This window comes from Camelus ferus, chromosome 9 (assembly GCF_009834535.1).
Source record: "Camelus ferus isolate YT-003-E chromosome 9, BCGSAC_Cfer_1.0, whole genome shotgun sequence".
NCBI classification, from domain to species: domain Eukaryota; kingdom Metazoa; phylum Chordata; class Mammalia; order Artiodactyla; family Camelidae; genus Camelus; species Camelus ferus.
Window position 1 is genome coordinate 68,694,857 of NC_045704.1, and position 144,179 is coordinate 68,839,035.

The 144,179-nt window shown below is 38.2% G+C and overlaps 1 protein-coding gene and 1 non-coding gene across 8 annotated transcripts; one reads left to right on the forward strand and one right to left on the reverse strand.

The window, feature by feature from the left end:
- Positions 1–7,977: 7,977 nt before the first annotated feature.
- Positions 7,978–78,553, forward strand: PTBP2 (polypyrimidine tract binding protein 2). 7 transcript variants are annotated; one of them, XM_032487156.1, is made up of 15 exons: positions 7,978–8,235; positions 9,886–9,916; positions 31,910–31,985; positions 39,840–40,012; positions 41,002–41,145; positions 46,177–46,341; positions 46,433–46,543; positions 54,649–54,844; positions 55,450–55,494; positions 68,695–68,849; positions 70,315–70,348; positions 70,766–70,858; positions 76,247–76,463; positions 76,565–76,642; positions 76,812–78,553. In XM_032487156.1, the coding sequence occupies exons 1-15, from the start codon at positions 8,228–8,230 to the stop codon at positions 76,942–76,944; spliced, it is 1,659 nt and encodes a 552-aa protein (XP_032343047.1). In that variant the 5' UTR covers positions 7,978–8,227; the 3' UTR covers positions 76,945–78,553. The 7 variants fall into 7 exon arrangements, with proteins under 7 accessions (XP_032343047.1, XP_032343040.1, XP_032343041.1 ...); XM_032487149.1 differs by having other exon boundaries at positions 8,103–8,235; positions 76,815–78,553; XM_032487150.1 differs by having other exon boundaries at positions 8,103–8,235; positions 68,710–68,849.
- Positions 45,007–45,113, reverse strand: LOC116666173. The gene has a single exon (XR_004323017.1). It is a non-coding gene; the product is annotated as a U6 spliceosomal RNA (small nuclear RNA).
- Positions 78,554–144,179: the final 65,626 nt, after the last annotated feature.

A 144,179-nucleotide genomic window follows, 5' to 3' on the forward strand; every position in this document is an offset into this window, starting at 1 on the left:
CTGATACCCAGGCAGAATAGACTCTCATTTAGTTTCGCCCTCTCTCTTTGCATCAGCTTCATTCTTTTATTCCATCTACAGACCAGTTATCACTACTCATTAGCACATATGGTAGAACGTGGCCTTTGTCCATTACTTCTGGGTTTTCTAATCACATATGAAGACCGGCTGAGGATCTTTTCTCCTATCTCTAAATTTCTAGGTGGGAGAATCCGATGCAGTTTGCTAAGCTGCACATTCCTGGTCTAATCAGCTGTGGCCAAAGGGCCTGGACTCTCACAGTACAAATATGGCTGCTGAAAACCCATCCATGTGAAGAGTCCAGGAATGAGGAAAGAGATAGATGTTTTTATAGGTTAAGCAAATAGCCTATAAGGGCCCACATCCAAATACTTCAGACCCAATTCTAGAGTAGAAAAGGACTCCAAAAAATCATTGAGTTCAATCCACTGCCTAATGCACTGCTCTCTTCTGTCCTCTCTCAGACCGATGTAGTCAACCTCTGCTTAAACCCTCGTAATAACAGAGAGCTGACCAAAGCATGTGGCAGCTCATTCCAGGGTGAGGCAGTTTCATTGTTAGAAGTTCCATTCTTGCACTGAGCTGAAATCTGCCTCTCTATGACTTTAATCCATACTACTTTGTGGAGTAATAAATTAGATGCCTAATTCCTTTTTTTATTTATTTGAAGATGATTAACATGCTCTTCACTGGTTTTCCCCAGGGTAAACATCTCCAACTCCTTCAAACATTCTTCCTTTGGTATGAATCCCTCGTCCTTTGCAATTTTCATAACTGGTTCACTTTCAGTTGTCTACAAAAGACAGTTTTATTCCAAATGTACAAAGCAGTGAAGGGATCAGCTTGGCTCGCATCACTGGCAAATCTAGTCAGTCTTCAGAGAGTGGGTGAGCCAACGGCTCAGTTACTCATTTATCTTTCAGTGAATGCTTGGTAGGCATTTGTACCAGGCATTCAAGATATGTCAGGACCCAAGCAAACTGCCATTCTAGAGCTTATATTCCAGTGGAAAGAGGCAGATGATAAACAATAAATGCAAACAAACTCTCCCCCCCCTGCCCCAATTATACATATGTTAGAATATGGTAAGTGCTTTTAATAAAAAGAGTGGACAAGGAAAGGGGGCTGAGACTGTAAGGGTGGCAGGTGGCAGGTCAGAGTACGTTTCATTGAAATGTGAATAAAGACTTAAAGGTGAGGAAGTTAAGGTGGTGGGGGGTATAGGAGGTGGGCAGGGGATATTTGAAAGAAAAGCAGAGAAACAACTTCAAAGAAGACCCTAAGGTGAGACAGTGCCTGGCATATTCTAGGGACAGGAAAGAGCCGGGACACTGGCAAGAAATGAGTAAACAAGAGGAGCGTCATCAAAGATGAGGAGAGGGAGAGGACCGGGGACTAGGTCAGGTCATGGAGGATTCATACGCTTCTGTAGGGACCTTGGCTTTTACTCAGAATGAACTCAGGCTCCATTTCAGGCTTCTGAGCAGAGAAGTGACATAATTTTACTTGCACTTGACAAGAATCTCCCTGGCTCCTACTGAAGATAGATTGCTGGGAGGCAAGAGTTTCTTCCTGTCTCTCTGCAGGCTGTATGTTTAGGTAGGCTCCTGTGGTGACTTGAGCGTGGCTGCCAGTCCATCAGGAGAGAGATGCTGATTGCTACCATCGTCAAACGATGGTAAATTTCATGCTGACTGGCCCACCTCTGAACCAACCCTTGGGTTTAAGGGAATGCGATGCTCTGATTGGCCTTAGATCTGAACTTAACACTGTGAAACGATCTCTATGGAAGGGGGGATGGTTACTTTGATGGGTTTAGCCCTGAAGCTGGGAATGAAGGTTAAACTCACCCAAATTGCATGGCTACTCCACAAGAGGAGAACAGCATGAACGTTGAGCTGCCAATAATATTGTTCTCCACAATTATCTTGGGATAAATATTATTGTTTTTTCTTAACACTTATTCTAACTAAACATAATCTGTGGGCAAAATATGAGTAGAACACAATGGGACTATTACATCCTAAATTGAATACTTTTATCCCATTAACAAATGCTAATGTTGTAATTGGTCTAGGTCAATGTTTCATGATTTCTTTTATAGGGTCTATCACCAAACCATGTATCCCTTAACATGCAGAGCATTTTGCAGCTGATTTTTAACACCCAAATTTGAGACTCTACATTTATGTTCCTGTTGTACTCCTTTCAATATCATTTTGAATGCTGATTCTGTCTTCCTAATATAAGTTATCTGTCATTTGCAAATTTGGTAAATGTATTTCATTGTAAATACTAAATAAGGACAAAATCACATTCATTTCCCCTTTCTTAAAAAGACACTTGGAGGGGAGGGTATAGCTCACTGGTAGAGTGCCTGCTTAGCATGCATGAATTCCTGGGTTTGATCCCCGGTACCTCGGTTAAATAAAGACAGATAAACCTAATTGCCTCCCTTCCCCCCCAAAATTTAAAAAATTAAAAAAATTAAAAGGTACTTTATTTCTATATTAGAAAATGGGGGTGAAGGAATCATAGACTGAAGTGACAATGCTCCAATAGAAACATCTATTGCAAGAGAATTAAGAGATTTAACTAAATCTGAACGATTTTCAGCTCTCATTTCTCAGGTTTTCATTGTCAGTTTTAAGGAAATGTATTCAAACTACTTTGAACCCTTTAGAAATATTAAAATAAATTTTGAAAAGGCTGATGTTTTCCATTTATTATTTGGTTCCTTTCTTTGTGAAGTTACCAAAGAAGAATTTAGTTTGGAAGAGTTACTCATTCTGGGAATGAGCTTAAAAGCTGTATTTTTATTTGCATGCCATTTGTCAGTTATCATTCAGGTGGTTATTTGCATAAAGCTACACAAATTATAATGTGGCTCTTGTAATATATTTACAATATTTCATGGTTTATAATATGATAAAGCAAAATGTTGTTTCCTTTGTATTTAGCATTTTAAAAATCTTTTACTTTTCTGTGTATTTTTCTTCACTTTTCTCATTCTCTCCTCCAGTTTAGTTCTTTACGCATGATCATTCTAAAAACTGCTGATCCACTCAAAGTATTGTGTTCTCTTCCAAGAATAATCTTTATTATATGCACAGTATAGGAAGGCCAGCCAACTATGCTGAGCTTTTTTCAGTGAACATGTAGATAAGCAGTCACTTTTGCAGAATACAAAAGAGGCAGTGTTTGTGCTAAGGCAGTCTTTTTGCTCGCTGCCATCTAATCCTTTCTTTTTCTAATGTAAAATTTATTTTTACCAAAGTAACACATGCACAAAGCTTAAAAAGTAAATAGCTCTGGAAGATTTATCATGAAATAAACAAAACCCATACTGTACTCTTCTGTCTCACCCTTTTCTTATCCTCAACTATTATGTCTGAGAAACAACCAGTTTCAACTCTTCGCGCCGACTTTCCCGATACTTACCTCCGTGCTTCTAAATAATATGTTCATCCGCTATTTTCTCACCTATCAATTCTAGACCTTATGTACTGGCTTCCTGCTGTGGAATATGAGAATTTATATTCCCATCACACACACATACGTACACAGCCTCGCTTCTCTTCTGTCCTCCCATGAAATTGTTTTGCACTCTTAATTTTATTAATATTCAGTGTTTACCTTTTTATGAAGATGTAACTGTTTTTACAACTGATCCTCAAAGTGTACACGATTACATCTCCTTACAATTTTTTATTTATCTTGAAGTTAATTTTTGAAAAATTTCCATGTATCTTTTATTAATTTTTCCCCCAAGCTTGCCAACAGTACTATAAACCCTGCTCAATATAGTCAGACATTTTGGTCTACCAGTTCCATGTTTCCTCTTGGACTAATCTTTCCTGGGGCCCTTGCATCTCATATTGTATTGGAACCCAAGGACAGCGGTGGAGCTGTACAGCTGTTGGCCTAGGCTTCTTTCATTGATACCTAATTTACTTCTTTTATATGTTGGATCTCTGGTTTCTGGGTACCAGATATTCTTTACTGATATAGTCCTTTGTTGAGGCATACACCTTCCAGAAGATTTCAAAGGAAAAATATGTAGGAAACAAACTTTTTTGACATTTAGTGTATCTAGAAGTATCTTTATTCTACTTTCACACACTGATAATTTGGAGAGGAACCTTTTTTCTCAGTACTCGGGAAGCACTGTGTGACGTTTGTCTGAGGTGGAGGGGGCAGGTGGGCATTGACATGTGAAAAAGAGAATCTTAGTACAGTTTTTCTTTGAATTTCTTTTAGTATAAGTGAGGCTGAATATTTTTATTTTTACTTTTCATAATGTTTGTTCATATTCTATTCATATGCTTTGCCCACTTTTTTCATTTAGTTGTTGGTCTTTGACTTTTTTACTTTTAGGAACTCCTTATATATTAAAGAAATCTGCCCTTTTCTATGATAAGAATTGGTAATATTTTCCTGCAAAGACTCAAGGACCTGGAAGGAAACTGACAGCATCTTTTAAAATTAAAAATGCATTCTACCCAGAAATTTAATTTATAGTAAAGTATCTATCCATATATTCACACATGTGAAAAATGACTTATAAACTGAAATATTCATTGCAGAATTGTTTGTAAACAGCAAGACTGGAGACAACCTCAATGTCCATCAATGAGATCTAGTTAAGTAAATCATGACTTTTATTTGGTGGAATATTATGCAGCCATATATAAAGAATGAGGTAGTTCTAAACATACTGAATGAGAAGGACAGAGCTCTAAGATATATTTTAAGCTAAAAAATAAGTTGCAGATCAATGTGTACTGTGGTTACCACTTTGGCATAAAAAGAAAAACTATGTGTGTACCTAATTAATCTATACATTAGCACGTCTGTGGAAGAATATGCAGTAAACTGGCAGGATGGGTTGCCTCTGGAACATGGGACACAGCAGGTAGGGAGCAGGAGTTAAAGATACGTGCTTTTTCTTTTTGTAAAAGCTTTACTGATACATAATTTACATATGATGAAATTCACCAGTATTAAGTGTATAATTTTAGTATATGTAGTAGATTGTACAGCTGTCACCGCAGTTAGTTTTAGAACATTTCCATTAGCCTAGAAAGAAAACTTGTATATTTTTAGTTTTTCCTCATTCCTTTTCCTAGCACTAGGCAACCACTTATCTACTTTTTGTCCTTATATTAATTTGCCCTTTCCAGGCACATTGTATATGCTTTTATCCTTTTGAATTTATACCATTTTGAATTTATATCCCCTATTCAAAAATATATACCCCTAGAATTATCTAATTGATCCTATTATTTTGCCTCTTCTCAAAGGAAAAAAACGCAGCATAAAAAAGCTAAAGGAAGTCTTTAGTACATAAGCAGATGAGAAGTGAGGCTAGGAATAAAATCAGAACATTATGAACAAGATCCTGTCTCCTATTTTTATTGCATCAATATTAGACCTCATTTTGGCTTCGCATACACTGAAATTTAGATTTAATTATTGTTCACATAAGTGTAAATCTCTGTAAAAGGTCAAAACATTTACCACTCAGAAAGGAAAGAACAAATCATACTGAAAAAAGATATGAGTATGAAAATAATACTGTACAAGCACTTCACTTTTTATTGCCTTATTTTGTTAGGAAGCCATAAACACTAATATGATCGTGTCGTATATTACAAAGGTTGACCATCTGCTAGTGTTGAGATTAATAATCTACTCCATGGTTAACTCATAAAATCATACAAATTTAGATCTGGATGAGGTTTTAGAAATTTATCTATGACATTTTCCCAGATTTATTCCTCTAGATACCAGCCAATCTAATTATGTTAGTGACATGTTTAACCTTTGTGAAAGTCTCTATATAGATTTATTTGTATGAATATTGTTGCTGTTAAAAATCCAAGAGTCAAATTTGTGACCTGTTGCTTCTCAAGTGAATAATAATACTTAATAACAAAAATAATAAGGATGATGATAGCATCCTTTATTGAGTATTTACCGGAGCCCTCCGCTGAGCTAGAGAGGTGCTTTACATACGTGAATGCTTTTAGATCTCACAGCCATCTAGGATGAAGGTCCTGTTTTTCATCCCATTTTCATTTTCAGTAAAGGAAATTCCCATTATTTTCAGTAAATGAAACTTTTTCCTGAAGAGGCTAATGAACATGCATAGTGTCACACAGCTATGAAATGAAAAGTGCTCAAATCTGAATCCGGTCTTTAATCACCACGTTTTTGTGATATAGAGTTTTCATTAGCCTCATTACTGACTCCGTGTTGTATTTTGTCTTTTTATTTCTTATCTCACTTAATTTATTTCATCTAGTGTTTTATGTGTCTTGACTTGTAAAGAACCTTAAATCTTTTCTAGAAAGTGATGGGGCTTAAATAAGCAAGCATATTGACTATTGTTTGTTTGTAGTCTCATACCTTATTAGGAGAAAAAAAAGAATAATGTGTTTTTGTGAATACTATACTTTCTTTTGCCACCTAAGGACAGGCTTCCCCTCATGGAACAGTTTGTCTTTGCCATGATAAACCAAGAGCTAATCAATCAATGTTGGTTGTATCAATGTGGGGAATACAGAGAGTTATGCTAGAGTCCCTGCCCTTTGGGAGCTTACATATTTAATTGTTGAGTGAAAGTGCATGTTCAAAACCTCAGATAAGTGAAAAGTGATTATTAATGGCATGATAATGGGTCCTTTATGTATCATAAGTCAATGGTTAAGGCAAATGGAAGGCACTGTAGGAAACGGACTTTTTTTTTAAGGAATGCCAATCTCTGAAGCAAATCAAGAACTTCTGAGTGCTTTGAAGAGTTCTATTTGGACAAGATGCGCTATAAGGTCTGCCCAACTTGAAAAAATATAATTTTATAAACCATACAGTAAGTACCATTTAGTACTGTGAAATTCCAATAAAAGGATGAGAGGTTTGCATGAAGGAGACACAGGGAAACCCAGACTGGGCATTGAGAGTAAACTGAAAGACAAAGGGGCTATTTTTCATTTCCCAGGATTAAGTGTGTGTGTGTGTGTGTGTGTGTGTGTGTGTGTGTGTGTGTGTGTGTTTGTGTGTGTGTTGTGCTTGGGGGTGAGGGTGGAGGACAGGGAACATTGCTGGCAAAGCAGTCACCCACTGAGCAATTTTTCAAAAACAAATGCCTTTTCAAATTTTGTTGAATCTCTGATAAAAAAACACGTTGAAGGAAATGTCCAATATGGAAGTAAAATTAAAATGGAGACCATAAGAGAAAGTCAATTTGAGCAGGGTATTTTCATGTTTCTTCCATCTCTAACCAGTGGTGAAGACGGCGCCACCACTCCCACCCCCACTTGCTCATTCAAGCCACCAAATAGGTAGAGCCTGACTTTTGGTGGCAGTTTTTGTACCAGCCCTTTCACACCTCGCTCAGCCTGTGCTCTCTCCCAGCCAGGGTGTTGTGACTATTCCCCACAGGTGCCCACTAACCATCAACTGAGTGAGGTGAGAATCACATCTTCCTTCGCGTGGAACGTGAAGTGCCTGGAAGCAGAAGCCTGTGTTTCAACCTGATGATGTGTACTTGGTTGGGAAATACTGTTTTTACTAAGCAGTGGTCTTGATTAATAAAGTTTTTTGTTTGTTTGTTTTTCGAGGATGCCGAGGTCTGTCAATAAAAAGATGGCATAGGAAAAAAGCTATAAATTAGTTCTTTGGCCCCTGGATCGAGGATAGCCAAGCCGGGACCTGGTTTGGAGGGAAAAGCGGCGGCTGTCTGGGGGGCGCCCAGCGGGCCAGGGCCCACCCTCCTGAGGTCCAGGGCGGAGGGTGCGGAGCGCAGGGAGGTGTCCCACCCACACAGCCCGATGAGGGCAAACGGGGTTTCTCGGGGGAACGTACAGGAGCAGCCCAGCACGCGCTGCCCCGCGGCAGCAGGCCGGGGCCGGCGCGCGGAGGGCGGAGGGCGGAGGCCCCGGGTGCGCGTCGGCGCGTAGGAGGCGGCGGCGGCGGCGGCGGCGGCGCCCACTCCCCCTCGTCCCCGCGCCCCGCCGCTCGCCGCCCGCAGCCGGGCGCCGGCGCGCTCGGCTCTTTCCGCCGCCGCCGCGGCCGCGCGCTGCCCCGTGCGCTCCGGCACCTTCGGCAATTTCCGTCGGGCCCTGGCCGCCATTTTCTCTCCGCTTGTGTGTCTCGCTGGCTGCGTGGCTCGGTTCTTGTGAGCGAAGCTTTGTCCGGTTCGGCAATGGACGGGTAGGTAGCGGGACCGGCGAGGCGGCATGTGAGAGGGGAGCGGGGCCCGCCCTGGGCCCGGGCCGGGGTCGGGCCGAAAGCCGCCGGCGGCCCCTCCCAGGGCCGGGCTGCCGTTACCCCACCCCCGCCCCATCGCACACACCCCTCCCCGGGCGTCCCCCCGGCGGGTTCCGCTCGCGAAAACGGGCGGAAAGCGGGCTCGTGGGCGCGGCAGGCGTGGGGGCGGCGGCGGGGGCGACGAGCGCCGAGACGGAGCGGGCCCCGGCGGGGCGGCGGGGGTGGGGCGGGGGCCCCGGAACGGCGGGCCCGGCCCTGCCCCCTCTAGGAGCCATTTCGATCCGTAACGTGGGACCCGAACCCGGGCGAGCGGCGCCTGTGGGAGCCCATGTAGCGGCCGGAGAGCAGGCGGCGGTGTGGGGGTCCCCGGGGGAGAGGAGAGAGGCGCCCCCGGCCCGCCCCGGAGATGCCGGTGGCGGGAGCTCCCGGGAAAGCTGAGCGGGAGCCGCCGGGGAAGGGGGGGCGGGGAGGCGTGCGGCGGCGGGAGGAGGGGAGGGCAGATGTCACCCTCCTTTGTTTTCACTGGAGTCCGCCGGTGGGGGCGGGAGGCTGGAAAAAATGCCTTTTTGTGGGGCCTAAGAACGTTCAAGACTTGGCAGAAGGGCCCAGAAATTAAATCATCCAAAAAACGGAGTGTTTGTGGTCGACATCAATCACATGGGCAAAGGCCACCAGCCATGGCAGGAACCAGAGCGGCTAGTCAACACAGGGCCGTCTTTTCAGCCACTTTGACCAGTTTCTGGCAAAACAAAAACAACTTCCAAAAGCCAGAACCTTGCTGCATCTTTGGGAGTGGAGATAGAATGCTGAGTTAGGTGAGGCAAGGGCTTTGGGGAGTGATACGGACCAGGGTCTCCCTGGTACTTAATTCTCCACATCTGAAAACACTCTGAATAATTTAACTCAGTGTTTGAAAGGAGGCACCCTTTAGGACGAACGTGCAGCTGTATTCAGCTCGTTTGTGGAGACATGGAAACAGTATCCTCTGAAAAGTACATTTGTTATAATCAGAGACAGTATTTGAAGGGTCAGAAGTAAAATACGAGTTTATTTTAAGCGTCTGGAGTTCGGTGTTTTTTTTTTAAGATGCTAAATGAAAATCATATAAAAGTTTACAGGGTAATAGAATTTAAAACATCCTAGAGGTTCTCTAGAGATTATTTGCTAAATGAAACATAAATCCAGAGAAGTTCCTTACTCCCCCAGATCAGTGGGGAAAGATGGCAAAACTTGCGCTGGAATTCATGTTTCCTGATTCTGTTCAGGTTACTAAAGAGTTGAACTAAGTTTTAAACTATTAATCTAAGTGTACCATCTCTATAGAAAGGCCATTATAGGCTTTGGGGTTTTGTTCTTTTTGCTGTTTGAAGTGTTAACAAAATACAAAAGTGTGAATTTCGTCTCACGTGTGAAAGTCATTTCTAGAAAGCCAAGTTGATAATGTGTCACTGACCATCACTGTATTGTTTTCCACCTGCATTGTGAGTGGAAGATTTATGAATGATGAATTACCCTAAAAAGTTTCAAACAGTGACCGTTTGAAGAAGCACCAAAAGGTTGAAACTTGTTTTTTTGTTTTTTTTTTTATTACAGAATTGTCACTGAGGTTGCAGTTGGCGTAAAGGTAGGAAAAAATTGAAACTAATGAAAATTGGTTGTATTGTCATTAATGGAAGCTTTCTGTTGACGTTTGAAAACTAACACAGCTGACAAAACTCAGAACTCAAGGGTAAAGTGGTTTGTTCAGGTTTTAAAGGTAGACTGTGTAAATTGTTTATAACTTAAATAGACAACCATAAATTTTTCTAGAAAGGTAGTCTGAGAATATCATTTTAAAGTAGGTATGAATGGTGTTCAAAGAATTAAAGGTGCTTTGAGACATGGCTTCTTGTGAATAAAAAATGATAACCTAATTTTCTGAGGGGAAATTACAGTTTTAAAAGGACAGATAAGTGATTTGACCTAAATCATAGAATTTTATTAATCTGAGATGTTTTCACTCGTCTTTTGTCTTACGGAGACTGAAATATATTTTGCCATTAATAAGCCTCATTAGAAATCAGTTACCTTGATCTTTAAAAAGAAAAGAAACTCGATTAGGCAATGAGCTTCAGATTTGAGTCAGAAGTTAAGAGCTGGTTTGTGGGTGTGTTAAAGGAAGATAGGCCTCATGGAGAGATCTTTTGGAACCTTTCCTCACTCACTCTGGCCGGGAAAACTGCTCATCCTTTAAACCTTAGTTCTAATGCTTAGGCCTTTTTCCCTTGGATCCTTGCATATTTTAGCGTCGTGATGTATTGTAAGCCTTTCTGCCCTGTTGGGGCCCGGTCTTGTAGTAACTTTTTAAAAACTTCCCGAGCGTGTCACGTCCGGTACTCAGGTAGTTGTTGGAGGCGTTGACATTTCCCCCTTCACGTTCAGCGATGCTGACTGTCCCGGACAACTTCACCCAGGACAGTGTGATACTCTTTAGAATACTTTTGGAGATATTTTATGTTTTCTTGGTTATTTTCTGCCCTCTGTATCTAGTATAGACACTTGTCCTTGCTTTAATATTTAGGCTTTTGTCAAGTTCATATGATGTAGATTGGGGGAGAAATAATGAGTTTTTGTGGGAAGGTGTATTTATTCTTATTAGGCAATGATACTTTCTAAGGAGAGTGCAAGATGTAGCTACTGTAGTTACAATCCAAACAGGTGTACTCTGGAAGTGCATTTTATAAAAGAATAAGTCATGCAAGTCTGAGTTGTCAGCTGTCAGTGTGTGAGGAAAGAAAGAACCCACAAGACTCAGAATGAGCAGAGAGAAATGAGGGGGCTTAGAGGATGCCCAGATTTGGTGTATTGGCTGCATCAGTTTTCTGTGTTAGTAGTTTGAAGAGAAAACATAAGATAGAAAATGATACAAAAGTCATTTCTAACCTCTTTTGTTCTGTTGTTTAATATAAAAGTTTTGATAACTAAAAGTTATGTTTTATATAATTTTCTAGGATAATAAGTAAGAATTTTTGCTTTGGCATCAGACCTATGAATGAGTAATTAAGCTTTCATGAAATTTTTTTAAAAAATGCAAGTAACACATCTGCATGGTTAAAAAAAAAATTGAAAATGGGAAGTATTTCTCCTTGATTTCCAGTCATGTTTCTTAGGTGTAGGTAATTTATCTTAAATTTTTTCTGGTGCGTTCTTCCTGAAATTACTAGTTTATATATTACCACACATATAAACATGCTTGTTTATTTACACAGATGGATTCATGCCATGTGTACTGGCCCATATGGTGCCTTTAAAAAAAAAAGTTTTGAGGTATGATTTGACCCAAACTGCATATATTTAAAATATACAGTGTTTTAACATGCATACACCTGTGAAACCATCAGCACAATCAAGATAAGGAACATCCATTACCCCAAAGGTATCATTTTGCCTTTTTGTAATCCCTCCCATCTACCTTTCTTTCCCCAAGCAACCACTGATCCGCTTTCTGTCACTATACATTAGTTTTAAACAAAGAGAGTTATACAATATGTACCCTGGACTGTTCCACTCAGCATAATTATTTTGAGGTTTTACTCATGTTGTGTATCATTAGTTCATTCCTCTTTATTGCTTGTAATACTGCATTGGGTAGGTGTTCAGCAGTTTGTTTAGCCACTGAACTCTTGGTGGACATTTGGGTTGTTTCTAATTTGGGGCCATTATAGATAAAGCTGCTGTGAATATTCCTGTGCAAGTCGTTTTGTGGGCATAAGCTTTCATTTCCCTCTGGGAAATACCTATGATTGGAATGGCTGGGTCATCTGGTAGACATATGTTTAACTTTTTAAGAAACTGCAAACTATTTTCCAAAGTGGTTACACTATTGTACGTGGCCACCAGCGGAGTATAAGATTTCCAGTCTATCTCCATCCTCTTCAATGTCTGTTATCTGTTTTCCTTGATTATGGACAGTCTAATGGGTATGGAGTGGAACTCTCTTGTCGTTTTATTTGCATTTCTCTAGTATCTGTGGTGTTGAACATCTTTTTGTGGGCTTTTTGCAAGCTGTACATCGTCTGTGGTGAAGTGTCTGTTTACATCTCGTGCCCACTTTTTAAATTGGCCTATTTCTTTGAGTTTTTAGAAGTCTTCATTCTAGTTACCAGTCAAGTCTTTGGTTTAAAATATTTTCTGCCACTTGTGTTTTCGTTCTCTCTTGAAGAGAGCAGTTTTTAATTCTGATGAACTTCTGTTTACCAGGCTTTTTTTTTTTTGGTATGGATCACACACACTTTCGGTGTCATATCTAAGCCATCTCATGTAACCTAAGGTCACAAAGATTTTCTGCTTTGTTTTCTAATAGAAGTTTTTAGTTTTGCATTTAAGTCTTTTTGAGTTAATATTTTGATTATGGTACAGTGTATTAGTCCATGTTTTTTGGATTTGGATAGGGACCTCCACTTTTTCTAGCACCATTTGTTGAAAAGACTACTTTCCCCATTGAATTGGCTTTGCACCTTTTTCCAAAATTAGTTGTGTATGGATGTATGATTCTGTTTCTGTACTGCATTCTTTCCCATTGACCCATTTTTGTCTGTCTAGTAGCCAAAATACTGTCTTAATTACTGTAGTTTTATATTAAGTCTTGAGATCTAGTAGAACTTTGTTCTTTTTCAAAATTGTTTTGGCTCTTCTGGGTCTTTTACAGTTTTGTATGAGTCAGTTTACAAAAAGACCTGATGGGGTTTTATTGGAATTAACTTGAATTTGTAGAGCAATTTGGGGAAAATTGACATCTTAGCATTGTTGAATTTTCTCACCCATGAACACAATTTCTCTCTCCATTTACTTGTATCTTTCAGTTCTTTCAGCATTGTTTTTAATTTTCACTGTACAGAATTTGTGTTTTTTGGGGGTCAGATTTATCCTTTTTTTGTATTTTCTGGTAAGATTTTAAAAAAAATTTTGTTATGAATGTATAGAAATACAGATTATTCTTGCTGATTGCTCTTGTATTAAGCACCTTTGCCAAACTCACTTACTAGATCTAACATTTTTTTTGTAGATGCCATAGATTTTCTACATTGACTGCTCATGTTTTCTACCTGGATGCTTTTTTTCTTTGTCTTGTCTATGGCATCTAGTACAATGTTTGAATAAATGAGAGCAGGCATTCTTTGTCTTGACATCAGGGTGAATACCTTAAATGCTGTTGTTTTTCCTTAAATGTTTGGTACAATTCACCCATGAACATGTGTGAGCCTTGTGTTTGTTTTCTTTGTGGAAATGTTTTCAAACCACACATTCACCTTACTGAATAGATACAGGACTATCCACGTTATCTGTTTCTTCTAGAGTGAGCTTTGGTAATCTTGTCTTCTGTAGGATTAGTCCCTTTCACCCAGGTTGTTGAGCTTATTTCACATGGGCTTGTTCGTGATACTGCCTTCTTACATTTTTTTACATCTGTTGAATCTGTAGCGATGTTGCCTCTCATTCATTATAAATAATACAAAAATCAGCTTCCTTGAGTTTTTCTCTGTTATTTTCTGTTTACCATTTTATTGATCTCTACAGTTTTAATGTTCCCTTTGGTTCTAGTTTGCTCCTTTTCTGCTTAGTTAACGTTGAAATTGATGTCATTGACATGATCCTTTTCTAATACAAAGGTTTAATGCTGTGTTTTCCACATAATTATTGTTTTCATGGCATCTCTCAGAATTTGAAATAACATAGCATTATTTCTATATAAATATTCTTTTCATTCAGTTTAAAATACATTTTAATACATATTTTTTATTTCTTTGACCTATGGGTTATTGAGACGTGTTAGTTAACTTCCACATATTTGGAATTTTTAAAATATATTTTTCTGTTATTTCTTATTTAATTTCATTGTGTCTAGAGAACATATTTTAGAAGACTTTAATCTTTGTAATTTTGTTTTATTATTTTATGGTTCAAATATCATATATCCTGTTAGTTTTATGTGTACTTGGTAGAGATGTGCATACTGCAGTTGGGTGATGTGTTCTATAAATGTCAGTTAGGTCATGTTTATTGATAGAGTTGTTCAAGTGATCTGCTTTCCTGATTTTCTGCCTGTTGTTCTGTCACTTGTTGAGAAGACGATATTGTGATCTATATTGTGCATTTGTCTGTTTTTCTTTACAGTCTTGCCAGTTTTTGCTTTATGTTTTTTGAATTTATGATTAGTACATAAATGTTTAGGATTACCATGTCCTCTTGATTCACTGACTTGTTTATTATTATACAGTGACCATTTTTATTCCTGGTTATCTTTGTTTTAAAATAAATTTCTTCTGGTATTAATATAGCCATCTTGTCTTTTGAGTAGAGTTCACATGGTGTATCTTTTTCCATTCTTTTACTTTCAGCCTGTTTGCATCCTTAAAGTGTGTTTCTTGTAGCATAAAGTTGAAACCTGATTGTTAAATCCCATCTTACACCCTCTTCTTTTGGTTAAGACCCTGCACATTCGATGTTACATTGTTAGTTTTTAAAGTACTTTTTGCTGTTTTCTGTTTTTTTCTTGGGTTATTTATTCCCTTTTTTCTTTTTTTCTGCTTGCTTTTGGATTGAGTATATTTTTAAAATTGCATTTTATCTTATTAGCTGAAAACGAGATAGCTTGTAACTGTTTTGTTGGTAGCTGTTTTAGGATTTATAGCATACATCTCTAACTTACCATTGTCTTCTCTGAAGGGATATTTATGCCACTTCACATACACTATGTGGATAAGAAAAACGTCCCCCCTCTTGGCCTGTGTACTATTGTTACCGTAACATTTTACTTTTAATGTTATAAATTCTACACTGCATCTTGTGTTTGTTTAAACAACCAATTATCTTTTTAAGACTTAAACAGCAAGAAAAATGGCTTCTACATTACTTACAGTTATGCACATATATTGAATACTCAGGGAGGATTCTCTGCAGGTTTCCAGAGTTGTCTCTCTCTGCAGCTCTCTTTGGTACTTTGCAATACAAACTCTAGTTGCTTGGTCTTGGATTCTTGGCTCTTAGGGAATTTTTGAAGCACAGCCTCATGGCCTGGTTTCTCTATGTGAGCTATGCTGTGACCTGGACTTTTTCTCAAGGGAGTAAGCTGGAATAGTCATGGGCTCACTTCATTTCTTTTCTGACTCTTAGGGGTCACTGTCCATCATTGTCTGATGTCCAGTGGTCTTGAAAATCATTGTTCTATGTATTTTGTGTGATTTTTTTTTTAAGTTGTTTTAATAGGGTAAACGGGTTCATGTTATACATTCTTGGCTGGTTTGTGAAAACCACAATGCCAAAATTACTAATTTGTTTTCTACAATGGTTTGTGAGAGTGCCTGTTTATCCACATCCTTACCGATTCTGGGTTTTATAAATAGTTAGAATATTAGCTAATTTTAGGGTAAAAGAAATTTTGTAATTTATGTTTTGCAACATGTGAGGCTTTTAAAATTTGACTTTGTGTTTCTATTTCTGTGAACTGCCTCTTTGTATATGTGATCTATTTTAATGGTTGTCTTTATTTTGTTTGTTACAACGCTATATAAAAAGAAAATTGATTCATATGCATCATAAATACTTCTTTTTTTCTTTTTTTAATTGAAAGATTCTTTAAATTCTATAGTGCTTTATAATTTTGAAGTTTCTCACACATGATTGCATATAATCCCATATTGACCCTTTTTCCCCCTTATCCTGATCACTTTCCTCTCCCCACTGGTAACCACTAGTTTGTTCTCTGTATCTGTGAGTGTGCTCTTTTGTTTTATTCACTAGTTTTATTTTTTAGATTCTACATACAAGAGATACGATACAGTATTTGTCTTTCTCTCTCTGACTTATTTTATTTAGCATAATACCCTCCAAGTCCATACCTGTTGCTGCAAATGGCAAAATTTCATTCTTTTTTATGGCTGAGTAGTACAGAGATACTTTTCCTTACAGTTTATTACTTTTTTGCTTTCTTCATAGTTTTGGACACATAGATAAATTTGAATTATTAAGTAGTATAATCTCATTTTTTGTCTATTAGATATTTAAATTTTTTGCCTCAGTTTTTAAAAATTGAGACTGTAATAGTTTTGAAGATTAAATGTGATTATAAATAAAAAGCATTTTCCATGAGCTCAACCCTCTGTTAATCTTAACTGATTTATATTACATATAGAATATCCAATTTTTTGTAGCTCTAGGGTATGTTGAAATCTCATTTATTTCCCTTAAAAATGTGCTGTAGTTACTCAGTCCTCATTGATTTTAGACTCCTTTCTATTTGGTTAGGTCAGTGAGACTATAAAACAGTGAATTTTTAATATGAAGTGTTACGTTTCTTCAAGTTTTTTTTTTACATTCTTTGATATTTTTATTAATTTCAGGGTTTCCTTTCTGTACTCTTAGTCATTTTACCACTGTGAAATCCTTGGAAAATAATGGGTATATAACTCGGGAAGATAGAAATGCATGAAATGATTGCAGAATAATACCAGGTGATACTTAATATCATAAAATGTTAACTTCTTGGTTGCAGGTTTTAAGTATAATGAAATTTGTGGCAGTTCTGTTTTTAGTAAGTTAACTAAATGCAACCTTTATAACTGGACCATAGTGAAGGACCTGTTTGTTAAAGTAAGTTGTTGGCTTTTTTCAAGTTAAATTTCACTAGTGTTTTGAAAGCGCTGGTTGTAAATTGCTGAGTGCACAGACAGTTTAGAGATGTCACTTGGCTGCTTTATTCACCATCATTGGCTTCCTTAGATAAATGCAGTGAAATAATGCTAAAAATAACCTTTTTTTTGGTAGTAGTTGAGCATAATTGACTTATAACAGGTATGTTACCAAAAACTGTGTTTTTTGGGTTTTTAGATTTTGAGTTTTCTTAAAATGTTACATAGTTCTTGCTGGGGTATTTATATTAGAATTTCACTTAAAGACAGTGTTTACTAAATGACAGCACTGAGTTAAAGACTGGTGATCCAGAGACGCCAAGAACAGCGTGTGCTCCTTGAAGGCAGAGACCTCATTTGCTGTTCCTCCATCAGTAGTGCATGCTAAGTGGTGCAGACTCAGAAGATATTCAGCGACTCTTGAGGGGTCTCTCGCTTCAATTATGTGCATAATCTCATGAGCCACTTATCAATAAAAAGATAAATACCAATTTTATTGCACAACATTCTTTTTGCTGGAGATCCAAAAGAGCTATATCTTATAGGACATCATCTAGTTGAAGAATTAAGTATACAAGATTTCAGCAAATGCCATATGGCTATAGTAGGGGAGATTAGTTTTGGTAGATACAGTTGAAGTAGATTTTTGTGGAAGTGGATTGTGACCTGTGCATTGTAAGTGAGCAGTGTATGTTGAAGGAATGACATGGCCAGAGGTGGTCAATAGGCTGGCACAAATTCACAGCCATTGAACAATTAGTTGAATGTTTTGCATTTTATAGCAAACTGTTTGTACATGAGAGTGAGAGGAAGGGTAGAAGGGCAGATAGGTTGGAAAAGCCTCAAGTGCAGGTTATGAATCTTGAACTTCATGTGGTAGGCTCTAGTCTGTACACCTGTAAGCGTCCATACAGGAAAGTAGCTCGTTATTCTGCTGTCTTTAGAATGTGGAGACTGAGCTCCAGAACAGTGGGCTTTGGTTATTATATGGAGCACTGTGAATTACAATCATGAGTCTCTATATAGTCATTAACTGTTCTGATCTCTTACTTGGTCCATTTGCGATGCTAAACTGTTACAGCTTTATTAATTTAGTTTTAGACATACTTCATTAGGGGATGAGATGTTTAGGTAGTGTTTTTACTTTAAAAGTAATGAATGACAAAAATTATGAAAAGTTATGTTTTTGAGCAGTGATTCTTTTTATAACTATTGTGAATTTTGAACACAGAAAAAACACGCAATAGTACTCATGAACCATGACAGTTACCTGTTACTCAGTCCCAGCAATCGTCAACAAACAACTCATTGCTAAATCTTAGGATGTTCACATTCTCCTTTTCTCTTTCTGTATTATTTTGAGAAATTATTTCATTCATAGATGTTTTGGTGTGTCCCTTTAAAAGATAAAGTCAGTCCCCTCTCCCCTTTAAGGAAATACAGTCACAATACTGTTAGGACATCCCTCCCCCCAAGAAAAATTAGAAACAATTACTTATTGTTCTCAAGTGCCATGTTTGTGTGAAGATTTCTATTTGTCTCATGAAAATCATAGTATTTTTGCAGGGATTATATTTAGTGGGGGGTGAGGGATCAGGATCAAGTAAGAGCAACACTCAGTAGATTGATAAGCCTTATAAATTTCTTTTGACCTACAGATTCTCCTTTTATTCCTGTGGGTTTTTTTAAATTACATTTTATTTTTGAAGAAAACTGGTTGTTGGTCTTCACAGAGTTACCCAGAGTCGGCGTCTACTGATCATATAACTTAACATGTTCTCCATGTCCGTCAGTTGGCAGTTGGATCTAGAGACTATCAGATTATCTTTGTTTTAGTAATATTTTAAAAGTGATGGTATATTTGTCCATTAGAAGACAGACGGTATCTAATTTTGTTTGCATATGTCTGTGTGTGATATTTTTCCCGAGAACATTCTTTGTAACTTTTTCTTCACCTTGTGCTCAGCATAGTTTGTGCTGAGTAAACCTCTGTTCATCAGCATTCTTAAAGGCTGCGTACAAAGGCGCGTGTCTTAAAAGTCCAATTAAAATTCATATAATAGAAATACAGTATTAAAATTGAACATCAGTTGGGACTGTTGATGGTGGATAAGAACATTTTTTCAGTGGAGGTCTTGTCAAATTAAAAAGCACATGATTTAGAATGAACAGATTTGGGTTGGCCTCTAACACTGAACAAAGTAACCTAAGTTTTAGTCTTACAGATTTTTAATGGGTTTAATAGTACCTATCTCAAAAGTTATTTTGAGGATTAGGTAATAGGTAAAAGACTTAGCACAGAATGGTACATAAGTTTTCAGATGATGATGGTGCTTATTTTTGTAGTTCTTTCATCTGTAAATCTGATTTGGAAGGAGCACTTTACTAGAAGTCAGCTTTAAAGTTATTTTTTTCTTACTGATTCCTAGGAGTTTTTATGTATGGTGGATAATAAAGCATTCTTAGTTATACATGTTATGGATAACTCCTTACTGTCACTTGCTTTTTATATTGAAGAACAGAATTTGGAAATTTTAGCATCGCATTTATGTTTTAGTTTTAAGAAATCTTTCTTTAACTCAAGGTCTTATGTATAGTCTTCTGGATTTTATTTTGAACATGTTTAAATTTTGATTTTCACATTTAGGGCCTCAGTCTACCTGGAATTTAGTTTTTGTATAGTGTACTGTAAAGGCTTAGTGATTTTTGGTTTCTCTTCTGGATAGCAGATACAGCACCAGTTCCATTGACTAGTTCATGTCTTTTCCACGGATCTGCAGTGTCAGCTGTCAGCTTTTCATACATGTATGCAACTTTCCCTGGGCTGTCTGTTCTGCTTCATTGTCTGTTCCTGTCCCACTCACAATGTCTTAATTTAATATAGTAAGTCTTAGATTCTTGCAGAGTGAGTTTTAGAACTTTTTTTCAAAATTGTCTTGGCATTTTCTTTACTAAAATATATATATTTAAGATCATTTGGCTAAGTTGCATGAAGACTTCTCAGGTTTTGATTATAATTGTACTAAATTTATAAGTCAGTTGAGGAGCACTGTATTTGCATTATCAAAAAATAAGATGGCAGTGCTTGAGAGAATGGTAATATTTCTTTGAAGAATTTTTTCCATTACCTCCTCGTATTTTCTTTATTTGTGAAAGACATGCTTAATTCAGAGAACTTAATGCTTTAGGCAAAAAGGAAAATAAATCACGGCAAATTTTACCAAAGCTAATCAGCATTGTATGTACTTCTAATCATTTACCCTGTGTATTACAGGGATTTTAAACAGCTTATGTATAAGGCATGAGGAAAGAGCGATGCTTTTTTTGGTAGATAGTTTGATTTCTTTCAAAGTTACTGATTTATTCAGTTATTTAGTACTTTCCTAGGTGATTATCTGTTTTACTGAGTTTCAGATTTCTCAGAATATTTTGGCATTTTTGAATTCTCCCCGTTTTTATTTTTGTTAATATTCCTTTTTAAGTTTATCGTTTTTCTTTGTGTTTCTTGTCAGAGACTTTATTTTACTGGTTTTTTCAAACTACCAGCTTTTGTAATTTTTGTTTGTTTGTTTCATAATATACTGATTTCTGTTTTTATCTTTCTTATTCTGCCCACAGATGTATTTTATTCTTTTGGTCCACTTTAAATTACATCCTGAACATGTTTATTTTCTTGTTTAAAAATGCATTCAAGATTGAGAAAAATCTATTGATACATTTGGGAGTAAGCTTTTGACTTTCAGAGTATACTTTTTCCTTTGTTTTTAAAAACTGAGATATAGTTGACATAAAACATTAATTGCTTTCAGGTGTACAGCATTATGATTTAGTGTTTGTATATATTGTGAAACAATTACCAGAATAAGTTTAGTTAACATCACAACACATAGTTAAATTTTTTTTTCCCTTGTGATGAGAACTTTTAAGGTTTACTCTTGACAACTTCCAGACATACAATATTTTAACTATACCATCATGCTATACATTACCCCCTAAGGTCTCATTTATGTTATAACAAGTTTGTACCTTTTGACAAGTTGCCTTCCCATGCTCTGCCCTCCACCCCGCCCTTCCCTTACTCCCCACTTAACGCTCCTGGAAACCACTTAGTTCTGCTTTCCTGCGAGTTCAGTGGGTTTTGCTTGTTTGTTTGTTTTTAAGATTCTGCATATAAATGGGATCATACAGTGTTTTCTTTCTCTGTCAGACTTACTTCAATTAGCCTAGTCCCCTCAAGGCCCATCCATCTTGTCTTTTTATGGCTGAATAATATTTCATTGTATAGATTAACCACATTTTCTTTATCTGCTGATGGATACCTAGGTTGTTTCCTTATGACTATTGTAAATAATGCTACAGTGAACATACGGCTGCAGATACCTTTACAGATACTGATTTTATTTCCTTGACATAACTACCCAGAAATGGTATTGCTGGATCGTATAATTACACCGTGTAAAATTTTTTGAGGAACCTCCATATTGTTTTTGTTAGTGGCTATACCGAAATTTACATTCCCAGCATCAGTGCACGAGTCTTCCCTTTTCTATACATCCTTGCCAAAACTTGTTATTTCTCATCTTTTTGATAACAACCTTTTTAACAGATGTGAGGTGATACCTATTTGGGTCTTCTGCTCATTTTTTAATCAGACTGTTCATTTTTTTAGTTGTATGAGTTCTTTCTATATTTTTTGATATTAACCTTTTGTATATGACTTGCAATATTTTTTCCCAATTGGTAGGTTGCCTTTTTATCCTGCTGATGGTTTCCTTTGCTCTACAGAAGCTAAAAGTTTGATACAGCTCCACTTGTTTACTTTTGCTTTTGTTGCCTTTGCTTTTGAAGCTTACGACCTGTTTTCTCCTAGGAGTTTTATGATTCCAGAACTTGTGTTCAAGTCCTTAATCCATTTTGAGTTAATTGTTGTGTAGGGTGCAAGATGGTGGTCCAGTTTCATTCCTCTGCATCTAGCTCTTCAGTTTCCAACATTTATTGAAGAGGCTATCTTTCCCCATTCTGTATTCTTGGCTCCTTTGTTGTAAATTAATTGGACATACATGTATGGGGTTATTTCTGAACTCTGATCTGTTCCATTGATCTGTGTCTCTGCTTTTATGCCTAAACTGTACTCTTTTGATTTATTCATAGCTTTATAATATAGTTTGAAACCAAGAAGTGTCCTCCTCTACTTTCATTGTTCTTCCTCAAGATTGCTTTGACTCTTCAGGGTCCTTGGTTGTTCCATAGAAGTTTTAGGATTGTTTTTTCTACTTTGTGGAAAATGCTGTTGGAATTTTGATAAAGACTGCATTGAATCTATAGATTGCTGTGGGTAGTATGGACATTTTAACAATATTTTTTCCAGTCCATGAGCATGGAATATCTTTCCATTTATTTGTGTCTTCAGTTTCTTTCATCAGTGTCTCATGTCTCAGTGCTTCATTTTTTTAAGCTTTATTTATAAAGCGTCACGATATACAAAAGTAGAGTGATGGGTATAATAATACACTTCTTTTGCCTTCCTGTTGTAGAATGTTAAAACAAATCATAGAGACCATTTTTTACGTCATTCTTATCTTCTTCACTTTGTATCTAACAGATATAATCTTTAAAGATGACATTTATGTCATTACACCTAATACAATTTAAAATAAAAACATTTTCAAGTATAGTTGACATACAATATTATATTAGCTTGAAGTGTACATGATTTGACGTTTATGTACATTACAAATTGATCATAAGTCTAGTAGCCACGTCACTATGCAAAACCATTGTAATATTGACTACATTCCCAGTGCTATACATTACATCCCTGTAACTTACTTATTTTATAACTGAAAGTTTGTATCATTTATACCCCTTCACTTATTTCGCCCAATTCCACCCCCACCCCATTACTAACATAATTTCTTAATCATTTAATCTTCAACAGTAGTCAGAATTTCTCAGTTGCCTCAAAAAAGCCCTTTGTATTTTCCTTTTGAATTACGAACCAAGAAAGTCAACATCTTGATTTGGTTAATGTCTTTTAAGTCTATTTATAAGTCAGTTCTCCTTCCCACTCCCCTTTTCTTGATTTTCTTTGTTAGAGAAACTGGGTCATCTGTTCTGTACAATTTTCAGAAAATTGTACTTTTAGTGATTATGCCTCCCTGTTGTCACTTTATGTGTTCTTCATATCCTGTATTTACTGGGTGCTTGTAGTTAGATGAGGCTTGATCAGATTGAGGTTTAATTTTTAGCAAGAATATTTTGTAAATGTGCTCTGTGTAATTTCTGATGTAACACATGGGGAGGGAAATGTCTAGTTACCTCTTGTGATGTTGACATTTATCCATGGATTCAGGTGTTGTCAGCTTGATACATCCAATGTAGAGTGCTCCATCATCCTTTCGCCTAGTGGGTTTTAGTAACTAATAATTGCAGAATCTCATTGGGTATTGCAAAAACGCTGATACTCTTTTTTTTTTTTTCTCCTGTATGTATTAGTATTCTATTCAGGAAAACTTCTTTCATCAAATATTTGGTCATTCTGAAACACCCTTATTACAAGAAAAGCAAGATAGATGATCACTTAAAAAAATTCCTGATGAGTTAGTACTCTAGCATTTCCAGTGTAACTAATGTGAGTGCTTTGTTGCTGATGTTAGTGTCATTGTGAAGGCAAGGATTTTCACATTTATTTTCCAATCTTATTGTAATGATCATTTATTTAAAAATGTTTAAATTTTCTCACCTTGTGCCAGCAGCACCTCATAATACCAGTAGTTTTGATACTTGCTTTAAGTATCATTTCTTGCTCCCAAACTTTAGTTAGCCATTTCTTTAAAAAGTCTTGTGTCCGTTGGTGGGATCTGTTCATTAAGCACAATAATGTACGTGCAAAGGTGCGGATTGCTTGTAGGTTGTTACTGTTTCAAGGCCTTATCAATGGACAAAGCTAACAAAGTTTTTTTTAAGGCAAATATATTATTGTTTGTATCTCTTATACATTGAACACTAGCTTGCTAATGTTAACATCATTGCAAATATACTAGTTTTTTTTTAAATCAGTATTATATTAATATTGTAATATAGTTTTGCAATTTGTTTGCAGTTATTTTTGTCCTCAAAATGTGTTCTGCAAAGAGTATATAGTATAATTACAGAATTTTAAAGTTTATTGAGAGAATTCTGTGTGGTTCTACCAGCAAGCTGATAGGTTTGTTACATTTTATTTTGATTTTTAGGAAATTATTTTTTTCAGTTTGATTACATTTTCCAAAAGTCAAAACTGTAAAACAAGCTACATTCGTAGTAGTCTTTCACTCCTTTCTACTCTGCTTTTTCTGTCTCGTAAGTATCTATTTGCATTAATTCTTGGTTTATCTTTTATTTTAAGCAAAAGTTAATTTCTACATCCTTCCTCCCACCACCTTAGAGAAAAGGTAGCACAGTATACACAGGATTTTTATGTCTTGCCTTTTTTACTTTATGATAAATACACCTTGGAAATCACTTCATGGCTACATATGGGAAATCTTTACTTTGGACCGCTGTGTAGAAAGTGGGAGTGCCTCGATTCCTCATAGCCGGTGAGGTTTATTGTCAAGTAGTTGAGATTTTGCCAGTCTGATAGGTGAGCTGGCATCTAAACGTGGTGTTAATTTGAGTTTGTTTTTAATGTGAGCAAGATATTAAACAATTTTACAGTTTAAAGATAATTCCCATTTCATGTACTAAGAACTAATTTTATGTCCTGCCTGTTTTTTTTTATGAGTAACTGGTCTTTCTAAATTTTTATAATAATCTGTATTTGAAGTTTAGGTTCTCTTTCTGACCCAAGTTTTTAGGAACTACTTCAAAATTTTATCTGAATAAACTACAGCAATTGAGTTATTCTATTTTGTTTTCCTCTTCAGATATCCTTTTGTGTTTGCTCAGATAATATGACCTGTATAATTTCTTCTTTATGGAACTTACTGAGGTATTCATTACATAGTATGTGATCTTTTGTGACTTTCGTGGACATTTAAATACAGTGTAAATTGCACATAACTGACATATACATCAAGTGGAGAATTAAAAAAACTGCGGGACACTAATATACTGGAAAGCTCTGAAGCTGTTGATAAAATAAAATCCATTAATATGTGCTGATTTTTTAAAAATCAGTAAGCTATTTTATCAAATAAAAAGGATAATAGTAAGCAACACGTGGTGTGATCCTGTTTTGTATGAATATTAAAAACTTGTACATATATGTAAATTTAGGGAGAAGAATAATAAATTTTGGACTGAGAAGAACTTTAATCTTTTTGGATTTGAATTTTCTGAATTAATATTTGGAAATAATAATCAGTAGTGAATGTTACCAGTACCGTTGCATATACCTTTATGCTCCTTTTTAGCCCTCTTATTGCCCTGCCATGGATAGTGACTGCCATAAATTTTATGTCTTACTTTTTCATATATGATTTTGTCACATGTTACAACAAAAATATATTGGTTTTTTTAAACATTTTTTATTGATTTATAATCATTTTACTAAAATATTTTTTTTGAGTTTTTAAAAATAGTAGGTCTCACATTTCTGTGACTTATGGGGGTTATTTTGGTATACATGTATTTTTATTGAAGTATAGTCAGTTTACAATGTTGTGTCCATTTCTGGTGTATAGCACAATGCTTCAGTCATACATGAACATATGTAGATTCGTTTTCATATTTTTCACCATAAGTTACTACAAGATATTGAATATAGTTCTTTGTGCTGTACAGCGTGAACTTGTTTATCTTATGACTTGTGTTTTAAATTCAATGCTGTTTAAATAGCCCTATTTTTGTATGTAGTTGTATAATACTAATTGCTGTAATCTTTTAAGTAACCCAGTTTGTTACTTTCATGTGGATGGATGTCTGTCATTTAAAGTTTTTGATTTTAAGAACAATTTTTATACTTACTGGCACTTGCAAGAGTTTTTGAGAGTATATATAAAAGGATATTTGTTACTGGAATGTGGAGTATGTTAAGCTTTACGAAGTAGTACTAGGTTATTTTCCAACGTATGGTTCCATTTCGTGTTCTTACCAAGTGCGCAAGAGTTCTTGCTGTTTCAGATCCTCATCAGCATTTGGTTAAGAATTAAATTTCTTAATTTTTGCCCTTCTGGTGTATAATATCTGCTTTAGTTTTTCCTTGTATTTCCTTAATGATTCATGAGGTGTTAATCTTTTTTTCCCTCCTAACATATTTATGGTCATTAGTGTTTCTTTTTTTTGTGAAATTCTTTCAAATACCTACTTGTGTCTGTGCCTAACAAAAATTTGAATTTAACTAATTTTGTAGTTTTTTATGCATTGTGGGTATTGATTGTTTGCTGGTTATTTGTGTTACTAACATCCTCTTTTAGTTTGTAGGTTGCTTTGTCACCACTTTTGATGAATAAGAGTTATTAATTTTAATTTATAGCGTTTTAATAGGGCCACGAGTTCCTTTGCTATCCTAGTTGACATTATCAGTGTGTTCCCATTCTTTATCCACCCATTTTAACTTTTTTCTTGTTCTTCTGGATGTCTTTCATGTTGATTGTTGGAAAATCTTGAAAATAATCCCTTTTAAGTTTTTATCTGTTGTTGGGATACAATCTTTATCTGTTAAGTTTTTTTCATAGAGATTTTGTGGCCACTTTGTGGTAAAACTTAGTAGTATTTTCTGTTATGGTTAGTTGTCTTGTATTTTTTTTTTTAAGAAGTCATTACATACTCATAAATAGGAAGATACTTCTGAAAAATTTTAGTCTATTATGTTTGACTCTAATTCATCAGAAATCTTTTGAATTCGTTTATTATATTAAGTAGGGATCCAGTTTCTTTAGTCATTAAATTAAAATATGCAGTGTGTTTTTTCACACTACAGAGGTATCTATCTTAGGGTAAAGGCTAAGCTACTGTAACAAAATGCAGAACATAGTGCCATAAATAGCCTAGGAGTTTATATTTTGTAAGCAAAAGTCCTGCAGATGTGAGAAAATGGTATCAGTCTGCTGCTCTGTAAAGTTATTCATTGGCTTATCTTTTTCATCTGGTTTGCTTTGTGACTCCCTGAGCTTTTCTTGTCTGCATGGTCTGATGATGTATAATTGTTGCAGTCTTTTTTTTTTTCCCCTGTTGATAATTCTCACCCAGAGTTTGCTTGTTTTGTTGCCTTTGTTTTCAAAAGATCAGGTTTTGGTTTTATTGATCCCTATTCAGTGTGTCATTGTTATATGTATTTCATAGGTAGGGATCACTCATGCACTTCCTTGGCAACACCTTTGTTTTCAAGAAAGCCAGGAATACTCACATGAGTGAGAATCTTCCTTTCTCTTTGAAAATCTAGTTTTCCTGAGAAAGTTGATAATTCATATCCTTGTCCCATGTCTTTCTGTCATGGTTCCCTCTTCTCTAGAGGAGAAACTAGTTTCATTGCTTTCAGTCCTAAAGACTGTCGGTGCCCAGGGACTGTTAGCCTCCCGTCTTGCTTGCTTTCCTGATAGTTCCAGCAACTCTTCCATCTGGGAGAGATAGATGGTAGTTGAACCATCATGATGAACAGAATATCCAGTAAGCAAGGAAAGAGAAAAGGAAGCAATTTCTGTTACTGGAATGAATGCCAAATGTTTAAACTACTTTTTTTTCTCACTTATTTCTTTCTCTTGTTGATACATGGATTATATTTTCCTAAGTGTCTTTTTGCAATGCTAGTTTTAGTGAAATCGTCATTGTTAGTACCCAGAAGGAAAAGTTTCTGTGGTCAGATTTAGATAGACAGTGCCCATCTATCTTAAAACTAAATCTTTTTAACTGAATCTCAGATCAGTTGCTTAGATGAATTCAGTTTTTTTAAAAAATACATAAACGTGTATTTGGGAATAGTACGGTGAACACCACTGTGAGCCAGGCACTTTGCCTGAGTAATATAATATCTCATCTCAAGGATTATGATACAGACGTTATTTCTTATTTTATAAATGAGGAAGTTAAGGCTTAGAGTAGTTAAGCAATTTGCCAGTTACATGGTTAGTAGGTGGAAGTGTAACTACAGAACCTTTTTTTTTCAATGCCATATTGCATACTTGTCACAAAAACAAAGAAAACTAGGTTAATCCATCACATCAGTTGATTGACTAAAATAGAACTACATGATCATATTACTAGACTGATAAAAAGCTTTTGACAGAATTCAGCACCCATTCATGATAAAAATTCTCAGTAAAGTAGGAATATAGGGGGACTCACTCAACTTGACAAAGAACATCTACCATAAAAAGTACAATTCACATCATGTTAATGGTGAGAAATTCAGTGCTTTCTCACTAAGATCAAGTACAAGGCACCATGTCCCCTCTCATCACTTCCATTTAACATCTTCCTAGAAGTCCTTGCTGATGCAATAAGGCAGGAAAAGGAAAAGGTATACAGATTGAGAAGGAAAGGTATGTATCTGTTGTTTGTAGATGACATGATAGTCTATAGAAAATCCAAAACAATGGATGAAAAAAGCTCATGGAACTAATAAGCAAGTTTTGCAAGATTATAGGATACAAGGTTAATAAACAAAAGTCAACTGCTTTCCTGCAGTGATGTTGAACAAGTGCAATTTGAAGTTAAAAGCAAAATACTGCTTACATTAGCACCCCCAAAACTGAAATACTTAGGTATAAATCTAACAAAATATAGAAGATCTACATGAGGAAAACTACAAAACTCTCATAAACGAATTTGAAGAACCAAATAAATGTGGATAGATACTCCATTTTTATGCATAGGAAGACTTAATGTTGTCAAGAATTCAGTTTTTCTCAAATTGATCTGTAGATTAAGTGCAATCCAAGTCAAAATTCCAGCACGTTATTTTATGGTTATCAACAGACTGAATCTAAAATTTATATGGAGAAGCAAAAGACCCAGAATAGCCAATATGCTATTGAAGGAGAAGAACAGAGTTGGAGGACTGATGGTACTCAACTTCAAGACGTACTATGAAGCTGCAGTAATCAAGACGGTCTGGTTTCGATGGAAGTATAGACAGGTTAATTAGTGGAACAGAATAGAGAGCCCAGAATAGAGCCTCCCATAAATCCAGTCAGTTTGTCTTCCGTAAAGGACCAAAGGCAATACAGTGGAGCAAAGGTAGTCTCTCTGACAAGTGCTGCTGGAACAACTGGACATCGTCATGCAAAGAAGTGAATTGAGGCACAGACATTACATCCTTCACAAAATTATTTCAAGATGGATCATAGACCTAAATATAAAACACAAAACTATAAAACTCTTAGAAAATAACAAGAGAAAATCTGGATGACTTAGGTATAAGGATGCCTTTTTAGATGTAACACCAAAGACATAATCCATGAAAGGAATAATGTGATAAGCTGAACGTCATTAAAATCAGTAACTTTTGCTCTGTGAAAGGCAGTATCAAGAGAATTAGAAGACAAGCTCCAGATTGGGAGCAAATATTTACAAAAGATTCATGTGATAAAGGACTGCCACCTAGAATATACAAAGAACTCTTAAAACTTAGCAATAAGAAAACAACCTGATTAGAAAATGGGCCAAAGACCTTAACAGACACCTCACCACAGAAAATATACAGATGGCAGATAAGCATATGAAAAAATGATCCACGTCATATGTTGTGAAGGAAGTGCAAACTAAAACGAGAGACAGCTTATTAGAATATCCAAAATCTGGAACACTGGCAACGATCAAAGCCCATGAGGATGTGGAGCACCAGGAACTGTAGTACATTTTGGTGGGAATGCAAGATTGCATAGTCACTTTGGAAAACAGTTTGGTTGTTCTTACAAAACTAAACATCCTTTTACAATACGATCCAGCAACTCCTTGGTATTTATCCAAAGGAGTTGAAAACTTATGTATACACAGAAACCTGCACATGGATCTTAATAGCAGCTTTATTCATAATGGTCCAAACATGGAAGCAACCGAGGTGCGCTTCAGTAGGTGAATGGATTAATAAGCTGTGGTGCATCCAGACAGTGGGGTGTTTATCAGCAGTAAAGCAAAATGAGTTTTCAAGCCATGAAAAGACATGGGAGTACCTTAAATGCACGTTACTAAATGAAAGAACCCAGTCTGAGAATGTTACAGGCTGTGTGATTCCAGCTATTTTCTGGAAAAGGCAAAACTGTGGAGACAACAGAAAGATCAGGGGCTTGGGGGTGGGGTGTGAATGTGGATGAATAGGCAGAGCATAGAGAATTTTTAGAGTAGTGAAAATACTCTGTATTATATTATAATGATGGCTATATGTGTCATTACATATTTGTCCAAACTTACTGAATGTACAAAATCATGAGTGAACCCTTAGGTAAACTGGACTTTGGGTGATTGTGCTGCGTCAGTATAGGTTCATCCTTGGTAATGAAGGTACCAAACCGGTGGGGGATGTTGATAATGAGGAAGGCTGTGCATGTGTAGGGTCAGGCAGTATATGGGATATCTTTCCCTTCTCAATTTTATTATAAATCTAGAAGTGTCCTAAATTTTTTTTTAAACTAGGAAATATTTTTCTTGTTGATAGTGAACCAGTGATGCTTATCAGCCGTTCTTAAACTTGAGCATGCGTCAGAAGCAACTCAGGATTGCTGGGCCTGCCCCCAGCGTTTTATTCAGTAGGTCTGGGATGGATCTGAGGACAGAGATTGCTAACAAGTTTCCAGGTCTAATGCTGGCCTAGGGACCACACTTTGAGAATTTCTAAAGTATTTAATTCTGTATATCATGTCCTTATAAAACAGGGCCAGCTGAATCTTCCATACTTTGATAAAAAATTAAACTTGATACAAATATGATACCAACATGACTTGATAGTATGTTTTAATTTTTCTCATGCATGTATTTCTCTGAGCATGATGCTAAGGGATAGAAAGCTTTGAAAACAGCTAGGGAGATGATGTGTGAATGTTTGTTTACCATTTTGAAGTTATAATACAACTTATTAAATGTGAGTTTAAACACAAATTAGCATAAAGTTTATGGTTAATTTGGATTTTTTTGGACTTTATGAAATGCTTTGGTAAATTGTCTCCTTTATACATTTTTTCCATTTTGGTGGTTGCATTCAACTTTGTACTGATTGATTGTTTAAATCAGCTAGTCTTGATTTAGTTATTTTAAATATTAATACCCATGTATGTAAATATACACATACTTAAAATAGGCAAAACAAATGATTTAGCTGTTTTAAATATTAGTCTGTTCACACATACTTTTGTAAATACACAGATTTTTTTAAATTGCTGAAGCAACATTGGCTGGTTTGAACAGCTGTGCGGTTCTGCGACCATGTGACTTACAGCCTTTTCTCTAAAAGAATTAAAGACATGATTCAATCTCTTTTTATATTGGCAGAAAGAAATTTCTCATTCCATCGATTTTGCCTTTGCTTATAGTGTTCTAGATAGTGAAGTATATACCTAATTGTTTAATTTGAATGATGGTGCTAACAGTGAGTTGTCCAACTCACCAGTGTAAAGTTCTCGTTTTCTAAATACCTGAGTTACCTGGATGAATAAAGGGCTCTGAGGTTGGAGGATTCACAGAATGTCTGTGAGAAAGTCTGGCTGCTGTGACATTAGTTTGTTTATTTAAAAAAAAAATGATGTAATTCTCCAAAGCTTTGATTATGGAACCTAGTCATTTTTCCTATCGTCGTTTGGATTTGGGTGAAAGAAAGGAAGGAAACACTGTCGATTTTGTGGAAAAGGAAGAGAGATGAATAGGAAAGTGGAGTTGACTTTTTATTTTAGGGATTAAAATTTTTATTCTTAATTGTGTAACACCTGACATTGGTTTTTCAGTAACTATTTGAAAAGTTACAGGTAAGTGACAGACTTCCAGATTAGTATTTTTGAATTTAAAAGGAGTCTTACGCTATTTGTTTTTGTTTTTTATAGAGAGGATCTGACGAACTACTCTCAGGCAGTGTTCTCAGTAGTCCAAACTCTAACATGAGCAGCATGGTAGTTACAGGTAAGTGTTCCTCTCTTGTAATGAATGTTTGGGTGTCTGTTTGCCATTTTACAGGGCAGAACGTTAAAACTAAAATTGAGTGTGTTTTACCAGAACAGCCTTTAGTTTTAAATGTTTTATGGAAAGACATTTTAGATGAAATTTTACTAGAGTGTATATCTGTCAAGTGAAAAAGCCTGAAGGTTACTTTTGTGGGTAAGTAAATCTGATTGCTTTTTTTGAAAAATCACAGAAATAAAATTTTTTTCTTTCATGTTACCAGTTCCCTCACTCTCACCCTTTTTGTACTTTGTGTTTAGCTTTTATATTTGTGTATTATAGAATATTTTTAAGTATTTCTTTTCTGTCCTACAAATCCTAAAGTCTGAACTGTAAATATGTACCAAAAGATTCAATTACATAGTTGTCTTTTTGTGCAGTCTTTTTTCTTTGCTGTAACAATATTTTAATTCTTTGAATTGATTTCCTTTATGTTATTTTCTTGGAAATGTAAGATGATTTATTTAATCTTCATAATTAGAATTTTTTTCCTTTAATTTTATGTCTGAAACAATGTTTATTGTTCGTAGTATCTGTTGGTTGTTTGTAGTGTCTGTCTATAAATATAGACTAATTTTTAGACTTTAGTTTTATGATAGATGGACTAAATTTGAATCTGTTGATGACTGAATTAGTTTGCCTTATAATCTGATATTTTACATTATTTACCTAAAACCAAAGTTTCATTTTTCTAAACCCCTTCCTGAATTACTTGTTTGAGGAATTAATTATATTGGGCAATACAGAGACTGTAAAAGACTTGGAAGCAGTTAAATTTTTTTTAGGTAGCCATTGCTTATGTAAATGTACACACATACACGTCCCTGACAGTTAAATAAAACATATAATGAAGTACTTACCAAATATAGTTATAATGATGTTAAGATGAATTGGTCCACATATCATTATTACTGAATTTTCTGTGTCATGATTATAAAGGAAAATCACTAGGCCATGATTTTGATAGTCAGGGTACTATGTACAAATAATTGGGCAAATAGGATCGAATATCTATCTCTGCTTTACTGGTTTCATTTTTTTTGAAATAGTACATATAATGATTGATAATGGAAATGTTTTTAAAATTAGTGTGTAGGGCTATGACAGAGTACTGGTAGCAGCCTTTCCTTCTCTCCATCTTCCCCCAAAATCAGAAACTATAAAACTGAATAAAATACGTGGGACAGCTGTTGTTTGGAATTGATGAGTAAACAGTACAAGATCATCCTTGAGATACAGGGAGCATATGAGGTGAGAGTCGCATGAATACTTTGGCTTTTCTGCCTTGGGTACCCTGCTGTTGTAGCACAGGGGGGTGGAGCCCCAGCAGAGCAAGGAGGCCTCATTGTGATGAAGAGACTGAGATTGGAATTCAAAGCTGCTGAGACATGTGGGATTTGTGGAGAAAGACCCTGATAAAGGAAGTTGTGCAGGGGTTTGGGCATAGGTCAGAGGGAAGAATTCAGTGTGGGGATTCTCACTTCATTCAGAATTTTGAGTAATGGCAGGGCTGCGTATGTGCAGGCTAGATTCTGATGGTCTATCAGAAATGACCTGCTCTGGGGCTAAGAGCCAGAATGGCATTTCCATAGGTTGTGTGATGTGAAAAGTCAGAATGCGGACGTCTTGCAAGGTAGTGTCTCAGACGTTCAGTTGAGACTACAGAAAGCTCAGGGCTTAGGAGAAAGAATTGTACACTATAGTAGTGACAGCGTAAGTTAAGAAACTATGATAGTGTAGCCTGACAAGACATAAAGGTTTCACCGATAATTTAATTGCCTGCCTAAATAAAACAGCACCCCTTAAGGAAGACAGCATGATTCAGTCTTCCCACAGCTGTCATCCATGATATCTTGGATACCATCAAAAATAACAAATCACATGAAGAAGCATCAGTAGGAATAGACCTCAGTATGATACAGATTTTGGAATTCGCAGGTAAGTGCTGTAAATATTTTTAAAGCTATAAAAGAAAATATTGAAATAATGAGTGAACACATGGAAGAATGTGTTAAGAGAAAAGAACTATAAAGAAAGCGTAAAGAAATACTAACTGAAAAATACAGTGTTTGAAATGAAAAATTTACTGGTTGAGACTAACAGCAGATTGAAGTCAACTGAAGAAAGGTTAGTGAACTTGAATACAGTTTGATAGAAATTATTCTGTTTTCAAGAAAGAAAAAATGCATCTTTAGGACAATTAGGCAGGCTCACATATGTGTAACTGGAGTTTCAGAGAGGGGGTAAAAGAATGGGCTAAATATACATGTAATTGAAGCTGTAATAACTGAAAACTTATAAAATTTGAAGAAAAATACCAAGTTAGATTAAAAAAAACATGCTAAGGCATGTAACATTCAAATTATTGAAAACTAATAATAAAGAGCAAATCTTATAAACAGACAGGAGAAAAGATACCTCACAGGAGGCTAACACCTTGCATTGAAATGAAAGAAGAGTGCTTTAGACTGAATGGAATGACACTAGACAAAAACTTGACTCTGCAGGAAATAACAAGGAGTACCAGTAATGGAAATACATAAGCACAAATTAAAAAGGCTGTGTCTTAATTTTTTACATTTCTTTGAAAGATTGTTTATCAAAGAAGCCTTTGGAATATGTGATTCATTCTGTACATAGATGTTTATATGACAAGAGCACAAAGTGAAGATAAATGAAATTTTACAGTTTAAGTTTCCTGTATTTTACATGAAATGATAAGAGTGTTAACTCTTAACATAAGAAAATTCTGGTAAACTGAGGTTGAATATTGAAACAGTGTCTTTGAAAAGACACAAAGAGGTATAATTAAAAACTAATAGAAAGTTGGAGGGCTGGTTCAGTGTTATCAAAAGTTACTATAAAGCTTACAGCGATCAAAATTGCGTATTAGTGTAAAGAAAGATAAACAGATCAGTGGGACAGAATGGAGAGTCCATAAATAAAGCCACACAGCTATAGACAACTGGTTTTTGATAAAAGTACAAAGGCAATTCAGTGAAGGAAAAAAAATACGATTTTTTAGCATATCCATATGCCACCAACAACAGCAACAAACAACTTAGATCTATACTTCATACAAAACTCAGCTCCAAATGGTCTGTGATATAAATGTAGAACCTAAAAATTATAAAACTTCTTGGCAACCTAGATCAGATTCAGTGCAATTCCTATCAAATTACCAATGGCTTTTTTCACAGAACTGGAACAAAAAATTTCAAAATTTGTACAGAAACACAAAAGGTCCCAAATAGCCAAAACAATCTTAAGAAGAACAGAGTTGGAGGAATCATACTCCCAGACTTCTGACTATACCACACAGCTACAGTAATTGAAACAGTATGGTACTCGCACAAAGACAGACACACAGATCAGTAGAACAGGACAGAAAGCCTGGAAATAAATCCACACACTTAAGGTCAATTAATCTGTGACAAAGAAGGTAAGAATATACAATGGAGAAAGTATAGTCTCCTCAATAAGTGGTTCTGGGAAAACTGGACAGCCTGCACGTAAAAGAACAAAATGAAAACATCCTCTAACACCATCTACAAAAATAAACTTGAAAAGTATAAAACTACTAGAGGAAAACATGGGCAGAGTACTCTTTGACATAAATCATAGCAGATTCTTTCGGATCCACCCCCTTAGAGTAATGAAAATAAAAACAAAAATAAACAGATGGGACCTAATTAAACTTAAAAGCTTTTGCACAGCAAAGGAAACCCTCAACAAAATGAAAAGACAACTTATAAAATGGGAGAGAATATTAGCATATGATGCAACTGACGATGGACTAATTTCCAAAATATACAGACAGCTCATACAGCTTAATATCAAAAAAAACAAGTAACTCAATCAAAAAATGGGCAGAAGATCTAAACACATCTCTCCAAAGAAGACATACAGATGGCCAACAGGTGCATGAAAAGCTGCTCAACATTACTAATTGTTAGAGAAATGCAAACCAAAACTACAATGAGATAGCACCTCACACCAGTCACAATGGCCATCTTCAAAAAGTCTACAAATAATAAATGCTGTAGAGGATGTGGAGAAAAAGGAACCCTTCTACACTGTTGATGAGAATGTAAATTGGTACAGCCACTATGGAAGATAGTATGGAGATTCCTTAAAAAACTAAAAGTAAGACTTACCGTATGATCCAGCAATCCCACTCCTGGGCACATATCTGGAGAAACCTCAAATTTGAAAAGATACATGCACCCCACTGTTATTTTGCAGCCCTATTTGCAATAATCAAGACATGGAAATAACCTAAATGTCCATTGACAGATGACTGGATAAAGAAGATGTGTGTGTGTGTGGGGGGGTGTATGTGTGCACACACACACACTGGAATATTATTCAGCCATAAAAAAGAATGAAATAATGCCATTTGCAGCAACATGGATGGACCTAGAGATTATCATATGAAGTGAACTAAGTCAAAGACAAATATATACCACTTACATGTGGAATCTTAAAAAAATGATACAAATGAACTTCTTTATAAAATAAATAGTATTCACGAACACAGAAAACAAACTTAATCCAAAGGCGGGAGGGATGGATAAAGTAGGAGTTCGGGTTAATGTATAAAATAGATAACCAACAAGGGCCTACTATATAACCGAGGGAACTGGATAGTCAGTACCTTGTAGTGTCCTATAGTGAAAAAGAAGATAAAAAGGAATGTATATATGTATATATATGTAGAACTGAATCACTATGCTGTACACTTGAAACGTAAATCAACTGTACATCAATTAAAAAAATATAAGTTTTTGTTGGTTTGAATTTGTGAGTGGAACAGCATCCTCCATAAGCAAAAGGTTTTTAAGAAGACTGAAAAGTATATGAAAAATGATGTAATTGAACATTTCTACAATTTATATGCAACTAGTAAAAGCATTGCAACATCCATTATTGCATAAATTCTTAAAATTTATTTTAACTGTTCCTTGTTTTACATACCCAAACCAAAAGTTTCTGAATTTACCTGGGAAATGAATGGAAAGGATCATGGAATGAAGTCCGAATTATTGTACTTGGCCTTCTAAAGGATCATAGGTTTATAACCCAGAAAGACCTCGTCTTGCATACCTCTCTGACAGAGTAATAAATGGCATACATGTTTCGTAAGCTGAGGGACACACGTTTTGTGCCCTTTTTCTTTCCCAGGGTTGGGGTATTTTTATTTATGAAAGTAGGCTTAATTATATAATTAAAGAAGTCATTTCCGAATTTTATATTCTCATAGTACTATTATTTAAGATTAAGACTGTCGTAATACATAGCACTAAAATATAAGTATGTAGTAGCCGCCCTCTCTGAAGCTGTCAATAACTGAGAGGAGTATCGGATAGTATAAAGAGCGAGAATGTAAATGTTGACAATGGAGTTGGAAGAAAGGAACAGGTTCTCCTTAGGCCATTATATATTATGTGAAGCTTTTCTTTGGGGTCCTCCTGTAGTGTAGTGTGTTGAGAGCACAGGCTGTGGAGTCATACTCCCTGAGTTTTAATCCTTTTTTTTTTTGCCACTTCCTGTCTTTACCACTTGGTAGCTCTCTGGCCTTGGCTAACTTGCATAGCTGTGGGCTGTAAGTGGGGTTGATGGTTCACAATAACAACCTTAGAGTTGTGAAGTACCTGGCATGTAGGCTACCCTCAGTGTATGTTAAGTATTAGCACAAAAAAAAGTAGAATCTTATCTATCTCAAAAAAAAAAAAAGTTATCTTCTCTGTTAAAACTGTCTCCCCTACCTCTGTTTCTTTATTTTCAGCTCTCTTATTCAGCATTCACTGTCTAGAAATAACCTAACATAAATTCAAAACAAATAACCCTTGTATATCTTAATAGGCTTGGGCAGGCTTTTGTCTTTGGGGGTTCATATTCTGAGAATCCTTTGAAAAGGGAAGCCTTTTTTCTCCCTGTATGTGTTGTGATAGGTAGTGTCTATTGTGTTTTTTCTTGCCTTTTACCCAGAAGGAAAATGACTAAATTAGGAAAAACTGAAATTTGCTGTTTTGAGTTTCCTGATACCATAAGCTGTAACTCATAGGAGGACTAGGTTGAATTATGAAATGCTTGTTCTTGTTGCTCAAACAGATGAAAGAACAGGAGCACAAGCTATCAGGAATCTGTACTCAGATTGCTTTTCTAAGAAAAGGCTTTTAAAAGAATGTGCGTCTGTGTGCCAGTTATGTGTGTTAAGGTACATGTGTATTTCTGATTACCTGCTCTGATTTACATTATCATTTAGCTGACCCAGTGAAGATTTTGTGAGATAGATGCCGCAAAATACGAAATTCAGTCTCTTTCTTCTTTCCGACAAGTGTGGGTGCCTGTGCACACACTAATCTTCGTTACCTATGAAAGGATGTGTGGAGAGCTTTTTGAAGTTTTTGGTATTTCTGGAGTGAAGAAGAGCTAGATAGCAAGATTTTTCTGGTAATGTGTTCAGAAACCAGAGCTCACTACTCTTCGTGCAAAATCAACCTAAGGGGATTTTTAATTAATTTGCTGTCTGTTCATGTGTATAAACTTGAGGGAAACTCTTGGACTGTGACTATTGACACTTCAAGGTACACCTATCAAGTGAGTTCACGTATTATCTCTTGATGATCTAATAAAATCACTATCACATCACCTTCTAATCCTCTGCTAAGTTACTTTTCGTGACATTCCTCTGCTTTATTTTCTTCATAGACTTAATCACTATAAGAAACTGGTTCGTGTCCTAGGCAGTCCACCTCTCCCATTAGACTGCAGGGGAGCATCGGAGATCATCCTGCTTTCAGTTCACTGTTGTACCCCCAGAACCTAAAACAGCGCCAGACACATTTTTGATACTCAATAAGTGTTTAAAGAATCAATGTTTGAATACATTTTTAAGACACTTAGAAGATCAAGATAGTCTTAGTGTTTAATAGTGGTGAATGTTTTAGGGGATATACCATAAAGTAGCAAAAATTATATGCAAAATGAAGTATGTTTCTCCGTGTGTAAGGATTCTTCATTTTAGTTACAGTCTCGGAAGTAGTCTTTAGTTCTTAGAAGATTAAGAACCACCAAAGTACCAGTTATTGTATTGCATCTTCAGTAAATTTGATTTTTTTCATTTTGTTTTGTTTTTTGTTTTCATTTTTTGGTGAAGCTTTGGAATAAAAGGCAACTACTTTGTTGGTTAAAATATATCAGTTTACTTTAAAGCTCAGAGTAACAGAATAAGATAATTAAGTCCATGAATGATTTATAGTAGGTAGATGTTGATAACAACAAAATATTTAAGTAGAGGATTGTAAGCCATAATGTGGAATGACTGCATAATTATTTTTACCGCATCGCCTTCTTTGATCGCATTTTTTAGCATACCTTCCAAGTTGAACAATTTAGAATTTCTCAGGTAAAATTATAATCTCTTATTTTTGCTAAGTCAGATTTTTCACTTTTTTTGGTGTTTCTCTTAGTCTCTAGTAAGCTGATTGAATTGTAAAATAATTGTGTTCTATAGCCATTGGGCCATTCTTTATGAAATTGTATTTTAATATTTTTGATTATCACTTATTACTCTTCACATATACTGTTGAGAAATACAGTTGCCCAATAGTAATATAATTGATAATTTCACTTAGTAGTAATTGGTGGGTATGATTTTCTCCATTACTTTGAAAGCTCAGAATTTGACTTTTCAGGAGTTACTCAGGTATGTTCAGCTATGTTTGTAAGTTCTTTGTTAAAGTTTTTTTGTGGTTTTTTTTTTTACACAAATAAGGAAAATTAATAAAGACTTTTTTAAATGTCTTTCAGCCAATGGTAATGACAGTAAAAAATTTAAAGGAGAAGATAAAATGGATGGTGCTCCTTCTCGTGTACTTCATATTCGAAAATTACCTGGTGAAGTGACAGAAACTGAGGTTATTGCATTAGGCTTACCGTTTGGTAAGGTGACCAACATCCTTATGCTGAAAGGAAAAAATCAGGTATACTTCTTTGAGAATTTACAAAACGTTAACCCCGAAGCTATCCAGCAGGTGTGAATTAGCTATCGCCTGATTAGAAGGTGGTATATAGTAAGTTGCTTTTCTCAGAGAACATGACAGAAGTCTTACTCTGACTTTCCCTGGTAGCTGTGTTCGGGAAGCTAATGCTAGGGAGCTAAAATGAATAAATCACCATAGTTTTCAAATTTTACCTTTTGAATTCACTTTAGGACTCAGCTCTAATTGAACCATTGTTCAGTGACCTCGTGGGAAGTACAGATGAAGTATTTCTTTTATTGTGGCTTTGCTGTTTGTAATACCAGAAATCAGTAGGGACACTAGTAGCGTCTTGTCCTCTAAGCTTATTCCAGGGAAATACTTATCTGATAGCATTAGGAAAAAAATGCAGCCATTAATTCTAGATATTCTGTATTGAATAGATGCACTGGTAGCAGTAGGGCCCAGATATATTAAAAATCAAATTTTGTTTTAAAGTTTCTAATGATGCCATATAGAAGAATTTAGAGAAGTTTAATATTCTCTTAAATATAGTTAATGTTGCTAATAATCTGATACTTAATTTTTTTCTTTGTCTCTATTAAATTACACTGCTTTAAAAATGACTTGGAGGATCTCTTATGTACTCTTAAGTTAGGAGTGGTAAAATTTTGGTGCTAGAAAATGTTTATATTTTACTTCCTCTAGCCTTTGTTGGGGGAGGTATGTTTGTGGTGTGTGAAAAATCAAGTGGACGGCAAGTCTTCCATGATGTGCTCAGAGAGCTTTCTTTCGAAGTTAGCTTTAATTGTATACTTAAATTTCAATAAAAGATTTCTACTTCTACCTGCTAGGGCATCTAAATGTAACTTGAAAGGCTATATGCTAGACACTGATCTTTCTAATGAGCTAAGTAGATTACACAGACATTGAAGTTCACCCTACTTGAGTTTAATTCACAGTATTAAAATTTTTGCTATTTGAATTTCCAGGCATTTTTGGAACTAGCAACAGAGGAAGCAGCTGTTACTATGGTTAATTACTATTCTGCTGTGACACCTCATCTTCGTAATCAACCGATTTACATCCAGTACTCCAATCACAAAGAACTAAAAACAGATAATACATTAAACCAAGTGAGTATGTGCAGCACACAAATAAAATGGCCCAGAACATACTAAGAATCTCATAAACATGGTAATAGAAAATAAGAATGTTAACCATTCAGAAGATCTTTCTGTGGGCAGTTTTAAAAACTATTTTTACAGTATTTTCTTGCAGTATGTCCCTACGTAGTAAATATTATGTTAATTTATAAAAAGTATATACAGCCTGTTATTTCTGTATTTCAAGTTGGTACTGGATACTAGTTAAATAGTATTTTTTCAGAGCTTTTAAGGTTCTCTTTCTTTGTGCAAACTAAAATTTTCGTGTAGACACTGTCTAGGAGGTAGGACTTAAGCATCAGCTGTTCATATAGCTCTGCTGCTTAGACTTGAGTGTATGCAGTTCAGTGCCTTTGGTTATTTGACTTTTTATAGGTCTGAATTTCTTATGGAAAAATTCTTATGAAGATGTATTCATGGTTTTCCTGGAGAAAAAAATAGAAGAATATATGAATATATTGATCTTTTAAAAAATGATGTAGAAGATATTATTCAAAATTGATTTTTTAAGGAAAAATATAAGAACGGTTTTAGATGTAAATACATAGGACTGCAGTAAAAACTGGTCTGAAAATTTAAGCTCTTTTAATGTAGTTTTTAGCTAGTTACATCTTTCCGTTTCAGTAAAATCTAAACTGTGTCTAGCTTTTGTCTTATTCAATATTTAATGGAAAATAATTCCTTATAGATTTTAACCTTTATAAAGGGTAACAAGATATTTTGATACTTTATGAAAAATAATCTTGTAAAACTTTTTGCTTCAAAGATAAGGCTAAAATTTCAATTGTTTTTGTTTTTATAATCTGGTGATAATTTTCATTTCTTTTGAACCAGAAGTTGTACTTCTCAGAATTTATCACAAGGGCAAATAGTAAACGAAAATATTTATTCTTTATTCTTTTTACATGGAGTTTAAATAGCATTTAATATCCCAACTTTATTCTGCGTGTTAGTATTTCCAGTAAAGTAATTCATGAATGCACTCTCATTCTAAAAGATTCAAATGGAATGATGTGTAAAGGATAAAGATAAGGCATCTATAGATAGATGCGTGGTTGAGGAGGGGGAATTTGTAATTTTAAATAGGATGAGCAGTGAAAACCTCATGAGGAGGTGATGTTTGAGGACCAGACTTCAGCGTGGTCAGGGACTATGGCACTTGCTACAGACACAGGGATCAGTTAAAGCAATATTCCCTCTGTTGGAAAAGCAGTTTTTGGTAGCCATATTTTTTATTTTCAAAAGCCCTTTAATCTTCTTTGATCCTCCTTGTTACATTGCACTTGGTCATACTTTGTGACTTCACAGTTCTTTAAGAATACTGATCAGTGGTGTTTTTTTAAATACTTCACTGTATCTCTTTCACTAGTCTTAGTTGTTATGTTTATCTTGTTCTCTCTCCTCTTCCAACCCCCCCCCCCATTGTCTGTTTATATTTCAGAACGGACAGTTAGGTTTTATTGGACTTGGATGCTTTCCTCTAGAGAAATGAGGAGTTGGATACTAAGCTGTGATTCCCCCCAAATGCCAGAGATCTTTATTCTTGGCAACAGAACTCCCTTTCAAGTTCATTTTAAGGAAGCATTTAATTGCTATTGTTGTTTAATTATGGGGGGTATGGTTGAGGGTGGGGAGGAAGAGGAGTTCAGCTGTTTGTTAGCAGGACTTTCTGTTAATGCTCTTGTTTTCAGCTTCTCTCTCCTCTTGGTGTGCCTCCTAATTTCTACTCTGATTCCTGTGGCTGCCGGTGCAAACCCTGTATGCTCTGTGTTCACTACGTCTTCTGTCCATTTGGTTCCATTCATTTTCTGTGTTCCAGGAGTTTGATTAAATTATTCTCAGCTAGTGATGCCCTTCTGTCTTCAGTGTCCGTATTTATTCCATTTTGTATTCGTTTATAGGCATTTTAATAGGTTTTTGTAATAGAAGAGGCAAATGAGTGTGTCAGCCATGAATTCTTCCATAACCTTTGGTCAGATTATAGATTATCAAGTCCTGTGAATTCACTCTTCTCGGTATCTGCCCACTTTTCTTCATCTTTCTGCTACTTCAGTAGCTCTGACACAATCATACCTTGGCTATTTTACTATAATAGCTCTCTTATTTGTCTACTCTGTTACTTCTTCTTCTTAAATTCTTTCTCTCTAGTACAGCCAAGTATGTATGTGTATATACACTGTCTTTCTAGAATGCACAAATCTCACTAAGTTACTCCCTTGTAGCACATCCTTTTCACGCTCAGGATAAAGGCCATTTCTGAGATGACTGCTGTTTACATCTGAGGAATCCTCTCACCCTAGCTGCCAGCGCTTCTTATTCCAGTAGTAATTGTAGATCCTGTAACGTGGCACGCTTTCTCTTGTTTTGTCTTTTGAGTCCATTTTGTTTCTGTGCTGTCACATTTGCCTGGAATATTGTGGCCTGCTTGCCTTTGCACCATCTTTCCATCCTACCCTTCATATGCCCCATTGTTAGACACCTTCAGGTTTCCCGTTAGCTAGTTTCCTTCAAAGCTATGCTCTGATCCACAGAGTGGATTAGGTTTGGATTAAGAACCTTTAATACAAATTAAAATCACAATGAGATACTGCCGTCTACTACTATATTGGCTAAAATTGAGCCAGGTAATACCAAATGTGGGAACAAATGTAGAGAAGCTTGAACTCTCGTAAATATGTGATGGGAATGTAAATTGGTAGAATCATTTTTAAAACCTTGAAATAATCTACTAAAGCTGAGCATATACATATTCTTTGACTTAGTAAGTCTACTGATTACATACCTGAAAAAACACATACAGAAGTGCATCAAAAGATGTGTATGAGAAAGTTCATGGCATACTGTATGCAATAGCCCAAAGCTGTAAATGATCCAAATGTTCAGCAGCAGTAGAAATTGTTGTGGTATATTCATTCATTGGAATACTGTCTGGCAAAAAAAATGAACAAGCTACTGGTGCCTCCAGAACTTGGATGAACATAAAATAATGTTTACTGGAAGAAGCCAGACCAAAGTAGAACAGGTACTATGTGATTCCATGTATATAACTGGAAGAAAGAAAGCATGTATATGGCTCCTGGAGAGTTGGTAATGTTCTGTTTTTTACCTAGACTGTCCTTTCACAGATAAATTCGATTTGTGATGTTTTATGGCTTGTATGGAGTATGTATATACATACGTGCTTGTACCTGTAGATGGTATCTGCGGAAGGATACCCAGGATAATACTGGTGGGGGTGAGTAGGGCAAAGCAGACGGGGTGACGGGGTTGCAGAGGAAGCTACAGTATTGTTCTAAGTTGTGATAACTTCCATGCTTGTTATGTAATACACGAAGGTATGTAAAAATGTGCTCCCTCATGAAGAAAGGGATGCTGCAATGAGCTACTGAGAGTATTTCATTTAAATATGTATTGAGTTAAATATATTCAAACATTTAAATGAATAAATAATTGCTATAGAAATCTTTATCCCTTTTTTTATAACTATGTTCTCCATAGTAATGTAAATGCATCAAATATTTATCATGTTTCAAAATGTTGGACTTCAATTAATGAGTCACTTTAGCTAAAATACATTTATAGGTTATGTTTTATTTAATTAGTATATAAGTGATGAAGTTTGACTAGATGAGTATGTGATCTCTTTGAGTTACAAGCTGTATTATTTCCTGGTTATATGTTACATTGAAATGATCACCACCCGCCCCCCCAGCTTTTTTGAGATATAATTGACATAAAGCATTGTGTGAGGGTTAAGGTATACAACTTGTTGATTTGATATATTTATATTTTGCACAATGATTACCCACCACCACATTAGCTACTAGGTCCAGAAACATGTAACACTTCATGAATTTGGGTGTCATGTTTGCACAGGGGCCGTGCTCATCATCTCTGTATTGTTCCAGTTTTAGTGTATGTGCTGCTGAAGCGAGCACTGATCATTCTTTATTCGCATAAGTGTCCCAATTCTTTTGTGTTCTCCTTCCTTTTCATTCGTCACTGTGCTCTGTTTATATTCCTGCTCATCTGCCAGTAGACTTTTTTCAAACTATGAAGCAGTGTAGCGGTATTTGTCATTATCATATATTTAACAGTTAATTCGCCTTTACATAGGTTTTCTGACCTGAGATAAGGCAGAAAGAAAGTATTTCCTTATCAGTGAATTTTGTCAGTTTTGTCCTGTTGTTAAATAGGAAAGGCATAATAGAATAAATGCAATATTTTTGGAGCATTCAACATGAGTTAGTAGACAGGTTTCACAAAAAAATGCTGTATTTTTTCAATTCCATATGTATATTTTTTCACATTTTAAAATCTCAAATTAACATGTCATGTCAACCTATAATAGTTGATGTCATGATTCAGTTAGCAATATCTTATTAGTCCTACATAAAATAATAATGTTTTGTACTTAATGGTGTATTAGATACCATAAAATGTATGGGAATATACTTTATATTTTATCTTGAAGTATTCCTGAAAATTTTTTGGCTTTGTACCATGGTATACATCATTTTCTGTTTTAAAGATTCTGATTTCAGAATTTACACTACTATGAAAAAAGACTTAATTTGTATCTGAATATTTCTCTTTTAGGATTTATTAGACATAAGTTTTATTGGAGTTTTTCGATAATCTTATAACCCCGTTGTGGAAGTTCACTATGTGCCTTTTTTATGAGTGAATATGTTAAAGTTTTATTGTTCTCTCAAAGTTTCTGTTTAAAACATTTTATGAATTACACATTTTATGATTATATGAATCTGTCAGACTAAGTCTTGTTCTTTTGAGAATAAGCTACATTGCCTGTGTTTTCCACTGGTCTCGACCCCTAGATAATTGTTTTGAAGTAAATACTACTAGAATTCTTGAATTATAAACAGACAATACCTGGTCCCTGGCAGGTGCTCAGAAGTATTTGAGTGTTAGATTTTATTTGATCTGTATATGTTGAAAATACCAGGGAAGTTTCTAAGGTGCTTATCTTTCCATTTTCAGCGTGCTCAGGCCGTTCTTCAAGCTGTGACAGCTGTCCAGACAGCAAATACCCCTCTTAGTGGCACCACGGTCAGTGAGAGTGCAGTGACTCCCGCCCAGAGTCCAGTGCTTAGAATAATTATTGACAACATGTATTACCCGGTAACACTTGATGTTCTTCACCAAGTAAGTGTAATCTAATTGGCATGTTAATCTGTAAATTGGAGAAATAATAATACAATAGATAAAATTTGTTTCGATTTTAATGTTTTAACAGATATTTTCGAAGTTTGGTGCTGTATTGAAGATAATCACATTTACAAAAAATAACCAGTTTCAAGCTCTCCTCCAGTACGGTGATCCAGTTAATGCTCAGCAAGCAAAACTAGTAAGTCTAGCTGTTTTTAAGATGGTGATATTTTTGATGGCGGATGGAGATATCTCTCTATATATAATATTAATACTGGGATAACTTAGTAATACCATATACAGAGCATTTTAGGTGGCACAGGTTGGTTTCAGTAAAATAATACTATAAAAGCTTAGTATTTGTAATAAAAAAATGCTTATTTTAACAATAATTATATGTTTAGTTACCTATGATATAGGCTTATTTTGCATTTTTGTTTGATTTAGGCCCAAAAGTTTCGTGCTCTTGAGGCTAGAGCAGAAGATTGTATTGTGCATGCCTTTCTGTATAAAATTTTAAGTTTTCCAGTGGGAGTTTCAAAGCAGTTAATTTAACTATAAAATAGTTTGGCTGAAATGTATCAATACACATGTGGCTCAATTGCTATGATAGGCTCTCAGCTTATTTTCAATATTCTTTTAAAATATTTTTTTAAAACACAGGTTTTCTGTGTGGGTTCTTTTCATTCACATCATTTACCTTTTTGTTGTTGTAACATATGAGGGTAAGAAACTATTTAAAGAAGTAAAATCTACCCATGACATGGCTGCCGTTGAAAACTGTACCACATCTTTGCTTAGTAAATGCCTAATCTTCTGTTTGTACGTTGATTTAAATCTACCTTTCTCTGTCTCATTAACTTCTTGTGCCGTATTATCTCATTGTTACTATTATTCCATTATTAAACTATTAAATATTTACGACGAAGCCATTGTTACTAAACCATTTTAAATCTGCTCTCTCTACTTGTATTTGTCTTACTTCTTTTTCTCCCTTTCACTCTTTCACTTTCAGACTATTATGGTCTGTTACCAGTGCTTCCTCCAGATCAAGAAGACTTGTATGGAACCGCAGCCATTTAAAGTTACTGTTCCATTGCGTTCCATCCTTAGAATATCACTTGGGGCGCAGAAATAGCTTCAGGTAGCAGAAAAGCTATACTAGGAATAATAGCATAGTTGAAATGGTTTTCCAAATTCTGTTATCTCTTTTTTTTCTATGTTATAATCAGAACAGGAATGGTTCTTATACACAGCTGTGCTAAGATTCAGAGAGGTAAATTACTTATAATGTACAGTATTTTTAAGATAGACATTTTTTCAGTTTACTTTTTTCCAGTATGTTGCTCTCACTGGTTCCCAGTTGGCATGATCTAATCATATTTTATTTCCCTTTTCAGGAATAAATTAACAATTAGAATTTTTTTCTTTTCTTCCTTCCTTCCTTCCTTCCTTCCTTCCTTCCTTCCTTCCTTCCTTCCTTCCTTCCTCTTTCTTTTCTTTCTTTTCTTTCTTTGATTTATTTTTTAATAATTATCTTTGTTAACATGTCCCAGCCCTCCAACTTTGGAGATGTTTTATATTTAAAGAGTTACCAAAATCATTGCAGTATGAGCCTTCATCAGTAGCAGACAATCTGAAGCCATCTTCTCAATGGCATTTTTCACAACTTCAAAGAAATTTAAATACAGTGAACATTTTTTTTAATGCGGAATATTTTCTTTGCCATTCCCTTCTGATCCAGAGGAAGAGTATTTGGTAAAGGACCAGTGGAATTTGATTTGGAATTATACTGCATTTGGGCTATATAGTTCAGTGGAGAAAGTAGTTTATATGTATATCTTTAAATATTTGAGGTTTTCGTTTAACCAATCCTCTGTGCACAGAAAATAAGTATTAAACTATTGGTGTCTGTGAATGTTCATACACACTCTCTCAGGTCTCTGTGAAGATATACAATCGTAATTTTAAGAAAGGTAATTATTTTTTTAAGCTTTAATTCTGTTATCTGAACTCAACTATATTTTACATGTTGGAGAAAGAAAAGGGAGTTGGTTTTTTACTTGCTTGCCCCATTATCTTGTAATCCAGACTCCTTATTAAAACGTACACTTTTGATGGCTCCAGTAATTTTTCTTCATGCTTTTATCTAGATTGTTGAGTATATACCTAGGGAGTATCACATAATCTAACAATTAGTACCAGTTTAACTACAAATAGACCCTCTCCTCTCCTTGAAAAATCTCACCACATTTCTCCAGTCAGCATGTTCCCCTATTTTGCACAATTACTGTGTCAGACATTTCTCCTTCCACGAAGTCTCTCTTCACTCTTATGACCATACTTACTGCTTCTCAGAAAAAATAGAAACCATCAGGCGAAAACTCCAACTTTTCTCGCAAAATCTGCTTATACCCACACATACCTTTCCCTTCTAAATGAAAGGAGATATTTCTGAGACCAGAAAATGCTAGATCCCATCCCTGCCCTGCCTCCTGAGAGCCTTTGCCCTCTGTGGTCTTCTCTCTGTCTCATGTGTTTCTTTCTGTTGGCTGCTTCTCACTAGCATTTCAAGGGTGCTTAAGCCTCTCTCACTTTTTTAAAGTGAATTTACCCGTAACTCCACATAATCTTACCACGTCTCTCTTTTTTTCATTTATAAGCAGACTTCTTAAATAAGCTGTTTTCATTTGCAGTTTATACTTACTATCCCCTTCTTATTTCTCTACCTACTGTAACTTGGTTTCAGCTCCCATTTACGTGAATTGTTCTTCCCATTTCAGTTCTGTGATCTCAACAGAACTGCTTGGTCTTTATCTACCCTAACTTCTGGGTAACATTTGACACTGAACCATTTCCTGTGTTAAAACCCTCTTTTCTCCAGGTCTCTGACACTTCTCATCTGCCTCTCTGGCGGCTCCTTCCCTACCTGCCAGGTGAACCTCACTTGACCTTACAGCTCAGTTACACCTTTGTGATTCTCACAGTACTCACATCACTTTTCCTAGCTCACACCACATTTGAGAGACACAGGCTAGGAAAGCATCAGACCATGGGGCACCTTCAAACCTTAGCATGTTCAGTTCAACTCCTGTCACACCTCCCCCACCCAAAAAACCCCCACCCACCAAAAACCTGTTCAACTTCCAGTATTCCCTGTGTCAGCAAAGGTCAAAGTACCAATTAGTCTAAGAATCAAGCCAGGAAACATTGAATCTTCTTTGTTCTTCTTCCTTTCAGCCTATCACCAAATTGTCCCAATTCTAGATCCTAAATTTTCCTTTAATCTACCCTTTTGTCTCCAAGTCTCTTGCTATCACCATAGTCTGTCAGTGTTATTCAAAGTTTTGATCTCTGAAGCTACAAGGAGCTTGTACCAGAATGCAGATCGGCGTATGTTTAGTGTCGATGTTGCTATAAATATAAATTCTGATACAAACTCCTTTGCTTTACGAGGTGACTCGGGCTGCTAATCCATGAACCACAGTTTGAGTAGCACAAATCTGTCATCTCTTAAATCCTTACTTCATTGGCCTTCTGACTAACCCCATCACTTTTGAGTATTAAGAGTGGATCTCAAAGTCGTATTTCTTCTCTCTCAGTGCCCTTCACTGACTGATTTTTGTCCTTAGTATAATGTCCTCCATCCTTAACAGAGCTTACAAAACTCAATCATTTGTCAGCTTGCTTTTCTGGTCTTACCTCCCACCTTTTTGACTGTATTGGACTGTTTAAGTTGCTTGCATATGCTCTATTCTCTTATCTCACAGGCTTACAAGTTGCTGTTCTGTTCGCTGAAACTGTTTTCATCTCTTTATGCCCAACTCCTGACCTCCCTCTTTCAAGTGTCAGTTTAGAAGTCTCTTCTCAGAGAGGTCTTCCATAACCTTTCAACTGGATTAGATCCCTCATTTCTTAGTTCTCACCACTACACATCAAATTTATAATTATTTGTTAAATATCTGTATTTTCTGTCAGACTGTAATTATAAAAGAACGGGTACCATATCTGCTTTGTTCCTAGAACCTGCCGTGGTGTGTGGCATACTATAGGTGTTAGGACTTTTTCAACCCATGTCACAACTTTCCCAGCATCTAGTTTGCTGTCGACCCCTTCTTTTCTTTCAGCCACCCACGTACATCTCAGTGTATTATGAAATGAGTTGGTTCTAAACTTTGTAATTCAGTTGCTATATTTTTATGCTCATTAAAGCAACAGAGGTTACATAAAATTTATAGGCAAAGAATATGAGTTTGGGAAGAGAATCTCAAGCATACCTCTCTGCTTCTGTAGTGATAGTTGTTCAGATGAATGAGAAATGAAAAAATATCACTCAAGCACTGGGAATGCATTTAGCAGGCGAAATGGACCTTTATGTTTTGGGGAAGAAAGTTTATAGTGTTCTTTACAGAGCCCACCTACGGTCTTGTCATATGGATTGCTCATAAAAAATAGGACTCTTAGGCCATCCTGAACTAAGTTACAATCCTTGGGGTTGGGAGCCCACTACTCTGTGGCTTCTGTTTTGTTTTATTGTCCAAGCCCTGGGAATCATTGCTGTGTAAAGGCAGCTTGAGTGACAGAGCCAGCCAGACTCTTTCCATACTAGTTATGATCTTTGTCAATTACTTTCAGTTAATTGGAATTCTTTCCCCCTAGCAGTTTGCTTTATAAAAGAGAACAGCATCAGAAAAAAACATTAACAATGGAGTTTTATTAGTGAGAGTTGGAGGGAAAGATAGAACCATCTCCTGAATTTGTCCTGAGGTTGGTATATATTGCAGTCCAGTCTCTTTAAAAACCTCTAAAGTCAATAAAAAAGATAATACTGTGTATGTTGAGGGTTGACACGTAAGGTGATACTTACGACAGTTACTATGACTTGTGATTATCAAATAAAAAGTAAATTGTTTTAAATGATCCTCACATTTTATTAACTAAAATACCCTAATGCTTTTTTCAGAAATCTTTTTTTATTGGCAAGCAGTGTGTTGGACAACAAAGATCTGCCTTACTATGGCTTTCTAGTTCGTTTTCTGTTTTCAAGAAATAGACATAATCTCCTTTTCAGCTGTACTTTGAAAAATTGTTTTATACAGCCTTGAAATTATAACTTGCATGGTAGAAAATAGCTGTTTTTGTTTTGATGTTATTAGAAACAGCTTTTCAGGAGCATTATTTCTGTTAGGAATGTGTACAGTTGACACTGGACAGTAACGATGTATCGTTAACATGGTCATCCTGTTTTAGCATGCAAGTAGATTGTTTCTCATTAACCATTCTTTCCAGAAGATTGTATTTCATTAGTCACTAATAGTGAAAATAAACATGAGGTAAAATATTTGCAGCAGTAAGATCATGTCATTAATTCCCTCTCACCTAGTACTCATTGCTTTGTGTAGATTCTTTGAGACACCTAATGAAATTGCCTTTCTTGGGCAAAGATTATCTTTGACATCTGCTTAGTTCTACTTACCTTTTTAGTGCTTACAATCTGTACATTCCGTATTCATGTCATGGGAAGATTTATGATGAAACTAATGATTTTAGGATGTTTCAGAAAAATCTTGCATAGTCTGCTGACCGGGTTTGTTTTATGTTGGTAAATAATTGGTCTGAAGTATTTTATTAGTATAATAAATCTGTTTCTGTTCTTGATTTTGATTTTTTTTCATGACTAGCTGAAGTTAAACATTTAAAGAATATGGAGCTTATGGCTTCTCTGAGCTAGTGTTAAATCTATGACTCCCAACAATCTCTTATAAACAGTAAGATACAGAGGTTAAAAAAAAAAACCATAGAAATCTAATAGGAATAGTTTTATTGTGGCTTTCCCTGTTTTCAGTCCAAATGCAGTTTTTCATTATGTTAACTATGCATTCCGTGTCTGACATCTTTCCTGAGTTTATCATGTCATGTGTTTGCCATAAATCTTACATTTACTATGAAAGTATTTTTCCTGAATGTTTTCTGTTCACTCTAAACTTTCCCTTTGCTTAGACACATTTGAGAGGTCTTTTCTGCAAATTAACTTGAGCTTTTACTATCAGAAGTCTTTGTTCCAGCAAGATCACTGCAGTCCTGATTGCTGAACACAGACTGATTTGTATGCTTGTATTATTTCCTGGAGTTTTACTAATACGTGAGCTTGAAGTGAGCTTGCATAGACAGTTTGATTTGATTTTTCGCCTTACCTCCTTTGGAGTCACCTCAGCCAACTGTTGAAAATGCCTGGATTCCTGTTCTCTGCCATCCTCAATTCTTGTCCTCTCTTAAGTTGGTGACAGGTGATTTTAATTTACATATTGTTTGCTGAATTTTCCAGCTCGTGTACCATAGGTGTACTTGTGTATCTCCCACCTACATAAAGGTGGTTTCTTTTTTTTTTTTTAATTAAAATGATAATGTCAAGTGTTTCTAGACGGCGTTCTAGCAGTTGGCATTATTCATTGTAGCTGTTTGGCCGTTGACCTCTTTGAAAGATCTCAGCCCCAAAGAAACTCCTTATTGTGAAGTTAGTAATTTTATATCTGAACTTTTTGCATTAATCTAGTTACTGTGACCCCAAAGCCAGGTAATTTTGTACAAAATAGTATTTTTTTCTTTAACATTATTGAAATAGTCACCTGTGAGTGAGTTTTGCAGCTCATCTTTAGATATTCACATATTGGGTAGAAACGTAGATCCTATTACTTGTTTCAACATTTTTCCTATAGAAATGAGTAAATGGAGACCTGTTTTTCAAAGCTTTGTTTGCCTTTACAGCAGGATATTGAATTAAATTTATATTACTCTGGCTGAGAGTAGATGCTTGGCTTTCATTCTCATATGATAGGTGCCTTCCCTGGTTCGAATATAATACAAATCCTGGTGTAGTCCCTTTAAGTGAGTTTTCACCAATCTTGTATTCATTTCAGAGTGAACTTGTGTTGAATTATTTTTTAGGTTAGTTTTTAGCTTGGTAAGTATAGTCACATAAAGCTTAATTTTGTATATGAAAGGAAAGGGTTTTCTTTCAGAGAGTGGGAATATTTGAATTATAAGCTTTATTATATATTTAAGCAACTATAGAGGCTTTTTCCATAACAGGATACTCTTGACTATTTTTAAGTCTGTTTCACTTACTTTTCTTAGTGAACAGTATGACAAAGTAGTTAAATGAGGTAGTATAAAAATTCTCTTTCAAACATCAAGTGTGAAAAATATGTTGGTCTAATTTTAATATAATATAGTTCCAGATTTACACACCTAATAGATCTTGGTCTACATAAACATCAGGCTTGCTCTGTTTATGTTTTGTTATTAGAACAACTGTTACTTCCTTTTCAAGGTGATCTATAGAGCTAAACGTCAATTATTTTATATGGTAAATGTTTATTCTTCTAATGAAAAACTAACAGTGTATTCCCATGTTCTTTAGTTTGTTCCAGGCGTCTATCCAGCTGGAGTAGAAATCGTGATTATATAGGAACAAACAAAAACATAATAATCATAACAGCACACAGTCCTTTATAATTCGTGATGTACTTTTTACATATGTGATCTTTTTTCCTAATCCTCGTAATAACCCTATGACAAAGCACGGAGGCCATTGTCATCTCTGTTTTCCAGATTCAGAGAGATTCTGAGATTCAGAAAAGTTTAATAACTTGCTCAGGATGACCTAATTGTAGATTTTCAACTCTCGAGCTTGTACCCTTCTAGTCCAGAACTTCCTGGGATGACATTGGATTTGCCTGTTCAACAAGTTATTCTGATTCAAGTTGGACATCTCAGGTTAAGGAAGATAATAGGTTTTGCCCTATTTCATGGGAGTTGCTGTTTTGCATTCTAGTGATATTTATTTGTCTTGAGGCAACTCATTTAATGTGGCATCAAACAGCAGTTACCGTATAAAATATTACCAGTTCTTACATTGCCATCCAGCAACAAGTATATGTATAATAAAATTAACTTTAAAGTATTGTACAAAATATTATGGTCCTGTTTTGGGAAGACTGATATATTTGTGACCCTTGTTTTTATTAATTAAAATGTTGGCAGATTTTTTTAATTCAAAGTATTAGCACATATGTTTAACTGGTTGTATTTTAGATTTAAGTAGTACTTCCTATTTAAAGATGATAGTGTTTGTGGAAACCAATGTATATTCAGCTGGGATAGCAAAGAACACGGCATGGAATTTCATCCCTTTCCTGGTGGCTTTTATGTGCAGGTTTTCATTGTTGAATTTTATTGTTACAGTGATACTTTCTCTAATTTTTATTTGTGAAGATTGTTGATATACTTTGTTTACTTTTACAGGCCCTAGATGGTCAGAACATTTATAATGCTTGCTGTACCCTAAGGATTGATTTTTCCAAACTTGTAAATTTGAATGTAAAATACAACAATGATAAAAGTAGGGATTATACTCGGCCTGATCTTCCATCTGGAGATGGACAGCCCGCACTGGACCCAGCTATTGCTGCAGCATTTGCCAAGGAGACATCCCTCTTAGGTAGGATTTTTATTGTCTGTACTGCTTTTCTCCCACTTTGCCAAACGGGAAAAGTGCCTGTTAAACTCCAGTAAGTATGATGAATCTATTTTAGAATATATGAAATTATATTAGGTTTTATTTTTCTCAGGTATGAATCTATTGTGAAAAAAACCCTAAATTCATAACTATAATTAAAATTATATCAGTTACATTTCTTTCACCACCCTCATCTTCTCTCTCAAAATAAAAGAAGTAAAGCTTTGATGAAGAAATACTGTTGAGCTCTTAAAATAATTACACTGTGAATTTGATGTCATGCTGCTTAGAGTTAAGTCTAGGTCCTTTGTGCATATTCTTTAGGGCTAATCAGATTGTTTTAATTTAGCCCTGCATAAAAACAGCAAAAAGTTAACAGATACAACATGTAATGGGAGTAGGTGTATGAGTTTTTTTAAAGCGTATTATATAGCCTCTCTTTTAAAAAACAATTTTCACTAGAAAAAGTTTTATGTAAAATTTATTTTGGTATTTATTTGCATTTTGTCTTCATTATATTTCACCTCGTTCTACAATGGATTTGACTCGCCTAACCAAAAAATCCTACAAAAATTTGCAACTAATAGTTGATAGAGTCAAGATGAAGAAAAAAGAAGGGCAAATGTTATTTTGTAAGTAAAATAACTGATGTGATTTATAACATAAGATGAAATTTTACGGTTTGATTTGATGTGTTCAGGAAATTTTTGGTTTCTGAAATTTATAAGATTATCTTTAAATGACAGTTTCTATACATATGGAACCCAAGATTGATGAGTCACAAACTAGCTCTTAGTTTAGTTTATGTTCATCAGTTTAAAAAGAAAAAGCATTATAATGAAGTAATTCTTGGAAATAGTTACTTGTTTATTGTGTGTATGTAACAGTTGTGTTGTCCATTTGTAAATGTGTGCTATAACTGGTTCATCTGTGAACAGAGACACACTAATGCGCAGGAGAAGCAGTTGATACTTGAAATTAATTCTGGTAGTCTGAGACAAAACTGACCCTTTATTCTAATTTTCTGATTCATCTAGCACAAGTCATAGCAGTTTATCATGATAGATTCTTTAGGTTGATAACATTCTTGAGAGAATCTGTACCACTTTGTGGGCCTAATTTAAGCCTTTATTCCCTCAACTCAGCTTACAAGTTAATAGTTGTGTCACAGTATAGGCACTTGGATTCTTCTAGAGAATTCATCATCGTTTTCCTTGTAATCGCATGGTGAATGTTTTAAAACAGTCATAATAAATAGAGTCTCATGAAAGATTATGAAGCCTTGGCATAACTATCTGCTATCTTATTCAGTACTTCTATTATTTATTTTTCAAGTGTTCTGCGCTTTTGAATTAAAAGAATGTGAGTAAAGTTGCTTAGTTCTTAATAAATAAATTTGTCTGGTGTCTTCTTCCAGCTCTGTGGTGAATATTTTAATATAATTTACTGGTATACCTTGTTATATTGTGCTTCCCAGATAGTGTGCTTTTTACAAATTGAAGGTTTATGGCAACCCTGCATTGTTAGGTACTGGTTAGCATTTTTTAACAGTAAATATTTTTAACGTTGTTATTTTAGATGTAGTGCTATTTGTGCACTTAAGACTATACTACAGTGTAAACATGCTCTACGTATGTAGCGTAAGCAGGAGCTGCTGCATGCACTGGGAAAACAAAAAACTGTGATTCACTTTGTTACGATGACTTGTCCTATTGATACTTGCTTTATTGTGGTGGTCTGGTACTAAACCCACAATCTCTCTCAGGTATGCCTATGTTTTTGTTCCTGCACTCTGCCTGGTAAGGAAAGGAAAATATTTTGTGGTTAAAATACATGAATTTACATTCCTTACCTATTTTAATGGTTTTGCATTTTGTTATAACTGGGTTTTTTATTTTAAATGTTGTCAAATAGTTTTTGAAAGTGGGTGAGTTTTAAGTTTTAAAATAATAGAATTTACTTATAATTTATAAGGGTAACAACTTATATTTTGATGTATTTTCCCTTGCAGTTTTGTGTGTTATTTGAATTGTCATTCTAAGAATTTTTTTGGAAAAAATAATTCTAATAGCTGCGTAGCATGTTATAATGGATATACAAATGCTTTTGAAAGTATGTTTGTTGGACAGTTAGTCAACTTTTATACTGTTTATTAATATAAGCGGCATTGTGACCAACACCTGTATTTTTTGTTTCTCAGACTGTTTCCTTAGACTAGATTCCTAAAACTAGAATTACGGGGCCAAAGAAAATGTTAAAGCTTTCTGATTCTTCCTGCAAATTTCTTTCTAAAATGGTGATACTAATTTATATTAACATGGATGGTAAATGAGACTGGCTCTCCTACTTTTCCCCCTACCAGCATTGAGTTTGTTTTTTTTTTTTTATTTGCTAGAATATTAATTTGATTAGAATATGTCATGTTATTTTAATTAAGTCTCTGAATTAGTTGTCTGGATTCTTTCTGTTGGGATGTACAAACGTAAAATGTGTTAATACTATGTTCGTATTTGTTATGAGCTAAGCCTTTAACTTTATACATGTGTTTTAGACTGACCAGTTATAGGAAAAGTATTGTAAAATAATTCATCTCAATCCAAAAATGTCCATTTATAGGACATTAAAGTAACCCCCCCCCACACACACACATGTGCACACGTGTTTGGTGGATGCTGTGATCTTTATGAGGAACCTCTTACTGCTTTGCTTTCTAACATAGTCTTAAGACACTCTTTAGAGTGTCACACAGTATTGCTTTAGTGAGATCATGCCTTCTGGAATGGTAACCAAAATATTTTTCTACATTTATTTGCCCCCAGTGATGTTTAAAGTCAGGTTACTTCAGAGTACAAGAAACTGCAATCAGTGGTACCCATTTCCTGCTTGAGTCTTCATTAAGCAGTGCTGTTCAAAATGAAATAATTGATTAGTCTTTATTTCAAAAAAAACTGTAAGAACGTAAATACCAGGTTATAAATCTCTGATGTATATGTAGGCGGATTCACTTTACCATGTGTGATTTTTATACTTAAACACTATTGATTAAATTGAATTACTTTGGAATCAGTGTTACAAATTTTGATTGATTTATACAGTATTTTTTTTTCAGATTAGAATTTATGCCTGGCTTCTCTACTTTTTTCTTTTAGTGCTAGAAAATCAGTGTCTGAAAATGTTATTTATTCAAGAATGGAGACTGAGTGATTTGTAATTAGTTAGAAATCTGACATCTAAAATACATAATCACAAACCTGGCAGACTAATAGTTACTCATATATTCTGCATCAATGAAGAAGGTGATGAAAAATTCTTGAGATTATAAATTGAGATGTTATAATGATCATTTTATCATGTGTAAGAAGTGTAGTTAATTTATTAAGGGGTGGATCACTTTTAGAAAAATTGCTGTAAGTAATTTTTCATGATCATGTTGTCTACATTTTAAAAACTGGTGCAGACAGTATGTACAAAGAATACTTTAGAGCTTTCCATGTATTTTGAGTTGAATCAAGTAGCAGCCATTCTCATATGATTTTAACAATAAGGCAAAGCAAACTTTGTATAGGTTATCTGTTGACATTAAGATAATTGATAACAGATACAGTAAGCACTTATCCATATGGGTAAATACGTAGTCCTCATAAAACAGTGTTTCTCAAACTTCCCTGCACATCAGAATCACCAGGTACCTTAGACTGAGAATCATTAGGAGTGGGTCCCATGCATTTGTAATTTTTTAAGATTCCAAGATGGTTTTACTGTTTAGTGGGAGTTGAGAATTATTGCTGTAGAGAGAAGTCTGTAATTTTTCAGATGCCATATTTTAACTTTTTAGCAAGTTATCAGTGTTCTCATAAAAACATTCTTTATAGCTATTGAGCAGTATTTTAATGTTTTTCTTTATTCATGCCATGTAAATCTGTTGGTACAGTTTTTCTGATAGAATATTGTTTAGTTTAGCTGTTAAATTGAATTTACTTTGGTTTTCTTTTCTATGTGTTTATGGTGCATAAAATTAACAAGTAAACCTGTTTTTAAAATTTTTTAAAACTTGTTTTAAACTTAATATTTTAAAACTTATTTCTAAATGATTTCCGAAAGTTTTTTTTTTTACTTTTGAATGGGTTATTTACATGGCAATTATTAAAAAAAAACTTTATCAGAGATTTTGCTTGTCTTATACTAATACAATGAATCCCACATATCCATTATCTCAGTTCACACACTTGTTTTATCTGTTCATTTTTTCTATTGTATTTTGAAGCAAATCCTTAACATCATGTCATCTCAAACATTATCATAATTTCTCTAAAATAATGACGTTTTCTTACCAAGCCATAATATCATACCTGTCAAAGCTGACAATGATTTCTTAATGTTACTTAATACCCATTCGATCTTCAAATTTCCCCAATTGTCTCAAAAAATGTTTTGATTTGTTTAGAATAGGATCCTCTGAAGGATCGCAAAGGACATTTAGAAGTGAAGTCTCCCAGGTGTCTGTTGCTCTGTCCCTCTGCTCCCACCCTCAGCTCCATTGACTTTGAAGAAATCTAATTATATCCCTTTAGAAAATGCTGCAGTTTGGATTGGTCTGGCTATTTCCTTATAGTTTCATCTTGTTTTATTCCTCCATTCACTGCATTTTTTTATATGAACTCCAAAAGCTTGATTAGATTCAGATTTTGTTATTTATATTTTTAAAGCAAGAATATCTACATTTTAAAGCAAGATATTCCTTGTGATGTCAGCTGGAAACATGAAACGTCTGGTTGTCCCACTTCGAGTGATTTCAGTGATGCTTTAAGATTGATTTTGGTTCCAGGTGATGGCATTCTGATTCTTCCATTATATTTTTCTATTAGTTTTAGTGCTCACTAGTAATTGCTGCCTTAATTTATTTTATCTGGAGGTTGCACATGTTGGTCCCCCCCCCCCCCAATTTACACATCCTTCTGCAGTAAATTAGTTGGCAGTGTTTGTAAAGTAGTGTTCCTTATCAGCTAGCTATTTAGTTTGTGCAGGACAGTTAAGTCCTTATTTTTATTTACTAATTTTTAGTGGAAGTTTGTGCCTAGTTTTGCTTGTTCTTAGTTAATTACTTACGCTTGTTTATGAATGGGCACAGTCCAGATTCTTCCCAGCTTCTCCTTTGAACTTTTGAAACCTTGATTACTTCAGGTGTTGGTAGCCCCACACTGCTTAGAGATAGTGACTTTAGTCTAGGGGTGAGTGGTTTTATTGAGTTATGTAATTATTATTTTTTTGTCCTATTGGCCTAAAAAAGTAAGAGGGTTGGATCAAGGACTGAAGAGAGCTAATAAAAACGGAGACATGTGTATCTCAAAGAAAAAAATTCATCCCATAAAATAACCTGGAAGCATTCATATTTATTCATTAGAACTAACAGACTATAAATCACTTCTCTCTTAAAGCTAACTGGGAGAGAAAATAACCTCCAAATACGAGTTTGAGTTATCTATTCAGTCAGAAGATTAACATTCCTCAGGTGTTTTTTCTCTTGTATCCATGTGTATGTTCAGTCTGTGCCTGCTTGTTCTTTTTAATTTGATTCTGTAAGGTGTGCAGTAAAAACAGATATCTTTTGTGAAACATTACTGTCTTATATATGGTATTATAATAGAGTGATGAGTGGGAAAAACTAGAGAATGAGACTAATTGGAAATTAATTGTTGTAGCATTGAGCTAATAGAGCAGTAATCGTATATTTTCTTACAGTGTGTGTGTGTTTTAGAAAATAAAATATATTTACTGTTATCTTCTAGATACTATTTAATAAATTTAGGCTGTTCAGGGCTTCAGTATCCTCTAAAAATGAATGCTATTTGGATATTCTTGTTTATTATTTTACTGAACCATTCAATAGCCCAGAGCTTAGGAAGAATAAAATTGCCACTTGGAATTTTCATGAGTTCGTAAGTCAACTCCCAGTTAATTTTTGTGATGTAGACCATTAAATAGACTACTCTAAAAAAAAAAAAAATGCTGGTGAAAAGAAGTCTTAAAGATGCACATATACCAGTTTCTATGGAGTGGGAATTTTGGGGGATGATTGATAATTGATAGAAGGGATTTAGCTGTTTCTCTTTCCACCATTTGCTCTCCCTGTAAAAGTTGTCTCTACTATCAAAATGCCTCAGATAGATCCCTTTGGGGTAGTTCCTACCATAGGAATAATTATTAAGAAATTTATTACTTTAAAAGTAGTAACTTAGTTTCCACTTGTGTTGCTGACAGTTCTTCATTTTATGTATTTTTGTGGCAGAATTTGAAATACTATGCCTTAAAATGGAATTGTCTCAATCCTAGGAACCAAAAGGTTGTCTGCTGTGTGTGAGTGTTAGTAACAGCTGATCACTTATGAGATGTATTGTGTGCCAGGCATCCTTCTTAGCCCTTTACTTGTGAGTTAATCTTCACATCAGTCCTGAATGAAGTTAGTTGCCCCTGTTGTACAGATTTAGAAACTGGAGCACAAAGAGATGAGCAGTTTACTCAGATTCCAATGATTAGTGAGGGGCTGAGACAGCCAGGCAGTCTGGCTCTAAAATTCATGCTCCCAAATAATAAGCAATAGAATAAAATGTGCTATAGATAGCTAGGCCTTTTAGCCTTCCTTTTTTCCCCCTTGTGGAGTTAATGTAGCATAATGTCATTTATACAATAAATATTTAAACCCTATAGTTTTAATTTCCTTCTCTTTTCGTATAGTAATATGTTTTCTGTTGCCATGACAGATTTTTTTTTTTGCCAAGTCCATTCAATGTTTATATCATGATTACAAAACCAGATTTGAGTATTGTTCATGTATCCATCTAAAATTGGATCCAAAAGAGAGAGATAAATATAAAAGATCATATATATATTCATAATACATAATATGCAAAACACAATATAGCAAACTGAATTTGTTTTTATCTTTTCATAAATATAAAACTTACATAACAAAATCTTTAATTTAGCAAAGACAAAATTTATAATATTCCATTATAAGACTAATTATAGCAAAGAAACTTATGGCCATAAAATCAAACCAAATAACTCAGCTAATGTAAACACATTTGAAAGCTGTCCTCCAGGAGACCAAAGTAATTACTCACAAATTAGCAAACATCCTAGAACTATTTCCTGGAACTGTTAAACTACATAGATTTGTTTTTTTAAACTGCATTGATTTTTAAAGCATATCACTGAATGCCATAGTAAAACTAAAAGTTTTAAAAATCATGTAATTAAAAAGCAGTATTTTATCATGTTCAAAATAAATCAGAAATATTTGGCCCAAAGTTCATGAAAATACCTGTCTGATAACTTTCGTTTTCTCATTTTATTGCTGTTTTAACAACTAAGAATTTAGAAACTATAGTTAAGCTCGCCTACGTCTGTCTGTGTGCGCATTCTTAGAAAATGATGTTGAGTTCCTTGGATTATTGAAATATTCTTTATTTCTCTATGGCTGAATTTTAAATATATTAGTTTTTTCAGTCTTTAAAATGTCTCAGAAAAGTTGTAAGGGCTGAGGTAGAATTGTTCATTTTAAAATTTGGGTAAAATTTTAAGTTGTGAATCATAAATTAGCTTCAAGCAAAAACATATAGTTTAACTCTTTGAGTACATTTTAAATAATGTGTTTAAATCTGGAATTTCTTGTCTTCTTAGCAAAGGAAATGGTTGGTGGTAGTTGCATATGTGATATAAACATAGAAGAAACACGTTATTGCATCCATTCATACTTACGTACTCACCAGCATTCATCAGTGGAATAAGCTTGTTACTGTGAGACTCAGATGTTATTTGTAGGCTGCTTTTTAACTATCCAGGGTACAGATTTGCATTCAAAGTTCTTAATGGATGATTGCAAAGGCTTTGCTTGAGCTGATGTGGTATAGTCACCCATTATATTTTTATCAGCTGTAGCTTTAAGAAATTTCTTTTATTGACCTATTTTTACCTTCTTTTCCATGAGAGCTTGTCATGTGTGTGAAAACTTCTCTCATGTTCATGTTCTTAAAAGTTAAACAGCCTGAAATCAGCGGGAATCAACTCCAGCCTTTGGATTATAGAAGAAGATAGATTTAAATTAAATCAGACTGTAGATTTAATCTTGAAAAAATGTTGCTTTTAAGAGTTGACAGTTTAAATATGTTATGGCTAAAACAAAGAAGAGCCTTCTCAAGCGTATTTACTTCTACTTCTGCAGTTAGTAGAAGAAAAACTATGTATTTGTGACCATAGTATAAAAATATGCCTCTATCTAAGGGGGGTAAAAATTATGCAGAAGATTTTCACACTCTATAAACACACACCAAGAAAGCAATGATATATCCAGGAAATTTTATTTAAATTTTTTTTCTTTCCAAGTTCTTCCTAACTTCATTTTCTCTTCCATTTAGTGTCTATATTTTCTTTTTCCTCTTAATCTTGATTTTAATTTTAAAATGATATTCTCCTTCTGAATCTACCTTTCCTTTTTGCCCCACTTTCTAGAGTTTTCTGATACCCATCTTAAGTAATTGCCATGAGCTTTTCACATTCCTGAAGGGATTCTGCCTCACCTCAGTGGCACCCTGGTTTATTCATTTATTGTATTACTTTTGTGCTTATGATCTGCTTTATAATCTGGTGGAGACAGCAAACATTCAAGTAGTTCTAATGTGAGGCAAACTGAAATATATAATAAAGTTAGTGTAATATTAGAGCATAATGAAATGAGTAATTCATCATGCAAAAGAAAAAAAATGGAAGGGTTTTATGGGCCAAAGTCCATTTGATTTGGATAAGAATAAAGAATTTTTAAAATACAACATGAGCAGATGTGATAAAGAATATATTATGCATGTTATAAGGGAATGACAGATATTCAGTTGTGAATGAAACATTAGGGTAACTGGGAAAATATGAAAGGCAGTGATACCAGAAAAAACTAGCTTGTGGCTGGATCTTGGAACGGATGCTGTCCCAAGGAGTAGACTGGGGACTCTTAGTCTCAGTAAGATACAATTGCCAGTCTGAAGTAGGGATAGAAATGAGAATAGAAAGAAACAGATACGGGAAAAATAAAACATAAAAGTAATAGGGCTTGGCATCTTATTGATATGGTTACTCCTGAAGAGTGAAGCTTATGGGGAGCCCACCTAGCAGGGACAGGAGTTCTGTGGGGCTGAGGCTCTGAAAGGCCAGAAGAGTGATATTTAAAACTTTGGTTAAAATTCCCGGGTATAAGCCAGCAGGAAGGTTAAAGACTTGAAACTTTAAGCAGTGCCCATTTATATTGTGGGGAAAATAAAGAAGCAAGAAATTGAGGGGTGAAATAGGATTAAAATGAGAAGTGCCTATTCAGTTCAGTAGTTACCATAAGGTTTATCCTTATTCACAGGAGTAGGTATAAATCGAATTATAAAGGATTAAAGATGTAAATATGATAGTTTTTACTGCTCATTGAAGAAGTGTGCTGTAGTAAGGAAGGAGAAATGGGATGGTAGTTGAAGAGCAAATCAGGGCCCAAGTAGAAATGTTGGCAGCGAGGAAGTATGCTTCATCATTAAGTGTGGGCTCCAAGTCCAGACGTCCTCAGTTCAAAAGCTGGCTCGGCTTCAGTCTCAGCTTTCACATTTGTAATGGATATAATGATGGTAATGCCCACGTTCTAAGGCTAGTATGAGGGTTAAATGTGTTAATAATATAAATAAAAGAACCTTGCACAGTGCCTGCTGTGTAAAATGAATGCTCACTTCATACTCGCTAGTATTTGCTTTGAAGGCTAGCTTAAGTCCTAGACTTGATTGTAGTGGGTTGAATCAGGAGTATAGTGGAAATGTTGGGGCCTATGAAATACAGAGATACTTCTTAGGACCTTTGTGAGAACTAATCGATTGAAAATTTTGAGAGAATTCTGAACCTAGTCGTATAAGATACTTGATGAACATAAAGAGATTGAAAATAGGGTGCAAGACATACGTCTGGTGGAATTTTCGGGAACTCTTGAGAATAGACTAGAAAACTGCTGACACTGAACAACATCATGTTTGTGGAATCAGTTTTGGGGGTGTGTGTGTGTGTGTGTTCACTGTAATACTTTACAAATCCAAATGAAAAGCATAGCCCAAATGTAAGCCCAGGTTTACCCGGGCCTGGCACTGCAGAGCATTTAAAAGGTTCGCAGCAGGCACTGCAGCTCGCTCGGGCTGCATGGTCAGGTCTGGCCCTGGGCGAGCAGGAAGGGGACTGGTCATCACACCGGCCGCGAGCAGGCTCAGCGGTTGTGTGGGCGTAGGAGGATTGAGATGCTCCGTGAGAATGGAGTCAGGAAGGGGAAATGAAGGACGTTAGATGCAAATTAAGGAAATTTGAATACTTCATGGACTTCAGTTAATAATAACATATCAATATTGGCTGATTAATTGCAACAACTATATCATACTATTGTAAGATGGTAGTAATGGAGGGGGGAAGCGTGCCTGGTTTATGTAGGAACTGTGTAGAATCTTTTAACTTTTCTGTAATTCTAAAACTGTTCTAAAATAAAAGTTTATTAAAAATCATAGGTAAAATTTGTGAATGATTTAAGGTAAGTTACCAAATTTAGTTGAAGTGAACAAGGTTAGGGGTGTCAGTGTGCCTAGGCAAAATGTGACCTGAGGGGTAAAGGGGTAGATACACAATTTATATCACTTCATCCCCCGGGCTTTCAGTCTCTATCAGATAGACATGGGGCTTTATGTCCACCCATGTAGTAAGGGAAGAGAGAGCAATGTATCAGACCTAGTAGAAGAAATTTATAAAATTGCTGAATCCCTCACAGTGTCTGGGTGGCCCAGCTGATAAAGATCATTTCACATAGAAGGGATCTTTGTGACACCTTTTTTTTCCTTGCGTTTTTATCCTCCATCATCAATGTATGCATAAAGTGCTTTTTTTTTTCCAGCATACCTGCTACCTTAGCTAAAGATGTAAGTCATCGAAGTTATTTCTACAGCTGAAAGTAATCCATTAGAGTCAGTGTTGTATAACATGTTTTATATAATTTTTACAAAGGGAAGATTGTAAATGTATCATCTTCTCTTATGGCCAGGAGTTAACATTAATATGAAAAATACAATAAAGAATTCCTTTTCACAGTTTATCATTATGGTATAAATAATGCATCATGAAACATTTTGTAGGTTTTTATATTTTTGTGTAGTAGACAGCATTGAGATTAAACGTTAAAAAATTTACCTTATTGACAAAGTAGTTTTTTAGAGAAGCGTGTACTGAGGGAAATTGTGGGATCTGTCTTCTGAGACTTCAGTAAGAACCTCAGACTATCCCAGTGATTGAGAACTCCGAAGGATAGCCGAAGTAGTTTTCCTAAGTTACCAGCCTGGGAGAAGAAATAGTGGAAGAGAAGTACATGCTAGTGGCATTAAGGACAGTGCCTGCCCTCATCTCTTAAAGTCCTCTTGCACCGTGCTCTGGGCTGCCTAGAATGAAGAACCATCATTTGACAGGAGAATAGATGTTCTGGCTCAGTGCAGTGGCCCAGCGTAGTGAGGGGAAGTGGGGAGACTGTGAAGCAGTGTTTGGACAGTAGCAACATAGCTTACATTCTGCTTTTTGCTAGGCTTTCCATTATCTCCTTACTTGGAGGTAAATTGTGTCTACTTTGAGCCACAAAATTTCACTGATTTTTTTCCCCTAGAAAATTAGTCTTATTTTTATACTAAAGTGTAATGTTTATTAAAATATGGTATTTTTTGTTTTAAGTCTTTCAGGTCCCTCACACTTAAAAAAGGGCTTTAGCCTAGACCTTTAAATTCATTTTAATTATTGTTTTAATTCTCAGTGATTACTTTTCCATGATAAGGCTTGAAATGTTTTAAATAATACCAAGTTGCTCCATTATAAATCCCAGATTTAAATTTTTCATCTTTTGAATATTTTGATAAAGTTTTATGATTGTTTAATTGTATATTGGCATGGTAGAAATGTATTTTAGAAGAAACCATTTTCTGCAGAAATGAAATGTTAACCTTAGGCTGTTGTGTTTAGACTGATGTGTCAAATTTACTGGTATTTTATATGTTTCATGAATTAGTCATTTTTCTTGAAATACCAACAGGGAAAGACAAGTAATAAGTAACTTAGAACTATACATTTTGGAATCTAACTACATGTCTAAGAGTATGCAAGAACAAAATGACTGTGAGTACATGCCTGGGAGTTAGGAATATATCTTTATACTTGACATTGGCAGCGTATTAAGATAGCCATTCAATGTTAAATGGAAACAGCCTGTAAAGTGTACTGAGACCTGTGGTGTTTAATGGGGAGGATTCAGTGCTGCCACAGTGTAGTTAAAAGATCCACACCAGTGGGTCCTAAAGGGCACTAGACACTATTGTGCATCAGTAATTACCAGACATGAGAAGTTTCTATTTTAAAATTAGATCCTTATTTCTGGATTTACTTTAAAAATAAAATTGGTGAGTAGATGAAACAAGATTGGCAGTGAGTTAGTATTTGTTAAATGATTGTGATGGATACACAGGGCTCATTATTCTAGTCTCTTTACTTTTGTGTATGTTGGAAAATTTCCAAAACAAAAAAGTAAAGTCTAAAAAAAAATAGAGAAGTTAGGGGAAAAGGAGGGGGATTAAAAAAAAAATGGCATGAGAAAGCTAAAATAAACCCATACAGAGAAATAATACAAATAAGGAACGTCATTTCACTGGTGAGAGAAAAGGAGATTGGAGGGGAAAATTTTATAAGTCAAAAACTAAAGAAGTTAAGAAGAATTATCAATCTTTGAGAACCCTTCAGACTACCAGTGAAAGGTCGTAGTAGTTTCTGTAAGGTAAAAAGACAAGAAAAACTTGGCTAAAAGTAAGATCTGAAACCAGAGGTAACAGAACATCCTTATGACATATACAAGAAGGCTGGAAAGAGAAAAGAAATAAACATGAATTTATGGGACAACAGTACTAAGGGCTTCTACCCAGGTATGTCATGAATTAACTTTATGTGGATTGAAAATGTCTGTCTCCTTTATCATGAGAAGGGAAAAAAGGGCGTATAATTTGTTTCTTTAGTGCAGTAATATTTATTGAGAAATAAGCTAGTATGTAAGAATTAAGAAGAAAATGTTAAAACTGGTAGGTAAAAGAGGGAAGTACTGAAAGAGAAAGCCTGTGTGATACAGTGACTTTCTCATTCTTCTGGGCAAGTGTTGTGTTCGAGAAACTTGTGTTCATTATAACTACTTGAGTGTGTGGAATGAAGAAAAACAAATTTTGGTAAGATTTTCTTTAGGTCACTTGAGTAAATGAAATAATGATCAGGGTGATTTGTCTCTAAGAATGAAGGATTCACATATGTTCTTTTAATCTATAATTTGTCTGATTTCAAATACGAGTTTATGAAGAAGATAGCACTTGTCTAAAATAAATTACTGTTATGTTGAAGATGATTTTTTTTTTAGATTTGTCTCCTCATTATAAACCGTGGAAGTGAGTTTTTCAAGTCTCTGACTTGGAAATATATCCTTTATGCTTGGTTTGCTTTTCCAAAGGAAATGGAATGTTGTGTATTTAATTTTTTTTAACATAATACAGGTATGTACCTTAGTTCTAATATTTAATGATTTCATTGAAACCAGTTAATTTTCACTAACTTAACACTTATCAGCAAACAATTTTTCTAAATGTTATAAAAATTAACTTTCAGGAACCATTTGGAACGGCCAGCCCTAAGCCATGCAGCCATCATGCTTAAATTGGTTTTTGTAAACGACTTGTGTGTGTTTCGTAAAATATGCTTTATTTTAAAATTAGGGCTTCCTGTTGCAGCTGTTCCAGGAGCTCTGAGTCCTTTGGCTATTCCAAATGCTGCCGCGGCGGCTGCCGCGGCGGCTGCCGGCCGAGTGGGTATGCCTGGAGTCTCAGCTGGTGGCAACACAGTCCTGTTGGTTAGCAATTTAAATGAAGAGGTTAGTAAAATGATTTGGTAGCGTTCGTTCTGTAACTTCATTTCATTTGTGAAAGTTTTTCATGTTTATTTCATTTTGCACTTGCCTTTCTTTTTATGTACATTCATTAGTCAGAGTATTTTCTGTATGTTTCTACTTCTGAATAAAATCTATGTACTTGTTTAGGTAATACTTTATTTCCTTAGACGGTCATATCTCTTTTTATATATATATAAATATATATTTTTTTTAACCTAACTACCTATTTTTCCTAAGAAAAATATGGTGAAGTACCATTGTTTGGCTTTTTATCTTTTTGTTATTCTTAAAGGCAAATGTGATCTAATTTGCAAATTTAACTGTAAAACAATTTTGCTCTTTGCCTTTTCTAATTATTTGCTTGTTCATTTCATGCTTATGTGTCATTGCATTTTTTTTAAATCTTATTTTATGTGAACTACTCTAATACATTTTTCTTTGAAGGTTCTTCCAAAGATCTTGACGAGGCACTCTTCCAGTCTTTCTTAGTAATTTTTTCTTTGCAGTTATTAGTCATTGTCTTCTAAAAATATTTTTCAACTTTATCCCCCCCCCCCACCCTGTTAAGTAAAATTTATTGCTGAGTTATTTTCTTTAGTTGTACATTTTATGTCTGGTATATTTTATTTTGATTGCTATGAAAGCTGGTATGAAATGTGGGAATCTCAGTGTATCAGTTTATGATGTCTAATTTGAATATTTGTTTCATTTTTAATTGGCCTCTGTTAATACGAACATTAGGCTTATTTTATCATTTAATACTGTTGTCATTCACAGTTCTGCATGCTAAAATGTTTGAATCAGAGTGCCTTTATTTTTTATTTAAGAATTTTGCCTGCATTTCATAACCAGCCATGCTTATGCAGTTAAAGTTCAAAGTTTAAAATTCCTGTGCATGCTTTCCTTCCCTATGTTGAGATGAAATGCTGTAATTTACTCTTTGATATAGATGTACTTTACCCATATTTGTCTTGGATGACTACATTTTACTCAGTTTTTCTTGTACAGTACATAAACCAACCATTTTCTGACCAAATCCTGCATTTCCTATGTACTGACCTATATTTTATTTTTTTTTTTGTTCCCCGATTCCTTATTTTTTTCTTCTGCATTGCTGTTTCCCTTCCCCATTTCATCCTTTTCCCTGTGTGTTCACCTCCCCTTTCCTTGTCTTCTCCCAAATGCCCATTCCCTTCCCTGTCTTATCCTTTATTTTCCTTGTCCTTGTCTTCATTCCCCGTCTCCATTCCCTATGTTCATGCTTCTGTGCTTGAACAAATGTTCCTCGGACCAACTTGCCCCAATTAACCGCCTTGAACCATGATCCATGACCACCTCACCATTCTGCGGGAACCACCCTTCGTTATGGATGATCTGTTCATCTCCGCTCTTCCTCGACTCTTCTCTCTTCTTGTCTTACGCTGCTTGCTCTTCTCTCCTTCTAAAGATGGTTACGCCCCAAAGTCTGTTTACCCTCTTCGGTATGTTATTGTTAGCACTATACTTTTATTATTGATTTGATTTTTGTTTCACCTTAATTCTTATTTGTAGCTAGCACTTTGGCTTAAAGTTGAATAGTAAATCTTTTGCTATTTTTCTTTGCTATTTAAAACTCTCCATAGACACAAAATTTGTTTTAATGCATGCTGATTTATTTTGCATGGTCTTTAATTTAATATCATTCACATAGCTTTGAGGGTTTATCAAAAATTATTCTTTTCAAAATTCACTGTTCAAAATCTTGATCTTCTTTATTCATTTGTGAGAATGATGAGTTTGAATGAGTGATCATGTTGATGTCTGAATGTTTCATTAATATGTCAGAAAGATAATCTTTAGCTGACTTGCACGTAAGATTAATTCCATTTTTGGATTACCTCTCTGTGGCTCCGAAAAAGGTGTTTATGGAGATGTGCAGCGTGTGAAGATTTTGTACAATAAGAAAGACAGTGCTCTAATACAGATGGCTGATGGAAACCAGTCACAACTGGGTAAGATTAAACTCTATACAGCTTCAAATCTGATTTCAAATTTGTAATTAAATCTGTGAATAAAAACAAACCCCTTTTTGTCAGTAAGAAACCATTTATTTTTTTAATAGTCAGGGCTCAAAATGTCATGTTAATTTTCATATTTTAATGAGAATAGTTGTACATAATGAACATATTTGTATTTTTCTGCTATCCTCTTAGCCATTTCTCAGGTGCAGTCTAATGGAAAAATGTTTTGACCCCAAAATTGCAGTTACAATTTTACATAATAATTATGACATTTATATTAAAGATCCTTAGTATTTTTCATTCCTGGTTACTCCCTGTAATTGAAGTTAACTGTTCATAGAGTCCACAGAATTCTGATTAATGCTATGTTATTTTAATTCTTCTAAAGTAATTTCTAAGTATTTGACTAAACTTAATAATGAAAAGAGTCACACAGAAAATGTATCTTGGATATAACCAGGTTCCTACAAAATTGAAAACTTCTACCAAATACCCCACTGTTAATCTCTTTTGGAATCTTAAAATGTGCTTTAGACAAGTTACGCTTACATTAATAGATAATTTAATTAAATCATCAATTATTTAACATCTTGTTTGACTTCATGCACAAAGCTAAATCATAAATCTAGACTATAGCTGCATGTTTACTCTGATTGACTGTAAATGTCAGTATGTTCTTAGCATAAAATTCTGTTAATTGAGATTCAGGGAAGAAGATACCTCAGGCTGGGTGTACTTTCATTGTTCATTTTGAAATTTGCCATTTTGGATGTAAAAACTCTTGTATTTTCTTTCTTAATACCAAATAAGACTTACAAACTAACAACATGATGAACTGGACCTTTTAGTGTTTGGAGTCAGATAGAAGTAAATTTGAGATTCAGTGTTTCTTACCAGCTGTTGCAGTGGCTCAGTGTCTAACACTTCATACATCCGGCTGTTGTTTTAAATGGAGATAGCCATCTTTAACGGAAGTCACATTGGTGTTGATCGCATCATAGGTAGATGCTCACTAAATCCTTTGACCTGCCTCTGCTTGTGTCCCCGTCTGTACTCGGGGGGGGTGCTGGTTCTTGCCGTTGTCTCTGTACACTTTGAAAGCAGCGTTTTACAGTGCGTTGTTGCTGGCCGCGCTCATGTAAATAAGGGACACATGGGCATTACGGTTGAGAAGTACTTGAAGTAGAAGTTAACCGAGTTCTTCTGGATTTTGGGGGGTTTTGTTTTACACAAGGACTATTTTAAATAAATGATATTTTAATTTTTACTATAGTTATATTTGCCTGCTCAGGCTGTGATTAAAAAATACCACAGACTGAGTGGCTTAAACAACAAATTTACTTCCTCCCAGTTCTGGAGGCCCGCAGTCCGGTGCCCGCAGGTTGGGTTTCCGGTGCGGGTGAGGCCTTCTCCCTGCTTGCGGACAGCGCTCTCCTCCGTGTGTCCTCGGCGTGGCCTTGCCGCTCAGGCTTTTCTCAGCCTCTGAGGCTTTGGTGTCTCTTCCGCTGCTTCTCAGGACACCAGTCTTACTGGGTTAGGGCCTCACCCTTGTGACCTCATTTAGACCCTGCCTCCAGATGGTTACATTGGGGGGTTAGAGCTTCAACGTAAGGAATTTTGGGAAAATATGGCTCAGTCTATAATAGTACTTACATTTATAAATCTTTTACCCCTAGTTTTTTATAAGGTTTTTTTAACACTAACGCTTTGACTCACTAATAGCATGATTTATAGTTTTTGGACTATATGTAGAGGCAAATAACTATTTCTCACTGCTGTTAGGGTACATTTTGCTTTCTTGGAGTGTATGACCGTAAAAGTACTACTCGCACCATTGCCTTTAAAAGACACATGCAGACACACAGGCACGTGAAACTAGGGTGTACTATTGAAAAAAATTAGTGAAATTTTAAAAAAAAGTAATAAGCTTTGTTTCTGGGCTCTGTTCTTATGTTTTGTTTTCATGGGACTCTATTTGGAAATAATGTAGGTAGATGTCTTCATGCTCAGGCAGTAGCATGGGAGGAATAAATGGCAAGGAAAGTTGAGATACAGCCAGTGGCATAGGAGTGTGAGTGGGATTCTTGCAGATCTTAGAGGCCGTCTTAAATCATTTTAGACCAGAGTTTTAAAATTTCCCAGCATTAAAATGTTTCTTTAATAAAATTTCTACCATAGCCTGTTTAATTGATGTACTAGTATTTTCTTAAACTGAGTATTTTAGAAATACTATGATTTGTAAATTAGCTTTAAAAATACTGTACTGATCTTAAATGATTAAAATAAACGAATTCTAATGAAATGCCAGAGTAGTTTCTTTGAAGTGATTATCTAGTTTATCCAAGTCATATTTTCAAGAACTACTACAAAAACGCTTCAACTATGTTTATTTAATATGTAGCTGCCCTCTTAAAAGTAAACTTAGTTCTTCATAGAATAGACCTTTACCTACTAAACTATATCTAGCAAAGTATGCTGTAAAGTGAGTAAAAATCTTGTAACTCTAGTGTTAACAGTATTTGAGTAATTTTTAAGTGTGTTAAGTACACACGGGCTTTCACTTCTTCATGAATGAATAATGCAGAACTCTCAGTCACACTTTGAGGTATTGCTAATCTGACAGAGGAGAGATTTCAGTAGACCTTCCCCCAAAAAAAGAAAAGAGGGAAAATAAAAAATGATACTGAGAAAATGGGGGAAAATGTGCAACACTGACTTTTCCCTCCTTTATCATTGATTGCTTTGTTCACTGATGCCGTATTTCTTGAAACAGATTTCAGGATATTCAGAGTCCCGTTATTTAAACTTGACCCATTTAAAATTATTCCAATAATTTTCCTCTGCTTTGATTTGTTTAATCAATATATATACCTTAATTTTTGACAAGCTTTTTTTATTTTTAATACACTTAAAAATCCTGGTATTCAAATTACCTCACCCCCGCCAATCCCCGTCCACTAGGTTACTTCAGATCCTTTTATCAGCAATCAGCTGACGAGAATTAGAATCTCTCTCATTACCTGGCTGCTTCCTGAGGTAGCTGTTTGGTTATTTTGCTTTATTTTAGTCCCATTTCTCTTTCATCCGTCTTCTCTTGGTAGATTACTATGCCTAGAACTTTTTATTGTTTTCTTATTTGTGCCCTTCAGTATCTCAGAGCTCAGCTGTTGGTGCAGTATTTTTATAACTTTTCAAAGCTGAACTAAAACAGCTTTTCTTACGACAGCCTTAGTCTACTTCTTTATGCCACGTTACTCCCAAAACTCATTCCTTATAACACATTTTGTGTGAGGTAATAGCACTTCCTCATAAGCAAAGTTCTGTTCACTTATAACAATAGAATTACGGAACTTTAAAAAATATTTTATATTTCAAGTAAGTTTTAAAGGAGTTTACATACCATAATTTTGGGTAATTGAGTTGATTTTTTAAGTGTAAATTTGTAAGTGTATGCGAAATACAGTGTAAGCAACTAGTGAGAAAAAAAATTTAGGCCTGATAGATGATTTTTCTCTTTTAGCCTCAGCTGAAGATCTAAGAAAAAACTATTACAAATATGTAACTGCAATAAAACAATCAGGAACAGTAAGCTTTTTTTCCCTTGCAGTTTTGTTGAGATATAGCACTGTATAAGTTTAAAAGGTACAGCGTAATGATTTGACTCACAGACATCATGAAGTAATTATCACAATAAATTTAGTGAACATCCATCATCTATAGATGCAAAATTAAAGAAATAAATAGAAAAAAATTTTGTGATGAGAACTCTTAGAATGTACTCTTAACAGATTGTATTAGTGACATACAGCAGCGTTGATTATATTCCCTGCGTTGTTCTTTGCATCCCTAGTACTTAATTATCTTACAACTGGGAGAGTAAACTTGTTTTTACAAATTAGGGAAGCTGTAAGAGAAAAAAGATTTTTCAGAATGGTACCTTACACTTTTATAGCATTTTCCTTTTCAGACCTGTTTTATATTTAACTGGTTTATACTATGCAAGTAAGTATGACAAGATGCATGGATTTAACAGATTCTGGGTATCTCCTGTGTCAGACTGTGTACCGTAGAATACTAATCCAGTTAAAAAATACTGGAGAGGAGGGCTTTTGGTCTCAATTCCCTGCTCTTCCATCCTGCCTTCACCTCTCTGTTGTTAATACCTCTAATACTTTGATCTGAGTGGTCAAATAGACTCCAGTGTAGCTAAACTAGATGACTTATGAAATGGTTTTCTTCAATTGTGAATAAAACATAAAATGTATAACTGTTCTCTAATCTCAGACCAATTCATTTAGTTCAAAAATAACCTAACTGCTGCCTCAAGAAGTAGCCCTGTGATGTTCTGTGTTTAGGCACTGTGGTGTGTGCTGGGATGGAGACACTGGTCCCTGCTTTCATGTAGCTTACAGTCTGAAGGAGGATGTAGATAATTAAATTGTGATGAACTTATAAAAAGTAAAGGACACTGCATGGGGAATGGCTAGAGAGGTTCTGAACTTTTCTAGAGGAGGAAGCAAAGGCCGTCCTGTGAGAGTAACACTGAAGGATGAGTAGACTAGGAGGGATAGTGAGGGAGATGGGAAGTGGTACAAGGAGAAGAGCATGCACACCAGGCTAGGGGTAGAAGTGCAGTATTCTAGCTGAAGGAAGTAGGTTTTCTCCAGCTGGAACTTGAGCACGGGGGAGTAGAGTACTGAGCTACGGGAATGAAGTTCCGTGAGCGCTGGGATGGTTCTTGTCTTACCACTTGATTCTCAGGACTAACGAATACTGTGTATCACCAATAAACACCTGTTCAGGGAGGCTCGGGAGGGATGTCGGGGTCAGACTGAGGAAGGTGTAAGCCATGTTGAAGAGTAAGTTCAGGGCTTTAAGCAGTAGAGACATGATCAGACTTGTAATTGAGAGTCCTCTAGCTGCTGTGTACAGGATGGATTGGAGAAGACTCCAACCAGAAGATAAAAGACTGACTGAGTTACCTAGATGAAAAATAATGGCAGTGCAAAGCGCAGAACGGAGGGAAGATGAATTTGAGAGAGAATTAGGAGGAAGAGTATCGTGAGACTTGGCAGTTAGGATACCGAGCAGAAGGGAGAAAAGTTACAGGCGGGTACTTAGTTTCCTTCTTGGGCATTATCAGGACTGTCAGGAAAGAGATACTCATAATCTGGATTTTCATTCTGTGAAAGAAGCTGGCTTTTTTTGTGTAAATGCCTTGTCTAGTGCAAAGGAATTTGTCTTGTCACCAGTGGCTATTGTAAATTCATGATTTATTCTAGAATTATGACAATTCGGGCATTTCAGCTATTCTAAAAGAAGAATTATTTTTGCTTTGAACCTTGATACTGTTTTTTAATAGGCACTCTTTCTTTATAGCCATGAATCATCTTAATGGACAGAAAATGTATGGAAAAATTATTCGTGTTACTCTGTCTAAACATCAGACTGTTCAGCTACCTCGAGAGGGACTCGATGATCAAGGGCTAACAAAAGATTTTGGTAATTCCCCATTGCATCGTTTTAAGAAACCTGGATCCAAAAATTTTCAGAACATTTTTCCTCCTTCAGCAACCCTTCACTTATCCAATATCCCGTAAGTATGAAAGCTAGAGTGTATTAAGGATGTACATTTTAGGAATAAAATGTAAAATTTGTTACTAATCTCTACTCTTTTTTTCCATCTGATCTCCCTAGTCCTTCAGTAGCAGAAGAGGATCTGCGAACACTGTTCGCTAACACTGGGGGCACTGTGAAAGCCTTTAAGTTTTTTCAGTAAGCAAGCTTTCTTGTTTTTAAATTGGTGATTTGATAGAAGTAAAAATTGTCTTCAAATAGTTTTGTTTGTTTATAGAAATCTTTAATTCTGGAATGAGCAAAAGTTAAGTATTTAAGCCTTTCCTATATTTTTTTTAAAGTTTCTAATTTTATAATTTTGTTTCAGAAGAGATCACAAAATGGCTCTTCTTCAGATGGCAACAGTGGAGGAAGCTATCCAGGCCTTGATTGATCTTCACAATTATAACCTTGGTGAAAACCACCATCTGAGAGTGTCTTTTTCCAAGTCAACAATTTAAAAACAGGGGGAGATGAAGATTGGAGGTGAATCACATTGTTTGGTGTCATCACCTACTGACTGTTCAGAAAAGTGGGGACCAGAGTTTGATTTTTTTTTTTTTTTTCATGCTGTTGTCATTCCTTGGTTATGAAATGAAATGGCATACGTAAAGGCAGAGTCATTAACTGCTCTATTTCATCTGTTCTGTAGGGAAGCCATTTTTATTGTCTGTTTAAAATTTTAGTTTAATTTTACTTTCCTTTTTCAACTTAGTTGACATACGTGCCTTAAAAAGGAAAACTAGTGTTGCTATTGTGCATTTACTAGGAAAAAAGGCATTGGTTGTCTAGGGCACATTGTTACATGGGAATTATAATCTGTTTAGGCAGGGGTGTGTAAAAAGGTTAAGTTTTTGTTTCTCCTGCTTGGAACTTATTTTGAATTATTGGCTTGTCACATTTATTTCTAGTTAATCAAATAAGATACATGACACTGAAAGAATAAAGCAACGTTTTTTAGTTTTTACTACCTTAGGCTTTATTGCTTTGAAAAAACATTGGCCTTTTGTATCTCACAATTCTGGTCTAGATTCAGTTATGAATGTAGGCATTAGTTACAATTAACAAGATGCAGAGTATTAATTTCTTAAGACAACAAAGTGATTTCTGTAAGTTTGAGCCCTACGTGGAAAGCATTGTGGAATCTTAACCTTTTTGTACACACTCTTGTGGGACGTATCATATAAATGTCAGCACTAAGTAATGTCTTGTTTGTGGCTGAATATTTTCCGTAGATGTTTTTGAAGTTGACATGACTTACGTGCATTTAAATATATATTGCCATCCTTAGTTTGTAATTAAGATTTGGAACATGGTTGTGGATTTCTGAGCATGTGCAGACTGGTCTAGCTAGTTCAGGAACTGGTGCATGTATTTTTCAAAGATAAAGAAAGTGTACTGCAGAAATTTGCAGGAAGGTTAATTTTGTGGCAGTTTTCTAAAACTGACAACCAGGTGGGACCAAAGTTTATGTGCCTTTAGTCTTAATTTACCTTGCATTGTAATATTCAGTTTTAATAAATCTTCAAAATATTTTGTATTTAGGAATAGATCTGACTTTAATAAAAACATGGCTCAGAATCTACAGGTCAAATTACTTTGAACAGTTCTTGTCAATCTGAATTGTTGATTCTGTTTAAATGACCAATACTTTTTGAAATTGATGTACTTAGTTTCAAGATTCATAGATTCTGTTATCTATGTAGACAGAATGGTCATGTATATTTTCTATTAGTTGAGTTTTTACATCTTTAGAAATGTAAAATTCAGTATAGTTTGAAAGCGGCACAATTAAAAATTAATTTTCTAACAAAGTTGGGAGGTTTGGTGGTGGTTTAATTTCCCTCTGTGTGTACTCTGCTCGCCTCTGTAGCATGCTCAATAAACACTTCTGTGGCTCTGTAGTCACCTTCTCTGTCTTTCTCTGCTGCCTTTTCTCTCTACTCTTCTTTGTTTTCACTCCACTGTGCTTCTGAATTCATGTTTATTCTCTGCCAGGGTGGGAAAGGAATAATACTACTACAGTTCTATGGCTTTATACCATAAATAAATCTAGATGCTGTGGAAGTATACCAGCTGTTTTTTTTTTTAACTTGAAAGATGGTAACTGCTTTTCAGGAGGACACATATTAAACATTTCCCACCCTGTTATAATCTACTGCTTTAAAGACATAACTTTTACTGTATCTTGTTAATTCTTTCTATCTCTTCTGTTGCTGTTGCTGTTTTCCGGTGACTTGCGCACTAGTAGGTTTGTTGGATTTGCCGTGCTCTCTTGCTGCGGTCTCATCTTCCATCTTTTGTTTCTGCTAAAGGTTTCCTACTAATCATAGACCGCCTTGTGAGTTTTAAGAAAAAGTACTTAATGTTATTGGGAAGAAACAGGATCATAGAAACTTGTTTGTCTTGAGTGGGAAGGAAGACACACATTCAGGTTTTTAAAAACTTAAGGGTAATTTGTGATGTTACGGTTTTCCCTTTTTAAAGGATTTCAATTAGGGTGCTATTCGTATTACTCACGATATTTTTTTGTTGTTGGAGGGGGTCCTTTTATAAAAACATTCAGGCCATTCTGGTGTCGAATAACTTTGCAGTTATCCGTGTCGTGTCCCCTAGGTTTGTTCTGACAGTTAGGCAAACTCATACATTGGGAAAATAAAAAATGAAGGCGTGTGAGGTATCTTTAGTGTGCTGTATTAATACAGTAATTCATTCACCTCCAAGAAAGAAATATAGATAAAAATGTTTACGTTTGAATCAACATGGGGGTGATGTGGAAGCCAAGCCATCAAATTTTTGCTGCTTAAACCAGCACTGTAGTACAGAAGAACTTGAGCCACAGCAGATGTGCTTCGGTCTATGAGAAACAAATACCATGAGGGGATAGTGACTGAACAGTTTTTTTAAGTGAAGCTTTTCTCAGTGTTGGGCGGTAGCTTAAATATCGGAAAGTAGCCCGTCCCTGTTCAGGTAGCTCCCTGTGGCTGAGGTTGGCTTGGAAGAAGAGACAGAAGTCCTGAGAGAGGGTGGGCGCTGGGGTCGCTCCAGTTGCCGGGCTGAGGAGAGTTCGCAGGGCCTCTGACGGGAGAGCGCGCCCTGCCTCCCCGGGGAGCGGCAGACTCTCCGGACCCCGACGGCGCTCCGGCACAGCCTTCCCGCCACAGCACCGGCCGCTGGAGCGGGGGTTTAACTTTCCAGAGTGTTCTACTTTTCATACGTTATTTTAGCCCAGCCTTAGCATACAGGAAATTGTTTAAATGTTAGGTGAGAATTAAAGGCTTGCCATCACTATTACCACTGTGAACCTCAGAGTCTTCTCTCTCACAGTGAACTAGCTGACGGGAGAGTGTTCGCAAGATGCAGCTGTTAATAGAGGCCTCACCTTGACTATTAAGAGAGCTTGACTTTTTTCCTACAACTGAGAGAAAATACTGATTTTTTGAGATTAGGATTTATTTCAGAAGTGGGTTTCAAAGCACCTACTTAAGGAATGGGTCCCTCGAGTTCATACTGGATGTTAGAGATCTAATTTAGTGTGGAGCAGCCACGAACACCCAGGCTTGCCCAGGAAGGATAAGGAGCCATGCTGCCTCGTTACGTTAGGAATATTTTAGCTAATACTTCTGAGGCATTTTTACTTCAACGTTAAATATAAGGTTAGTATAATCAAACTTTGGTAATTCATTCATGTAGTTCTTGGATCACCATATAGTTTCCAGGAAAAGGACAAGTCACTTTTCTAAGCCCCAGTATTCCTTATCTATATGGGGTTGAGTCAGTAAATCCTGTTCTTCCCACATCACAGGGTATCGTGAAGCTCAGACAGTATAGATGCAGAAACGCTGTGCAGTTGATAAACTGCTGTATAGGAGAAAAAGTTGCAGTGCCAGAGTTTCACGGCTGACAGATCTAGTCATCCACAATAAGTATTACTCTAATCTCTCTTCGCTACAAAGAAATTTCCGTAATGTTCTAAAATTATTTTAAAAGCAAAAAGATGTAGAATGCAAGTATATAATGCAACCCAAAGCCAAGAGAAAGGAGATTCTGGGTTTACCCTTGTATTTTCTGTTCAGACTATTTAATAGCCCAATAATAAAATACAAACATTTAATAATAGACTCCACTTAAAAATGAGATCTTCTATGTGTACACTTTTAAAGGTTGCTGTGAAACTTGGAAGTAACTCTAACACGTAAAAAGTCTTTGAAGGCTATAAAATGAAGAAATGATATACTTTCATGAGTAGCTCAGGACTTCAAACAAAATTTCTTCTTTGCCCTAATATTTTTAAATGGAGCATAGATGTGAAAGCACGTTTTTTCATTCAAGAGAAAAGGGTACAGAACTGTTCAGTGAAACTGAACATAACGTAGGATTCTATCTTGGCTGAATACTTGTTTTCAGAAAATCTGTTGATAAGAATTCAATAGAAAAATCTCAGTTCGAAGCCGTAGTATTAGAATACGTGCACTGGTCGTCAAAACCCTTGGTTTTTCAGTTATTCTTTAGTCCCTTAAATACACTTATTCCCTCTAAGTTATCTTTTTTTTGGTTTAGATTTTGCAAATGAAGTATAAATAGAAAAGTATCAATTACCCACATTAAGGACAAAATGGAGCGTTCAAACGGCACAAAAATACGAAGAGCACACAGCAAACACCTGCGCGTTTACTCTTTCGCCACCGCGTGCTTTCCAGCCTTTACCCCTTGTAATGTGTGAAATACACACAGAACAGCGCAGATGGAACTGTTACGCCTCTTACGTTCTCCCTGGCCTTGGCCCTACCGCGCCCCTTCTCCAAAGGTAATCATTACCTTGAATTTAGTGGGGTTTTTTCACCAGTGATTGCTTTTCAGAGGCTATTTGTTCCGTATTCTATGGCCTAAATCCCTTTTTCTGCCTTGTAAAAAATAAACTGCCGATATTCATGTTTTTTACATGGCACAACATTTTGTTTAACACACTGTATATCCTTGTTTTTAAGGTTAGGTGGTCTGGACATTGATAACATTATCAAATCTCATGCCACTTAACCAATTTAAGGTTTTTAAATTGATTTCTTCTCAAATACTGAGTAAGTTGAGTCTCAAGTTTGTCCTAAGGCAAAGATGTAAAAAGTAAACAAGCAATTTTGTATTTTAAAAGCTGAAAACACGTGTGAGATCCTCAAATACAAACATACCGTTTCTAGCTTCACATTATAGCCACCCTTCTTGCAACTTAATGCCTCCGTCCTATCTCAGTAGACAGAGTTTTCCCCTTAATTGGTGTTTGTGGTTAGACAACTGTCTTAACGAACTTCCATCATTCAGCTTCAGTTATCAACTTAAGACCTTTCTCGTTCCTCCGCCCACTTCTCACCTCCCAGATGAGCACAAATCCCAGACACAAATCTGGAATATATTCCCAATGAGTGTTTTATTCCTGGTCATAGTCGCCATTCTCCCATAATACCCGGGCAAGCCTAGCGTTACAGTTTCTTCAGATCCTTGAACCTTACTCCTCAAGGTGCGGCCCCCAGACCAGTGGTGGTTACTGTCACCTGGGGGCTTATTAGACGCTCGGTCTCTAGCCCCGTCTCTGATCGCCGAATCTTATGTTTTGACAAGATTGGCAGGTAAGATCCATTTGGACATTGAAGTTTGAGAAGCACTGTAGTAGAACGTGTTTTTTTCAGTCCGATGAAAATCAAAAGCCCCCCCCCCCCCCGCCCCGGGTGTGAAAATTGTTACACTTTATTGGTAATTTTAATTCAAAGATACGTAGTTAACAACACTAAGGAATAATTGTAGAGCTGAAAAGGACCCTATATATATGGTTTTAATCATTTTAAACAATTCTAGAGAGGTCAAATAAATAGTTCAGCAACAAATTTACATTGACTTGTAATTAGAACACAGGTCCCTGGGTTTCCAAGTCAGTTCTCCACTGTGTTACAGTAATTAAAGGAAATAGGGGTCTCCCGTTAGTTACTCGTAAATTAAAACTGTAATTTAATGTACAAGTTAATAGGTAAATGCCTAATGAAAGAAGTCAATATGAGTTTTTTATTTAGTACTAAACATCAACTACAACCTGATGGGGAAGGAACTTCCACGTGAATTGATCTTGTTACCTGACTGGGAGTTCACACTCCCACGCCCTGTCTCTGCTCCAGCGTGTGGTGTAATGAAACGACCTGTGAGTCACCTGAGTGATAGCTTTCCTGCTCGCTGGATGCTGCTTCAGTTCCTCTCCCCCTCCAGTTACTTCAGGCTGTTGTTTTAAATTGTTTTAAAACTGTTCCACAGTTTTAGAGTCGAAATACCTAAGCTTTACTGAGTGAGGCTGCTGATGGACGGACTTAGCTGTGCCACACTATCTTCAGCAGCTGTCACCCATACCCTTGGCTTCCTTTTTGTGTGTCCTTGTGGCCAGCAGTTTTCTTTCTCGTCCTGTCTGCTGAGTGTTTCCTGCTTAACACTCCCATCCCTGCCTCTAAACCTTGTTGCTTTAGCCATCTGTCACTTACACTTCTACTCATTTTTCACCCATCTTCTTTGTCATTAAGTTTCTTGCTCCTGTGACTTAACATCGTATAACCGTAACCAAATTAGATTAGGTTGTTCTAATAACATAACAATTAGATGATTCCTTTCTGCTGGCTAATGGACTGACATGATAGTGCATCGTGTGTAACAGTCACACGTGTTCTCTTTTTGTCTGGTTCCACTTGGAATCCCTTTCCCTTTTTTTGTTTCGTTTCTTAACTTCTGAGATGGTAACAATTCTATGTGGCTGACATCACTAAAAGCCTCCAGCAACCTGAAGTATTAAGGTATTTATCACTGGTGTGTTCAACACTAGTGGAGGGGCATTTGTCAAAGAATTGTGGTTAAAGAGCTCCTTAAAGGACACTGTAAAATTCTAAAAGGTGATTCCAATTCATTCAGTCATTCCTAGAACATAAAGTGCATATGTTTAAAAGAGTAATTATTGCTATTTTTAAAAGATGTAAGTAAAAGAGCTCCAGGGGGAGCATGGTAACATTGCTGTTGTCTCTTCCCTAAGTTTGGGATTTTATAATGTAAAGTATATTATAAAATATTAAATTATAAATTTTTTTGTTTGGTAAAAAGCAAAGATGTTAGGCTAAACTGTATTCAAACTTTATTCTGCTGCTCACTAGGTACCAGAGCTTTCAAAGCCTTAACTCTCCCATCTGTAAACCAGAGAATATCTACCTCGTAGGTGGACTCTGAGGATTCTGTCAAATACAGTTCTGTTCCACTGGTGGTTTTTCTTTTTTTCTCTTGCTTCAGGAAGATTCTTGGCATTCCATTTATAGAATTTTTTCCCCTAAATGTTAATTTAGACCTCTTTTCAGAAGACATTTGTTGGACACTGGCTGTGTGCATTGGAGGGGATTCAAAGCTATGTGGAACCACAGGACAATCAGCTCCTTTGTAACACTTTGAAAAGGCAGATTTGTTCCGACATCTTTGATACATTAGGGAGTGATTTAAGCATTACATGCATTTTACGTTTAATGTGCAGTTTCACAATGGGAAACATGGATGAAAGCAGAAAGCTGCACACGGCCAGTCCAGGCTGTGTAGACACGCGTGAAGTGCACGCATGCACGCACTTCCGACATCTGTCAGCGCCTTCAGCTCTTCACGTGTGTGAGGCGCCGCCTCGTCTGGTGGCACCAACTTTCCGACTTCAGACAGCCTTCCTTCCAGCGCTCCACAGTAACTCAGCAAGCTGCGACACCTGCGAACTTCAGATCTTTCTCATGATGACGCAGGGCTTACATATTCCTTAACCATCTAGCATGTAAAACTCTGCTGCCGTTGTTTATTATTTCTATTTTTGTTTCATTAATGATGTTTTTGAGTGTTGTGCCCTTAACCCCATTTTTTCCCATAAGCTCTGTGGTTTTTATTGTGTGATTTTGCATAACGTGGCACTTGCTAGAAGAGTTTATCCTTCGTTACCGTAGAACGGACTGTGCTTTGAAGGAGCTTCTAGTGCCATTCACATTATGACAGTAGGTAGCAAAATGTGACACTGGACATCAGAACGCAGGGCTCGAGGCTGGACAGCACAGTTCACAGATCGTGGCAGCTTGAACAAAGTGCCTCAGTCTGAGCCCATTTTCTCATCCACGCCCTTTCCGTCTTCCTATGTTTGCAGGAATCATGCTTAAAAATAATGCCCAATGTGTTTATTTTTAGATTTTGTTCATCGTAACTTCTTGAGCATTAGTTTGGAATCTGGGTATGATATTTATTCCTTTCTTGAGATAACTACTAATTTCAGTGAGTTATGAATACTAAAAATACTATACTTTATGTAATAGTAGCATATTTATTACTAAATCAATGTATGTATTAAATGGCACAGGCTACAAAAATGGGAAGTATTAAAATAATCTAATTACCTCTCCTTCTCCACCCCCCCCAAAAAAAAGGAAAAAGAAAAAGAAAACCAGCATAGCCTTAAGAAATACCTTTAGCTAATTCAAGCAGAGTTACACGAGCAAGGTGCTATCGAGTTTACAGTCACACCCAACGCCAGTTTTGAAAGTTCAGCGTACTTCTCTTTGCCGTCTGTGCCTCTGAATTTGCTGTCTGCCTCAGCTTATCATTCTGTACACGAGTCACATTATTGGAGTTTAATGAGAATAACTTGAATCAAGCAGACAAATTAAGATGTCTTTGGGAATACTGAGCTTTATGATAGACAAACAGAATTGCTGAAAATATTTGTTAGCATTTGCTTTTTTTTTCTGATCACTGAATCACTATACATAACCTCGAACTCCAGAAGCTCCTTACCAATGCGTTGTCTCCTCCTCAAGTATATTTCCTTTCTGTGTCTCTCCTCCTTGTTTTTATTAATCATTCTTAACTGGGATGATGTACAGAGTTGATATTCAGGTCAAATCCCATTTTAGAAACTCCAAAGACTGTCACATTTTTGACATACACACTTTAAATGAATTGTTATTAAACAGATGTAATTTAGTTTTAATTAGTTTAATAGTGTTTAACCTAAGGATACCAAAGAACTCTCTATCTATATTTAACATGTTTATTGCATAAATTTTATACCACCTTGCTCTAACTCGGTGTAATAAATACAAAATCCAAATTCTGTTTTCATTTGCCATCTCACCATTTTTACTAAATTCTAAATCTGAACACAGGTACTCGTATACTCGTACAGGAAGATTTTCAGTTTGTTGTTTTCAAGAGTAGTTAGGATGTCTTCTGTTAGGTAGGAGAGCTTGAGTACATCGTTTCTTACAAATGTGTTGAAACACATTACAGGAAACAACTCAGATGATTAAACAAGACACAGAGCAGCAAAGTCATATAACATGTGACAGGATTTCTGAAAGAACACAAACAATTAGGTGTGTCCTTTCCTCTTTGTATCTGTACTCAACAGTCAACCCTTCACGCACAGAGATCTGGAATCACAGTGAACTCTTTTCTTTCCCCGCTTTCCTTCAAGGGGGAAAAACGTATTGCGTTCTCTAAGAACCTAAATTCATAGTTTTATATGCTGTGGTGAAGACATCAAAATCAATCGTGGACCCAATCTAGCTTTGTTAGATCGCAGTGCCAGAAGAAGTCCAACTCCTTTAATTTGTCTCAGCAACCGACACTAAAAGCGAGCTGCCCATATGGTAGCCCTTCGGTCACAGGAAGATGAAACTCTTTTTTGAACCTTATTCTTCTTGGTCCTACTTGCTTATCTATATAATTCTTATCCCTGACACAATTTTACATTATGTAACAATTCTTCTGTCCTTCAGGATGTAAATCTTGTACATTTTTATCGTAAGATCTAAATGCATGTTTGCCCTAGGGAGCCAGAACCTTCTGTCTGCTGATCCTCCATCTTCCTCCTTCAGGATGAGCCAGAGACCGCATTTTCCTTTTGTTCAGATAATGGAGGGGGTTTAGTAAAGCTTCAGGAAATGACACACATGTTGAAGCAGTGGCAACAGGAAACACGAATCTCATGTCCAGTAGGTCTGGATTTACAGTTGTGGTCCTGTAGTCAAGTAGCTAGAGTTTAAAGAGTATTTTATAGCAGTGCTTACAATGCTGAACTCTGTACACAGCGGTGCATATCTGTCCTGTGGCAACTGCGGGAGGCAAATATTATTTCCGTGTTGGAGAGAATGAGGCTCAGAAGACCTTATGACCAAAGTCACACAGTAAAGGGCAAAGCCCTGAGGCCACGTTTTACACTGCTAACCCTTCCACTCCCGCCTCAGTCCGCACCTTTAGTGAGATCACACACCTCTACAAACAGGCATGGTTTTCTTTTGACACGTCTATTCTTTATCCTGTCTTACTGCCTACCCCAGGCTCTCGGGTTTAGCCAAGTGGTGGGACAAATAAACACAGAGCTAGGCTCACTTTCTGGTAGGAGAATGTTAGGAGAGACCACTAGGGATGGTGTCTTTGCCACTGAGGCTTTAAGTTGGGTGTTTCTGTTTTTATCGATGTCAGTGCACTGAGTCCGACGTCAGCCCTACGCTCAGCTTCTCAGTACACTGGCCTCCAGTTCCACCAGGGACCTCCCCTCGGACTGGCTTCAACATCAACAGATCGGCCCTCTTTCCCAGGGTGTCAGCTACCCACCAGCTCCATCCAACTTCCAGCACTTCCGTGGGCTTCCGCACATCAGTAATAGCTAATAATTAAGAATTGCTATGTGCAAGCTCTACAGGAAGCATTTCACAGAACTTCGAAGTCATAGAGTCTATGACTGGTGAGGCTGGAAATCTCACTTGGGAAGTCTCTCTAAAATCTGGACTCAACCTGTTCCATCTGTGCTTATGGTAACATTTGAGTTGGCTACATCCAGTCCTTGATCGCTGCCCAAAACATAACTCCTCAGGTCACCTGTCGCCCACCGCACACCCATCCTCACCGTTCCCTGGGCTTTCCCTTTTCTGAACCAGCTTCCCTCTGCTGCTCGTCCTCTTTTACCTTTTTCCCAGGCTTGTGGCGCCCTCACTCACCCCGCGGTTAAACACCGCCCCGAGAGGGCTCCTAAAATGCCTTCTCCACTTGCTTAACTACAACCCGCCTCTTCTCAGTCTCCGTGTGCCCTGTGGGGTTAGAGGCTCTTTCCTCTCAACTTCCGCTTCTCGCCATCTGCCTTCTAGTAAGCACCCCTGCTCCAGTGAAGCTTTTGCATCTGCCTACACCTGCCTCGCCCACCTTCACCTCTACGACGTGGCAGCCTCCTGCTGACTCCTGCACATTCACTGAAGACTTATGCACCTGGCTTTTTTTCTTATCATCCAAGTGCTGACAGCGTCCTGACTGATTTCCTTCCCGTGTTTATGACTTACGTAATACATTCTCCTGAGAGTTTCTTGCTCTCCTAAACTCCAGTGCCCCATGCCTTCGCGTGCAATGCTTCACGTACAATGCTTTCCCACGGCAACATACGCCTTCTGTATCTTCCAGAACTGCTCTACCTCTGAAAACGTGAACTTCAACAAGCATCACAGGGATTTTTGACTTTCCCCTTCTGCTGTATTCCCAGGGCCTAAAACAGTATTTGCACATAGTAAGTCCTTCATAAATACCTATTTGATCCATAAATTACAAACTTTCAATTTTTCGGCCTCAGTATATCCGGTTTTTGAAAACAAGAGCCTATGTTCCTTGATTCTTCCCAGTTCTTCTGCCCAGCCTGCAACTAAGATCTGTCATCTGAACCACTCTTAGTAAAATCTCTGCTTCCCTTGTACCACCTGTCTACTTATGTCCCACCTACCCAACAAATGCCAACCCAGATCAGTACAAAAAATCTAAATTCTTTGCTTGAATTGCTAAGTACAGTTGAATGAAATCTTGCATCCTTGCACATTAGCCCAACTCATCCACATACTTGGCAGCATCTTAAAATTATTTTTAGGATCAAGATCAATTCGCTTTTTATATTTCCCTTAGCTTATATATACGTGTTTCTAATGTTACCACTAGCCCGTACGTAGGGATTACTGACCGTAACAGTCCTTTTCTGTACATGTTTGTTGTTCTGCCTGTAACGGTCTTACTTCTTCCTTCCTAGCCTACTGATTTGTAATTATTCTTAAGACTGGATTGTGTCACTGGAGTAATTCCCTGATTTCTCAGCCTAGACTTGGTAAACTGTCTCCCCTAACAAACTGTTTCTCTGAATCACTGCCCTTGTCAAATTTGTTCAATTCAAGCAAAAGTTGCAAAAATGACCCAGAGTCTAGCAAAGTAAGACAACCATATTGCCATGGTTATAACAGAGACGTGTATGCAGTTGTACTATGAGAGCACATGGGAAGGATAAATTAATGCCACAGATGGAAGTGACATTTTACTGGAGTATTGAAGGGTAAGTAAGTGGATAAGAAAGACATCTTAATGCAGTAAAAGATATGTGTAGAGGCACAGAGTAATGGAAAGACATTATTTTCAGCTCTTATGAACAGTTCAATGTTGATGGGATACAGTATGGGAGGTGGGAGTGGTGAGAAAGAAGACTAGAAAAGTTGTTAAGTCTTGTCTGTCATGCTGAGGATTTCAGTCTTCCCTATAGATAGAAACTGTGACTATTTAAATAAGGGCTCCATGTGGTCAGATCTGCATTAGATAACTGGTAGCAATGATGACGGTGGGTTGCAGGAAAGAGACCCTGGAGTAACTGAGATTAGTTGGGGAAACTGTTAAAACAGGGCAAACCAAAGATGATGCTATGAACTCAGGCAGTAGGAAGGGAGAGAATTAAGGAGTATTTCAGAGGTGGGCTGGGAGTCTAATTAAATGGGACGATGTGAAGGAAAGGGAAGAGTCGATGACCGGAGGGTTACGCTACAATTTGTATTTTTTGTAAGGCAGAAAAGGAAGTAGCTCTTGTCATCTGGTTTTAGAGATCGATTTAAAGAACTGTTGGAATACCAGCGTGGGCTGTAAAAGCACATATGAGGCACAGAAAAGAGGTGGGAGTGGAGATAATGTCCAGGGAGTTTTTGGCCAAACCATACAGATAATAGCTAAGCAAGAAGAGTGGGCGAGATCATCCACAGAGAGTGAGTAGAGATTTTTCATTTTTATCTGTTTCCTATTGTACCAGTCCTCTCTGCCTGAGTAGAGTGCGTGCTCACTGAGGGCTGAGATTGATTCCAATTTCATATGCTTCTAAGAGGCCAGCAGAAGACAATGGGACTTTGACTGTGAATGAGTATTTGCTAAAGAACTCTTGTCCCTCTTTGCTTTTTTATCTCTAAAGCACTTTTCTTTCTTTGCTTATGCACTCTCTCTTCAATTCAGCACAGAGAGTAATTTGGAAAGTAATTTCTGGCGAGGTGTATAATATAATGAAATTCCACCACAGGGTAAAATTTAAATGCTCTGTGGAACTTACTGCGTAACTCCAGACACAGTTTCACCTTAGAGGCTTTTCAAGCATGTAGGAAAGTTATTACTGATTTTTTTTGGAAAGTAATGTTAATGCTGTATTGTTACTTCTGTTGTTCTGCTTTGAAGTTTAAATATATGCTACTCAGAAAGGCTACAGCATACAAACAGGCCCATGTACTGTATGGTTTTCACCAAATGTATGACAAAGGGTTTAGAATATCAATGCTTGTTCTGCAATTATATAAATTACTTACAGATACACCATCATAGAGAATTTGCACAATTCTACATCTGTACACACACTCTGTGACATTAGCTGAATCTCTATTTGTTGATACTTGTTAAAATTTTATTCCTCTGGATTTGGTGGGGTTTTCTTTATATGTTCATCTCTCTATATGGTTTTGTGTGGTTTTTTTTTCCCCCTCTCCTCCTTTACTCCCCTGCATCTTCCTTGTTCCATTAGAACCTCAGAGTTAAATAAGCAATTCTCTAAGATGTCCTTGTCAGGCGACATTATGGAAATTATTTGAATATCATTGCTAAGCCAGGTGAGCCATTTACAAATGTAAATAGTTTGCAATACCATGAATCCAGCTGATGAAGAGCAACCTTGATGCTGATTGATTTATTAGAATCTTTTCCTGATTAGTAATTGCTTCAAAATCATTTTTCTACGGTTCAGTTTATCACTTTTGTGCCAGTTCTTAATATATATCTGTATAACTATCCAGTCTGTAATAAGCACTTCACATCCTTAGTTACTCCATACTTCGCAAGCCAGTAACGGGGGGCCAATAACTGTCCACTCCTCACAGCTACTGACTACTTACCGCCCTTAGTTGGTGTCCTTAATGATCTGATCTGTACAAGGCTTTGCATTGGTCGTTCTCAGCACGATTCTCCCAGGATGTTATATTTTTGAAAGTATATCATGGCACCAAAACAACATGCAGATTACAGGCTTTCAGGTTTTTATCCATTCGTTACAAGTACTTTGGAGGAAAAGATATTATCATGACCTTGAGGCATTCTGAACTCGAGCTTTGTTTGAAATTCACAAACATGATTATAATTTCAAGAAGCACTGTCTTAAAGTTGTCTTATTGCTGTAATGAAGCTGCTAGAAATTTCATTTATTTTCAAGTTAAATCTCAGGAAACCTATTTTATCATAGGAAATGAGTCAGTGGTAAAATACTGCTCTGGCTCTGAGGTTCAAATTTATTCACACAACTCTCGAGGAATGCCTCTCAGTCAATCACAGATGTTTTATTGCCTATTATATTTATTTTTTAATATAAATTTCAGGTTAGCATTCTCTGAGGATAAGTACTCTGTGGTTTGCTGCCTTCATCATATGTGTATCTTCATTTGTTTAGCTATAGACACATCAGGAAGTCTGCCATACCCTTCATGTCACAGATTTTAGATGTGCGGGGATAGCAGAAGGATTTCAGCACAACACATACTAACCCCAAAATCTGCAATTACGGCTGATTTACAGCCTTCAATTTCACAGAGATAAGAGACACTACGATGTGCTATATAGAATGTTTTCCACTTTGAAATTAACTTGACTGACATTATTTTGGCTGATTTTCAAAACTGTGATTTACTGATGCAAATCTAATACTTGATAGATCCATGACAATGTTAGGACAAACCATTTACTAAAACAAGAACAAGTGCCTATCCCTTTGAAAACTGTTCACAGGTAGCGCAAATTCTTATACATTGTTTTGGTTCAAAAAATACCCTTTGGTGGAAACAAAAACTCCTCATTATTTTTAGTTTCTCAAAATGTGACTATTTTTCTTTTTTTAAAAAAAGCTTAATTATAGAAACAATTTGTGTGCTAGTATCTATTACCTTTAAAGTATTTTATTCCTAAATGGAGGAATCTAACGTGTTTTAAAAATCCAGAAGATATACACCAAAATATTTTAAATAAAAAATAATTTATTTTTGTATATTCATCTAAATGTTGTTTTTGCACCTACCGGCACGTCTAAATTTTTTTTTTAAATTCTAATAAACCTTTTCTTATGACGTGCAGGTTAGTTCCATTCTATTTATATTTGATCCAGCAAGAATTTGTGAGGGCTAAAAAGACTACATATTTGAAATAACACTACTTTAGCATTTAAAATGAACATATTACTTTCTAAAGTCAGTGGGGAAAGAAAGGAAAAACTGGAAGGATTCCATCCAGAGTAAAATCAGGGCATTTTCTCCCACAGATAATTGTATTAAACTAAGCTTTTTCTTTCAAATGATTAGGTAAGATACAGTTCAAAAATGATCAACTGAACTTGTAAGTAAGTAAACACTTCCTAAATAAAAACTTACTTATTTAGACATTTAATTTGTTTATTCTGGTCTATTTATACAACCTGAAGACTTTGTAGCCTCTAATTGATTATATTAATTTCGTTAAGTCTATTTTTTCATCTAGAAAATGTTTATTCCATCTTGAAAAATTCTTAGACTTAAAACTGAAGCCTCATATATAAGGGAAAACATTGAAAAGTCCAGGAGAGTGAGCCAGTATTGCCACAGACTTAAATCTTTGAATAAATCATTTAACCATTTAGGAAATAAGTTTTCTCATGAATAGGATTACTGTAATTAATTGATGCAATTTCAGAGAAAATAACGTATCTTTCCACTTTGGAAAAGTAGGAAATACCACACATTAAAAAAAAAATTCTGACAACAAATAATTTTTTTAATGATAAATTAATTGGAGCTTTGACCTCTAGGAGGAAAAAGTACAAAAAAATTTAGTATGTGGGAGAAAAAACTTACAATACAGTGGGGAAGACACTGATCTGGGTTAGCAGAACTAAGTTCCTAAGACGGGATCTATCCTTAGCCAGCATACGGACTCGGAGCATCATTGTTTTTGTCTCGAAAAGCATGGTTGGGCTAGAAGATCTCTACATGAATTTTGAGATCTAACGTCTGTGATTTAAGATCCGCAGCCTTATTAAGGCCTAGGATATGTTATACATAAAATGATGATGGGGAGATCCTTGGAAAACTACTACACTCGCTGTAGAGAGACGGGATTCTTTAAAGAGTACATTAGACAGGATCCAAATGGCAGTCTCTCCAAAATGTGCTATAGATACCAGTTGTTCGTGTTTTACCTATGCTGTTAGTGAAGTCTTATCATCAGACTTCTCCATTCACATACCTGGTTTAGAATTCAAAGATGAAGACAGGCTCACAACCATCAGACTGAGGCCACCACACATCTGGGTTCTACTCCTACGTGGTCCTCACTGCTCCCTATGAGTCATTCTAGTTGAACCTTGGTGAACCCCTGCCTCCCTTTTCTCAGCACATGCTACTCAAGCCCCCTATGTAATAAACATGCATACACACACACACAGCCCTAATGCACACCTGCATGGGCTGTTTTACTCAGGACGTAATCATGTGATACACTTCCCCTCACCCCACCACATTTTATAATCAATTTATCAAGTGAAAACTCTCAACTCCCCGCCTGCATACTCATCACGTACACCCTTCTCTGCAGTCTCAGAGAACAAGCCTATCCTCTTCAAGGATAATTCTTCTCAATGCCTTTCTTGTTGCCCTTTTAGAAATTCCTCTGTGAAGTACTCTTATCTCTGACTGTCCCTTCAGATTTCAAGCTCTTCCAAAAAAATAGATAAGGGAACACTTCCAAACTCACTTTACAGGGTCAGCATCACCCCGATACCAACACCAGATAAGGACACTACAAGAAAAGAATGTTACAGGCCACTGTCCCTGATGAACACAGACGCAAAAATCCTTAACAAATTATTAGCAAACCAAATTCAATGATACATTGAAAGAATCATACACCACGAGCAATTAGGATTTATTCCAGGGATGTAAGGATGGTTCAACTTCTACAAATCAATCAGTGTGAGACACCATGTTAGCAAAATGAAGGGTACAAACCATATGGTCATCTCAATAGATGCAGAAAGTGCATCTGACAATATTCCATATCCAGTCATGATAAAAACTCTCAGCAAACTGGGCACAGAGGAACCAAACCTCAACGTTAAAAAGCCACATATAACAAGCCCACAGTTAACACCATACTCAATGGTAAAAAGCTGAAAATTTACCTCCAAGATCAGAAACAAGGCAAGGATGCCCACTCTCACTTTTATTCAATATTGTACTGGGAATCCTTGTGAGGACAATTAGGCAAGAAAAAGAAAAAAGGCATCCAAATTGGAAAGAAATAAAACTGTATCTATTAGCAGATAACTTGATATTATATATAGGAAATCCTAAAGGCTCCACCAACACTGTTAAACAAATTCAGTAAAGGACACAAAATCAATGTACAAAAATCAGTTGCATTCCTACCCACTAACAAGGAACAATCAGAAATAAAAGTTAAGAAAACTATTCCATTTACAATTGCATTAAAAAGAATAAAGTACCCAGGAATAAGTTGTGCCAAGGGGGTAAAAGATCTGTACACTAAAAACTGTAAGCCATTGATAAAAAATTAAAGAAGACACAAATAAATGAAAAGCTATTCTGTGATCATGGGTTAAGAGAACTAATATTATTAAAACATCCACACTAACCCAAAGCAATTTATAGATTCAGTGCAATCCCTATCAAAACTCCAATGGCATTTTTCAGACGAAAGGAAAAAACAATGTTAAAATTTGTGTGAAACCATAAGGGAGACCCCCACCCCCACAAATAGGCAAAGCAATTTTGAGAAAGAAGAATAAGCCAGGAGGCCTTGCAATTCCTGACTTCAGATTATATTACAAAGCTGTAATAATAAAAACAGTGTGGTACTGCCTTAAAAAGACACACAGATTAATGAAACAGAATAGAGAGTCCAGAAATAAATCCATGTATATATATAGTAAATTAATTTATGACAAAAGAGTCAAGAATATACAATAGGGAAAGACAGTGTCTTCAATAAATGGTGTTGGGAAAACTGGACAGCCAGGCAAAAGGATGAAACTAGACCCCATCTTACACTGTACACAAAAGTTAACTCAAAATGGATGAAAGATTTGAATGTAAGACCTGAAACCATAAAATTCCTAGAAGAAAACAGGTGATAAACTCCTTGATGTTTGTCTTTGCAGTGGCTTTTCGCATTTGACTCCAAAGCAAAGGCAACAAAAGCAAAAATAACATGCAGGACTACTACAAAAACTAAAAAGCTTCTGCACAGCAACGGAAAACATCAAAAAATGAAAAGGCAACTTAGGAAACGGGAGAAAACGTTTGCAAATCATGTATTTTCTAAGAGGTTAATATCCAAATTATATAAAGAACTCGCACAACTCAACAGCAAAAAAAAAAAAAAAAAAAAAAAAGAAAAGAAAAGAAAAAGAAAGCAATTCAATTAAAACATAGGAAGAAAGATTGAACAGACAGTTTCCCAAAGAAGATATACAGATGGCCAATAGGCACATGAAAAGGTGCTCAACTTCACTAATCACCAGGGTAATGCAACTCAGAACCACCATGAAATATCACCTCACACCTGCTGAAACAGCTGTCATAAAAAGAGGTAACAAGTGTTGATGAGCATGCATTGAAAAGGGAAACCCTGTGCACTGCTGGTGGGAATGTGAAATGGTATAACCACTACGGGAAACAGTATAGAGTTTCCTTAAAAAACTTGAAAATAGAACTACTATGTGATATAGCAAACCCACTTCTGTGTATATGTCCAGAGCAAATGAAAATAGGGTGCCTACACGATGCCTGCACTGCTATGTTCACTGTAGCTCTATTCATATAGGCACGAGATGGAAACAACCTGAGCACCTGAGCATCTGTCAACAGATGAATGGATTATATATATAATGAAATCTTATTCAGCCGTGAGAAAGAAAGACATTCTGCCATTTGTGACCATGTGGATATGGATGGACTCTGAGGGCATTACCCTAAGTGAAGTAAGCCAGACAGAGAAAGACAGATACTACATGGCATCAGTTATATGTGGAATCTAAAAACAACAACAAAAACAACAACAAACAAACTCAAACTCATAGAAACAGAGTAGACAGTGGCTGCCAGGTTGCCAGGGGGTGGAGGACGTAAGGAGAGGTTGGTAAAGGACATAAACTTTCAGCTGTAAGATGGATAAGGTCTGAGGAGCTAATGTAAAACATGGTGACTATAGTTGGTAACACTGTATTGTATAATTGAAATTTGCCAAAAGAGCAAATTTAAATGTTCTTACCCAACCCCAAAAAACCACACACACACACACACGCACACATAAAACGATAAAAATGTGAGGTGATAAATATGTCGACTAGATGGAGAGAATCCTCTCACAATGCACAGTCAACCTTCCTGATCTGTGGGTTCCACATCTGCAGAAATCAACCAACTGTACAACAGAAATATTAGGAAAATAAAATCCAGAAAGTTCCAAAAGACAAAACTTGAATTTGCCACATACTGGCAACTATTTACATAGCATTTGAATTGTATTTACAACTATTTACGTAGTATTTACATTGTGTTAGTTATTATAAGTCGTCTAGAGTTGAATTAAAGTATATGGTGGGGGAGGAGGTTACAGATCAAGTGGTAGAGCACATACTTAGCACACACAAGGTCCTGGGTTCAATCCCCAGTACCTCCTCTAAAAATAAATAAACTAAACCCAAGTACCTCCCCAATCCTCCCCCCCAAAAATAAAATAAAGTATATGGGAGGATGTGTGTAGATCATATGCAAAGACTACATCATTTTATATAAAGGACTTGAGCATCCTCAGATTTTGGTATCTATGGGGGTCCTGGAACCAATCCCACACGGACATAGAGGGACAAGTGTGTAAGTATATCACATCACCACAATGCACACTTTAAATATCTTATAACTTTGTCAATTGTATCTCAATAAAGCTAATTTTTTAAATTAAAAAATAAAAATTTTCATTGAATTAGAGAAAAAAAAGTGATCCTTCCCCACTCTCAAACAAACTTTAAATCGAAACAGAAGTCATCAAGTGAAAACTCTCAGCCTCTTCTTGTTAACAGAACCATCACATACGCCCGTCTCTGGAGTCTCAGAGGAGGGGCCCAACCTACTCAATAATAATTCCTCTCAGTGCCCCCTTCCTGCCCTTGATTTAACAAACTCCTTTGTGAACTGCTCTCTCTTCTCTGAACTGTCCCTTTGGATTCTGTCTCGGTCTATAAACATATTCAAATTGCATAGAACACACACACACACACACACACACACACACACACACACACTCGCACACACACATACACGCGCGCGCGCGCACTCCTGACCTCATACCCCTTCCTGTGACTGACTCTCACTCCTCCTTCACGGTCACACTGCTCACAGGTGTAACCTACACTATCTCGCGGGACTGAATCCCCTTCCGTCAACTGCAGTCCGATTTCTGCCACCAACGTTCCACAGAAACGTCTCTCACCAAACCATTAACGCGCGCGCATCATTAATGGCTCTCTGACTCCCAAGTTTACGACACGAGTAGTTTACATGCGTCACTGCATTTAATCTGCTAGCATCTTCTCAAGAGTACACCCTTATCCCAGTTTTGCAGATGCAGAACTTCCCTTCCTATAACCCCTCAAAATCTCAGAAATTAGCCTGGTAGCCTCCGCTTGAGTCACCTGCCGATTCATGAGATAATCGCTGGGATCAGGGCACAGACGCCCTGACCAGACAGGCTGGGGCTGCGTGCCCACCTCCGAGCCAGCGCGGCACCCGGGGGAGGCTGATGTCTGACTGGCCAGGATTGACTCATGCGCTTCACCACCCGCAGTCCTAAGCACATAGACTAAGAACAGGGAAATTACCTAAAGGAAAAGCTTACCACCTTTATATGTGCTACGATTTCTTTTATGTTATGAATTTTTCCACCAAAAAGGACTTTTCTGCGTTTTCTTCTAGTAGCAGATTTTCCGTAAAAAGAATCTTACTTCCAAAAATTTATGAGATGTATATATACCATGTCTTGGGCATTGCATTAGATCCTAGAGGCAGTACAAGAACAACACACAGACAGCCTCGACTATGAAAAGCTTGTAACTATGGCCTTCAGTGTTTTTTGCTCATATGCCTCCTAAAACAATTTTGAAAGGTGTGTATCCCTTGGTGTACTTAAAATTGACATCTAAAATTTTATTATAAATTTGATAAATTTAAATAAATGATTTAATTCCCAGATTATACATTTTTTAAGAATAAAACTATATGTTACTTTAAAATAAAACTAATGGTATTTGAAGCCCATGCTCATTGGACACCCACCATCTTTCACCTAAAATTGATTTGCAAAGCTTTTCTTTAACATTTAACATTTTTAAATTTTCCTTTTACACTCTCTTTGCATTTTCATTCCTCCTTTTCCCAAATATTTCTGTCCTTCTTATTGACTGCACCTCCATCATCATTTGTAACTAAAATATTTATAAGAATGAAAATATCAACTGTATGCATTTTCTTGTTGTTGTTGTTGTGAGAAAAATGGCCACAAGATTAGCAGCTTAAAACAAGTCCTATTAAGTGTCTCAGTTTCTGTGAGCCAAGAACCTAGACAGGGCTACCACAGTCAGATTTTCAAACCTCCAACAATAAATCACAGTTATATTGAATATGCAGGAGAGATGTGCATTATTTAGTAAAGGGCAAAGGGTCTTTTATGAACCCAGGCAGGTCCTCAGGCAAACCAGGCTTGAAGGAGTACTTGGAAGCCGAGGGCAGAGACCGACTTCCCTAAGGCCATCCACGCTCACTTCCCTGGCAAGGTCTTTGGGCGCCATGGGTGCTGGCATCCCGCCTTGAATTCCATTGGTCTGCTTACAAATCTTACATCATACTCACGTGATCTTGATAAAACTGATGCCTTTGCCACTCCCTTTATTTCCTGAGTCCCACACACACAAAAGAGAGTGACCTGCCCACTAAATTAATTCCCTAAAATTACTTTCTATAGAAATTTCCAATGGGACCTTTAATATATTCATCTATTTTGATACATATTCTCTGAATATCCATAAAGAGAAAAAAATGCCATGTTTTTCCAACAGGGCTAACCATTCCTACAAAATCTCTCCAGCCTTTTTGGGTTTGAGGACCTTTCATTATGTCAAAAAACAATTGTGATTTTATGAAAATTCTTCCTCTTAGTACCTTTTGATTGAGACTACAAAGCAGTGGAAAACTCTGATTTTAAATGGATCTGCTGCTTTATTAACCACATGTAATTAAAAATATTTCAGTACCACTTCAGCCAGTGTTTGTATACTTTCAAAGTCTGCAGGCTTCTTACAAAAATCACCAGGACTTCGCGAGACACAGGATGAGAACCCCTGATTTACACCCACTTTCAGAAGGATTCAAGGCAAACAGGGCAATGAGTGTTGGTTACGGCCAAAGCAGAGAACATGGTGTGTGTTTATTTTTACTAGGTCTTGCCCCAAAAAGGGTTAAAGGCAGTGCCTAAGGGTATAGCGCATAAATGATAGCGTAAGGAAAATAAAACCAAAGGTGAAGGCAAAGGGGAAATGGGGTTAAAAGCTACGCTGTCCACGTCACATGCTACCACCTCTTAGGACTTCTCACACACAAGTTCTCAGACATAAAAATGCAGAGCCGCACGTCCAGCTCCTCTAGGATTTGGATCTCTTCCTTGATCTAAAATTACACTCATTTTCTTCTCTAACTGTCCCACTGATCACATCAGATTAATTTTCCCTCTGCCTCTGCTCTCACCACCCCCTGTAAGCCCTCTCCTTCCTGCTTTCTTTCTGAAGTGCCCCCTCCAGCTTTCCCTCCTTACAGCCTACCCCACCCTCCAGAGCGGCTTCTGTAACAGTCATTTGGGAAAATACTACCCAATTTAATCTTGTTCCTTTTTTATCCCAGACCTTTGACCCATTTGTATGTGTCTCTGTCCCATATTCTGAGATACTTTTGTGCAAGGGGCATCCTTTTGTGCACGGGCCTGGAAATCAGAAGGCACTATGTAAATGCAAGTGGCATTCTTTACCTCCAGGCAGGAAGCCAGGCATTTTTAGAGGAGGAACTACTGTGGCCGATTCTACATGGGAGCCTCTCTCTGATGCGTAACATTAAACGCATGTGGTATCTTCAGCCACGTGTATGACATAACTTTGGGAACACCTGTTTGAGAACCGTGGCAAGACTCCCTCTGCCATGGTTTAATTCACAAGCATTTCTTCCAGGCTAAACCTCTCTGCTGATTTTATCGAACTGCTCATTCATCACTATCCAGTTTCCAGTCCTGAAGAAAATGGGCAGAGGGTCTCGGCGACGTCATCCCAGAGCTTCTGCCAGCCTCTTTCCTCCTGACACCACCCCCAGAAAGAGTCCAGTTTCTTTTCTGGTCTGTAACTCCCACCTACAAGTGTTCTTCAGTGTGAGTGGTAGAAGCCTATCTGCTGGCCCTCACCTGACTGAGTGAGTGAAAGGCCTGCCACACTGTGGTTCACAGCGACTTCCATCCCAGGGGACGTGGGAGCCCGAGTGGAGCCCACTGTCACGGCGCGCTCCCCCAGCCACCCCACGGATGGCCGCCCGAGCCTTTTCCCTCTCCCTTCCCCCTTCTCCCGAGGAACCACCTTATAATAAAAAGCTAATGATATTTTCAAACATCAGCTGATCTGTCTTTCTGGAATATCCCATTATTTTTTTTACTTTCTCCCAATTGGACAAATAATGCCTTGTTCCCACAAGAAGAATAGATAAGAGAGTCAAATTCCTGGCATTTCTCAAGCTGAGGTACAAAAATAAAATAAGATTTTGGGGAAAAAAAGTCATTTGTCAAAGCCAGCTTTTTCTCATCCCCTAGACTTTTATCTTGGGAGAAAGAAATGATTAAAGGGAAAGTAAACAGGTTACAATGTTGGGAGGGCTGAGTAGAAGCTATACATCCTGTCCCCCACCGTGGGCTGAGGCGTGGGGGGAAGTGATCAAACCTTGATACATCTGTGGACCCAAGAGGAGGGAAGGCCTATCTTCCATTCCTTAGGAGAGCGGAGCGCGGGGCCAGCACACCCTGATGTCCCAGAGGCCAGCTGCCTGCTGCTGTAAACACATACCATCCATTTGTGTATTACCTGCGACTCCTTTGGTGTTACAGTGGCAGAGTTGAGTCGTTGCCATAGACATCTTGAGGCTTGCATAGCCTAAAATATTTACCATGGAGCCCTTCACAGAAGATGTCTGCCAACCCTTGCCCTAGGGCATTGGCAGGTTCTAGTTCCCCAAACAGAAGTGCGGGAGCCGTGTGGGAGTAGGAGAAGGGGCCACCAGCACAGCACAGCACAGCACCGTCAAAGGCATCGGGCAGCTCCCCGTGCAACTCCAAGTATCAAAAAGATGGAGAAAAAGCCGAGACAGCCCTAGTGAGTTTTTTGCAGCTTGTGTGCGGCTTGGAAGCAGCGGAATGATGATGATTCAGAAATAACCAAGAACCCTCAGGGCTTGGAGGAGCCCTGAGAACATCCAAGAGCAAAGGACGGGCCCATCAGCATCCTTCAGGATCCAATGGCCAAGGACCCAAAGGGATGACTGATGGCATGACAGAGGCCGTCTGGACTGAGAACCTGCACCACCACCAAGGTGCCAGATGCGTAATCCCCTCAGCAAATTGCAGGAACCAGAGGGTGGAGACCCTCTATCCATTCCTTTGCTCATTCATCCATGCTACAAATTTGCACACAGCACCTATTATCTTTTCTATTATTGGTCTAGGCAGAAGAAAACAGAATTAGACAAAACAATGTTGATTTTCCCCAAAATATCAGCAGACAACCTATTAATAAAGCAAAGGGCATTGACTGGAACCTGCTGAGGTAAGGGAAGAACGCCACCTTGGCGGAGTTTGAAGAGTGTCTCAGAAGAAAGCTGAAAGTAAAATGCTGCAGGACTCTGGGGTCACGAGCTCAAGCCGCTTAAGGAGGGCCTTTCAGAGTGGAGAGCTGGGTGGTGCTGACTGAGACCGGGCCAGAGCCTGCCAGGACGCGCCGGCACGGAGGCGGGAGAGTCTCACAGTGAGTCTTTCTAAGCAAACCATGGCTGATGAGCAAACTGTGCCGGTGAGCAGGTCGCTGCCTTTGATAAACTGTTCTGAGGGAATTTCCTGAGGTAAACAGTGGAGTTATTTGTTGCCTTCCAGCCCTGCCCTTCCTGGGCGCAGGCTCTCTGTCGCAGACACTAAGTCAGGCCGTGTGGGTGGTCACAGGCCACCGCAATCACAGGGTCTCGATTCTCAACCACGTCCTCATGGGTCTTCCATTCTCGTGGGGGGAAGACAGACAGTAAGCATCTTCTACAGAAAGCAGATGTGACAAGTGCAGTGGAGAAAAAAAAATAAAGGTGAGCAAGGTAAGGGATCGGAATCGGGCTGTCAGTGGGCTCTGTACACGCGATGCGGCGTCTGCACCCCGGGAGCTGTGGACGGCTGCTGCAGGGGTGAGTGTGAGTCACAGAGATTGGGACGGGGGTGGCTGGAGGCCATCGCTGCCACGTGGAAACAGGTGCGCAGAAACTAGCGCAGTGAGAGGACAGCAGAGTTGCGTTCTTTCTGCCCTGGGTGGACAGACTGAAGTTTGTCCCTGTGCTGCCAATAAAAAGGGCCGCCTGCTGTCTGCCTTTGTCCTTCCCTTGCTCCTTGAGACTCCCCGTCCCGCCCCCCAGGTCCATTTCTGCTCTGGGCGGCTCGCACCGCCCCAGGCCGGCTGCCGGCAGAGCAGCCCCGGCCGCAGACCCCGAGTCCCCCCCTGCACGTCCCACCGCGCGTCACTCTCCCCCGTCACCCCCGGACCGCCTGCAGGCTTCCTACGCGGCAAGCACGCCGCTCGCCCAGGGCACAGGGGCCCCCTTGGCTGGGCAGGTGGCCCGGCAAGGCGGTGGAAGCCACGACGCCCTGGAGCGTAGTCACGGGCCCGGCGAAGCTGGTGAAAGTCTCCCGGCAGGCGGCACCGGGGCGGGACAGGCGGCCGTCCTGAGCCCCGGCCCGTCTGCCGAACAAAGGAGCCCTTCCCAAGCCCGCTGGCGTGTCCTGCGTCAAGCTGAGAGCCCCTCCGACGGCTTTTACGCCATCTGGGGTGCCTCAGACTCTCAGGACCGGACCTTCTGTTTAAAGTACTCGTAACTCACATTCCCGCAGTTCTGTGTAGTCGGCCATGAATTTCTGCACTCGCTTGGGCTTCACACAAGTAGCCTGGAGGGTGACGAGGACGGAGATGCCCGCGGCAGCTAGCCTCTAACGGACCCTAACAAGGGCCCCTGCCAGTTCTGAGTGATGTATACACACGGTCGTTTCATCCTCACAGGACCCCCATGACCATCCCCGTCCGGCCTTACTGGTGAGGACCCGGCGAGGGGCTCAGTAACCCGTCCCAGGCGCGCCAGCTGCGTGGGACTCTACCCCGAAGGTCGCAAGCCTGCACGCGCCCCGCTCTGCTGTGCGCCCCGGCGGCCTCCCGCTTGCACGGGCCTGGCACAGAGGTCCCGCCGGCGCTCTTCGGGGGGGGGGGGGAGCTAGACGTAGAGCCCCGAGTTCCGTCATCTTTCCACCTCCTACAACCTCCCTTTCAAAAGCTAGCGCTTTGGGGCTAAATTCAAAATGGAAGCCCGAGGCAAACCTGGAAGGGAGGATGACAGAGGACACAGAGGGAAGGTAATTTTTCACTATTAAAGCCAGTGTAGGAAGTTGCAGACTTCACCCTCCAGCCCCGCTCATCTCCCGCAGCCTGTGGCGGTGGGTCCTTTGCTCAGTGGACCAGCGCAGCATCTGAGCTCCGAGTAAGGCCTGGAGCCTGGGAAGAAGGACCAGTCACCATGCATATCTGGTCAAGATGCTACAAACTTTCTTCTCCTCAACTGACACGAACGAGTACATTTCCCCTTGAGGACCGCTTGCTCAGTGAGGCCCAATACCCTTATTTTCTGCAGTGTCTCTTTTCCTGACTTGTGGACAGTTTGAATCTAGAAGTTTAAGCCAGAAAGCTGGGATCCGAAGAGATTTAACGGATTCACCTGGATGTTAGCTGTGGTTTGAAAATAAACAGCTCTCAGCAAACAACTCTATCTTTATTTAGCTTATTCTCTGGAACACTCCATCACTCATCATGGTCTGTGAGCGGAAATACTGAATATGCCCTGAGCAGCTAAGACCGAGTGAGCGCCAGGTATAGAGAATCATTCGTGTCCGTGATGCCCCATCCCCTGGTGTCCTGTCTCCTCCCAGCCCTTTCACTCATAGGAGAAAACACAACATTGGCCCATTCTCATCTGCAAAAAATTCTTCTGGATAGTTGGTGATGAATCTTTATAGCCCCCAGTAGAAATATTTGCATGGTCTCTCTTTTATGAGTGAAGAAACTGAGATAGAGAAGTCAGGAAGTTAAGAAATTTGTCAAAAGCTCAAGAGGGTGTTTTCTGAGGGCTGGGATTCAGGTGCGGCCAGATTTTGCCTCAAGTTCCATGTGCCCAGTTCTCCTGCTCCATGAAAAATACACGCCATTTCAATATTTACATTTTGCTAACAGTAGCAGAAATAATGCCAACAATGTTAATTAAGCAGCCACAAGCTGATTAAAACACTGGTACGGGCCTCCCCAGCGAGAGTAAAGTCTATTAACATTTCCTTATTGACTCCCAGAAGCCTCTCTGTGATCTGTCTCCCTGAGATGAAACCAAACAAAATTTCTGATCAAAGGGGTTTGTCCCGGGGCGGGGGGGATCACCTTAGCCAGCAGACACTCACCACGTGGCTGGTCGGGAGCAGACGCTTCACTGATGACAGCCAGACAGGGTGGCGTGGCTCTCGGAAAGGGATCTGTAGGCAAGAACAGTAATCCTCTGGGGTTCAAGTGCCACCCAGGGCCACCCCGCTCCTACGTCTGCTGTTTCTCCGAAAAGGGCCATCTCTGCTCGCTGCTTCTGTGGGTGAGGCCTCTGCAGCTGTCAGCCCTCTTGCACTCCTCACCTGCAGCCTCAAAGATAACAGGTGATTGTGTGTGTGTGTGTGTGTGTGTGTGTGTGTGTGTGTGTGTGTGTGTGTAAGGGGCTGGGGTCAGCTTTACCACGCTCCCATCTGGTTCTTTCTCTGCCAGACTGGGGACTGTCTGCATCGCCTCCATTAAGCAGAGAGGCTGGCGGGGTGCACTCCATTTGCTGTCCGGCGGCTGCTTCCCCAGCCCTCTGTTGCGTCCCCACGGGTAACACTGACATCTCTGCTTCCCTGCTCCCCCTGCCCTTCCCGGCAGGGGTGCCTTTCCTCCTCTAGGGGACTCTTGTGCACGTTGCCGGATGGACCAGGGCCCCGTTTCTGGCCTGGGTTTTCACCAACTCTGGGCGCTCTCTCCTTTTTCCCACTAGAGAGCATCTCTTCTTTGTGGTCTCACTGCTGCCACTGAGAGCTCGGGCGTGTGCTCGGCGGCAGCTGGGCAGCCTCAGTCTGCATCCCGGGAGTTGACTCAGATGGTCTCTCTGGCATCGCCTAAGGCTCTAGACTCTAGTCATAAAGGGAAGGGGAGCTTTTCGAATAGAAAAGATTTCAGTTACTAGTAAGCATCTACAGTCAGAAGAATCTCAAAACAAGCACCTCCTCATTTGCTCAGTCTAAAAGTATTCTCACGGATGTTGGGACTGGAAAGCCAGGCTGCCTCCACTAAAGGAACTCAGGAGGTGATGGGAGGGACACAGGGAGCCAACACTCAACACAGAAGGTAAGTGCCCTGACACATATCCTTAAAGTGTACTGAAATCAGACTGCTGAGTCTAGGAAGCCTGCATGGAGGAAGTGGTCCTGAAGCTGAGTTTTGGAAGGTGAAGGATAACTGCAGGTAGGACTGTACTCAGGAGGCTGTCACAGTTATCAGGCGAGAGAGTAGTCCACATGGGTAGATTACAGCAGTTAAGTAGAAAGGATATACAGGATCTGATGACTCACCGCCTTGGGGAGGAAGTGGGTTGGGTGGCGAGAAAGATGGAAATATTAGAAATCGCTGTCAGGTTTCTCTTTGGAGTGTCTTGGTGGATGAAGGAACCGGTCACTGAGCTGGGAATGCAGGAGAGAGACTGGGCTTATTGGGGAGGAAATGAGTTTGGTTTTGGACCTTTTGCCTTTAAGGTGCTTGTAAGTCATCCAAGCAAAAATGACACGCGTGTGTCTCCCAAGCGCAGCTGCAGAAGAAGCAGTGAGCACGCTGCCAGGCTCTAGCAGGGCGCTTTCCTACTGGCAGAGCGTCTTAGCATTTCCTGAGCAGCAGCAGACTTTCCCAAGTTCCTTATGGATGCGCGGACTTTTAGGGATGGAAGCACTTTGGAGAACATCTGGCCTAACTTTGCAGACCTGTCTAACCTTAGTAGCCAACTTTGTGCATCCTTGGAAGAAACAACGACTGCTAGAGGAAGAATGAAAAAGGCCAGAGAGGATCTCTGGGCACCTAACACAGAGTGCTTGCGAATTACAAGGTCTTTCTTGGCACGGACTGCTTTATTCACACAGGAATAAGAATCAAGAACGCACACATATACTGAACCACGTCATGGATAGATGACCTTCTCTGGGAAAAAAGACCCTGTTCCCCTCAGCGCTCTGAGTCAGAAATCCTCCGTAGCCTAGGCAATCCCTGACCCCCTGGACAAGGTCAGGGAGAGACTGGAGTGAGGCTCTGAACACCTAGGACAACCTCCCGTCACACTTCCCACTCACATGCAGCTCTATAAAACAGAGCAGTTCAGCACCGAGTGAGAGTCTCATCCGTACCAGGAACTCTGCTAAGCACCATGACTTTTAGAGGCTGGAGGGAAAGTTACAATGTACTGCCTAAACCTTCAGGCTGCTTCTGGCCTCGAGAAAGAAATACCTATTTAAAGAAAACAGGAAGACATAAGTCCTTGACTTGTTCTATTGGCAGTTTCATCTCTCGGAAGGTTGAGAGAGCGAAGCGAGGAACCCGCGCTTCGAGTCTACCCGTGAGAGACACGCGGCAAAGAACCATTAAGCGAATGCTGTCATTTCCTCTCGGAGAAAATGATCTTCAGCAGAAAAGAGCACGTTGGACATACATGTGTAAGAGGGAATCAGGCCGTGAAGGAAGGCGAGGTTGAGGTGTCCTGGTGGGGAACTTCGTCTCAGATCACTCTCAGAACTTACAGGGATGACCCTCAAATGATTTTTGAAGAAATGAGAAATCCTGGGGAGGTACCCCAAATGAAGCCCTAGTCCTGGTTTTCAGAAAAAGGGGGAGAAGGGTTACATTTTTCAAACTACAAGCAGTTGAGCTTAATGGCAATGCAGGCCGATGTTCTAGACTGGGTTTGCTTTTTAAAACATGCTTACAAATACTTAGAAAAGGAAGCACAATGAATGGGAATCAACCTTGTTAATTATGAGTAAGTCATGCCAAACACACCCCACTTCCCTTTTTGATGCAGCCGCTACACTGACGCATCATGAAAACACAGTAGACATTGTGTATCCAATTTATTTGGGAACACCATATGTGGTTTTAGAACCACGATTCCAAAAATTTTGCAAGAACATTAAAAATTCTCAGAACATAGCCCTTGAGAGCCCATCTTCCACGCGTAATTAAATTCCCCTGTATTTGCGGGGTCCCGGGGCCCAGCCAGCTGAGAGCTATGGTGCAGGCCAGCCGGCTGTGTGAGAGCCTGGTGGTTACTTTAGTTATTTATTCACTTTATCTCATGCGACGCTCTCTCTCTCAACTCTTCAACCTTTCCATTCATCTGTTAGCCTGTCTTCAGACTCTGCTTTAAGTTGCTTTTCTCAGACCCTGGAACTTGATTAAGGAAAATAGCTATGCGATTCATCAGAGCCAGAGGAAAAGCCAAGCGGTCTTCCAAGTTTTAAGTATAAAGCCACCTTCTGCTTTGTCTCTGTATTTACTGACTAGGTCAAGAAGTGGATGTGGCCCCAGGGGTCCCTGTTTGACCTGGACTTGGGTCTGCCTGCCTTGAGGTAAACAACCTGGACTTCGAGGATAGCTCGTTTTTGATTTGGGTGACACTCGATCAATGGCTTTCCAACTTTTTTCTGCCATGGCGCGTATAAGTGCATTAGAGATGGCCCTTATAAGTACATCACATCCTCATGGTTACACCCGGATCATAGGGTCTGGTAAGGATCACATTGGGTGCCATTTACATGCAATTCTTGGCAGCCTAGTTCTAAGTCCGCCTTTTTCTTTTTTACTCCAGAGACCGCATGGAGTTGTGAGTGAAACTCAGGTTATTACAGCGTTATAATCTTGATTCTGGTCTAATGTTTATGAAAAATCCAGGTGTCCCTATACCTTGGAATTTATTAAAGGTGACAAATTACTTACAGCAGCTCATAACTGATTGTATCACACCAGTGAATTGTGACTCTGGGACTGAGAACTGGATTAGAGACAGGGACACAGCCAACAGTTTAAAGCTTCAACACAAATTATTTATTATATTGAGGGGAAATGTAGTTTCTGAAGGCCTTTGTGCTTTTGATGATTGACACGTTCCCAACAAACTGGTGAAAAATGTCAGTCTCAGTCTTCCACTTTTCAGCTAATTGTTTTTGAGATCTAAACAAACAACAAAACCCTTCGTCTGTGGATTTTGTCACCTTTAAGTACCTGATAACTTTGCTCCCTTTTTCTTCCTCCTATCAAAACGTACTCTCATCACAATGTCAGATATCATTCATTAACACTATAGTATAAATTTCGTTGTGTTTTGTTTTTCCAGAAAAGGAATCCTGTTTGCATCTCTTGTTGTATTTCAACTGTAAAATTAAAAGTATTTCTATCCAGTGGTTGTAATTTTAAGTACCTGCCTTAAAATCAGACAGTTGGAGGCTTCAATCTGGAGGGAAGATGAGTTACCCCTTTTTGAAATCATACAAAATAGGCCTCTGCCAAAGAAGGCAACACTGATTCCCAGCCTCCTCTGCCAGGCGTTTGCAGAGTTTGCTGGCCTACATCAGTTATTCCTTCCCACCACTGCAACAATCCCTTAATAAGGTCTATTTCACTGAAATTTAAAAATTGCCCCTCTTTATAGGAAGAACAGTTTGATTCCGTCCATTTTCATGGACTAACTCTTTCAGATAAGAGTATTATAAATTAGATAATAAAACCCAATCTCAAAGAGAAAGAAAAAGAAAGAAAAACGGGGCTTTATATCAACTGCAACCCATACATAGTAGAATCCATCCTCCACCATTCTTTCGTAATTCCATCTACACCCTTTCTGAATTAGTTGTGTACACGTGGTAAGCAACTAATCAGGGTTTTTTTTTTTAATTAAAAATTAGGACACAATACTGGGAAAAATCTCCCATCGACTAATCTAAGCACTTAGGCACTCAAATGCTCTTTAAACAAAACCTACCCTGATTAGGGATTTGCTACATTTCAATTTCTTTAATTTGAAAAGTCAAACTGGGGATAATCACCATCATTTAAAATAAAAGAGCCTAAAAACTACCACAGACATTTGTGAAGGAGATAAACACAACATAGAATTTAAAGGACTTAGTGTCAAAGTTTCCCTTCCGGTGTGTTACTCTCAAGCCCACACACCTGCGTTACAATCAGGTTAGCATAAAGAACAGGACTGTTTTACTGACAGTGTTGCTAATCTGGAAACTCTGCCCTCTCTCTGTGAACAGCCATGGACCACCTTCTCTGTGCTTCAGCCTGGAGACCGGGAGAACCCGGAAGACGGTGCCTGGTTTCTGTCTAATGGCGCTGGGACAAGCTTCCTAACCACAGGTGTCTTCATTGCCTCCGTCGGAGCTCAGGACGCTGTAATAAGATTCCAAGACTGGGCGGGTGAAACAGCAGTTCTGGGGCTGGCATTCTGAGATGGTGCCATCTGAGGGGCCTGCATAGCGGGGCTCTGGTGAGAGCCCTCTTCCTGGCTTGCAGGTGACTGCCTCCTTGCTGTGTCCTCACGTGGCCGAGAGAGGAAGCTCTGGGCCTCTTCCTATGCAGGCACTTACTCCTTCATGGGGGCCCCACCTCATGACCTCATCTAAACCTAATTATCCCCCAAAGGCCCCTCTAAACACCATCTCATTAGGGGTTAGGGCTTCCAGATACGAATTTGGGGAGATACAAACATTCAGTCTGTAACAACCTCCTCACCGAAAAGCCCTTTAAATTATTTCCCATCTTGAGTTGGAAACCTTTCCACACACTGCTCCCCGAGTCCCCCGCCCCCCGCCCATCTCTTGTCCCTCCCCTTACAGGCTGCCCCTCATCTATTCCAAACCACCTGCCATCTGTTTTTCTGATGCCTTTTTATACATTATGTCCCATCAGCCTGGAATCTCTTCCGTGTCTACCTGAATAATTCCTACCCTTTCAAAATAGCAAGTATAACCTCTCTCCCCTCTGGCATCTTACCCCGAGCCTTACCCCGTATTCACTCGGCCACGGCATTTACTCTCCGCAGTAAGTGGTCTCAGGCACTCTTTTCTCGGGGAAAGCAGAAAACAAAAGACAAAAAAGTCCATCTTTGCCCTTTGATTTTTAAAAGCCTCAGGCCCTCAGGGGAAGAGAGGCCACAGGTTTGAGAAAAATAATGAAGCCTAAAAGCAGTTTTCCCCCAGCACAGACGGAGCCACCAGAGATGCATTCTCTACTCTTTGGGGAAGAAGGAGCTGGAGCGGAAATGAGCAATGAGTGGGCACGGGGGGGGGGGGGGGGGGGGATGCGGCCGGGAGATGCAGCCCAGAGATGCAGCCCTCTTGGAGCAGCGCGTGCGCCCGAGGGCGCGGGAGGCGGCACCGCACCCTGGGGGGAGCGGCCCCGAGAGGGACCAGTGAGGGCCACGCGGCCCCGGAGCCCACGCGGAGCCCCCGTCCACAGAGCGGCGGCATCTCCGGGCGAGTTCACGAAAGAAAGTGCCGTAGGGTTTGAGCAACATCGTTTCCCGCAGTATGGCCGCGGCGGCCGCGGGAAGAAAGCTGCGCAGAGATGTGCCAGATCGGACGTGGCCTTTTGCACATCAGAGTTTATAGACAGAGAGTCCAACCCACACAAGTCTCTCACGCTCCGCTTTGACACACTCAGCTTCGGACGACTCTCCTAGGGAAGGTGAAGGCGCTGTATTTTTATAAGAGAAGAAAGAAGCCCTTCTCCATAAGGTTATTACGAGGATTACCGATCGCAGAAGACTCCACGGAGCGCCTGCTTCGTTGACGGCCCTCAGTAACCGCTGGGTCGCATCCAGTCTGTCTGGCTCGGTTTGTTTGCGTGGTGCCCGGCGCAACAGACACTCATATGCGTTCACTGAATTGAACCATGATCGACAACCTAGTTATACAAAAGGCTGGCACATATGAAATATGTTTATTTATAGATTACGTACCACCCTCCGTATTTGCAGAGGGGCCCCTAACCTGTCAGTGCAGGAACAGTCCAGAAGGGAGGGATAGATCACTTTTGTTAGTTGTCTAGCTTCCTAAAATCTGAACAGCAGGGAACAGGAATGTTTCCTTGGCAAAAAAAATAAACAACCAAAAACCAATCAACCAATCAGATACCCTTATCCGGAATAAAGATTGATCTCTCCTCTCTTAGACCACCGCAAAGTTTGGCTCTGATTCCAGCTTAAGGAGTGTACAGTGACTCCCAGTGCTACTCGGTCCACACATGGATCTCAACACCCAACAAAATCCATTATTTTTATACCATTTGGAAGCAATCCTTAAACAGGCTACTGAGAACTGCAGGGGTACATCACGGGAGGAGATGTCAATGGCTGTTACAAGATGACAAGAAGCAAAAGTTTTCTTTCTACACGAGGAAGGGAAGGAGGACTGCGTTCACAGAAGGAGGGAGCAGCAGAACAGCCCCTCTCCCCTGACGGCACCGGCGCCCCTTCTGGCTCCGAACCACAGGCCACCCACCTACTGGGGGAGCCGCTGGGACATCAGACCTCAGAGCGCGATGCTGGGCTCCTTGGAGAGGTCGGTGGCTGGGACTGCTTGGCAGCATTACGGAAAGTGACACCAGCATCACTAATCAGATATTTGCATGAGGCAGAAAATTAATCGGGGATCAGACTTACCATGAAGGTGTGAGACCACCAAGCGGGTGACTTGATGCACATTGCACTTGGCTGGAAAAGAGAAATTCCGTAAATTAATTACCAGATGAGAAGGAAATGAGATGCCCTGTCTGACCCAGCAGTCCTTCTCTTCCTTGCTCCCCACCCTGCCCCCTCCTTAATCTCTTCCACTTCCTTCTTTTCTCACCAACGAGCCCCTCCACCCCTTAGCAGATATTCACTCACTGAACAGCCTTGGGATGGCCATGAGTTAGGGGGACTTTGGTCCAAGGATGGCATAAAAACCCCAAAGCTTCCATGGGAGTCAGAAGGGAGAAAGGGAACAGAAACGATTTTTGTAAGAGGTCCCCCATCTCGAGAAATGGAAATTAATGGACTCTTAATGAGGCTTCATTGCTATGAAAGGATTGTGACCAGGTAGAGTGGTGGTGTCTATTTTTTCCACAGAGGTCAGAACTGGGATTAATAGACAAACTGGAGTTGGGTGGAGAGGGGAATATGCGTTGGGGAAAATATCTCAAGTTGACTGCAAGGCACTGAGACCCAGGCAGCTGAGGTGTGTGGAGTCACTTTACTTGTCTTATGTGGCGCTTTCTTTGCTTGGAGTTGTGTGATGCAGACCAGAGTTCTGGCCCCTGACGTTACTGACGTTTGGAGGTGTGGGCCTGTCCTGCATCCTGTAAGATGTTCAGTGGCACTGCTTGTCTCCACCTACTACGTGCCAGTCGCCCTCTCCCAAGTTGTGACAACAAAAATGCCTCCAAACATGGCCAAATGTCCCCTGGGAAGCAAGCCCCCCATGGCTGAGGGGTAGACTGATGTTTTTAGCCCTGTGATTTCTGGTGTCTAACACTGGAGTGGAAAACTTTTTGGCACTGAACCGACACTGATTCCAGATTGTCCCACATTCCAGAGTGGAAGGAATTGGAATTTTATGACACCTGTTGAGAAAGCCCTCAACTCTTCTGCATATGCCAGGCACACTGGTAGCTCTCACTTGGGGGTGCATTTCTATCAAAACAGTTACTGGTGGGGAACGCATAGCTCAGTGGTAGAGTGCTCACTTAGCACACACGAGGTCCTGGGTTCAATCCCCAGTGCCTCCATTAAATAAATAAACCTAATTACCTCCACAACCACAAAAAATTAAAAATTAAAACATTTCTTTAAAAAGTCTAAAGAAAGAGAGTGTTCATGGAGATGCCAGAGAGGTAGAAGTTAAAGGGGGAATGAAGGTAGAAATAAGAGCCATTTCTTTTGTCAAAAATTAGAATAAAGATAATCTCCATAGAGATGAAATTTCTAAAAGTACTTAAAAAATCAGTAGAGCAAAAGCAAATAACCCAATTTAAAAATGAGCAAATGAACTGAACAGACATTTTTCCAAAGAAGACATTCAAATGACCAACAAATACAAGAAAAGGTACTCAACATCACTACTCATCAGGGAAACGCACGTTAAAACAAGACACCACGTCACACCTGTTAGAACGGCTGTCATCAAAAAAAAAAAAAAACGAGAGATGAATAAGTGCTGGCAAGGATGTGGAGAAAAGGAGATCCTTTTGTTAAAAACCCTGTAGGACTGTAAATCGGTGTAGCCACTGTGGAAAACAGCATGGAATTCCTTAAAAAAATTAAAAATAGAACTATCAATTCTATTTCTGAGTATACATCCAAAGGAGATGAGATCACTGTGTTGAAGATATTTGCACCCCACATGTCCCTTGCAGGATTATTTACAATAACCAAGACAGGGAAACAGCCTAAGTTATATCACACACACACATGCACACGCACACGCACACGCGCACACACACGCACATGATGGAATACTATTCAGCCATAAAAGAAGAAAATCCTGCCATTTGGGTAAACATCACTGGACCCTGAGGGCATTATGCTGAGTGAAATCAGTCGACAGAGAAAGACAAATACCGTATTATCTCACATATATGTGGAATCTAAAATAACCTCTTCCCCACAAAACCCCCCAAAAGAGATCAGAATTGTGGTTACCAGAGGTAGGGGGTAGCAGGTGGGGGGACTGGATGAAGGTGTCAAAAGGTGCAAACTCCCAGTTATGAGATCACGAAGTACTAGCGACGTTACAACGTTACGTGTAACACAGTGACTACAGTTAACCCCGTGCGTGGCATACTTGAAAGCTGCTGAGAGAGTAAGTCCTAATAGTTCTTAACACAAGAAAAGAAACACTTTTTTGTACCCGTATGAGATGATGGATGTTAACTCAACTTGTGATAATCATGCCACAATATAGTGAAGTCGTCCATTGTGCTGTGCAACTTAAACATGCACAGTACGTATGTCAATTATATCCCAATAAGCCTGAAAGGAAAAAATAAATAAAATAAAATGAAATGAAAACAAAATTTTAAAAACACCGCAAAATTCAGCTTAATGGCAGGGGAGAAGGAAGGATGAAGATGAACTGATTGATGAAATGATGAATCAAGGTCACGGCAGTACTGAGTCACTGCCCAGTTGTCTGTGACCCCTCCGGCCGCTGACCCCAGACCAGAGCTCTGCTTCCCATTCAGGGAATTCTGAGTCACACATTAGCTGCTCTCTTTGGAGTCCAAACACCACAGGGGAGGAGCATTTGAGCTGGGTTTGAAAGTTTAACAAACGATTTGAAATAAACCTGAGATGAAGTGGTGATCACAGGTAAACACGTTTGGAAATGACACATAAATAAACATTCAGCTTCACGTAAGTCCCAGGAGGGACCCTAAGAAAAGACAGTACAGGTGTTGGGTTCAAAAGCAGAGAGGAGGGTTAGAACCGCTAACACGTGAAGTGGTGGCTAAGGCAGCCTTCAGCTCTTAACTAAAGGGTGTTTGTCCCTATCTTATCTGTATTTGAGAGATTAAAAAAAGTTTGGACATTGTATTCCGCTTTGCCCTTTCCACCTTGGTGCTTTCAATAGGCCTGATGCTTTTCTTTTTTCCCCAGGGCACTTGACTCCGGATCACACACAACTCACAGAGAGATCAGATAACCATTGTCCGGAGGACAATGAGAGTGGGTGGATAAACGGGAACTGCTTACAAAGAGGACACAAAGGGTGGTTATCACCAGGGTAGCAGGGATTAGGACGTGGGTCCTGTGTGCTCCATTAGGGTGTGAGCCTGAGCCCACCATTACCATCCAGTTCTATTTACAGCCTGACCTTGAAAAGAAGGTCAATGCGATATTGACCAAATTTGCAAACAGCACAAAGCTTGCAGGTAGGCGAGATAAAGACGATGACATATTACAAACCCAGCAGGACACAGATAATTCAGGGCACTGGTTGAACAAAAGTGAGATGAGGTTTAATATAAAGACATGCAAGATAATATATGCACCTGAGAGAAAATAACTCTCAGCCCAGATTCAAATTATGGGGGTATTACTCAGGAAGCTGTCATGCTGAGTGAGATTTGGGGAGGACGGTGGATAACAAATTGAATAGGAGTTCACAGTGCAGTGCCACAGCGAAGGGAAGGACAGTGCTATTTTGAGATGTGCAGACAATATAAAGTGATCTTTGAAAATACAAGAGGGGACAGAGTGTTGCTTTGCACCATCTGGGTAAAACCTCACCTTGAACTCCCTGGTGCCCTGCCTTTAACAAAGACGGCAATAAGATGGAAGATTTAGCAAAGACAGTCATTTGAATGCTATTCAGAATGATGCACAGGTCTCTGCAGGAGAAGCTGAACTGTCTTCTCTTGCCAAGCAAACACACATTTATAAAAAAGTTCTCTCATGGTAAGGTCCTTCTGCTGCTATCTTTCCTTTAATGCCTTGTTGACTTTCAGGAAGGAGAAAACAACCACTTAGGGAAAAAAGAAAGAAAGAAACAACCAAATACATTCTTTAAGGGAACGGAAAAATATGTGTTGAATTTTTGTGTGTTCAGTATAAATTCCTGCCTGCCAAAATCTTTGACTCTAATAGGAAAAGAGGTGATAAAATTTTCTATGAGGACACATTAGTCCTTATATAGAGACTACTATTATTGAGCTAATATTAAAATAATAATGTTCAAAAGGAGGGATCTTGTTCCTTGAGTCAGTTAGGGAAGTTTTCAGAGAGCTCTCTCCCCCGTTCATACTACTGAAAGGGCAGGAACAGCAGGAGGGGGCAGGCGGTTGGATGGGGAGGCACCGGAGCCGGGGAGGCTGGCGAGAGGGGACTGATCGGACCTGAGGCAGCCCGTGGGGGTGTCGGGAACAGAAGTGAGCCGAAGGATAGGAGAGCTCTGGGAAGAGCAAAGCTTCACAATCAGACACACTGGACTTTAATCCAGACTCTAGCACTTTGTAGATACATACATGCAGTGTATTTAATCTCTCTGAGCCTAAGATATTTTCTTAGATTATAAAAACACTTTGAAAGAGTATGATGGCAATTAGAAGTAAAGTATATGCATGGAGCAATTAGATGTTAAAGCCTGTAGTAGGTCCATGATAAATGTAAACAATTTCAGTGACTGTTTAGTTGTTGAAGCTATAAAGGGGGAAAAAAAAAAGACTGAGGTTTTATTTCTGGAGTGAATTTTAGCACTATTTTTGAGAAATACAGCAGACAGTAGGATAGTCTATTAGCTTGGCGAGGAGCTAGGACTGAGTTTCACCCACGTTGAGTCTGAAGAGATGACAGAACACCCAGGCTTTTCATTTTGCTGTTATTTGCCCCTTGGGGGGTTTTATGCACCACTGAATATGGGGAGAGCAGAGTCACCGAAATAGTACAGTTGTGTAAAAATTCTGAATCCGGTTTTCAACACTTAGAGAAATTGCAATGTGTTAGCAGTTTCTGTGGAACAGATTTTGAACATTTTGAGGGGCCTTCGGTCAATCAGACAGAGAGCTCAAGACTAAAAATTCTCAGCTCATTGGACCATGTGTATTCCTTTTTTTTTTTTTAAACATAAGTACCTAGCAAAAGTAACAGGAATTACTCATGCTCAGTTTCTGATTTGCATTTAATTTCACACAAATAATGGCAATGTTTTTATGCAGATCAAGAGTGTGTGCTGGGGAAATTTCCATATGAGGGAATGTGGATAAATGAATAAGAGACAAAATAAACTAACAAAAACCCGAGGAGAAGGTGTAGCATACCCATCTTGGGTCTGTGGTGCTTTGCGTTAAGATTTCTCTCATCTTCACCCGTTTCGTCTACAGAATGTTACCAGTTATCGTTGCATGGGCTGTGGCCACAGGAACAAAACATGAATATCTGGTTAAAACAGTCCCTGTATTATGCCTCTTTGCACACTCATTTATTCCATTTTGCCATCATTCAAAAGACATTTTTATTTCTGCCATTCAAACAATAATCATCTCTTGAACTTACAATGATGTATTAAAAACTAAAATATAATTAGCATCATGATAGCTGAAGTATACCTAATTTTACTGGCAACAACTTGCTAATAAAGGAGAGAAAGGCTCACATTAATGGTTACGATCATCTTTCCAATCACCCAAATTTATTTTCATACTTTAATATTCCGGAACAGAGGTTGACAAACTATTCTGTAAAGTAGCAGATTTTGCCAGGAGGCAAAAATCTAGGATATTAGTCACTTATAAAAAGGAGAGAAAACAAATGTGCACACATAAAAAAAAATAATTAAATAAATTAAATATTATTAATCAATATAACAGTTAATATAATAATTTTTGAATACATTTTTAAATAATATGGGTCTATTAATGAGAAGAATGGAGTTCTTTGCAGGAGTTGGGGGATAGCATTTTGCTTAATTGGGTTTCAAAGCTAGTGTTCCCTGTCGTCCTGGTAGGAACATGGCCTTGCTCTCCTCCAAAGCCTTCCCTCGCTTCTCTGAAACACAATGATCTTTTCTCCAGGGAACACTCCAGAATGTGTTGCTAGCACCGCTCTCTTGGCACTCAATGTACTAAACTCATAGCGCTGGACTCTTTTTGAAGTGGGGAGACAGGTGTGGAGCACAGGCTCTTGGGTAAGATGCCCTGAGTATTAATCCAGCAGAACTGAAATTCAGAAGCTGTGTGATCTTTGACGACTTACTTCAGTTTGCTCATCTATGTAATGAAAAGTACTTCAGAGGGCTGTTCTAAAGATTAAATAAAGTAATAAATGCAAAGATTTTGTATAGTGCATGACATATGGTAAAGCACTTGATAGAAATATCCTTCATTTGATTTTTAAAAGTCCATTTAAAAATGTAAAGACATTCTTAGCTCATGAGTTGTGCAAAAAGAGGCAGTGGGCTGGATTTGGATCATAAACTATATTTCGCTAACATTTTTTCTTTCCCTTAAACTATCATCATCTGTGTGTTAGAACCAAAAATCCAAGAGCCAGAGTGGACTTGAAGCTGTTGTCACAGTTACCTCACTCACTGTACAGATAAAGAAACTGAAACCAGTAGTCAACTGACCCCATGACAACCCAGCTCACGAGTGACAGGTCCCATATCAGGACTCCCGTCCCTGGGACTTCCTACAGCTGCAAGTCACAAAGTGCAGCCTGAGTTGGGTGCTAAGAACAAGGCGGAAGCTGACTAGGGTTAGAATCGGTGAGTTCAGATGATTAAGTCTTACTCAGCTGCCTGAGTCATAGCCGTCATGAGGACTTTGGAATTACTCCTTCAGCTGACAAGAATCCAGGGCAAAGGCGGGTCTTGCAGAATGGAAGCACATGGACTGTCATAACCAAGTCTCCCAAATATTCCACAGATCTTAGTTTTCTCATCCATAAAACAACAACCCTGACCTGGCTTACAGAGGCAAAGCAGAAGTGAATAAATGTTTGTGAAGTATCTTGCGGTCCTGGAGGAAAGTAATTCTATCTGCCCAAAGCATTCAGGTTATGCATTACAGTTTCAGAATTATATTTTTAATCAAGTAATATTTCACAGGGATAACATAATCACCTAATGAAGTCCCCTTGAATGTTAATTACAGAGACGTATTGAAATCCACCAACATGATTTATTTTGTCTGAAACATCCTTTACGTTTTCACACGATGTAATTTAGAGAGCCCTGTGCCTACAGCAGTCCATTCAAAGTCACCTTGCCCCTTCACAAAATCCTGTCCTGCTAGAATGTATTTAAATTAGTGCATGCTGTATGGATTGTCACCATACAGAAATTTCTGAACATTTCTGAACATCAAATATGGCTAGAGATAACTGTTTCTAGGAAAAGCATTAAAAAAGCAGAATTTATTTACATTGCTGTGCACTTCTCCTTTAATAAGAATCCTTTATTTTCGTTTAAGTATATGTATCTTCATTTGAAATAGACAAGGTAGCTATATCATAGCTGAGGAAACTGACATTCAGAGATGTTTAGTAATTTGTCCAAGGTCATACAGTTTGTAAGCAGTGGAGTCAAAACTAACATCTAACTTCATCTGACTTTATTAGAATACTTTTATTATAACGTTGCTTTCTCTTTCAGAATCCTTTTAACCGTAAAACACCTCGTAGCCTCAGATACAAAGAGTTTTGTATAACATACTTTCTGTATCTGTTAGCCCACTTCTGTCTGTAAGTAATATGAAATTAACTCAAAGTGATTTAGCTCCTTCTCAATATGGCAGCTAGATGGCTGCCAGTAGCAATGGAACCAAACTGGGCAGAAAAGAGAGATGGCTCTCTTTTTAGAGTAAAGGAAAACTGACTGTGAAGAGTCTAGCAAATCTTTATTATTGGCTGGAATTAGCACACATGCCCTGAACCAATCAAGAGGATGGGATTAAGTTTGAACCAATCATGTCTAGTTTTTGAGCTGAAGGGTTAATTCCTTAATCGACATAAATGTTGCCCTGTGGAAAAGCTGTGAAATGAAGCTTGGAGAGTAAATCACAGCTCTGCTCCTTCCTGAGGCTCAGGTAACACCAGGTTTTCAATCTTTTAACATTCCCTTTTAGTGTATTTGAACGTACCATAACTGCAGCGTGTTTGTTTCCTCAGGACCCTGTGCTTTTAAAGAGTGAGTTCTAACTCGTTACTTGTTGGGTAGACTAATCCCTTTGCCAAAGCAACATCTTCTCAGTGAAGAGAATGCTTTTACCAAGCTAAAGCATGAGTGACAAGCTAAAGCACTGGGGCAACCTGGCTGAAATGTACCTGTCATTCCGAACGTCTCTTCAACCATACTACCTCTGTGAGAAGTTATCCTTGTCAGCTAAGGGAAAAAAAGGAGAGATCCATTCATTATTATTATAATATATAAAAATTATTTTTTGTTGTTTTAAGGCAAATATTTGTTTTTTTAGTAAATTTTTTAAGCAAAAATTTGTAAAAGATTTTTAAAGTAACGCAAATATTTGCAACTTCTTTGAATGGTGTTTTGTTCTGTATAGTATGTTTAAAAGATAAGAAATTTGTATCACTTGATCTTTAGTAGGACTATAAAACAGTGAACTGTGTCTGTTACAGTGTTTGGGTTATAGTATTTTACAGCTGAATGCAAGAAAATCCTTAAAATTGCTGATAAAAATACATGTTTTAAAAGATTCCTTAGATATTTCTTAGAGGCATTATTTACAAAATTATTTCTTAGAATGGCGCATGTTAGTGGTAGAATATCATTTCTTTTAACTATGAAACTTCAGAGAAAGATCAGGATTATTTTTATAGAGTTATGATAAATAATGTTTAATATCTCATCAGATACCAAACATTTACTGAGTATTTTTAAGTAACTTCAGGTCTGTTAGCTCAGTTAATCCTCCTATAACTCTCTAAGTTTCTTCCCTTTACAAATGAGGAAAGCGGGGTTCAGGGAAGTCACACTGATAGTAAGTAGTGGGTTCAAGATCCAAGCCCAGACAATCTGGTCCAAAGCATTGCTCTCACCCACAAAGTTATACCGTATTTTTCACTATCTAGTGCCCTTTCAGAAGTTTCCCAAAGACTTTCTCCACTCAGCAATCTTTATCTCAATAGTCGATACTCCTAATCACATCCTCATAATTTCATCTCATAGTCCGCTTTTCTTACTTATTAATAAGAGCCATTTGTATCCGAGCCACAGCACCAGACCAAAAAAAAAACAAAACAGAGTCAACACTTGAATGGCATTTGATGGTTTACCAAGCATTCTCACATAACATTTTAATTATGAAGTGGATTTCATTCACATCCCCATTTGGCAGAAAAGAAACTGAAGTTCAGGGAGGTAAGTTTTCTTACTCTAGGAGTGACGTCACCATGATGGTGACGTAGCTCATTCCCAGCATTACTCCTCACAAGGGGAAAACTAACCATTATTCATGGGCAAGATGCCACTGAGAGAATCCTTGAACACGAGGGAGAGGCTGAAGTACCACCTTGCACTTCAGAGATCGAGAGAGGCTACAGTAGAATTGTAAGAGGAGTGGCCACATGTTGACTGCGTTGCCCCTCCCCGAGGCTGGTGCAGCCCCATGCCAAGATCCCGTGAGCCTGCAGTTCCTCCAGTGAGGAAAGAGTCAAGGACAGACATTGAGCCCCCCTAGTACTGTGAGCACGGGTTGGGGACCTCTGCTCTCGTCTTGCCTCACAGGGATTGCAGGGGCTCCTGTGGGGCTCGACTACCAGGAGTCTGACTGTGCGGAGAAGAGGAAAAGGGTAGCAGCACCCAGGTACTGTCCCTACCAATGGCTTTGCTTATCTGCAGAGCCAAGACACTGGCTCAGTCTGATCAGGGAACTTGGCAGGATACAGGTCTGTCTGATTTGGGTCCTCCAACAAAGAGCTTTGCTGGCCTTGCGACCAGGCCTGCCCCCACCCAGGCAGGGAAGCTGATTCATAGCCGTGCCCACTGCTGAGCGGCTCCCAGCCCTGCCTGACCAAAATGACTGCTCAGAACACCTGCGAGCTGCATAGCCCAGCAGTGCTTGAGCAGAGAGTATGGCAGGCAGTGCTGATCATCTGCAGAGCAAAGCCAGTGGTCTTGCTTGGTTAGAGAACTTGGGGTGTCGGTCAGCTTGAATCAAGACCACAAATGAAAAGCCTTAGCAGTCTTGGAGACAGTATTCATGCTCAGTCTGGGCAGGGAGGCAAATTCATAGCCCCACCCATTGCTGAATAGCTTCAGCCCACACATCCAGCGAACCTAACCAGAGTGCCTGGGAAGCGCGCTCAGCAGCCCTGCTGCCAGTGGCACGTGAACGGAGAGCACAGCCCGGCGCTTTCCCCTTCCGCAGAGCGAGCTCAGCGGCCTCCTGTGGCCCGGGAATTCAGGGCGCAGTTTTGCCCAGTTCAGGTTTCCAAACAAGTTGTACACAGGCCCTGGGGCCATGCCCTCCAGGGCAGAGAAGCTAATTCATAGCACCATCTACTGCTGAGTATGGTGCCCAGCTCTGACTGTCTAAGAAGCCTTACCAGAGAACCCAATCAGATGCACAGCTCTTCCTACACCCTTGCGTGGGCAGGGAGCCAAGCCAGCAGTCCTGTTCAACCATGCTCAGCCAGCAGAAACTTCCCCAACCCCCCTTCCCACTGACATCAGAGCTCAGACAGTGGCCTCACACAAAGATAGACCTTGATAGCAAGACACATCTTCCTAAAGCATTACCAGAAGACACACCCAGAAAACCAAACTGCAGTAACTGGTGGAGAATTGTTTCTGCCAAAGTGAACCTATAACAGTTTCTAAGAGGGACGTTCATAGCAATAAACACCTATGTTAAAGAAACAAGAAGGATCTCAAATAAACAACTTAACTCTATGGAAGTAGAAAAAGAAGAATAAACTGAGCCCAAAATTAGTGGAAGGGAAAAAGTAATATAGATTAGGAGAAATAAATACAAAGAACAGGAAAACAACAGAAGAAATAAAAGGCATTAGAATTGAAAAGGAAGTAAAATTGCTCCTATTTGCAGATGACATGATTCTATACATAGAAAATTCTAAATATGCCACCCAAACCCTGTTAGTTTTAAAAAACAAATTCAGTAAAGTTTCAGGAAACAAAGTTAACATACAAAAACCAAAGCATTTCTGTATACTAACAATGAAATACTTGAAAAAGAAATAAAGAAAGCAACCCCATTTACAATAGTACCAAAAATAATAAAATACCTAGGAATAAATTTAACCAAGGGGGTAAAAGATTTCTACTCTGAAAACTCCAAGACATTGATGAAAGAAATTGAAGAAGACAAATAAGTGGGAAAGTATCCCACATTTATGGATTGAAAGAGTTAATATTTTTACAATGTCAATACTACCGAAGCCACCTATAGATTCAATGCAATCCCTATCGAGAGTCCAGTGGCAGTTTTTACAGAAGTAGAAAAAGTCATCCTAAAATTTGTATGGAGCCATTAAAGACCCTGAATAGCCAAAGCAATCTGAGTAAAAGCAAAAGGTGTCATGAGGAAGAAGAACAAAAGGCATCACATTTCCTGATTTCAAACTATTCCATAAAGCTATAGGAATCAAAACAGTATGGTTCTGGGGGAAAAAGGACACACGGACCAACTGAACAGAGTCAAGAGCCCAGAGATAAACCCAAGCACAAACTGTCAACTAATATCTGACACAGGAGCCAAGGCTATCGAGTGGAGAAAAGACAATCTCTTCAATAAATGGTCTTAAAATAGAATAATACTAGGCTGTTATCTTACTCCACTCACAAAAATTAACTAAAACATGAAATAAAAACTGAAATGTAAGACCAGAAACCATAAAACACCTAGAGGAAAACAGGATAAAAGTTCCTTGACCTGTGTCTGGATGATGACCTTTTGGATATGACATCAAAAGCATAAGCAACAAAACAAAAAATAAACAAGTGGGACCACATCAGACTAAAAGCTTCTGCACAGCAAAGAAACAATCAACAAAATGAAAAGACGAGCCATTAAATGGGAAAAGTATTTGCAAACCATATATCCAAAAAGGGCTTAATATCTAAGAAACCTCATAAACTCAACAGCAAAAAACCCCAAATAATCCAATTTTAAAAAGGGCACTTTTCCAAAGAAGATATAACGGATGCATGAAAAGAAGCTCAACATTGCCAGTCATTAGGGAAACGCAAATCAAAATCCCAACGAAACATTGCCGCCTAGCTGCTAGAATGGCTAGCATCAAAAGACAAGACAGAACAAATGTTGACAAGACTGTGGAGAAAAGGAAGCCCTTCTGTACTGTTGGTGGGATTGTAAATTGGTGAAGCCATTATGGAAACCTGTATGGAAATTCTTCAAATATTAAAAATAGAACTAGCATATGATTCAGCAATCGCACTCCTGGGAATACATCCACAGGAGATGAAATCACTATGGCAAAGAGATTTTTGCACTTCCATGTCCATAGAAGCATTATTTACAAACCAAGGTATGGAAACAACCAAGTGTCTATTGACAGATGACTGGATAAAGACGTTGTCATACACACACACACACACACAGACATACATATAATGAAATATTATTCAGCCATAGGAAACAAGAAATTCCTGCCATTTGTATTGTATGGAGTGAAGGAAATGTCACAGAAACTTCTTCAAGCACTCTTCTCCTGGAGCCCTGGGCTTCCGTTAATAACTCTCAGGGGCCAGTGGAAGAGGATGAGTTGCTGGAGAGCCTTCAAGCTTTCCCATCCATCAGAGAAGATCACTTCCATCTCTTTTATGTGTGTACTTTTATGAAATATTATTTTAGACACGGTATTCTCCAGCTTAAAAAAAAACCCACTGCTAAAACAAACAAGCACTAGGAAAACAGAATGAAAAAACCTGTTCTGTTCCAAACCTCAGACAAGGTAAATAGCTTCCGACGAGTAGCGCAGCTCACAGGCGCACGCAGCGAGCAAGGCCGTAACCCAGCCCTCCCAAGCCCCGTCCCGGGGCTCCTTCTACCATCATGATAAATGCTACCTTCCCAAAGAAAAAAGTCATTTAAAAGCCCATTACAGAAGCGATAAACGGGGAGCCAGGAACAAAATCTTAAGGAAAAAACTAGGCCAAGTGCTGTATTGAGGTCTGAGGAGGCCATTTTTGCCTCCTCGGGCACTGATTCAGTTTTTCATTTTGGCATGATTTGAGCTTTCTTCTTTCTTATGTCCAGGTACAGCTCTTTTAGGAAACTCACTATAGACAATTATCTACTTGGGGAAATAATTGAGACTCCTTTTTTTTTTTTCTTTAACAGTGTTCCTTGCCTTGTTATAGAGAAGAATAAATCAGAACTTGTCCTTAAAACAACTTTCCAAAAACATGAAATGTATATTTTAATATTCACACACAGCCCTGGGTAAATGAAAAATAAAGCATCTACATGCTAAGCCTGGAAAATGTAAACGATCAAAATGTTAGTAACAATATAATGGTAGTAAGACACATAATTTACCAGAATACTCAGGTAATGGAATGAGCAAATGAATACATTTTTCTACTGAACTCAAACAACCAAAAAGTGATTTTGCCCTCAGAAATATTTTAATGTGATTTTACTCACTCTTAAAAAAATAACTATAATACTTAATGTAGCTTATTTGAAATAATTTAGAATATTATAGTGCTTCTGAGTCATTCTGAATATGAGCTCTTACCAAGTTCTATAAGGTAAAGGAAACTGGATTTAAGGAAGCTTACGCCCAAAGGCTTTTTTATTTTAGAAATTCTCAAAATTTCCACTTACTTCTACGGTCTGGCCATGAAAAAATAACTAGTACTTGAAATGCTTGCTCACTGTAAACAGCTGGAACACTGGACAGAATGTACTGAGCAATGGTTTGTAGACATTGCAGAACAGGTAGAACAGGACTGTGCCCCTTAAAATAAACAGGTGAGGTTAGACTTCTGTCCAGTTACACTTTCCATACTGTGACAAAAGGAAGGTGAACTCAGAGCACAGAAATGTCACTGTTAGAATGAGTTCTTTCCATGGTATGCATACTATAACCAATAAAGTTTACTTGGAAATAAAACTAGTAAGTAATAGAGAACTTAAACGTTTCTATTTAAGGAACAATTTTCTTTAGAACAAGTTAATATAAAATAATTGATACAGGAGCTTTACATTTAGGTTAAATGAGAAACTCTGTGATCCTTCAATGTTATCCTTTTCATTAATGGATTTAATGCCTAAAATAACTCAAACTTTGACCTGGTTCTATGCCTCTGATTTTCTTATTTGATGGATAATTTTCTAATTAATAAAGTAATAGTTAAATCAAAGCAAACTAGAAAATAAATTTCATCATTCCTTCTCCCTGACACTAATTTTCTAATTTTACTCATTCATTCATTCACTTCGAATGTTTTGAATACGATAACACAATATAGGCTTTGGAATCAGGGAACTTGGGTTCTAACCCTGGCTAATTATTAGTTGTATGATTTGGGGCACCTCAATCATTCATTCATTCATTCATTTATTTTGTTACACACTATGTAGTCAATACGTAGCAATATTAATAGCCATGCAGAAAAGGCACAGTCCCTAAACTTCACTTGGTGAGGAGTCAGGTCAACAAGTAATTGTGACATACTGTGGTTGTTGGCAGGATGGAGGAATTTGTGTGTGTAGTGAAGGCCCAGCGAAGGGCCACTTCAGTGTGCTGAAGCCATTTGGAGAAAGTGTCAGAGAAGTTTATATTTGGACCTAGAGTTGAAGAACTATTAGGGATTTACCTAGCTGACAAACAGGTAGAAGTCAGTAAACCCAAGTGCAGATGTAACAAGGCTTAAGAAAGGTGTTTATCATTATTCTTATAATAGAGGTATAACATTTAAGGGTTGTGGATTGAAGTCATGGGAAATGAAGCAAGAGAGGTAAACACACGCCAGCTTGTGGGTAGCATTGCATCCCCTCTCTCTGAGGGCTTTATGAGATTGAATGCTGGTTAACAGGAGCTTTGTCTTATTTACCTGGATGTGGAGATCACCAAGCAGGAGCTGCAATGCTTACCAGTATACTAGGATATTTTTCCTTTGCATAAGCCGAACAATGCTAGGAAAGAGTTTCTGCTACACTATTTAAAGTCATAGTTAAATTTTGTGATTTATTTTAAATGGTGTTAATATTTTCTCATTGTATCTACTTTTCCTTTAAATGTGTGATTTTTGGAATTTTCTATGTCATTAGATCAGCTGATTACATTTTCTCATCCACTGAGAGTACAGTTCACCATTTTGAAATGATGGCTGATGGAAAATTAATTTCACAAGTTGAAATACAATTTATAAATAACTTCCGTACTGGGTTGGGGGGTAGTTTGTTTTTTGGTTATTTAATGGAGGAACTGGGGATTGAACCCAGGACCTCATGCCTGCTAAGGGCACACTCTACCACTGAGCTATTACCCTCCCTACCTACACACACTTTTTTGAGTCCAGGCCAGTCATTTTGCAGCGTGTCCTCCAGTTTGCATTGGTCTGATCGCTTCTTCATAATGAGCGTTAGGCTCACATTTTATTTACATTTGGTCAGGAGCAGGACATCGAGAGGCCCCGGATATCAGTCTGTCTCATTACTGGTGATGTTCTGTTTGATCATTCGGTTAATTGATTCCTGGTAAATTTATTTTGGGGTTTGCATGTTGCAGTCTCCTTGTACAGCGTGTCGCCTAGTGTCCAGATGCTTTATGTGTAAAAAGGCATAAGGTTTTAATTACTTCTCAGCAATATCTGGAGATGAAGGAAGAGTTTTCCTCTGCAGCTATAGTTTCTAGGGAGCTGTCACCCTGTAATTGCACTAATGCAGCTATTATAAACTCAATAGGTAGAAAATTGACTAACGCAGAAACTACTACTGGGTCTGAGTATAAACTTCCGGCAAACGCCAAGGAAATCATCGCTGTAAACAGGTCCTCACGCAGAGGCGGGCTTCCCTCTTGTTTCTTGACTTTGGCTCCCGCCGCGTGCCTTGATGCTTAAAGCTGAAGTGGTGTTCGGCCAGGAAGCAGCCAGGGTCTGCTGCACTTTCCGCTCTAGGGGCTTTTTTTCTATCTCCTTGGATCACCTTTATCTAGAACTCAGTTTGGATGACGATTTTCTGTTTGAACATCTTTGGAAAAATAGAAGCCAAGTTCGAAAGCAGGAAAAAAGGTGGTTCTCTGAGATTAACCATCATACCTGTAACTCAGTGATTACAAGTATTCGTGGACACTCGTCCTATCACAACAGGAAACTTCACTCTAAAGAGAAGGATAGATGTCCTTCTGCTTTGCAGAGACTGTAGTCAGAGTTTCCTGGCTGTGTGTGCAGAATGGCTTTGGTTAAGAACCTAGTTTCTGAGACCAGCAGACTACATAGCAGTTTCTGGCTCTCCATTTTCCACTTGCGAGCCTGAACGTCCTCATCTATAAAATAGAGGTAGTGTGTGCTTCCCCCATGGATTATGAGGATTAATTAAACAATGTCCCTAAAGTCTGAAGAGCACTCCTAACATTCTCAGCGCCAGGCATGCGGCTACCATGAGCACAGTAAGGACTTTATTATCATAATCACCTTCAACCATGATGGGGGCATATCCAAACTTTGATAACTCAAGCTTCTCCTGTTTGGCGACGTTACTAGCGATGTTAAACATTAGAAAAGCCCACGACTTGAGGGGAGCAGAGTGTAATTGTTCAGGGGAAAGAGAGTGGATTTGGAATCTGACAATTTTAGGTACAACCTACACCAAGATGTGTTTAGGGATATTACTTAAGTCTCAGCCTCCATTTATTCATCTCTATAATTTGCAAGGTTGCTGTAAAGGTCAGAACTGCTGCATTGGGAGGTGAAGAGAAAAGGCAACAGCTGAGGCTCTGGGCTTCCTTCTCCATGAGGTCATAGAGCTTCCCACCCACAAGTCTCCTGACCATGGGGGAGGCTTAGGCAGAGCTGTTCACCAGTTTCCGCCCACGTGCAGCCCTGTGCCAGCTTTGACAACCAGATGACCTAAGACTGCACCCAACAATATCTTTATGTCCCATCCGATCTATGTAAGTACTGTTTTCCCTCATGACATTTCAATGATGGAATAAAGTCTGCTAATATATATTGCCTTCCCCAGTGGGTAAAGATTAATTCAAGTAGTATTTATTGAGAAGTAGCCAAGAGGAAAATAAGATTTGAAGCTTGTTTCTCTGATGTTCTGGGCTCCTAGTGTTTCAATGATACACACACACACAGGTTTGATTTGTTATTAGTTTTGTGAAGGTTAATTATATTACACATCTGAATATTTGAATAAAGTATTCTTAGATGTTCAAGAATCTTTGTACATAGATAATTATGCAAACAGTTCCTTAATAAGTTTCTCTTTGAATTTTACAGATGACTTTCTTAGAAATATGTCATCTAAATATTTTTAAGCACTCATGTATAACAAGGAAATAGTCTAGGTATGAAGGGGTAAGGATCATGAGACATGGCCTCTCTCCTTACAGAACTTATAATCCAACTGAAAAGGGAAAGCAAACACAGGCAAATGGAATGATAACTGAAAGGCCCAAGCAGTGAAACCCAACAGCCAGCTAAATAGACTAAACCACCTTGCTTAAAAGAACCAAAAAGGCAGGCAAGATAGCTTCTGAATAGTGTGATTAAAAAAAAAAAAGGCTTCACACTTAATAAGAGATAAGATTTATTGAAAGTGCATGATATGCTAGGCACTGTTCGAAGTGTTTTATGCATGTTATCTCATATAAGCCTTACACGAATGCTAAGAGGAAGGCACTACCATTCCCATCTTACAGATGAAGAAACTGAAGCACACGTGAAGCATCTTGATGAAGGCTGTGCAACAAGTACGCAGGAAGCCAGTCAGTCAGACTCTGCAGCCCATGTGCTCTTAGTTTCTACACCAAATAGCTCTCGAAGGCGCTGAATTAAAGCCAGACCTTAGAGGATGAGTGGAGTTGAAATGGGGGATACTTTGGATTCGTCAGTGAGATCACAGACTTAGGGGTGGGAAAGCGCAAGTTACTTTTTGAAAAAGTCAGTAGTTCCTTTAGGATGCAGTCAATAGTTCCTGAAAGAGTGAAAAATGTAAGACTGAGAAGGGAGAAATTGGGGTTCCCTTGAAGAGAGCCTGATAGATCAGGCTTAAGATGAAATACTTAAATTCCATGATCACCAGGGAGGCATAAACATTTTTGACATGAATTAAGATTCTTGCCTATATTTATCCAATTCCTTCAAGAAGCCAAGAGAACTGTGCATCCCTGTGCAAGACCTGTGGTCTCCCATAAACCCTGCACCTTAATCCACCCACACAACCTCTCGCTGACTTTCCTCTTGTGCCAGAAACAGGGTTATGCCAATGACCTTCACCTTGACCGTTCTCGGTCCTTATCTCCTTGTCCTCCTTTAACTTCTCTGGGGCAGTCTTTGGTACTTGACCATTTCTTCCATCCTGGAATATTCTTTGTCCTTACATCCTGTACCTGCATAACTTCTCCTATTTCTGAAGGTGACTCTGTGCGTGTGTGTGTGTGTGTGTGTGTGTGTGTGTGTGTTGCTCTTCATCTTTGCCAACCCCTTGAATATAGGTTCTATCTCAGTCCCCTTTGCTTCATTTTCTCTCTCTACCCTATTTCTTGGGACCCCTTCCACTTCCACAGTAGAGTAGGTGACTTTAAATCTAGACCTCTTTTGCTCTGGAGCTTTTGGACCAGCAATTCCGTCTGCTGATCCCTGCCCAAAAGGGACCTTCATATTGTCAAACCTCAGGATGACTTTTCAGGCTCAGAGGTCTTCAAGCTCAGCCTTTTTATTTTCACTAGCCATAGGGGTTTAGCCTACTCCATTTTCTATTTTATCTGTTCCTTTTCATTCTCTCTAATATACTTTTCCACCACTGCCTCAAAGAGTGGTTGCAGACAGAACATGGTCTAGGTTCTTCCCTTTCTCAGTGTTTCTGGACATAAGAACACAGGCCTTTAGCATTTTAAGGCTTTTATAATATAGACAGCTTGAGACAAACTTGGAGAAGTAACAGAAGTTAAGAAATCTTTCACCTTTTAAAATGTTGGAGTTCACGGTTTATAATGCCCAATTTCTTTATTAAGGCAGTAGCCTCTGGAAGTTGGACCTTCCTTTCTCCTCCCCTTCATCAACCCTACCATCCATCCATCCAGGAGCTACTACTCAGTGCTCCAACACAGAGCCCACATGCTCCTCCTTCACTGCCTTTATACCTGCCCGTGCTGTCCCTCCTCCTGAAATGCCCAAGTGGTCCAAACACTGTTCATTAAATACCTATTATTGACTGAGCACTGCACTAGACACAGGTTACAGACACACTCACACCACTTCTTCATGGAGTCTGTAGTACCATTTAAAAACAATGTGCATGTGTATTTCTGTGTGTATGTTTGACTGTGTGTCCAACAGTGTTTCAGCTCCTGTTCTGCTCCACTGTGATGAGGCAGATGGGTCACATAACAGCCACATGCCTTCCTAGAGCCCTCCTCTGTGGATTAGGAACATTTTTGAAAGAGGTCTTGGGAGATATTTTAATAGGTACCTACCACATTTCATCACCTGACCACCCAATATACACAACCCCTTCTTCCCACACATACAGGTCTAAAGATGCCTCAGTTTACCATTTTCTTCATGATTATACAATTTAGAGACTAAATCAAAAATTCACTCAGGAACTAACCCAGCTAATATTGAATTGTAAAGGAAAAACAAGAGAATTAAAACAAAAGTTCCACTTAGGGAGAACAAGCAAGAAAAGTACACGTCTACACCACAGGCAGATCATCCAGGATCCTCTAGGTAGATAACAAAGTCTATTATGGGAGCAGAGACATCCATGGCAAGTAACTTGTCGGACCCATTTCTTGGCATTAGAGCGCTTTCCATGGCCAGGAAACCTGACTCCCTGACCCAGGCTGGTAGGTGGCTTTTTTCTAGCCTCGTATTTGCTATAGGCCCTTCCTTAATAGAGGACTTGGACTAATTTCGAAGTGTACATACATGTCTGTTTTCTCACAGCTGTTCAGTTCCTGCCGGCACAGATTTTCACTGCACTTTGTCCTGGTTTTAGCCTTGGTGACCCTCCCAGTCAGTTTAAATCAAACATAAACCACTACTCTCTAAGTGTGAGGCTTTACCTGATGCTTCAGTCCTCTTAAAATCTCCCCATTCACTTTAGAAACTCCATTTAATTTGTTAAAAGCCAATTCTAGGGCTATCTGCTTGTCAAGCTATCCACCCTGAACTCTGTTTACCAAGCTAATTTGTTTGTTTACTTTGAGGATCAAGCCCACTTGTGTTGGCCTAATCTCAGCTATTTGGGACAAGTTCATCCTCATTGCCTGCCATTCTGTGCTTAATAGCCCTTATCACAGGGCAGGGATGAAGAAAAATGAATGGGAAAGAAGCAGATGGGGCTTTTTCTTGCCTAATTTGCCTTTGTCATATCACCAGCCACTGCACTGGCAGCTCCAAATCCAGAGACAGAATAAAATGGTAAAACGGGGAAAATACGTTTAATTTAAACGTTTTGAATTTGAGCCTGTAAGCAAATTTCCAAGAAGAAATGTTTTGCAAATAGTCTGAAACAAGAAACTAGAGGAGAAGTAGGAGGTTCGAACTGGAGAGGTAGCTTTGGAATCTAATCTCAACAGTTTTATGGCTGAAAAGTGAGGAAGTAAGCCAACGGGGCTAGAGTTTTGGAGAACAAATTAAGGCAAGTAAATAGGCAAGTATTGTATATACCAAACTGCCATGAAATATTGTTTTTTATTTTTATAATCATCATAATAACTATTTCTATTAAAATGAGGAAGAAGATACAGAGTTGGATTAGTTATAGGATTGGATGTGGATAATGAAAGTTAAAATGCCAAGGGGGAGAATGTTTCCAGTATCTCTAGTATCAAATACACTCAACAACAACAACAAAAAAATCAAAGATACTGACTGATAGAAAATCATGGGATTTGGCAAACAGGAGAGGTCACTGGTGATGCTGGCATAGGCAAGAGTCAGATTATGGGAAATTATGATGAAAACAGAGATCAAGAATTGGGGACATTTGTTTAGATTGTTGACATAAAAAGGAAAGGATGCTAGGGTTGGTAAGCAGAAGGCCATTAAAATGAAGTAGAAAACTATTATTAACCAGTGGAAATAAAATATTTTAAGTTGGAAGGAAAGGGAATAGATGGGACACAGCTTGTAGTGAGAAAGATTGAACTGCTGGAGGGTGGGCAGGATAGGGGGGTGAATGTATAAAGAAAATAGGAAGCAGTGTGATAATTTTCTCAAGGATTATTTTGCCAAACTCAGCCAGAGATGGTGTGGAGCCCCTCACATCACAAGAGAACTTGCTCTCTTTCAACTTCCACAATCTAATAGGCATTCTCTGTCTCTCCACTTCACAGATCCTGTCTTCTTCTGGACATCAGTTCAAACTTTTTCTGCACCTTGCTTTGGCATTCTCTTTATGTTCTGTTTTCCTACACATCTCACAGTATGCTTTACCACCACATCGAACTGTGTCATACGCGCATGAATAAGGTGAAGCAGTGGTGAGCCTCCTGCCCAGTAATGCGAGTGTTACAGGAATAGAAATATCACTCGGATCTGATGCTCAAATATATATAAGAACAGTTCTTTTCATAGCTGTCCATAAAGTCTTTTTGATGAATTACACCAGAAATACAAGTGGATAAATAGAAAAACAGTGTTTTATTCTTTCTAAAGTAAGGGTGTTAAAAACAAGATTATTTTTCTGAATTGTATTATCATGTGAAGTGTGTTTTGTTTTCCTTTTTTGGCTCAGGTTCGACAGACTTCACAAAATCAACTTCAGATTCAATTATGGTCATCTCTCTCCATCCTTCCCACCCCCTGCCAGCTTCAAAAGATGTGGCAAGACCTGAGATGTTGGTTTAAAAACACAGACTATGTGATTAAAGCATCTATAGAGATTATCAGAAGAGAGTCTATTTTAATAACCCTCTCTGATTTTTGTGCATACAATGTGGACATGGGGGATTTAAACTCGGCGCAAGTACCTTTCCAATTAGAATTAGAATTGAACAAAAACACTGATCAATAGGTTGTTTTTTTTTTCTCCTTGGGGCTATGAGAAATCTGCAACAGGCATTGTATTTTGGGATGGGGTGCACGGAAGTTATTTAGTAAAAAAGAATTAATCATAGCCATTATGATGATTTGGTCTGGGTGAAAGACAATCTTTTAAATAAGCTTCTCGCTTAATCCACCTGAATCCAGCCTTCTTTTGTGCAGTCCCCACAGGGATGTTTTGTGAATTTTCTTGTTTGTTATTTCATGACTTTGTGATATTTACATCAGGGCCAATGACCAGAGAGAAGGCTTTGTGCACTCTATTCTTTCTCACACTCTGGACTGAGTCATACAAATTGAGGCAGCACGTAGGAAAGGTCTCATTAATTTCGGGCAGGTCATGGGATTGAGGAAACATACAGAGTGTTAATTGAAAATATCAGGTTGTGTTCTATCTCCCTCTTAATTTCCCAGGCTAAAAGCTTGCTGGGTTTTTCTTTTTTGTCACATAATACACATCTAGTGTATTTTTAAATTAGCTTTGGGTTGCTGAGTAGCTGAAACACCATATTGAAACTTGTCTTAAGATAAATTATTATAAAGCATTTGATTGTGTGAATGCTTCACTTTTCTGCTACATCTTTTATCTAGATTAGTTAGGTTGATAAGATTAATTCAGTTTCACCTGGATGTTAAGATAATTCTGGGATAAAATAGCCAACAGAATGTCATAGTCAGTTTTACAAATCTCTTGTACAGATTCTTGAGGAAAGATGTCTGTGATTCTCCATTTTCAGAACTATGACCTATATTCCTCAAAATAAGGTAGGGGAAGATAATGCTTCTTGACCAAGTGGCTGTCATACGCACAGAGCTTAGACCTGATACATCATTCTGAAAAGATGAGAGTGTGTGGGGCAACTTTCAAGGTATCCATGTAAAGGGCTACAAATGTGGGTTTAAAATTTTTGTTTTGTTTTATTTTGTTTGTCTCTGATGGCCTGTCTGTGGGTATATTACATATTTTTCAGGAAGCAGAAATTTTGGTAACCTTTGTGATTATTTAAAATGATGAAATGTATAGTAACCATTAAGTTTACTCATTTTTCATCTTCTGAAACTAAGTAATTGAAACTGGTACCTATTTAATACAATTTGAATCAAATTAAAGCCTTAAAGAACTCAGGAGATAGAACTTCTAAAAATGTCCTGTTTGTGTTCTAGTTTGTAGAATTCCAGCCAGTTCAACCAAATAGAAGTGATCAGTTCTTAGAAGCCTGATACAGCCTTGTGATTCCACAGGATCATTTGTCTCATTTAGGGCAGTGAACTTCCACAAATAATGTTCTTCCATAATCTCCTCTGTCAATACAAGTAGACAGAGAAGAACTCCCTTGGTTTTTTCTTTGTGTTTTCCCTCATCTCTCTCTTCTTCTCTGGATCTTTCCTATTCTTTGTTAGTACTGGTGGAAATAGTTCTAGTTTGTAATTTCCCTTTTAACTTCTGCTTAAGAGTTAAATCACTCCTCGAACTTTCTGTAGGGGAAAGGAGCCACAAAGATGGCCTGTTTCCTACCTGTGCAATCCTCCTCCTCAAGGATTGCTCATGTGGCTGTCACTTTACATTTTTTAAATACAGATTGCTTTATCATTTAATTATTAAAATAATACATGCCCATGACAAAAAAAAACCCCACAAATAAAAAAGTAAAATTAGATTTGTAAAATAAAATATTTGAAATTCAAGTTGTTACTATCAGCTTAAAATAGACTGTTATAATATCTTTTATATAAACTCCATGGTAACCACGCACAAAAAAATACCTATAGAAGATATACTAAAAAAAAAAAAAGAAAGAAAGAAAATGAAAAAAGAATCAAAGGGATGTCATTACAAAATAATTAATGAAACACAAAGGAAGACAGCAAGAGAGAAGAGGGACAAACAATCTACAAGACAAGAAAAAATGAACAAAATGGCAGTAGTAAGTCCTTCCTTACCAGTAATTACTTTAAATGTAAATGGATTGAACTCCTCAGTCAAAAGACAGAGAAACTGAATGAACAAAAAATCATGATTCAATTGTACGCTGTCTACAAGAGACTTGAGATTTAAGGACACACGTATGCTGAAAGTGGAAGCACAGGCGACGACACTGCGTATAAATGGTGACCAAAAGGCAGCAGAAGCAGCTGTATTTACAACAGACAAAACAGACTTCAAGCCAGAAAGTGTCACAAGAGACAGAGGAGAACATAATAAACATTTATCCTTGAACAACATGGGGGTTAATCTGCATATCTCATAGCTGGCCTTCTGTATCTGCAGTTCCTCCACATCTGTGGATTCAACCAATGATAAATAGCACCGGAGTATTTACTATTAAAAACATCTGCATATACGTGGACCTGAACAGTTCAAACCCATGTCACTCAAGGGTCAACTATCATTAGAAAAGGTCGATTCAACAGAAAGATATTAACAATATATATATGTGTGTGCGTGTGTGACACGCACACACATATCCAACATCAAAGAACCCCAATATATGAAGTTAACACTGACATAACTGAAAGCAGAAACAGACAGCAACCCAATAATAATAGATTTCAATAATGGATAGAGCATCCAGACAGAAAATCAATAAAGAGCTGACTTGAACTACACTTTAGATCAAATTGACGTAACAGACATATAGAGAACATTCTGTTCACCAGAAGAAGAATACACACTTTTCTCAAGGGCACATGGAACATTCTCCAATATAGATCACGTGCTAGGTAACAAGATAAGTGATAGCAAATTTAAGAACATTTAAATCATGCCAAGAATCTTTCCTTATCACAATGACATGAAACTAGAAATCAACAGCAGCAGGAAAACTGGAAAATTCACAAACAGGTATAAAGTAAACAACGCACTTCTGTACAAGCAATGGGTCAAAAAGAAATCAAAAGGAAAATTAGAAAATATCTTGAGACAAATGAACTAAAAACACAACGGACCGAAACTTACGGGATACAGCAAAAGCGGTACCAGGAGACAAGTTTATAGTGTAAATGCCAATGTAAAAAAAAAGATCAAACAACCTAACTTTATACCTCAATAAAATTGAAAAAGAATAAAATAAACCTAAAATTAGCATAATAAAAAAATCAATAAAGGTGAAATCAGAAATAAATGAAATGAAGAATAGAAAAACAATAGAAAAACCAACAAAATTAAGAGTTGGTTTTTCGAAAAGATTAACAAAATTGACAAACTGAGCTAGACTAAGGAAAAAAAGAGACAGCCTCAAATAAATAAAGTAAAAAATAAAAGATAAAATATTTCCACTGATGCCCTAGAAATAAAAAAGAATTGTAAGAGAATACTCTGAACACTTATATATGACAACAAATTGGGTAATCTAGAAGAAATGAGTAAATTACCAGAAACAAGATGAAATCATGAAGCCGTGGGGAATCTGAGCAGATCTGTAACAGTAAGGAGACTGGGTCAGTAATAAAAACCTCCCACAAAGAAAAGCCCAGGAAAAGAGGGCTTCACGGGACAATTCTCCCAACATTTAAAGAAGAATTAATACCAACTCTTCTCAAATATTTCCAAAAGTTGAAGAGGAGAAAATACTTCTGAACTCCTTCTATGAGGCCAGAATTATTCTGACACCAAAGTCAGACAGAGACATAACAAGAAAGGAAAACTACAGACCAATATCCCTGATGAACATAGATGCTAAAATCCTCAGCAAACACTTGCAAACTGAATTCAACAGTACACTAAACAGATTATACCTCATTAACAAGCGGGATGTATCCCTGGGGCACAAGGAGGGTTCAACATGAGAAAGCCAATCAATATGATACACTACATTAACAGAATGAAGGATTTAAAAAAATCACACGGTGATCTCAAAAGATTCAGAGAAAAGCATTTGAGAAAATTAAACACCTTTTTATGATAAAAACACTCACCAAACTAGGAATAGAAGGATAGTACCTCAACATAATAAAGGCTGCGTATGAATGCCCACAGCTAACAACATTCTCAATGGCAAGAAACTGAAGGCTTTTCCTCCAAGATCAGGAATAAGACAAGGATGCCTACGTTTGCCACTTCTGTTCAGTCCAGTCCTGGAAGTTCTAGAAAGAGCAATTAGACAAGGGAAAGACATCCAGATCAAAAACTAAGAAGTAATTTTATCTGTTTGTAGATGACATGATCTTACACGCAGAAAATTCTAAAGATTCCACCGAAAAACTGTTAGAACTAATTAATTAAGCTCAGCAAAGCTGCAGGATACAAAGTCAACATGCAAATATCAGCCCATTTTTAAACCCCCCAAAATGAACAATCCAAAAAGGAAATTTAGAAAACAATTCCATTTATAATAGTATCGATAATAATAAAATACTTAGGAGTAAACTTAATCAAGGAGGTGAAAGACTGGTACACTGAAAACAACAAAACATTGCTGAAAGAAATTACAAAGCATACAAATAAATGGAAAGATATCCTGTGCTCATAAACTGGAAGATTTAGCCATCACTCTGCTGCTTCTTCCCAGGGTGATCTTTGAGGACTAGGATGTAGGAGCATTATGTGTGTGTATAAATATTGTAAATGTATCTGCGGAAGTTGCACTAATTGGTTTTAATACAATTTTCCCACAATAGCTCTCTTGGTTTTGATTTTCTCTTAGTAAGCAAGAACATTCATTTCTTCTAGAGAGATTTGTAAGTGGCATAATTTGCGAATGTCGTTTTGTTTTATTGTCTTTGGGTATTTCGTGTTGCAGGAAAAGTTGGAGGCTAGCCTGGTTTTCGTTCGGCGTCAGCAGCTTTAGTGTTTGTAGGATTTTTTGTTGTTGTTATCTTACAATTAGCTTTAATAGCCTGGCTACAGCCAGGTGTGCATTTTTTTTTTTATTAACCATGTCTAGAACATAGTGATTTATACGCTGCGTGTTTTCTTTTGACCTCAGGAAAAATTTCTTTGAACATGGATTTGATCGCTGGGTTTGATGATGATGGTACTGGTAACAGTTACTCACTGAGTGCTTGAAATGCCTACACTAAATGATTCACATGCTACCTAACTTAATCTTAACAATGGCTCCTATTCTTCTCATCTTAAAAATAAGCAAACTGAAGCTCAGTGTTAATCAACTTTCCAACACTCTCACAGCTAAACAGAAAAGAGTTTGAACCCCAGAGGCCTTACTCCAAGCCAGAAGCACTCAAATAGGTTAGAGGAAGAGGTGCAAACTTCCAGTTATAAAACGAGCGAATCACTAGTATGACATGTACAGTAGGGGGAGTATAATCAATAGCGATGCCGTAGCTCCGTGTGGTTACCGAGGGAAACCAGGCTCATCCTGGTGATCATTTCACAATGTGCAGAAGTACTGATTCCCTGTGTTGTGCACCGGGAACTCACAGTGTTGTAGGTCAATTACGCTTCAGAAATACACTCATAGAAGAAAAAGATCAGGTTTGTAGTGACCAGAGGCAGAGGATGAGCTGAGGCAGAATTGGATGAAGGTGGTCAAAAGGTACAAACTTCCAGTTACAAGATAAATAAGCCCTAGGGACGTAACGTACAACACGATTCATATAATTAACACCACTGTGTGTTTTATATGACGCTCCTGAGAGTTCTCATCCCAAGGGAAAAACCTTTTTTCTTTTCCTTTTATTTTGTATCTGTATGAGACAATAGGTATTTACTAAACTTCTTGTGGTGATTATTCCATGATGTATGTAGATCAAATTACGTATGCTGTAACACCAAATCAATGATGCTGTACCCCTTAAACTTACACAGTACATGTCAACTATATCTCAACAAACCTGGAAGGAAAAAAATCAAAAGCAGTCAGCCACTAGTTGACGCTGCCTCCTCAAGGGTTCTAAGTTTCAGGTTCTTTTCTTTAGGTCATCTGCACGTGCTAGCTGGTATCTAGCACTTCATCCCCTATCTTTATCATATTCACTCTTTTTGAATTCCAGGAGGGCACTTTGAGTCGGATCATCTCTTCAAAGATTTGATTTTACGCAATGTCAACTTTGCTTTTTATTGCCTAATTTAAAAAAACTCTGAATTACATTTTAGGACTCATTAAAATCCTTTTTTATTTCCTGCAGCATCATTTTTGTCTTTGCTTTTATCTCATTATATTTTTCATTATGTTTCTGGCACTGGTGCCATGAGGGCATCAAAGGAATATTATTCAAAAACAGTCTTATGTTTCCTACATGCGTTTTTTTGAGTTTTCAACATGCTTTTCCTTTTCTCAGGTGTTGTCTACTCTTCCTTGGATGGGGAGAAAACTCTCTAGGTCTCATGTGTTTGTCAACATGGGGCCACCTTTTCTTTCTGCTGGTTGATGCGAAATTTCTCCTCTCAGATTTAGGTCCTAAGGGCAGAGTGATGCATACAGTACCCACATTCAGTTTCTAGCAACTTTGTCATCCAGGGTGGGTCTGCTGGGCTGAGATGGCTATTTTCCTGAGGTCAGGCTCTCTCAACACAAGTTTAGAACAGGGAAGACGGCTTCCTGGTGGCACACACTTCTCCCACTAGACTTAGAAAGCAGCAAGAGCGCGGGAAGCAGGAAGCGATTTGCTGTTGAGTCAGCTGGTTTGGGGAAGGCCACCAGGCATCACATAGCAAAGGGCAAACACTGCAGCTGGATCAAGGTTTCCTTTTTTCTCCCCCATAGTGTTTTTTGGTATTCTCTATTATTCTTAATTGGCCCACAGAATATATGAAATCTAAGAACATGTTTATTAATGCATAAATCTCAGTGATAGATTTAGTGGAAAATCTCCACAGACTTCAGCACATGTTCTTTTAGAAGTTTCGTTTTATGCTTCTGTTGCTAGTTTTTGGCTTTTTCCCCGACATGGATATTTTAATTGCAATTTGCAGGGGTGCTGTCTTCACTCAGGTTCCTCACAAAGTGGAGCTTGGGGTTTGTACTTCATTCAGAATGTGACTCCAGGGAGTGGAGTCTGAAGCAAGGAGGGAGGGAGAGCCATTTCAAGGATGTGGTACGGGGTCGGTCTCCACCGTGGGTGACTGGCTGGTGAATCCCGTCAGGCAGCTGAGAAGCAGCGTGGAGTGTCCTCAGCACCTTGTGTTGCTGGTAGTGTCTGTTGGTCTCTGTCTCCGTTAGTCAAAGGTTCAGCCCACTGGGGATTAACCCATGGGTTGCACAGGTGTGGATACTGGACAGATTCCTGGATTCAACCCAGAGCACGAGGCCAAGGCACGCAGCAAGGACCTGGAGCCCGTGCTGTTGAAACGCTCCTTCCTAAATCTGCATGGCCCACGCAGAACCAGTCACTGAGCACTGGCTGGAGAAATACACAACTGAGGCTCAGAGGGTGTGGTGAGGTGGGCAGGAGAGGCCTACTGGGGACATAACCAGGTTCTTATTAAAGGCGTGAAGGAGCATCAGATGCCATGATCTGGGATAGAGCGTCGTCGTGTCGGAGAACAAGGTTTGCCCCCCGCCCCAGATGCCTCATTGGCACGAGGATTATTTCAAGCTGAAAACAATCAAGGCCCAAAAGTCTCAGGAAGAAACTTTGACCCTCCCCTTAACTGCCTAAAGAATGTAGATGGAGGACCTGTTCCAAGAAGGGGGCCAACACCATAGATAACTATTGTATGAACTAGGTGTGTGGACCGGGAGGAAGCTAGCAAAGTCCGCCTGTTAAATTTCACTGTGTCCCATTGTCTCCGCCTGGCCCAGGAGACAATGTTTACCAAACCTTTACTCTTTTATCTCTTTGTCAGATACCTTCCTGCCATTTGAAATCCCAAACCGCTACCCGCAGCCTTCTCTTTTATCTTTAGCTAAAGTTTCAGACATTTTGGTGAGTTACTCAGTTCTCTTGAATTTCTCCTCTGTATTCATGTTATTAAAATTGTACGTGATTTTCTCCTGTTAATCTGTCTCCTGTCGATTTAACTCTTAGACTAGCTAGGAAAAACCTAGAAAGGGTAGAGGAAAATTTCTTCCTCCCCAAGAGTAGTTTTCAATTAGATTTAGTGTTACCCTAGATTCTAATAAAATTGAAATAACTAATATTGCTCATAGGTTTACTGATGTTCTAAGATTTTTTTCATTTACTGATATTGTGAGAACTGGAGAATCAACACCATATTTACCAAACTCCCCTGGTGTGAACCCACAAACCCACAGCCTTGCCCACAGCTCCGACGAGAGGCCCTCATCTTTCTGTGTGAAATGCCTTCTGTCTTCATGAAGCCCATTAGATGGGCGGTGGTAACACAGAGACACTGTGCAAAGGAATTGAAGTGTAAGTCGAACACAAGGCTAGCAGGTAAGGAGTGAGGACTCTTGGGAAAGAGACGGAGGAAGACTGAAGATGCCTGGAGAGCCATTTCAGGTGTTTTTGCTACCATGCTGCCTGCCTTTTCACAATAAGTTAATCCCAAAGATAAGAGAGCTGTTTTAAGTCTAGCATCAGAGCCAAGCAAGGAGACAGACTGGTTAGTGACAATGAACTACTGAAATATTCGTACCCTGTTTGCTGGTTAACGATCAACATTCGGCTGTTTCTCATGACACCTGACAGTGTCATTATGAACCGATATAATTTTATGGCTGTCACTGTTGTGCTCGGTAGACCAAAGGATTGGTAAGATTTCCCACTATTGTAAACCCACTCTCTCATGCATTTTAAAAGTGATTTTTAGAAATTTGAGTTCATTTTATTTTATTATTTTTTAAATTCTTTTTTTTTTTAATGGAGGTACTGGAGATTGAACCCAGGACCTCATGCACACTAAGTACACGCTCTACCACTGAGCTATGCCCTCCCCCCCGAATTCATTTTAGGTTTATGGCAAACTTGCAGAGATGGTACAGAGAGAACCTGTCTAGCCCTTACTTCTCTTCCCTAATGTTAACACCTCAGTAACCATCAACCAGTTCAAAGCCAAGAAACTGTCATGGTTTAATACCACCAACTAAACTCCATGCCTTTTTTATACTTCATTCTGCCAACTAAAAATCGGCACTTGCCATCTGCCTCTACAAGGATTAAGTCAAACTGCTGCAGTCACTGACTTTCAACACACCCTGAAAGGAGTTCCGGGTGGAGATCAGGAATGAGGTGCTCTGGGCTCTGGGAGTCATTGGCAGAAGAGACCTTCAGCTAGTTAGTCATTTTCAGGAGATTTTAGGAGCCTAAATTCTTGCATCTTCTCATATCTAGAAGAGCACTAAAATCATTAAAGGAGACATTTGCTGCTCGTGACCAGCAGCAATCCTCTGCCAGTATGCTTGACTGCAAGTACCCCCCTCCACCAAAATCACATATAACAGAGCAGCTCCTCAGAGCTATCTGAGATTCTGTCTCCCGGGCTATAGTCCTCATTTTGCCCCAGGTAAAACTTAACTCACAACTCTCATGCTGTGTATTTTTTTTAGTTGACAGTGCCTTATTTTAATTTCACCCAGCTTCCCAATAATGTCTTTATTCTGTTCCAAGATCCCACACTGCATTTGGTTCTCATCTCCTGAGTCTCCTCCAGCCTGTGACATTTCCTCTTCTTTCTTTGTCCTTCATGACTTGGACACTGTTGAAGAGGACTGATCAGTTATTTTGTGGACTAGCCCTCAAGCTGGTGTTCACGTGATGTTTCCTCACACTTAGAATAAACCTATGCCTTTTTGACAAGAATACCAAAGAAGTGATGTTGTGTCCTTTCGAGTGCACAGAGGTGATTTTTAATATTCTCTATGTCTACATACAACTTGTAAAGTTGAGATCCTGCCCATAGAAATACTTAAACAGAGACTAGATGTACGATTCTTGGCTTTGGCTGGAAAATTGAGGTAGATGACTTTTAACATCCTTTCCTATGTATCAGATTCCATGATCCCACTTCATCCATTCAGCCAGTAAATATACTGAGAACCTACTATATGCCAGGCGTTGGAACGCAGACAAATACTTGTGTTTAAAACAAACAGTATTTTAGGAGCACACATCAACACACACATACACAGCAAAATAAGTCTACTAAGAGCAGTATGTCTAGATTTCTTGGGGAGCTCAGGAGAGTAGGGGGTTAAGAAAATTAAACTGGGGAATTATGATGTGTGCTCTTTCCACACCATCAAGCAGA

Coding starts and splice junctions, on each gene's coding strand:
- PTBP2 (XM_032487156.1), top strand. Junction 9,917..31,909: donor AGGTTGCAGTTGGCGTAAAG/GTAGGAAAAAAT, acceptor TGTTTTTTATAG/AGAGGATCTGACGAACTACT. Junction 70,859..76,246: donor TGGAAACCAGTCACAACTGG/GTAAGATTAAAC, acceptor CTTTCTTTATAG/CCATGAATCATCTTAATGGA.